Source organism: Erigeron canadensis, chromosome 5, assembly GCF_010389155.1.
Source record: "Erigeron canadensis isolate Cc75 chromosome 5, C_canadensis_v1, whole genome shotgun sequence".
Classification (NCBI taxonomy): Eukaryota; Viridiplantae; Streptophyta; class Magnoliopsida; order Asterales; family Asteraceae; genus Erigeron; species Erigeron canadensis.
The window spans coordinates 1,412,835-1,557,013 of NC_057765.1; the positions used below are offsets into that span (position 1 = coordinate 1,412,835).

Genomic DNA, 144,179 nt, shown 5'->3' on the forward strand with positions numbered 1-144,179 from the left:
GTACAATTCTAACAAATATAAGGATTTAGTAATATAGAATTTGTAATCGTACGTACAAAGTGACGATTTTATTAAAAATAAAAATAAAAATAAATAATAATAATAATAATAATAATAATAATAATAATAATAATAATAATAATAATAATAATAATAACAATAATAATAATAAAGGGTATGTAAGAATTTGTGGATTTGTAATATTCTTGCCAAATTAATGTTAATCAATCCCATAAATATATTGTTTTTCATATACGATATATCCAATTTTATAGTTTCTATATTCTAATTTATACTATATTTTCTATAAAAAAAGATTGATAATTTAAAAAAAACATGGAGATGCCACATAGGATAAATCTTATGTGGCAACATTTAAGCATAGCTTTGATTTAGGGAGGATGGCTTAAAAGGCTAGGATTCTTACTGTTTTAATATTTATATAAATAGGTTTTAGGTAAAATAAAACAAGTATTAAAGTAAAACATGTAAAACAATATATTTCTTTTCACTAAAAATCACCGTGCATCATGAAAATTATCGTGCATCAATTGCTTCGTGAATCTTCGTGTATCAATTTAATCATGATCTAAGGGTCAAAATCTTGTCTTATTTGTTTTACTTTAATACTTATTTTACAATACCCTATCCCTATATAAAATAAAGTGGAACATGCTTAGCTACAGTATACGTGCTAATGTTAACAATTTTGTCTTCTTCTTAATTTTTTATTTTTTTTTAATTCTTTTTATATATGATACTATATTGTTAGAGTTTTTTACTTTTACCACTTAACTTTTAGGTTTTTTAACTTTAGTCTAACTTTGGTTATGAAAGCCAAAGAGAAATCCAATAATCGGGATTTGAAAGTTCATTATATGACATAGACATTTTACAAGATTTTTACATAACATAGACATTTGGTCATAGTTAGTTACATCCATAGGTAATAATCCCTTTTACTTTCTATTTCTTATTATAAGGTTTCCAACTTTTACCATCAAACTCTATGTCTTTTCAACTTTGGCTACCCATTTTTTTTATATAGTAAACTTTTAGCATCCAAACTTTTGGGTACTAGATGTATGTTTGCATGATGCGGCGGTGATCCGTTGCCCGGATAAAAATTCTAGTTGCATATATGCTATTTCAACTCACCAAACACGAATAAAATTTTGAACCTTGCAAGGAAAGTAAATATGGATCGGAGAAACTCATATCAACCAAAATGATGAAAGAGGAAGCAACATCACATCCCCACTTCATCATGATGCTTTTGAAAAGCTTCAAATTATCCCATTTTCCATAGTATTATAATGCCCAACTTTGATCTTTTGTATCCTCTGATGGATGGTTTTGAACCCTACCACTTCTCATTCCAATAGTTTCAAAATTATCTTTAATTAATCAAAATGCAAGCTATAATAAACCCAAAAAACAAGAATAATAACCCAAGAGGTTTTCAAAGAAACCAAATGCAAACTTGCAACCTTTTGTCGATCGCAAGGTGTTTCAATGGATGTCGAGATCATACTCAAGTGTCGGGGTTTGGGACAAGGGTTTGGAACCTTAGTGATAGACCCGTTGAGCTACAAATAAGGGTGGGATCGATTTTGAAAAAAGTTCATACGCTTAAGCCTGGTTCGTCAAAGAGGTTAAAAAGCAAGAAGATTTATAAGGCTTATGTTCCTGGTGGTGGCAATCATAGCAAAAATGGCAAAAATAATTGCAGTGGTGGTGGAGATAGGAGTTTCTTGTATTACTATGACGAAACATGTCATCCATACATTTGGATACATGACACTTCAGGTGACTTTTCAAGAATGGTGAGACAACAATACATTAGTCTTGAAGATCTAAGAGATTGTTGTGAGATCAAGATCTTTAGGGATCATCTAAAAGGCTCCATATCTATAAGAAAGAAGCCTAGACCCGACTTTTGCTGATTTCTATTTTTTGTTGTTTGTACTTTTTCTTTCTTTTATTTTAGTACGATATGAATATGAATGAAGATATATTCTTGTTAAATGTGTTCGATCATCAAAAGTTGTCTCGTTTGATCGATCATGAATTGCTAGTAAGTTTATTGTATGCTTTTTCTTTTATCTCGACAGGCTATTTGTGTTGCAGAAAATTAAGCAATATAATGTATTGAATTTGTGTTATCCTACTTCCATAGTCGAGCTCTTTACTACAAAAACCATATTCGTTTACCATTAAAATCATACACTCATCTTAACTTGCTCAAAATCGTTTTGAGATCAATCTATATATGATATAAAAAAAAATAATTTGCTCTACAAGACTTCTGATTTTTGTAACTGAAATAATCATTTCATCGTTAAAAAGCCCACTAGACTACAAAAAAGATGCACCTTTTGACTTTGGCAGTCAAATCAAGAGCCTTACGACTAAATTTACTAGACTTAAGTGAATTAAAATGAGTACCGCAATGGGAAATTTTGATGTGTTCTTCTTTCTTTTCGGCTAAGGTAGCTTGATAAGTAGGCAACATGAATATCTTACAAGAGATCTCGGCAAGTAAGATTTTTCTAATGAATCGTCTGATCTCGTTAGCTTGAATTTCGTGACTTGATCTTTTAATTTCTCTAATTAGTTTAGTCCTCGATGACATCGTCCGTTGGGACTATCCGGACTTACTTGGGTGACATGGGTTTCTGTCCTGATTAAAGCGAAATATGTTGCCAATCCCATTGTACTCATGCCGTTGTACTTTGGTTTTGGTGGTTTATTATTCTACTAGTCATTTGGTACTTCATCAAATTTATTTGACTTTTTAAAATATTGGTAGAATATGAGTTTGTTTATGATGGTTTCTTTGAAAACATGCATGGTAAAGATCATGAAAGAAAATTTTTTAAAATACTTTATGAAAATGCCTCTCAATTTTGCTTGTGTTCCCACAATGAACCCCAATTTGAATGATAGCAGCCTTGAAGTGCTTTTGGAAAAAATAAGTGATGATTCGGGGTGTTGGGAAGTGGATATGAACTTTTCTATGAATGTAAAAAAGTTAATAATTTGTTTCTACACAAACTCCATTGCTCATTTCACCATTAGGGAGAATCAACTTTACTCATTTCAATCTCTGTCATCAAAAGAAAAAGGGCTAGCTCTGCTTAATTACGGATTACTGTCGATTGCTGATTTCCATTTTTATTGTTAATGTTTTGTTAATTTTGACACTTGCTCGATTAAGCTATTGATTGGACAAAATAGTTGAATGTTAAGTTTGAGATATTGCTTGCTGAAGACCTGCTTGTGGAAACGTCTGAATGAGAACGTGTATGAAATAGTTTCTATTTGATCAGACCACCATATTTGTTCAGACAAGCATAATGCGATCCAGACTATTGTATGGTCTCTAGTCTTGTTCAGGCGATCCATTGTAGGGCATAAATCATTAGAAGGCCTTTTGTTTATTATTTGCGGTCATATCCCTTGTAGTTTCTAGTCAGAAAATGTTGATTCTTTTAACACACAAGTACGCGCTATATCCTACAAGTTTGTATTAATGTGAGAACGTTAATACTACCATTAGTTTAATACAAACTTGGAGTACGGCACAATTGTGTGCTAAAATAATCAACATTTTATGACTAGAAGCTAGCAACGTGACCGCACATAATAAACAAAAGGTTTTCATTCAAAATATACCCCACACAAGACCAGAGAGCACATGACAACAATTTGGATCGCATAACGCTTGTATGAACAAAATATAAGCGAAACAAAAGTTTGATGAAACTGAAACTATTTCATCCACATTTTTATTCAGACATTTTCAAAGGCTGTGTGCAAGCAATATTTCAGAATTAACATTCACCTATTGCATTCAAGCAATTTCAACTTAATCAAGCAACTATCAAAAATAACAAAAACTTTAACAAAAGTTAACGGGATTTAGTTATAACAACACCTAATAAATCGCAATAAAGCAACAATTAAGCAATAGAGTTTGTGTAAAAATAACTTATGAACTCGATGAATACTAAATTTCTGCTTAAAATTGAAAAGGACTGTACTACATGTGAAAAACTAAATGCAAGATTGAAGAATGAGAATCGAACACAAATTTGAGAGCTTATCTATTGTGAAATCAGTAACATATGACATGACAGATTCTTTTTTAACATTTGCTACTTTGCTGGTAAGTAATTTTGGGTTGGATTCTAATTTTATTGTTGGATTGAATTCTTTATTATATTGGGCCTAAAATCTAAGTAAAAAATACGATTAACATGACTATGTTGGGTTAGTTTGGGTCACAATACATTGCATGCGGTGTTCAGATTTCAGCATGGTCAATGTACTATGCAACAACTTTTCTGGTATGATCTTGTGATAATAAATTATTAATGCATGCCTACAAAGTGTCACACTCACTGCCGGCTCTATTGTAGTTTTGGGTTAGGCGGGTGCTTGAGGCCCCAAATTTATGAGGCCTCAAATTTTAATCTAGATTTGAGTTTTTTTTACATAAGGACTTTTTTTACTTGGTATTTTTAACATAAGAAACAAGCACTCAAAGTCTCTAATCATCATAGGTTAAAAGAATCTTCAATAAAATATTATTGTTCCATCTTCCCTCTATGGTTTCTTTTAATTTATCTTAAATACATTATCTTTCTATGAATTGATTTGATTTTGATTAATAATAATGATTTATCTACGTAATTTATTCATGGGTTTATTGTGTTTACTACATTACCTTCTCATTATTTGGTTTTGAACTTCGAACTTGTATATATCTTATGCCCGAATAAAAGAGCTTTGGTAGAAATTTTAAAAGAAAGACCTCTAAAATCGATTTTGTTTAAGGCCACAAAAAACGTTGAGCCGGCTCTGGTCACACTTTATGGCTATTCTCTTAACAAGTTAATGTCTATGTTTAATCCGACTTGAAATTGACTCAACTCGACACTAATCCTTTGACACACCAAAAATATATACTATAACAAATTTAAATTGGGAATTATAGTTGTTATTTGTCATGGCCAACAACATAAACAAATAAGCTTTTTCTCTATTCATATATACGAGTATTATTTACTATTATACAGTACGTTAGTTTTAGATAATGGAAATAAGACATATAACCCGTTGGACACCTTGTAAGATAGCTACTATGGCCTATAAGCATAAATATATACTAGATGGATGCATGTGCGTTGCAGCGGCGATGTCAATGCAATTTTTTAATGGTGTATAGTTCTCCAGGTGATTATAGCAAACATCTTATCGTTTTCAGACTTTGTCCTCAACTGAAGCCAAATTAATTGTTCACATACAATCTACAAATTGCACGACCAAGTTGAGATTTTCGAATTATATAAATGTACATAACTACATATAGTCACTATGAGCTTAGTTTGCTAAAAGGATGACCGAGCTTTTAGTTCCAATTGATGGGCGTTGTGAAGTGGCTAAATCCCAAACTTTCTATGAAATTATTTCCTCATTCTGCATAAAAAAAATTATAATAAAAAATAATAAATAGAAAGCAAAAAACAGAAAACAAAACAAACCAAGTCAAAAAATCATTAATTTAAAATGCTATAACGGCATAATATCGTCATGATATGTGTTATATAAACCAGTTAGTTATTGTGTTAGTTTGGTTTGTTTTATCAAATGGGTCAAAAGCGAAAGTTTAGATAAAAGGGGACAGGTCAAATGAACAATCAAGGTCCAGATTTGTCAAGAAAATACTCGTAACTACCTAGTAAAATAAGGAATTTTTTGTGATCTACATGTTCCTACATTCAGCTCCAAAAATAAGAAACACCACATGTAAATGAAACAAAAGTCACTTTTGTTTCTTTTTTGCTTAAATTTAGATAAACATGTAGCAATACTCGGATTAAAAAAAATTGATTAATTATGATTCAGCACGAACTCTTTAAAATCCCATATTAGAAAACATGAAAAAAATTGGTTCTTGTTTTTCTTGAACTTGACCCAAATCACTTTGCTAGTAGTGTTTTGAGCTTCTAGAAGAGCTTTTTGGAATCTTGGCTTTTGGAAACATTTAACTGATGTGATCATCTAACAACTCCAAATTTATCTGCCAAATTAATGTATAACTCACCTAACTGCAGGGCCGGCCCAAGTGTATATTGGGGTCAAGCATGGGCTTGAGGCCACCAAAAACAAAAAGGCCCCCAAATTTGTACCCTCCTTTGTATACATTAAAAAAGAATACTCCGCCTAAATTAAAAAAATATATATAGACAGAAGTTAGAAGACGCAGCCTCCCTCGAAGTCTTCATCCTCCTTGAAAATTGAAAAGCGTGTGATTTTTCTCTGAAACTATGATTGCAATGGAGTCTTATGGTTATGGTGAAATCGAGGGGTTATTTACTGATGTTTCCATTCTCCAAAATTGGGTATAACATTGGGTAAGTTTATTCACTGTGTTTCCATTCTCCAAAAATCATTTACTGATGTTTTGTAAGTATATATATATATATATCAAGATGTGTATGTGATTCTACTAATTTAATGTTCTGATTCTGCTCATTCTAATGGATCTCACTAGAAATTGAACTTTGGACTTTTGTTCAAAAGCTTGGAGATGCTGTTTTTATACCTGCTGGTTGCCCCCATCAGTTTAGAAATTGAAGGTATTTGACTTCTAGTTTCCATACCCCTTATTTATTGCGTATGAAGTTATTTAGGACCAATGCTTGATGTTCTGGGAATAACTTGCATTTCTTTAAGCTGCCTGCTTGCTAATTGATGTTATGATAGTTATTGTTTTTTACTTTAATTAGTTGGATGGTTTCAAGTTATTTAGTTCTGCCTTGATTAGTTTATTGTTGGTCATACGGTTAAGTTACTACAAACAATAAGTTGGTGCTTATTTAGGTACGGGAATAAGTTAGTTTATCATACAGGTTTGTCAACTTATCTTGTTGGGTTGTAGCACAACAGTAGCTCAGTGGCCAGCAACATCAGCAGCGCTTCAGCAACAGTAGATTTTTTTCTGTTTACTTTACTTTGTATGTTGATAAACTAGGCCCTCAAAATTGATGTCGTTTAAGGCCACCAAAAAGCTTGAGTCGGCACTGCCTAGCTGCCATACAACACAAAACACTCGTAGTTAGATAATCTTTTGTGTATGTTGTACTTGCTACCGGAATACTTTAATATATGTCAAATTATATTATATATCTAACTCTGAGTTATATGATCATATAAACATACAAAATCACACATAGTTACTTCTAACCCTTAAGGTACTGACCTAAATTCACACAATGATATACCAAATTTTAAACTTAAATACATAACAAATATGTCTTTTTCCCTTAATTACCTTACACCACGTGAAATTGTAAAGGAAAGGATTTTAGATTTTCAATAACTCACCCAGCTCGTAAATCTCTTACAATTCGTTAAAGGTGTTTACCGGTCTCAATGTTGCTAGCAAAGGCATCTAATCCTGAGTTTGCTAACATTAACATTGCTTTCATATTGCCTCGAAAATCAGATGTCAAGCACTCCGCCATAATCTCAGGTTTGCTATTCTGCAAAGACAATTAGAAAAATGCATGTCATCCGTATTATTGAAGTTTGTCACTTCGAAAGCGGTAGCCCATTGCCTTATTTTAAGTGATATGCAGTGGACATAGCAAAATGGGTGGGCGGTGGATAACGGGTTGGGGTCAAAGGTCAAATGTGTAATTCTAATGCCAGTTGAATCAATTAAGTTGGTTTTTCGTACAAAAATTTTTATTAACTTCTTAAAACACTTGGCATGTCAAAACAGCTGTTTAGCAATTTGATCTTTTGATTGCATATGACACGTCCATTAGAATCCCGATGGGTTTTAACAGTTAGTCACCAAGGCTCCGTCTTGTCATGAAGTCTCCCTCTGTTCAACAACATTTTTGTTGTCCCATTTTACAAAATTAAGTCGAAGTTGAATGAAGAGCAAACATTGAAATTAAAAACTATCATACTTATAAAACTTGTTGCCTTTTTATGCACAAAACAAATCCATGTACTACTTTTTTGTTTAAAGTACCAAAACTCACAAAAAGATTTTAAAACGAATATGTTAAAAAATCTATACAAAGGAAGCACGTTAGCTTTTTTACCTTTAAAGACGAAACGACAATAGAATCACCATAGTCTAACCAATAAGTTGAAAGAAAATCATCAACATTACTGTAATTATTCATGGTATTAAAGCCTACATGCATCTAATCAAAAGAAACAAAGTCAATTTATATAAAGCAAATCAAAATCAAAAAATGATATTGAGATATATAACACAGTTTGAAAAACCACCTAAAGAATTCAAATTATATTAATTTTCTATAACACAGTTTAAAAAACCACCTAATGAGATATAATGAGATATACTTGTACAAATACCTTGCAAATCGATATCCTTAAGTTACATAATCATAAAATGATATTCTTATCCAAAGTATTAGTAGGGATTTCTCGTTCTTTTGAGCCCTTCAAGTGATATCATAACCCATAACCTAAAGTTATTATAACAATTTGTATATTGAGAGTGAAGTATAAGGCTTAACTTGATATATATTAAGAATGTAAGAAAACAACTAAATATGTAAAATGAATCGGTATAGAGAAATTGTGAATATTTGGAGGATTTTGGAGTTATGAAGTGACGTTCCCGACGACGTGAACCAAATAAGTGTAGGAAAGTTGTAACACCCCAAGATTTTTATAGTAAAATAAGTTAACTCCTTTTTGTAGTTTTAACATTAAAATAATTTCTTAATATTTAATTTTGAGTTATGGGATTAATTAAGTTGAAACTTTTACGGATAGTTGGTAAAAATACCCACAAATATTGATATGGGGCGTGAAAGTGCTAGCCACACTCTTTTTTTCACTGTTTCTTCTTTCACTTTCTCTTATCTTCTTGATTCTTCTCATCTCAAATCAAATATAATCTTTACTAAAATTTAAAAAAATCTACAAACACCAACTTGAATAATAATTTTTCACTATCTTAGAAATTCAAAAGTTAGGGTTGAGAAGTGTGTATGGGGATGTGGCCGAAAATCTCAAGAGAAAAAGGGAATTGAAGGAGAATAATTTGTAAATTAAAGTCTTGCAATTGTTCTTGAAATCATTAAGGTAATAATTCCCTAACCTAGTTTTGAATTGTGTTAGAGATTTAGGGTTCTTGAAATGCCATAACTTGGAGGTTTTGGTAGAAATTGTGTTTGTATGATTTTTCTACAAATTCTACTATTTTGGTGTTTGTTATTGAGTTGTATGATTTATCTAAGGGCTTTTTACTAAGAAAGTACCCCAACTTGTCACTTTTTACTTTATTGGGGTACAAACAAAATCTGTCTTATTGTGAAGAAAAAAACCGACTAAAACACCTATGTTGGGTCTTCCATCAGGTAGTCAGTCATTTTTTGTTTTTATTTTTATTTTAATTTAATTTATAATTTATATTATAAAAAACAACCACCATAGATCTTAATATGTAAAAAACAACCCAGAAAAATATCTCTATCTCTTTCCAATTATTATGAGTCAAATCAAAATACCCACATATACAAATGTAAAATCTCATTTTCCATGAAACCCACTTTCAGAGATCTTCATTTTCTTCTCAATTAACACACAAATTTCTATTTCTTTTTCAATATATTTCAATCACATTCAAACCCTCATTCTCCCATTGCCGCCGTACTCTTTCGATTGTTCCATCGTAATGATCGGAAAAGAAAATGCCCGCATAAAAAAACATTAGTAAAACAACTTTAAAGAAAAAAAGATACAAACGAAGAACAACCATCATTAGAAACGAAGATTTGACAATCTAATCAGAGTCTGAATGCCAAAATTTATCAGATCTGAATCTGGTACAAATGGAAGTTGCTCGGAAGCTGCAGCACACGGCGATGAAGATTTGATTGGAATAGGTAAAAACCAGATTTGGTTATTGGGGGATGCTAGAAACGGGTTCAGTGGGTTATTGGGCGATGGTGACGGTGCGACGGAGGGTGACAGCATAGGTGGTGTCGGCTGGTTTTGGGGGTTGGATGGTTGCCTTTGTTTGCTTAAATGTTGATGACGATTATTTTGTAGCATTTTTGAGGTGCACTTCATTTTTTCCGGCAAGGTAGGCGGGCGACAAGCGGTGGGTAGCTGGATTTTGAAAGGAGGGGAAGATTGGTTCTGCAAATGATATATAGAGAGTTTGCCGAAGTCCCTATATGACAGTATCATATACAATAATTGAGAACCCGATCCTTATATATCAATAAAGAAACGGAATAAACTTATCGTAAGTTACTGATGGAAACAGAGGATTGGACATTTGGACGTACTCATATGTTAATTTGCGACGAGTGTAATCTTGGGATAAAAAACTTCGCTGGTAAAAAAACAGAAAAAGAAAAGAAAGAAAGAAATCTCGTGATATACTTACTATTAAGTCAACGACCCGCTATATGCTCTTATATACTATTTATTTGTATTTATATATTTATTATATTATATATTATATTATTACTATATATACATTGTATATATAAGTATAAATAAATAGGGGTTAAGGGGCACATGGATATTAAATAATGTATAACTGGGTAGAAATATTACTTAGCCGGTAAAAACCCAACATAGGTGTTTAAGCCGGTTTTTTTCCTCACAATAGGACAGATTTTTATTTGTACCCCAATAAAATAAAAAGTAACAAATTGAGGTATTTTCCAAATAAAAAGCCCTTTATTTAACTAAGAATTTGGATGTTGGCATTGAAACCTTGATTATGAAAGAATGGTGTATTTCATTAGTTGAATGAATGGTGAATTTATTGATAGAATTTAATTCACCAAGTAAAGTTTTTGAATAAAGCAACTCAATGACAAAGTAAAATGATTTTGGGTTTAGAAATTTGTTAGCATGGCTAGATTGAGTTAGTATGAATGTGACCTTATATGCATATTGTGATGATTGATAGGTTGAAAGAAAGGATGTGTTTTCTTGTGGTCACCATGGAATTGGTTATTCGTCTTTGAGGTGAGTACATTTATATATGTTTATATACATTTTGGGTCAATCACATGAGGACGTGGAGGAAGACTATAGTTATGTATTGATAGGATAAAGACCATACGGAGTATGGCATATGGTGTAAGACCATACGGGGTATGGCTAATCAAGGAAAGACCATATGGGGTATGGCATAGAGTTGGAAGACCATATGGGGTATGACAATGTGAATTGGTTGTTGAATAACATATTTGAAATGAACACCTGATAGCGTGGAGTTATATGATTTTCATTTGCGTAATATTATAGTGTATGCAATCCTTGGTATATTGGTAGGTGTTTAGGTGTATTGATTGTAGAATTGTCTTATGATTTCATATGTTATTTGGTAGTATAATTGTGAACATGATTGAGGTGGTATGGTGATGTATTATACCTATGTTATGGTTTTCATGTATTAATTTCATTATGTGTGTAATTGTATATGAATGTACTCACTAAGCATTCGCTTACTTTTTAGTTGTTTACCATTTTATAGGTGGTTCCGAGAGAAGAAACTAATGTTGTTAATTTGAAGTTAGGAGAACAAGGTTAATTTAGAAGGCTTGGAGGTATTGTCCATTCTTGAAAGAATGGATATTTTGTTTAGACACTTAGTCATCCTACCCATGTCTCTTGATCCTATGGTTGTTTTGGTATTCATGCAAATATGGTAAAGGTTTGGTCTTGTGACATCAAAAACAAGTATGGTTATTTTGTATAAAGGTTAACTTGGGTAAATGACCTGTATGGATGTGTAAATGATTGTATGGTACTATGGTCAAATGGTCATTTGAATTATGTTGTAAATTATGTCATGTAGTGGTTTGAAATCAACTTTGATGTGTTATAGAACTTGTGTTTGGAGTTTGGGAAAGGTTGCAAATTGAGTTAATAGTCAAATTTGATGTTTGGTGTGTGCAGTAAGAGTACAGACGCAAGCACGACTAACCGTGCTTAGCGTACGCAGTATTTTCTCTTGGTGTTGAGTTTCTATGAGCACGGACGCAAAGCACAGTCGACCGTGCTTGCGTCCGCAGTTCCTCTAACTTCGAGCAAAAAATTTTCCGAGCTTCATCCGATGTTTTCAAGGTTTGAAACTTATAGGATATGTTTATTATAACATATTTAGGTGTTCTAAATGGTTAGATTTTGAATTTGAACATTTCGAGTTTTTCACTTTATTTTGTTTAAATTTTTTAAAGTATGGATTGGTCAAACAAAGACAACTTGTATAAAAAGAAAATAAAAAATGGTCGAGTCGAGTCGTTTCACCCTGCATCTTTAAAAGGAAAAAAAAGTTTTATACGAATCATGTGACGGCGTTGAATGATGAACCAAAAAGAAAACCGAATCACCAGAGGTAGAGATGATGGATGGTGGTGGTGGTGCTAGAAATGGTGTCACTGGAGTACAATTACGATGTGAGAGAGAAGGAAGGGAGGGGGTGATTGTGATGATTCTTGTGACTTCGGCACAGGGAAGAGAGAGAGGGGGGAAATTCCAGCAGAGAGAGGGTGGAGTAAATATTTTGTGTAATTGTTTTTTTGGTTTAGGGGATAAAATGTTTTAAGAAAAAGTTACAGTAAATTAGGGCTACAATGTGTGGAGGTAGTATAAATATGAAGGGTAAGTTTGATATTTTAACATAAAAAAAGCCACTTTGCTTTATAATACTATATATATATATACTCTAACTGAACTATAAACGTGACAATACAAAAAAAATTTGAAAAGTGAATTTCGCTGAAAACTTCGTGTAACGATTCGACAACGAGAGGTCTAGCATACGTTGTCTTAACCGGATCCGCGCTAGAGAGCTCCCTCGAAGTAGTAATGCCTAGTTCAAATACCCGATGGGGGGAAACCTCATACGAATCCACCGAAGACACGACGTTTAATATAGTTGACCCAATCCTTTCAGTTGGGTATATCAAACCAAACCCTTATAAAATGGCTTTTTTATATCCTTCCCAAAGCTTAAAACCTCATGAACGGAGAGATGGTCTTTCAACTATCGCTCAAGGACACGTGACAATATAGATTTAATTCAAAATTTTGAGCTACAAATTAACTTGCAAACAAACAACCCCTAAAAGAATAAACAAATAATAAACCATCGTGACACTCTCGGCCCTTGGATACGTCATCTTTTGAGCGAATCAATCCTTCCCTTGATACTAAAAGACAAGATTCTTCTTCACACCCACACTCTTTCACCCAGCTGTTGTTGATATACACACACAGTCACACACACATATATATATACACATATAAATACATATATGTTCGTATAATTATTTATATATTGAAGAAAGGAGATGGTGCGGATATTACCTATGGCGTCAACAATTCGTCCTTCCATTTCATCATCATTCTCCAGGTTTGGCGGTGTCATATCCATCGCCAATCCTTCTTCTTCTTCGCGCTTCAATTCGCTTCACTTCTCTTCCACTGGTATAAATTTCTCTCTCTCTCTCTCTCTCTCTATATATATATATATATATATATATATGTATTGTATGTGAGTATAGCTTGATACTGTTTTAATTTGTGTTTATGTGGATAGATAGGGTTGTGTATATATGATTATAAAATTGTATATTTTTAGGTTTAGTTTATGACTATGAGTTAATTTTTAAGTGCATTTATATGCAATTTTAGGCGTTTTTAGTTCGGTTATAAGAACATTTAATAGATGTAGTATTAGAGCACAGTTTTGGTTGCTTGAGCTTCAAGTAGTGATAAGGTTTGAGAAATTGAGGAATTCTCAAGCTAAGTTAGGTCTTTTAGTTATTTATTGTTCGATTTTACGCGTTCTGTTGGTTTTGTGGTTGAGAACGCGTCTATATGGATTGGATTGAATTGAATTTGCTTAATTAGGTTTAGTTTCTACTTAAAAAGTAGTGAGCTTTTGGCGCAATGTGGTTGAGAATATGTAGAATGTTTTAACTTACTACTTCACCTTTTGCAGTAAACAAATAGATTATAATCAGAAAGTAGATTTAAAGGATGAATTGCGATTCTCTATATATAGAGGAAACTTGGCTTCATCTAAATGTTTCTCTAAATATAGAGGATCCATTGGAGTGAAATTTTTGGTTCTTTATCTCTATATTTAGAGTTAGAGGACCCTTTTAGAGGATTTCTTAGAGATGGCCTAAACTAGTTCAAATTGGAGACACTTTTTTTAGGACAAACGCATTATGGATGCAGCCTATAAGAGTCTTAACGTGAGCTGTAAGTTTGTGTGATGTGGCTTGACAGAGTTGTTTGTACTTTATGTGTTTAGATTGAATATACTTTATTAGGTTTAATTTTTAATTATGAGCTAAATAGTTATAGTTCATTTATTCAATTTTGTGTGTTCTTTATCTGGTTGAGAACGTGTAAGGGCGTGTTCAAGAAGAGTGTTGGTTACTAATTCTTGAGCTTGAAATTTTGAAGAGGCTCGGTAGTGTGAGGAATTCAGCTCAAGCTTATGCATTTTGTTTGACATGTCATATGTGGCTGAAAACATGTAGTAAATTATTTTTTCTATTAGGGTAGACTGTTGGTTCTTGGTTGCCCAAGCTTGGAATTTTGAATTACTTTCAGATAGTGACGAAATTGAGCTAAATTCACGTTTGAAGAAGCTCAAGTTGGAGTCAGATTTATTCGGAAAAAATATGTGGGATTGACCAAAAGGCCTTTTACTCGCAATAAACAAGCTATAGTATATAGTTAAAGAAACTTAGAGACACAGGAGTTAATACACTGATTTAACACACAAAACTAATGAGAATACAACAATGTTGGGTGCAACCTACTGAACAAACCCAACAGACTCCATGACTAATAGTCAAGAAAAAGGCACCTTTACCTTCTTTAGAACAAGATTGACCTGTGACAACCGCAAGAACCAATTTTGTAATGGCATGATTACCAACATAAATATGTATGTATACTAGAAGGGTACTCGCGCGATGCGGCAACGGTTGCGGCGACAGCGATTTGGTGGTGGCGGCGACTATTGGTGATGGTGGTGGCATGAGATGTGTAGTTTGATGTAAATGTAATTGATGTACAGGTGGTAGTGGAGATTTTTTAGAAGAGAAGGAACTGGTGGTGTAAATTAGTTCATTAAGGGCAATTGGGTAATTTTGCATGTCCCTTTTTTCTAACTTTATAACATGGGGCTAGAATTTATATAAGGTTGTGAAGATATGTTAAATATTTATATTTGCAAGTGTTCTCATGGATTAGCATGACATTAGGTTGATGTATAAGTGTGTGTAAGATGGGAATATTCGGCCGGTAAGGTTAGTTAAACTTGATTTAAACCCCTAAATGATTGAGTCTATCTCATAAAAGACTAGAGATCACAATGTAGCTGTCTTTTAAAATTTATACGGACCACTAGATTTAACTAAAGGTTTTTCATATATATCATTTAGACGAGAAGAATAGGATATAAGTTATTTGATCATGGGCACTGCTTTAATCTTAATTTATAGCTGAAATCTCTCATATTTTTATATACTGTCATGTGAGATTGTGCGTATGTGTCAACACCTAAGGGTAGAATCTGGTTATAGCTCATGCTTCATTATATCTCTTACCTTGTGACTTTGTATATTTCTCCAGTGCAATCACCATTGCAAAGTTTTGGTCTTAAAGCTTCTAAGTTATTTAGACCAGAAGGAAACCACAAGTACGTGAAAACCATTGTAAACATGGCACAGGGAAGTACTGCAACCACCCAGGAAAATGCCTTGGAGTGGGTAAAAACCGACAAGAGAAGAATGCTTCATGTTGTTTACCGTGTCGGTGACTTGGACAGAACAATAAAGTAACTTTTTAAATTACCGTATACTAATTCCTATCGTTTATCAGGTTTATAGATCATTTGGTCAACATTTGTGTCAACTGAAATATGTGTGCAGGTTCTATACGGAGTGCCTTGGGATGAAGCTATTGCGAAAAAGAGACATACCCGAGGAGAGATACACCAATGCATTTCTTGGATATGGACCAGAAGATTCTCACTTTGTTATTGAACTCACATACAGTAATCTCTCTTAAAAATACTTTTGTTTTGATAATCTGGAACTATTACTAAACTTCCTTGGTCACTTTAGTTGATAAAGTATGTAATGTAATACACAATCTCTCTTCTTGTGACTATAATTTCTCTCCTCCAAGAAGAAAAGGAAAAAATGATAACTTTGATGTTAACATTTATGGTATTTGTAGATTGATATGCGACTTTGTGACGTTTGCTTCAACAGTGTGATACTAAATATGAGGCACATTGATTTGTTTTCAAGGTCAATAGTGGCATCTCGATTATTTGCTTTTGACTAATTTGTATCTATACTGGCAGATTATGGAGTAGATAAATACGACATTGGAAGTGCATTTGGTCATTTTGGCATTGCGGTTGATGATGTGAGTGAACAATATACCTTTTGAATTCTCTAGGTTTTTGCAGTTCTTGCGTCTGCTTATACACTGTATAGTTCCTTGCTGTTAATCAAGTTTCCAGCAGAATTACTGGATAACTTTACTAGCTCCGAATATATAATGCCAATAATAGCATCTAAAGTTTTATGGCCTATTTTCCTGTTGTGGCATGTGGTATGTGTCAGTGTCAGTGATTTCCATTACTTTTAGGGATAAAGTATATTTGTTTTTAACTTGGCATTAGTCAGATCTGTCCGTATGAGTTTTCATAAAAAAGGAGAAATTATCTTGTAATGCAATAAACCAGGTTACTGCTTGAGTATAAGATGTCATAATCTTAGATACTGTCGATCTAATAAAGGCTAAATATCGTGTTGATCTTTGACCTTGCAGGTTGCTAAGACTGTCGATCTCATAAAGGCTAAAGGTGGCACAGTAACCAGGGAACCTGGTCCAGTCAAAGGTGGGAAGTCTGTTATTGCATTTATCGAAGATCCTGATGGCTATAAGTTTGAACTTATAGAAAGAGGTCCTACACCTGAACCACTGTGTCAAGTAATGCTTCGTGTTGGGGATCTTGATCGTTCCATTGCTTTTCATGAGAAGGTGTGAGATTTACTTGTAAATATGGTTATCAAATTGTAACATTTTTTAGCAGGATTTTTTCTACATTTCTTTGTGGACTAACTTCATATATTTGTATCTATCTTATCTACTCTAGGCATTTGGTATGGAGCTCCTTCGTCGAAGAGATAACCCTGAATACAAGGTATGCTGTTATTGTGTTTCTGTATGGTTTGAGCCAGGAAACTGGGTTTAGCTCCATCTAACACTTAAAGTGTATGTGAAATTTTCAATTTGAATTATGAAGTCATGTAAAGTTGTATCAGTTTTTCACTAGAGATGGCAATTTCAGCTCATTTACTTGTGAATGGGTCTATTTGGGCTTTTAAAATCTTATTTAGGTTATGTAAAAGATTTTTTGTGTGAATGGAATGCATCAAACAGGCTAAAACTTGAGAGTAGTCCGAAGTGTATCATTTTAGCATACAACCTTCTAATCGCTTATTTCTAATAATTAGATTATTGTTGTAATTATATTCAATGCTTTAGTTATTAAATGAGATTTCAAATTTAAACAGATTTTGATATTTAGTTGGGCCAACCCGACTTGACCTGTCTCAGCATCACGTGGTTAAATTTGACCTTTTGACCTGACCTCCGGTTTTACCCCCTACCTAACCCTCTATTCAGGTGCCAAACCCAGCGCGGGTGATGTTTATTGTATACAAATGATGTTTTTAAGTTTTCCGACGCATGTGGCTGCTAGTATGTGGACATTATAATATTCATGAAATTCTCGACTTCTAACTTGACCATTTGTTGATATATTTCTAATTTCTATGTGATTAAAATAACTTTTTGATTTTGCAGTATACCATTGCGATGATGGGTTATGGACCAGAAGATAAAAATGCTGTTCTAGAGCTGACTTACAACTACGGGGTCACAGAATATGACAAAGGAAATGCCTATGCTCAGGTCAATAAAGATATAGTTTGTCATATCTTTTGTCATATATCATGGGATTTTTGTTTTAATGGACCAAATGGGGTAAACTAATGGTTTTGTTTGACAATAGATAGCAATAGGCACAGATGATGTCTATAAAACTGCAGATGCGATCAAACTTTTTGGTGGGAAGATCACCAGAGAACCCGGACCCCTACCTGGTATCAGCACCAAAATAACAGCATGTTTAGACCCCGATGGTTGGAAGACGGTAAATCTCATACTCAGTTATGCAAGATTCTGCAGCATTTTCTTCTATATATGCATCTATTATATGGCTTTAGTTATTATCTTAAAAATTGGATTTGACTTTTGATTAGGAAACTTTTTTGGCTCAGTTTTCATTTATACACATTGTTATGATCGAGTAATCTTTCTATAGTAGAATATGATTATTACTACAAATTATAACGTATTATTTATTTTTGATAGTCTCAAATTGCGTTTATGATATTGGTTATTATGAATTTCAAGGTAGCTGCTGGTCAATCTGACCTGGCCCAAACTTGTTTGACCCTTTTTCCAACTTAGCACCCTATTATTATATACAAAGACCCGAATCCTGCATTAAAATATTGCGAATTAAGGAGACATTGAAATTATATTCAGTTTTCTCGGAATTAGCAATTTATTTGAAATGAAAAAAGTATTTGATATGAAAAATATACTTCTTTGGATGCATCTGCTGATATAAGAACTAGTCTTGATAATTTTCGTCAATATTTTGCAGGTCTTTGTTGATAACATTGATTTCCTGAAAGAACTTGAATGATGTCGTGGAAATTCCAATATGTCGAGGCCGAGAGTTCAGCAATCATCTGCTTTGGTAGGCTTCATAATCGATCTGAAAATGGTTGTTGGAGTAACACCTCCATCATAGTGTAGTTTTAAGGCCCCCATTTTGTAGATAATTAAACAATGGTTGTAACATGTCACAAATCAAAATCAAAATCTTGGTGGAATGGCTAATAAATGTATAGACCATTTTTTGTTGTGGAGAATTTAGGGAACAATCAAAGGAAAAAAAAAATAGCACGGTAGAATTGGGAAAACCACTTTATGTATGCCTTCTTTTAAATTCATCGCTTTTTTTTTTTCTTCAAACGGCAAAAACAATTTTATTAAATAAGAACACTCTAACAAGGTACTAGAGGTCTAAATTACAAACTTACAACAAAAATCTAGACTATATGCACTACCAAAGACTAGATTTGAAAAATGCAAAATGGTTGAAAAAAACTTGTGCCAATTACTGAAACATAGGAAAAAACCCCAAATAGTAGTGGGTAAGGTTCGAATATATAAACCTAATCATCTCCGAATCTTAGTTTGCAATAATTATTAGTTCTCAATTTTTCGTTTCACTTTTTATGTCAATGATTTTTGAAATTTAGCTTTAATTATGTTTGTACTATTTATTTTGTGTTTTTATTTTAAATTTTTTACTTTCATACTTATTATTTTTAAGAATTTATATAATTTATTAATGAGTTTGTAGCACTCGATTTTTTAATCCTTGAATAATAAAATTATTATTTGTTAAACATGTAATAAATTATGTTTTGGAAATAAATGTGTGAGAACCAAATCCAAAATACTAGGAAAATATGTATCTAAATGTAGTGCCATGTAAAAGTTTGTCATATCAAAATACATGTAATAACTTCCGGAAAGAAATTTAAAAAGTCAAGATTCAAACTAAAGATGTTTTAAAAAAAAATGCATATAAAAAAGAGAGAGAATAAAAGGTGGATGATATCTAAAAATAGGTAGCTTGAAAATCGCTCGTTGCACGGTTGCAATTATTATGATTACGTTTTTAATATATATGATTTTGTTATGTCAGTTTACTTGAATTGAAATCACATTCGTTTAAATGAAAACCAATACCATGATCACAGTAAAGACAAAGGTTGCGAAACTCGAGAATCAGGATTGGATTGGTGAGGGGGGGGGGGGGGGGGGGGAGACAGGATTTTTCAAAAATCGGATTAGAATCGGATCGGTGAATAGTGTGTTTTTTATGTATAAAGTAATAATTTTTGAAATTATATGTAAGAAAAAGTTAAAAATATATATAAAACTTCAAACTTAAACATAACATGATTTTTCAACTTAAACATAATTGTCTACAAACAATAACATAATTAAAGAAAAAAGAAAAAAAAAGTTTGACTTTGGTTGACTAGATCCGATACAGCCGAGTCTTGACCCATATAGTCGATCCTTGACCGATACAGCCGAGTCTTGACCAAGTTGACCCAATTCTGGAACCCTGTCCGATTTTCAGACCGAGTATGGCAAACTCGTATAGTCAATCGGCCGATACACGATCCGATTCGGCTGTATCGGCCGAGTTTCACAACACTGGGTAAAGATTTGTGAATCTAATTACATATATTTATTATTTTCATATGTAGGCGTCAACTAGCAGTTCTTTCTTCGCATTATTTTTTATCATAAAAAATACTAAAAGGTAACACGAAATCCATTATACCAAAGTTTGTTTGAAATCATCTCATCATATATATGTTTGATAAAAAGCTAAAAGAATGAGCAAAATTGAAATATCAAATTCAAATTAAGAATGAACCAAATCTATTTACACTATTGAAAACGGCTAAAATCTCTTAAGTGGGGCCATGACTTGTTTGAGCTGAGCTGAACTTTAATTATCAAGTCACAAGTATTTTTTTCATCTCATCAGCCACATATTTCGACATGTGGATTTTATTACACATATAATAACAAAAAAACACAAGCATAAACTTTCTCCCCCTTAAAAGCATGCCCACCCAAATTCAAAACCTTTTTTTCTTGAGCTACTACCATAATCAAATCCATACACCACTCATAATAATTATTTACCTAATCAATTGGTGTACTAAAGATATGACTTGAACTATTGTACACTCTTGGTAGTTGCCCATCTTTCCAAGCTCCCAAATGTTTAATTTCAGAAAAGGTGGGTAGGTGTTGACCAGATATGACAAAAAGTGGTGGTGATTCAAGGTTGTCGCTACGGGAGTGGTGGTGGTTGAATGCTTAGCAGTGAGACCGATGGCGGTTGAAAGCTACAACTATGGTGGTTCATAATAGTCTGTCGAAGGTTGCTTTGGTGGTAGTGGTTGATAGGTTTCTCCGGCCATTGCTTTTTCTCGACAAGAATGTTCTCTTAAAACAAACCCAGGAAAAATGGCATCATTTATACAACCAAAACCAGATCAATACCCGGTCGTTGACCGGGCATTAATTTGGACAATAAATATATACTTAAAAGTACATGAAGCATGCCTACAATTTAGGTTCCTTCACTTTGTCTCTGTGATGGTGGGGTTGCATACATAGGTTCTGATGCTTAGCTTGTTTCGGGAACCTTTGTATCTAACCGGAGTGATTTGGGTCGTTATTGCTCTACCATCTTTGCCCAATCCACTTCCATTTACATACCCCATTTTTCCCATCATTCTTGAGCCAAAACCAGTTGTGTACATTTCTAAGGCACGAAAACTTAGTGAGTTAGCTACTGGTTTGTCGTTGCTTAAGATCTGGTCAGTCAGATTCGTCTTTGTAGGCTCAGTTACCATGTTACCACTCGAGATAAACGAAGCAGCTTGTGCGGCATACAAGCCCGTTTTATCTTTTTTTTCTCTGCTATTTTTTCTTACTTGATTCCCCGGAAGTTTGTATTTTGGTCAACTTTGAATCTGGCTTAAACCAGTCTTCTCGGTTCCGCTTGAGGGGGTCTTACCCATTATCATATTACTAGCTTCACCGTCAATAACTCTCAACAACTGTGAAACAAAATTATAAAGCCAAAATATGAAATCTTCAACATATTTCATTACAAATTTGACCAATGTCTTTTTTTTTCCCACCCACTCACTTTAAAAACTTTTTCCCAATTTTTTAGAGCAACATATTTGTCAAATGACAAGTTAACTATACAAAGTACGAGTACAAAATAGGATCCATGTCCAATAAATATATTAGACAAATACTTGAAAGTAAATCTAAAAGGCAACAATCAATATAATCTAAAACTTGCAGCAATTATTGATAAAGGAAAAAAACCTCGAAAATTTTAATTAGGGTTTATCAAATCTCACTTCTACCTCCATATTCCGTGATCGGAGCGCAACAATCAATAGAATCCATAGGCGTTGGCGACGGCAAATCATCACGTTACCTTGATTTAGCGACGGATGATCAGAGATAGATAGTTATTGAGATAGATTGATGGAGAAGATGACCAAGGAAGAAGCGTATCTCTACCCCATTAATTAAGTTTGACTTTTAATTTAGAGAGTTAAGATTAATATGTGAATGAATTTAAATGGTCAAGATGAAAAGAATTTTTTATTTTTTTCTCCTAACTCTACCAGCAATATATATATATATAATTCATCTGACACAAATGATTATTTCCATATTCATCTCTTTTTGTTGACACAACTTGTAATTTCCATTTTTGTCTTTCAATACAACACATGACAATCACCATCATCTATCCAACAAAAATTCATTACACATAGAAAGACATACTCATCTACAATAGATTACAAATGCGACTAACAACTTTACATATCTTTTAAGACAGGGTTTCATGTAACGAGGCAGACGGCCAGAGGCTGCGTAATGATTGTTGCCTTGACGGTGATCGTTACGGAAGCATTGATGAAAATGATATCTTTGTTTTTACTTTAATTTGAATTCCACTTTCTAATTAATATCCATGCGTTTTATCATAAAAGGTGTTTAAAGAGATGGTGTTTCAGTTGAGATCAAGGAAAAGAAATAAAGAGATGGAAACAAAAGAAAAAAGATGGTGTTTCAATCTTTGTGCTTTTATGGGTTAAATCGACTTAAAAAAAGAAGTGGTTATATAAAGAGTGTTAAAAGAGATAGTGGAATGTACACGTAGAAAAGAAAAGTCAAACGATAATTACATGTTATATCCATGTAAGAAATATATAGGTTAAAAGTAATAGAAAATGATATACAAAAACATTGTTAACTGACAACTTGTACGGAACCCCATATAGTTGTTTTACCCACTTTCATTCCCTCGAATAGAAGTTTTTTTGTTGGAACCCCACAAAAGCAAAAGTGTCAAAGTTGGAATACTTTCCAAGCTATTAGCTTTAAGTTTTTTTTTGTGAGATTCAAAAACAATTATTACTCTATACCACAAACACTCAACCATACACAATAGCATAAATAAATTTTATATCAATTTGTAAAATAAAAGATATGTTTTTTTTAACTATAAGTATTTAGTTTTTCATTTAGTAATAATATTTAGTTTTAACCTATCGGAAGAACTTGAGTACTTTGGTATATTTAAAATGGTTTTTTTGTAAACTCGAAAAATAATAAACTCGAAATGGTAATATTTCTTTTTAATTGAAGACTTCACTGAATCCTCAAGCACTACTTGTTGTGTATCTTTTATAAACTCAAAAAAAAATTAGGTATTTTGATATATTAATAATGTTTTTTTAAAAAAAATAATTACCGGGGTGTGGTAATTAACTTTTAAGAGGTTAAAAAAATTTAATTAAACAGTCGTATACTGGAAGCTATCGATACTTGAATAAAAAGCCCTTGTACTTTCTCATAAAACAGGTTTTCTTCTTCTTCCTCTTCCCACTTTTCATAAAACAAGAACCAAAAAAACCGTTACATAAAGAATAATTAAAAAGAAAAGAAAATGAAACACAAAGAAGAAGCAGTAGAAGAAGAACAGAAGACCAAAAACGACGTCGTACAAGCAACAGATAAAAACAACAAAAAGAGAAAAAAGGCCAATGAAGTTGCCATTTTTGGCAACTACAGAAATTATTACGGCTATCGAGTAAACCCTAGTTTTTTCATTTTCTTTCACTTTTAATTTTCAATTTTATGTATGTGTGTGTATATATATATATATATGTATATATTGGCATAGGGTTATACCATTTTTTGTTGCACTAGCTAATTAACATTGTTTTGAAAAAGTTAAACTTTTTATTTAGTTACAAAAGTATGTAAGTGACCTTCTATGCAAATATTTATTTTGCAACCAATGTAATGTATGCAGGTGACCTTTTATAGCAATGATTGTGGTGACCTTACATACATTCGTAAATCGTAACCGAATAAAACCTTGTTAACATCAAAGAGTATCAGAAGTAGGTTAGACAAATAGCTGGTTTTTACTTAGCTGGGTGGATGCCTTTATACTAGTAGGCAACTTAGGAATTCATATATTTGCTTTTGGTTTTACCTTAAAAAAAAAGGGTAAATGGGTGGGAACCCTCCCATGTACTGTTTTGGTACCCAGAGCGCACACCGCATAGAACTCATGCCCGGTAAGTCACCATCCTCACATATGGGATCACAAGATATAGTTTCCCCACTTGCCTTTGGCAAGTTTTGAACATGTGACCTGTAGCGTTCATCTGTGGGCTCATGTGGTCACATGATGGCGGTACCACTGGGTTTCACCCCATTGGTACCTTTGGTTTTACGTATAAAGATACATACTTGTATTATAGTATGTACGTGGAGTTATATACACTTGTATGTTTGTACTCTTTATATGCTTGTTTACTCATATATATGGAGACAAGCAAATATACTCACTTATATATATGTGCATACACATTGTACACTCACACGGACTTACACAAGCATAGACACATTTATATAGCCACTATCCTTCTTGCTGGAGGTGTTTATATGCGGTTTCTATACCCTTGGGTAAAGGTATGACTGTCTACATCCCACCTCCCCCCATACCCTGCCTCTGGCGGAATTGGGTATTGTTCAATTGTTGTCGATGCATACAGTGTCAATTCGAGTAAATGCGAAGAATTGACATTAGGGTCATTGTTGAATTTGAAATGTTCTTTAACAATGGAGTTTGGCTTGTTGTGAGATTTTTATATGATAGATCGACAGTGGTGGTTAGCTACCTCAAATGGTGTTGTAAGTTGTTTGATATTGTATTTTATTTTCTAATTTATTGTTTTTGTATCTGTATTATGTTCAGATTGATCAAGGTTTGGAAGAAGATCCCAGGATAAAGGTTATGAGGAAAGAATGGTTTGAAGGGAAAAATTGTCTTGACATTGGCTGCAATAGTGGATTGATAACTATTAATATCGGTAATCTTTTACTATAGGTTTTAGTTCAAGTACATGTGATTCTGACTGCATATATGAATTTGATATTGGTTTTTGGGATTAAACTGAATGCGATTCATATTGTTGCAGCAAAAAAGTTTGGTTGCCGAAAAATCCTTGGAATTGACATTGATTCAGGTTAGTGTTTTTTCTCTGGAAGATAACAATAGAAAAGAATTTCACACATTATATCTCCTTTAGTAATGATAATGTATGTTATACATGTCGTCGTGTCAATGAGGTTGAGAAGTTAGGAGAGATGACAGGATGTACAGGTTGCGTAAAGAGTCAAGTTGAGTAATGAATAAAGGTCAATTTAAGTGGGTTGCAGGCTGAAATGGATTGGGTTTAGTTGACCTCTAAACCATATACCGCATTAAAGAGTTTAAAACTTATAATGTATTGATTTTGATTACAAAAACTATACAAGTATGATGATAAAACATTGAATGAAAACATTTTCCAATACTGTATTCAATAAGGATCGACTTTGGCGACTTTTAACCCATTTGAATCGTCCTTATTATGCTACATACCACGAGTATGATTTGCAATAAAACACAACCCAGATTGACCTACGCATATGCAAATTGGGTTGAAACTGCCACCTCTACATATTAGCAACTGAAACTTAAGTTTTTAAGGTGGTTGATAGTACTTACTGGAGAATTGTACTTCTTATCAATGAATACTGACAGTTCTTTGTTTTCCAGCTCGAATTGAAGATGCACATTGGAACCTTAGGAAAAGTGTGAAGATGAGTGAATGTAAAAAGCATCCTGTTGCTGACAAGTCAAAAGATGCCGGATTAAATGGTATAGGCAGCTCACTAATTAAAACGACCGCTGAAATTTCCGAGGATTCTGTTGCTTCACATCTGTTTGACGTAGTCTCCTTCAAGAAAGATAATTTTGTTCAAGGTTGGTCCACACCTGGTGATAAGGTGTACGATACCATTCTTTGGTAAGCTCTTTGTTTGCTTTATATTGATTGCAGCAATATGTTTGAGCATATAAATACTAATTTTGATCCAAAATAAGGATAGGAGCGAATATATCGGATATCATGTTTCCCTTTAGCATGTGTACGCATTTCATTATAGACATGACAATTCATTCTATAAGAATGTACCAGGTTAAAAGTTGACATCTGTGATAATATGTAGTCAATTTCGGTGGTATACCAGTGGTATACCGGTGGTATTTCGGTTTTCGGTCCTCCACTGGTATACCGGTATAGCTTTTTGTCCAAAATTTCGGTACCGAGATTTTCGGTGAAATTTACCGAAATTGGTCAAATTTCGGTCCAAATTTCAGTGGTATACCAGTTTTTTAGATTTTTTTTTGTTTTTTATTAATTTATATTTGTCCAAACTAACAAACAACATAACACTCAATTTTTCAAGTATTATCACTTATCTATCAAATATTGACACTTTTACTTTGATATTTAGAGTGAGTATTAACTTAATATAATTGCCATTTGTGTGTATAATTGCAATCTTTTTGGTATATATATAATCATATATAATATTTTCATAATATTAAGATTACCGAAATACCACTGAAATAACCGAAATTTTCAAATACCAGTCCTTGACCGAAACACCAAAATTTTGGTCCTTAACTACTTAGTGTGATATATAGAGAGGGTAAAGGGGTTTAGGTTAGTTGACCCATAAACACCTATATGTCCAAAATTTAAAATTTTTTATAGTTTGCTGAATATGTTTATGCTATGTTTATGCCTTGGGCAATTTTTGACCCGTCTTTGTTTAGCTATATTAATTTATTCAGTTAAATCTCTTGGAGATAAAGTATAACCCGAGTTGACCCGTTTGTAGGTAAATAGGTCGATCTGGGCTAGTCTTTCTCTAACATGTCAAATAATTTACTTTTAACGACTTGGGCTATATAGCATCTCATGAATTGGTTTTTTGAAGATTTAGATCATAGCTGTGATCATTTATGTTTTATGATGCTACTAAACATATTCGTTATTTGTAGAACGCTAGAACACATTTAACAAAAGATAAGAAAGTGTATAACTTTTAGACCTATCCAGGTTACAATATACCCTTTTTGACCAATCTTCTTGTTGACCTTTTGGGTGTTGAGTACATTTGGTTTTTACCATGCAGCCTAAGTGTTTCGAAATGGATCCATTTGAACTGGGGTGACGAAGGCTTAACAACATTGTTCGCAAAAGTTTGGCGGTTTCTTCAACCTGTAAGTGTTTAATTTGCTATCAAATTATTATCCATTTAAGTGACATTCCCCCCTTCTCTATATTTCCACCTCCCGTATCTGATACACACTTTATCCCAAACAGGGTGGAGTTTTTATTTTGGAACCTCAGCCATGGAAATCGTATATCAGTAACCGTCAAGTATCAGAGGTACGAATTCCAGTATATCATAAGTTTATTCTCTAATTGCTTTGCATTTCCATATAGTAAGTTCTTGTTCTCTGCAGATAGCATCAACTAACTTCAAGAATTTTAAGATTTTCCCAGAACAATTTCAAGAGATTCTTTTGGACAAGGTTCATACTTTTATTAATTATTGTTATTTAATGAATTAAAGTCTGATAATCATATTATAAGTTGATTACAGTTATAAATAGGTGGATGCATTTATGTAATTGTATGGTGTTCAGTTTTCTTACACTGTTCTACGTGATTCTACTTGTAGATTGGATTTAGGAAAATCGAGAACTTGAGTTCAAGTTTGTCTGGAAGCAAAAGCGGATTTAACCGGCCAATATTAGCTTTATGGAAGTGAGTAGCTTTGGCTTTTGGGTATCCATTTTTGAGGTCTCTTGGAAATCCCTGGTAGTTTTATATAGGATGAATTGTGAATGAACATGATGCAGAAGTTGATATAATGCAAGTCAGTTCTTCCATTTCTTGTTCTTCATATCCATTTTAAGCTTCTATTGTCACAATTATTACTTGTGCATAATATATAAAAGATAACAAAATACAATACAACAAACACACTGTTTCATCACAATTCATCACTAATGACCATCAACACCGCCTTTTGATAATTAAATCACATCTCATAATTGCATAAAACATAGAAAGTATCTATTTTTTACATTTTTATTCTACTTGCTTTTAACTCTATGTAATTCTTTAGTTGGAAAAAACAAATGTTTGACCTAATCTGTCAAACATTCGTTTTTGTACATACCAGAAAACATGCATCTCTTAGTCAATATGGACCCAAATACCCTTGGCGGGAACCCCTCGGTAGTTTACAAATAGAATGTAGTACCCAGGAGGAGCAATCTTTCCGGATGGTGGTGCCACGGCAGTGACCAAGTCATTTGTCACCACCTTGAGCGGCAGAATCAATAATCTTTGATTCATCGAGAACCCATGAGTCGTAAATGGTGGGTAAAGCATTGTCACCTTCACATCTTGAGGTGTTGCATTGCCCCCGTGGAATTTCACTACAATCTTGAATTCTTTACCATACTTTAGCACTTTTTCTGAAGCCTGTGGTGAGATCACCGGCCGGAGACCGTTAAGAGCTGGGTCAAGATAATGAGGGGAAAACTTCTCCACCCGTAGCTCTGTCGGATACTCCCCCTTCAAAGTGTATTTTGCATGTGGGTTACTTCCGGCGACTAAAATCTTGCCATCGGGTATCAATGCCGCTACAGAATGGTACATTCTTGCAATGTTGGTTGGAGCCATTTCCTTAAATCTATGACCCATTGGTTTATTAGGTGTATATAATACAGGAGTGAAATTCGGATCAATTGCGTTTTCCCAACCGGCAACTCCCTTTTTCGCACCGTTAATCATTAGAAGATCTCCTGTTGGAAGGTGGAGGAGGTCCCCCATGCATCTTCCTGATGGCATGTCTTGTTCTTTCTCCCACGTTGAAGCGTGATTACTTAACACGATTCTGTGGCAGTCCTTGAGTGCTGGCATGAACACTCTATTTTTTGTGTGTTTGCTATCGACTGATTGGTAAGCTTCCTGTACATTGCCGCCACAAATAACCACCTCTGCATGAATGTTTCCTGGGGTGATGAGTAACGGGAAGAGGGCAGCCATGGCCGAAGGTGGGTAGTTCCTTGCACCGCCAGGAAGTTTTGGGAATTGACGAACAATGGCACCTGTGTGTGGGTGGAAGATGATGCCACGGTCATTGGTGAAGAGGAAAATGTTGCCGTCAGGTATAAGGAAGACGAAAGGGTAGAGGTTGTTTTCGATGTACATTCCAGGTCCTGGTTTTTTCGGTACAGTGGTTTCTTGGAGGAAAGGCAGGTTGAATCTCTTTGGAGGGAATTCAAGTTTATTTGGTGGCACAATTTCATAACTGAAGGAGTTCCTGCCACCCACCACAACTGCGCTTCCGTCTTCTAGAACTTGGTTGGATGAATACCTGCATTAAGTTTAGTTAGAGTCAATTAACAGGTCAAAACGTATTGAATATGTTGGGCGGATGGTACTGATCAGGCTGACCGTCGACAACTTGTTGTGATCTTTTTATATATAGTTAAAAATCGGAAAACTCCATTCATACAAACTGGGTGAGGCAAAACAGGCTATTTTTCATAAACTTCGAGTCGGATTCAAATAACATGTAACCTAACATTTTTCAGATGGTCAGTTTTTGCTTGGAAAAGTGTGTACTTACCATCTTTTATCAGCAAGAACGTTTTTCTTCTCCACAAAATTGGCATGCGGGTCAGCCATCGATAACATTCTGACGGATCTGGTACCACCTCTGGTACCACCAGTAGCAGCAAGATCACCATTTGGCCATAAGTTTCCCGAAGAACACCATGGTTCACCGTCCATCTGTCGCAAACAAACGTATAAAAAATTTAGTTACATGTAAATCTGTGCTTCTGTAGCAAACCAGACATTTTGTGGGCATGAATATGCACAATCAAGTGTGGCTCCTTTCGTGATTCCCTTGTATTGGGTGATGACATCAAATAGGATGATTAGAAAGATTTCTTACATATATGGTTCGACTTTGTCCGGTCTCAACATCATAAGCAATGGCATGTGCATAGCAATCTGGCTTAAAGTTCATCTCAGGGCTTTTTGGGCAGTTGCCAGGTGGACCAAGTTCTCGAGCAGACGGGCCAAGCGAGGTTGTATCAAACCACACCGCCTTGTTATTGGGCATCAACTGGAATTGCATGGCAGCAACACCCACATTTGGGTTATCGATTGCCCATGAACCCTTAAAATTAGTCTCGACCTCATGTCCACCCGCGGGCATTGCAATTCCATTTCCACCTGCTGACACCGGGATTGGCATTGGCATTGGCATTGGCATTGCACCTTTTTTGCCATCGGAGCCATGACCCTTACCGGATCTTCTATGACCAAGGCCGTGGGCTGGACCGGCCGTGGCAACCGAAAAGGCAAGAAATAGAGGGAGGAGGAGGAGGTGGATGGAGGTGGAAGATGGTGGAGCCATTTTTATTTATTTCTAGTGACGGTAATAAAATTGTAACCTTTTTAATAGATGAAATATTGTCCAAAATTCAGGGAAATCCGTACACAATTCGGTTGGTTTGTTAGATTTTGCGGTTAATGATTTGTAATTTTTTTACCTTGATATTCTGGCTTTTTTGGATGCCAAATAATGAGATGACTTTCTGATTTTTTGGAGTACAAGTCTTTTCCTTCACATATACAGTAAAAAACACCCAAGTTTTCTATTAAAAGTACATTGTTTACAAAGTTATATAAAAATATCGATTTCAAAATTTCGCGCTACAAATATAATGTTAATCACTCATCACTTCCTCATCAGATGAATCGTCGTCATTGCTCTCAATGTCTGGAAGCACTCCCAAACGACAAATCGTTTTATTGACAAGTTGTTCGATTTCAAGCTTCATGCCGTCTATATAAGCTTTGTCGTTTAGCTTCAAAAGCCTCTCGGTGTTAGGATTATACAACTTTTGAACTATAAAACCGGGATGTTCTTTACGACATGGGATTTGCTTTAGTTCAGGAACAAAGTGAACTGTACACTTATGTATAACCGATTCGGCTGCAACTTTATCTTTGTGAAATGTATAGAATAGTTCCCTTGCACCAATTGATGATTCGAATCTTTTACCATGTTTTATTTTTACATCCTCAGGCCTATAAAACCATTGCACTGTCAACATTAGCCTTCCATTCTCAATCTCGTTAATTTCCTGTGCATATAGTAAAAAATTCTGTTGAGATAAGTTAGAAAGAAATATACCGGGATTACATATATTTCTAAACCGAAATTCAAAACACTAGGGCCTAAACTATAGCTTTAGCAGCTTTAGTGGTACGCACTACCAATTTAGCTTGGGCCCATATGTAAAGTTGAGAGACGTTGTTTCGATCCTCGGGGTTGTCCAATTTAGACTTAGATTGAAGCAATCATAACAATTGGTACCAGATATATGGTACAACACGATGTCGATGTGGTTAAACAAAATCCTAACTCAACGGTATAGTGTGGCGTCAAGACACGACACTAAAAGTAAACATGCTTGTGGTTATTCATATTGTCATATATATGGTTGCGGGATGGAACTCAATCGGATTTATAAGTTGTGCTTTGCAGGACTTCAACTAGAAACATTCAACACATAGACCTTGAAACTAAACTTTGGAATAAAGTATGATGGAAATTTTACTTAGAAAAGTTTATAGAAATATATATACCTTAATTATAGCCACAAAGGGCTTCACCTTTTGTCCTTGAGGATCAGCAGCTAAAAGGACAGTGTCCTCCTACATGTTTTGAAAAGGAATAACAACATAGTGAAATAGTGAATTAAAGAACATAAATATATCATTGATATTCTTTATCTACATATTGTTGGCGTGCCACGGCAGTGCAACACATATGTTTAAAAAATGGATAACCGGTCCATTATCTATTCATCACCTAGAACAGCATGAAAGAAGATAAATCATCTAACACTATAGTTAGGGGACATGGGGCCGGGATTTGAATCCCCGACCTCCATTTTCATACGTTGCATGTCCCCTACCACTAGGCTATCATCGAGAGGACAAATTAACTCGTATGATTAGTCTTAAACCAAAAGGATGGAAAAACTCACAAGCTCATAAGTATTTCCATAGAAGTAAAATGCCTTGTAATGATTCTTCTTAGGACTTCTCTCTCCAGAAGTCTCATCCACGTCGAGTATTGGCTTCGCGATCACATTGATATCAGTCACACACAACCTGTTAAGCATGTCTCTGATTTGCACTTGCTACTTCGTTGAAATATTATGAAACTTAGTTTAGCACTTATTAAGTTATTATTGTGTAGTGTGTATTTGTCTTAGAAAAATTATATACAGTAATTTAGAGGCATTTAATACATATATAGTTATATACGGAGTATTACATTTGTTATTTTTATTCAAAAAGTTTACATACTTTATTCACATGTTACATACATGAAACAAATTCTTTGAGTCCCATGTTGAATGCAAATAATGTATTATTTCATAGTTTGTCACACGTCTTGTACATTTAGTGTCGTGTATTTCAACCGCATGATTGTATCAATAAACCTTGATATTTTTGAGAATGAACTCACTATACAAGAATTCTGACTACCTCCAGAATAAATATACATATTTAAGTTTATACATCACATGTAACATAAAACCAACTGGATTGGATCAGTGGTTGGAACTCATGCCTCTAGAAACAGAGGTCATGGGTTCGATCCTCATGCCCAGCAAGGCTGGAGGTCCTTTTCTACCTATGGTAGAACCTGGAAGCAGCCTCTCTACTTTTGATAGGGGTAAGGCGTCGAAGACGGTATTGGGACCTAAAACCCATGGAAGACGGCATTGGGAGTTACTTTACTTGTGTCACATGTAACATGAACACAGTATAAGGTATTATTTTTTGTCACATGTTTCGTAAGCAGAAGCTATTTCCTATCTCATCACATGTTACACACTGATATCGTATTCTTTATTATGATATGATGAATTGATGATAGATGGACTTGTTCACACACAAACGAGCTTGGTCTACGAGTTTTTGATCAAACGGGACTACCGCAAAATCTTATGTACATAACCAGTGTATTACTAAGATCAAAGCCTCTAGCACAACCAAATGTAGCATCAGACGGGGCGATCACAAAGAACCAAGTTCACACACAAACGAGCACAAGGTACAGTTAGCTAGCTTTTGCTAAAGGATTCATACTCACAATTACACATCTACCATACATATTTATCTTATATGTTTACGCCCCCAAAAAACCTAAAAAAGGGATGCACAAAATGAAATAAAATGAGCGTCATCACTTCACAAGAATCAAAATCGGACGCTAGTTATGGCCTTTTGCACTTCTCCAAGCCTCGAGGGGCTGTGAAACCAGAAATGAAACAGGAACAAGAGTGTCAATATCATGAAAAATTCAATCAAACTTTATATGGTTGATTCTTGTTTGGCATTCGAAATTTTAGAAGTTCATTAAACAAAAGTAAATTAAAAGCAAATAATTCGCACACATTTTGGTCACTAACGGACCTTGAACTCACAACATGGTTAATAGGCCACCTCGATACTTTGTGATATTTGAAGAATCAGTGTAGCTGGTGCTCTTGATTATTGTTTGATTAGTTAACAGTTTGCAGATCTTGATTCCAGTTTGAAATATCAAGATCCCAGATTTCTCGTTCATTCTTTAATGATCAAGATACTCGGACAATTAGGATTACGGGTATCTTGATTGGTATCTTTATCTTGTTTACGAATTCAGGGCCACAAGTGTTGTTTATCCTTGTTAACTAATCAAGATTCTGGGATCTAATTTTATATTAAAACAATCAAGATTCTTAGATTTCTTGATTCTTTCTTCAAGTACAGTTTGCTTTTATTATTTGAGTAATCAAGATTTACCTAATCCGATTGCATCGGAACTCTTCATGATCCTCATCCTCTTACAAGTACCAGTGAACATACTGCAACAGTCCAAATTAATCAAACGTTACACGACACATTTTAACACATTTAGCTAGACTTGTTGATCAAAACGGTCACGCAAAACTACTAATGAGTAATGACAATGAAACATAACTAAATCAGTTTTGAGGGTAAAAGACAGCGGTATATTAATTTGACAATAAAAATCAAAGGTTATCGTTTTTTGCTATATAAAAAGAGGGCAATTCAAAGGTTATAATGTATAATTCTTACTCCCAAGGAACATCACCAACAAGCATCAAATCACCATCTTTATCTTCATATGTTAGTACATATTCAGAACCAGTAAAAAGATCCATTGACGGCCTTTCGCCCAACCCTTCTCTCCGGGGAACTCCATTAGTACCATGTTGACCTGAAAAGTCAACCTTAAATGAAGTTAGATATTCCAGTTAGAAATGAGTTGAAGGATGGGTCAAGTCCAGTTAGGTTGGCCCAAAACCTTTTAAGAGAGTTGAGTAAAAGGTGTAAAATGTTTCGGGCAGTAATAGTAGTTTGTACGAGATGGAATCGTGGAATGGGTCAACTCCGGTTAGGTTGACCCATAACACTTTTCGTACGGACTTTTAATCCTTTTTTCAAACAATTAGTAGGCCATTAACAAAAAGATAACACACACCCAAAATAAACTTGTTCACGGATAAATGGGTCGATAAGGTCACTTACTCACCTCTTTAAAATAACACTTAAACAATCATTAAAAATGTTAAAAATTTCTTCAAGTTGTGAAAGAAGGTTACCAAGTGTGAAGCTACTAAACATCTTTTCTAAAGCCGAAGAAAGATCCGAATAACATTGGTAGATATTGAGGTCCACCTTCCTCAGATATGGAGCTCCATCCATACTAACCTTAACATAAGCACAATGTGACCCGATTTCCAGTTTTGGGTCATCCTCATTTTTCGGATGTTTTGCCACCATGGAATTCTTTCGAAAAGATCGAATTGGTGGCCATCCCACAACTTGTTCCCTGATCCAATCAACTTAAATTCAGGACATTTCTCTCCTTGCTAAAATAATAGTGAAAGATATCCTCTTATCATTTCAAAAGTCAAACTTTGACTCTTATGACTTTCAAAAGTCGTGAGTTATTTTTTGCTTATAGAAATAAGCAAAGCTACATTATTAAACCACCAAATACAAAGTTACTTCCATATAAGTTTATTCCAAAAAAAATCCATATTTTGATATATATATTCATATATTATCACTAACTTATGTAGTATGTACAAGGGTAACGTTCATGTGAGAACGGTTCACTTGTGAACATTGGCAATATTGAGTATAATTTGATGTGTTCATATGCTAACGAATTTGTTCACATATACTATTCACTTATGAACATCAAGTTATAATTTGGAGGTTCTCGTGTTCTTCCAATTCAAATGGTTCTCACATAAACCTTTGTTGTATAAAATTAAACTTCATTAATCAGTTTACTTTCAAATACTTTAAACATAATAATTCTTGCATAACAAAAAAAAGTTACATACACCAACAGTATAGGATACAAGTCCATGTTATTATTCAGTAAAAAAAAAAAGTATTCCCACAGTCTTTTACTAGATGCAAGTAATAGTTTGACTTTAAAAGTCAAAAGAACTACTTTACTTTTCAACATTGATTTTCCCATATGGGTGTTCTTTCAGGATAAAAAACCCATAACCCCATCAAAAAGTACAAGAAATACCATAAATGAAAACAAGAATCAAGGTTTAAACATAAAACAACACATGAAAATCATAACTTTTAGTAACACAAGTTGACTTGCATAAGTCAAAGATATATGTATCTAAGTTTAATTGAGTTTACCTGCATACAACTTTATGAAATTACTACTATTTTATATATCTGACCAGTTAATATTTTCTAAACATATGACAAGGATGACACGTATACCCGGATGCATAAAACAATAAAACTATTAAAGTTAAATGACCAAATTAGACCCGTTTAAAGCTGGATACATACTATATAGAATTTTTGCTATAGTTTGATACATTTCTGAACACTTAGAAAAATTTCAAAGACAAAAGGTAAAAAAAGGTTCTTACTTTGAAGCAGTAGCAGAATCTTGAGGTAGTTTATCATGTAATGAATGTTTAGGTGAAGATGAAACAACTTGAGAAAAAGCCCATGTTTTTGAACTATTATTATCATTATTAATGGTATCAAAGAAACCCCTTTTGGCACCTTTTGAGACTAATAAATTCTTGAAAATAGTTGTGTTTCTTTCAGCTGAGTTAGAACTAGAACTAGAACCAGGTAAACCAAGTGTCAACTCAGTGGCTTTCAAATCTTGGTTGTTGTTATGAGTTTCTATTTTATCACCCATTTTTGCTTCTTGTTTTTGTGAAGAGGAGGGACTTATTATTAAGTAATCATGTTGTTGTTTTAATGAGATAGAAGAAGACATTGAATTGAAGAAGAAAAAGAAGTTAAAAATGATAAGAGAGACAGAGGTTTTTGGTTTGCTGACATGAAATTGGAAACAACACTTTGAATAAACCAAGGTGGACAAACTTATAAGTTGGCCTTCTTGCCCTTTATGTTATAGAATAAACATTTTATATAATTTTTTCATTTTCAGTTTTAATGTCTATATATCTATTGGAAGTGGATTCTTTCAGGTTATTTTCCCAATTTAAGTCAAGTTGCGGTAATCAAAGGCTAGTCCCACATTTGTTTAACATTAGATACATATTTTTTGTATGGGTCATGTTTTATTTCTCAAAACACATAGACAAAGTAAGGGTTTTTATAAAAACCTCTTATATCTTTTTATATATTTTTCACAAATAAAAGTTTTTAAAAATATACCATTATAGATGTCCTTATGTTGATTTCAAAAAAGAACCTTTCCTTCTTCTAAATGGCGTAGTCTATTAGTAGCAAGCGACTTATAAGGCGGCATCCCTCCAAAATGCCACTAAGCCGTATGTTACACCACCCTCTTAGGGATGTGCGTTTCAAAGGTGAGTTCAAATGGTGCAACTACATTTCAAATTTATATATACACATAAATACCTCAAAACTAAAACACACTAACATATGACAATAGATTTTGCCAACTCCATTTTCATATTATTCTCTATTTAATGCTTCCATGCAAACATTATAATCTCCAATTATTCTAATTAAGGTAGTTTATTAATAAATTCAAATTTTCTCTTTAAATTGAACAATTTTTTTTATTGTAAATAATAAACATAAGAGTCGAACATATTTGTCTCTTTGGCATTGATTAACCCGATTATTGAAGAAAATGATGCAAGTTTTTCAACAATTTAGTTTTTCAACGTTGAATTTGATGAAGATTTAGTTGAAGGGTAGATGTGATTCTAGCGATAATCTCTACTATTTTGGTTTAGTATATCTAACGAGAAACTGAATCGTGAAAAAGTTTTTCAACATTTTAAGAGTTAAACAACGTAGTAATTGTCATATATATGTGATCAGATATTCCAAACAAGTATTCTCTTAATATTATTGTTCTCAAATTAGTTAATTAGGCCAAACAAGGCTTCTAACTAGACCAGACCAAGTGATTGCGGCTCTTCTTTTATTACTTTTAATTAGTTAATTAGGAGAATGTGATAACCTCGGCAAGTAAATTACACACTATATTAGATTAGGTATTGCAAGCGTCCCTCCGAACGATCATGTAGTTACCATAACACTAGCTACATTCGATCGCGTCCACTACCCGTTAGTGTATTTTAGTTTTGAGGTATTTACTTATACTTATAGAATTTAAAACTAATTGGACTTTTTGAAAAACTAAATTGTTGTTTTAATTGTGTTCACGCTAAAAGATAATAATGTATCATTTTAGTGTTTTTTTATAGTATGAATTACTCATAATGTCGGAAGGTATAGCAAATATTGTTTTAATTGTGTTCGCGCTAAAAAATTATATCGAGAGCAAATCCTCATAATTAAATCCCTAGAAGAAGAAAATCCTTTATGATAAGACATGGAAATTAAAATCTTGAATTTTAGATAAAAATGTTCTCTAACCCATCCAAAAATACACCATTAGATAACTAGCTAAGTAAGCTGGTTGTATCGGTTTTATTTAATTATTAGTGTGTTTTGCTATAAAAAGCTTAATAGGTGGTAGTTAAGGTTCATAAAATAATTCCATATTTAACATAATACATTTGAAATGGATTGTATAATATTTTATTTATTTTATAATAATTATTTAATTTATTTATGTAATTTACTAGATTAAGCCTATACAATGCATGATAATATACACATTACATTAAATTGATTACAAATATAAGATTTTATGTAATATTACTTGAAGACAATGATTAACATATATATATATATACGTCAATAGTATTAATAAATGTTATATAATAATAATAATTAAATGAATTTTTAATAATATAATACTTTTATCATGCATGTAAAATCTAAAGGGAATATATATAAAGTAGAATAAAGAAAAAAATAAGAAAAAAAAATTAGATATAAAGGTGAAGATAGAAAATTAAATCAAATATAATAACAAATATAAAAAATATATGTGTGAAATTGATAAAGTAATATTTAATTTAACATTGATAATATAATCGGATAGTAAAACATTAGATAAAATTATCAATATAATCTAGTTTTATCTTATATTAAATTAAATTATATTCCACGTACAAAGATAATTAAATATAAAAGCAAAATAGAAAGTGATAAGTTACAAAGTTTGATAATTATATTATCAATGTCTTTTAATCACTTTTAATCTTCACTAAATATCTATCGTAGTTTGTAAAAAATAAACAAATATTAAGTTAGATCAAGTGATATATGCATAATAATTAAAGTTAGAAGTCATGAGTTCTAATCTTGTATATGACTTTTTTATATGTTATTTAAAATTGATTAAAAAAAAATATCCATATAGACAAATGATGATGTGCCAAATTAAGTGACACATAAGCACTAAAAAATATAGATTTAAATGTTAATATATCTACAAAAAATATGAAAAGAAAAAAATTATCCTCTCTTAGTTATATAGAGAGATATTAATTATATAATTTGTTAATTTAATTACGTATGGTATTTTGAGGAATTTATCCTCTTTACCACCACATCCACCAACCATATGTTGTATTGTAGATTTCCCATTTCAGTGATCTTTTGCCATCATCCGTATCTGTGTCTTGCAATATTATTAGCTCAAATTCATACCACCTGTTAGAAAAAAAACATTCTTGCACATTTTTCTAGTAGCCAATATTAGCCATGAATAGAAAACACAATGACACACTAAATCTCATATGGGCCTGATTTTTTCTTTAGTAAAGCATTATTTAATGTTTGAAATACTACTCATTGATCAACATCTAAATCCAAAAGTAGCACTAGCAAGTAGTAACAAAATTTCAAACAATCGCCACAATTCACCAGAAAAAGAAACCAATCAAAACCTATACTCAAAAACTCAAAATTGTACCGGAAAACTACTACTCCTTTGCATGTTAATTAACAAGAAAATATAAGCTAGAATAGACATAATCATATACATACAAAATGGCGAAATTGAAACGTGACATCCAAAAGTGTGGAAGTAGTGAGAGAGAGTGACCGTGGTGGGATGCCAATAAATGAAAGATTGATGTTTTTTTTGAAAAGTAAAATGAAAGATTGATGTAACACATGATTTTGAAGAATGTATGATTATCTATCACAAAATATTAAGTTCAAAAGTTATTTCATTTTTCTAATTGATCAAGATATATTAACATCAATCTTGGTAATTAGTTCACTCTCATTATATCCATACAACTCCATTCTGTTTTTAATACTACAAGAGATAGCGTCCACGCGTTGCGGCAGTGAGATGATAGGGTGATAGGTCAAGTCATAAAGTATGATAGCTAAATGCCTTAACCGTACGGAATCTACCCTCAAATTTAAAAATTTGTCAAAAGTATATCGAATGACATCTCTAATGAAAGAACATGAAATTTTAAGAATACCCTGATATGTCTCAATTTATACATGTTTTCCTCATACGATTTGGATGTTTTAGACACATTTGATAGTCGTTTATACATGTTTTGTGGTGCTTTATGGTATTTTCTAGTGATTCCAGGTCTGAAGCAAGTTTATCGCTCACAAATGGTAGAAAACGACTTAGGAAAGGTCCATATGCACTAACGAATGAGTATTGGTGAAGAACGAAGCTGAAACGGCAACTCCAGGCAAGACTAGTGGCGCGAGCTAGTGCTCTAGCGGCGCTAACCAGAGAATACAACCCAGTAGAGGCGCGAGTTGCTTTCCTCGCGGCGCTAGTTTTTAGTTTTTCGGTCAGAAATGCTCAAAAACACCTCTAGCGGCGTGACCCGAGTTCCTAGCGGCGCGAGATCGAGCTGACATCACTATTTTCTCTCTCCTGGGGTATAAATACCATCCACCATTCCACCCAAACCCTAGTCTTGGACATTTTAGCTCACACACTTTGTTTCCAGCCGATTTTCAAGGGTTTTCAAGAGTTTTTCACTACTCCAACATCGTTTGAAGACTTGAAGATTTATTTAGCTATTGTTACTCATTGTAGCTCGATTGTAACCTCGATTTGAATTTGTTCTCTATATTTGGTACATTATGTCTTCCTTTCTATTTGAATCTTTAGCTCTTTTTACTATGAGTAGCTAAATCTTTATACATCTATGGAGATGAAGTGAAACAATTAGTCATGGTTGCATAATATTTTGAATTCAAGTTGGTTTTACTTAACATTTTGTCAAGATCTTAATAAAGTGATTTCTTCTACTTAAATTTGTGTTCTTGGTGATATTTGTGTTCTTCGATAGTGGTACTAGTTGAATGCAAGTATTATTTTATTTGTTTGTCTATGAACGACTTTTGCTAGGTCATGGTATGGTAGTAAAGAATACAAGTTCAATAGAAATTACTTTGTTAAGTGGATTTTACGGTTGGTGGTACCACGTTTCTTTCACAACGATAAAATTGTTATTTAAATAATCGAGCGAACTAGTTAGTTCAAGGAATTGTAATAGGGTTGGTGGTACCACTTGTTGCAAGAAATTGAGTTGATTAGGCGATTGAGTAGATTTTACAAACGTAGTGCACCCGTTTGTATTTTTGACTTGTCACGATTATTATCACCAACATTATTGAATTTTGAGCTTAAACCATATGCAACCTAGACTTCTTGTGGAACGGATTCGACATAGATGGCTTTTTAATTATTGTTTACACTAAACCATTTTCGATTAATTCTTCGAAATTACTAATTTGTTTTAATTTCCGCAAACTAACTTTTCTAAACGCAAAGTGACAATTCGGTCACAAACCAAACTTTCTTTTGATTTACATTTTTACAACCTTAAGTACAACATTCAGTCTTTGTGTTCGATCCTGGTCTTACCAATTAACTATATTACATACGAACGGGTACACTGCCGGTAAGTGTGTGTTAGTCAGTAAGCGGTAGATCTTGTTATAAATTATTAAACTCGATTTCACACATCATACCCTTACACCTATTATAATTTATCGATATACGGTTTTTGAGATAAAAGATAATTAGAGCAATAAAATGATTTATGGAAGAAGGAGGAAAAAAATGAGAGGATGAGATTTGAGGAGAGAAAAAAAAATGAATGATTGAGATTTAAGGGTATCATAGGTATATTAGATAGAGATGTTTAAATTAGTGAATAAATTAGAAGGGTAATTTAGGTAGTTTAATTACTATATTGAGATTTGAAAAAAAAAAAAAACCTTTATAAGATAGTATTAGATATAACTCTAATCTTGAATAGTTAAGTGTTAATTACAAACTTGGTTTAATTTGACATGATGACTACAAGGATTATCTTGTATCAAAAACAAAGGAGAAAAGAAATAGAGAACATTATATATATATATATATATATATAGGGATTGGGTATTGTAAACAAGTATTATGGTAAAACAAATAAGATAAGATCTTAACCCTTAGATCATGGTTCAATTGATGCACGAAGAATCACAAAACAATTGATGTGCGATGATTTTTATAATGCACGGTAGTTATCGCTGTAAAAAAACCTAATGTTTTATTTGTTTTACATTAATACCTATTTTATTTTACCTAAAACCTATATATATATATATATATATATATATATATATATATATATGAAAAGTAAATAAATGTTTGGCCCGCATGATTTTTATGTTTTAAAAAAAGGTACGTGAGAGGTTTTTCACCTAACAGTCTCATATTTCCTTCCCCCATATATTATATATTATATATATTATATATATATCTATATCTATATATATATAAGATCCTTATTTTGAGAACCTATTTTTTTTTGTAAGAACCGTGAGAACTCCTAAATTTTATATTGGCTCACATGTTTTTTTTGTCCATTCACATGTAAAACGTTATAAAAATATATGTTGCAGAAGAAATTTATTTTCAAAACCTTATATATAACCGTTTGTCATATGTAAACAGAAAACGTAAACAAATTCATTCACAAGTTCACAAAAGGCTACTTTAAAGTTTTCCTCAAAAAGTTTCTTCTAAAACATACATTTTTATATCATTTCACATGTGAATGAACAAAAAAATTGTGTGAACAAATATATAATTTAAAAGTTCTCATGGTTTTTATAAAAAAAATATAAAGAAACTCTCTCTATATATATAATTATATATTATATATATATATAATTATTGAGAAAAATATATATGTAATTAAGTTTCAAAGTGGATGGGGGGTGGCAATTTATTGGTGGGTTCCCAATGCTTTTCACTTTGGTGAAAAAGTGGGATTGAAATGGGTTAATATCATGAGTATGGTGAGCCAAAAAGAGACAACATAAAGAACTAGAGATAAGTACTACTATTATTTATGACCCACACGGAAATGATACATTGAGATAGGTCCAAAATGCTTAATGAAGATAACAACCCGTTAATCATTTATATGGTGAAAGAAAGATGTTTAACTTCAATTATTTGTATCGTGTCATTTCATCAGGCTAAAACAAACAATTAACTTTTTACTTTATACGGACCAAATAATTCTGGTATGCCTTAAATTGATAATGTTGATTAAAATTAGTATTTACATATAATTTAACATCTAAAAACCGGTTATTTTGTTTCATTGAAGGAAACACAAACTAGTAGAGCATTTTTGGATACACATAACTAGTAGAGCTTTTAATGAGTTACTTGAGTTCGAACATGCTTAAGTAGAGTTATAGTAGTTTTTTAACTCGAGTAAACTCGAACACAAACTCATTGCTCGATTAGTTTCACCCGTCAAGGTCAATAGTCTCAACTCATTCGAAAATTCCTCTAAAATAATTAGTATCTAGTTAACTTATAGTATATAAAATTTCAATCATTACACTATTCACCAACAATATAGCATCGATAATCACTTGACTTTCTTTCAACTTAGTTATATATGGGTGGTGATCATTTAAAAACTAAAATTTTCGTAAAAACTAAAAAACTAGTCAAAAACACAATGTGATCTGAATTTGACACAATATATTTTTAATAAACTTTTTTTCAAAATACATTGTGTTAAGTTCATATCACAATGTGTTTGAACAATTTTTTGATTTTGACGCGCTATTTAAAACACACTATGATTTAAAACTTAACACAATAAAAAAATTATGTTTTTACAAAACACAACTAAAACATATTGTGTTAGTTAGATTCATATCACAATGTGTTTTAACCAATTTTTTAGTTTTCATATAAATTTTAGTTTTCAAATGAACATTTTACAGCTATATGTAGCCATATAGGAAGGCAAATATACATTCTGAAATATCTTACAGTCAAAACATATACAGATATAGATGGAGTAATAAGAAGAAAAAAAAAAGGTATTACTCCATGTAAATTATATATACTTCTATACTATATTATAAAAGAAATAGTCCTCTGTTGAAAGTTACATGGAAGGAATTGTCTAAAACGCCCTTAATGATTAAGTTACACTAACAGTCCTTTATCTTATAAAATATCTTCATTAAACCTTTACATCAATTATTTGCAATACTCGATGACACCTCTACCACCAACAGTCGCCCTCACCACCACACTGTCACCGTCATGATCATCGCCACATTGCGTGGATATCTATACTATATTATAAAAGAAATAGTCGTCTGTTGAAAGTTACATGGAGTGAGTTGTCTAAAAAACCCTTAATGATTAAGTTACACTAACAGTCCTTTATATTATAAAATATCTTCATTAAACTTTTACATCAATTATTTGCAATACTCGAAGACACCTCTACCACCAACAGTCGTCCTCACTACCACACTGTCACTGTCATGATCATCACAGCATTGCGTGGATACCATGCTAGTGAAGTTAATGTCGATAGTAGCTAGGGCTATATAAACAATAAGTTATAACATGTCAATGGCATGTGCAAAATGTATGGTACATGAAATAAAGTGGAGATGAAAACATGTGGATTATGGATGTCATAATCTTAAACAAAGACTTTTGGTTTAGCAAACATTTTAGGGGACAACATGAATCTTGGAATAGCATTACATGACCCCATGAAAAAGATCTGATTTGATTTCAAAAAGAGGAATCAAAGCTGTTGGTATGAATTGACCAATATACCCCTATGCAAACTATTGGCACCTACTTACAGGCCTTGAACATAATACTTGTGAAATAAAATGGGGCCACATCTGCAATGTTCAGACTGTTTAGTCTATTTGTATCTATACCAATGCATGTTTTCAGAGGTTTGTGTCAAACCAGAAGGCCAGAAAAAGGCAAGACCCCTACCCCCAACTCTCAAGGCTGACATGAACACTTGGGAAACATATTAAATTTTTTTCTTTTTTTTTTCTGAACAGCGCAACATTAAATTTGTAACCTGAATTTATACAATTACGACCAAGATTCTATATTTTCTAATGAAGTGTCAAGTTTCTTAATTCTATGTTGTCTATCAGTGCATCGGTTCCTTTACATTCCAAGTTTGGTTTGCTTTTTCGGAGCCTGCGTGTGACCATTTGATTAGGTGTTGTTTGTGAAAAACATGACACATCGGCGTTACATCCTTGCCCTCTTCGGCATAGAGTAAATTACCTAATAGGCACCCACATGAACATCGCCCTATCGATTAGGCACTGTATAGATGAACACCAAATTAGGAATCATGGTGTTTTTTTTTTTCTTTTTTTTCTTTTTTTTTTTTGCCTAATTATGTAACCGTTACATGCATTTTTTTAGAACGGTAGCAAAGCACTAGACGTCCAAGAAGTACAAGGTACATACTTAGTGTTTCGTGTTTCTCATGGCTTTCTTGGGATTGCACCAACACGAGATGTATCTATGATCGTGTATTGCTAGATCTTTGATGTAATTATTATGTTAAAAAGGTGAGGATAAATAGAAAAATATTTCTTGCAAGTGAGGAAAAATAGACGTGTGAATGCTAATCGAATAAGAATATTACACATACCATCCACCTTAAGAAAAAATTATAGAGATATCGGTTGCATTACATGCATTTAATTAAACTAGTAGGGTATAGTGACGACACCAATGACTGTTATAATATCTAAATTTTTTAATGTATGTAACTGTATATCGTGGATGATATTCCATGGAAGATGAAAAAGAGATAAGAAGGTAGAGGATGAAAGACAAATTAAAGGATGGAAATGAAAATATTTGAAATTGATAGATGAATGTAAAATAGTTATATAAAGTAGTAATGTAGAGTAATTTTATAAATGTATGATTGAGATCAGTTTTTAAAATATGTTTGACAAACTTAATCAATTAGTCTATCTTAAAGCTTTCTTAATTGGTTCGGCCAAAAGATCGCGAGGTTGCGAAAATTTCTGGATGTCTTGATCTATCGTCTTTTGTCATTGCCATTCGAGTTGGGATTGTAGCCGCACAAGCTTCTCATGTTCTTCAAGGGTGGTCATTCTCATTTTCCGAGCGAGCCTTTTTTCTTCTTTGAGTGTTATATTCACCTCTTTATACTCTTCAACGGATTCAAACGAAACGTCTTTGTTTTTGCCCGAATCCGCTTTGTTACGTGTTTTGCGAAAAGTGTTGGCATCGAGTTCCCATTCAAATTGGGAACTCCGGTGTAGTGGCTCGATTCATCGGTTGAACCCGTAGTATCACCTCCCCGAGTGCTGGCCGTTGAAGTATTAGGCTCGGTCGAAATATCACCCAATGGTGAGACATACGATAACTTATATATACTCTATTATAAAACAAACTACTATCTCCCTTTTTAACTTTTACCTTTAAAATACCTAAAATATTCTTAATTTTCAACACATTTTTAACTCACAGTCTCACAAACTAAATATACCCATTATATCCCTAAAATAATTATCAGCCATATTTATCAAAACTATCTATCTTCTTTATTCATTAATTTAAATATTTACACCTTATATCTCTATAATACTCTTAATAAAATTATTTGAAACAGATACATCCCTTAACCATAAAATAACTACACTATCATTTACATCAATTACTTTTAGATTAATAACCACATCGTTACCACCACCACCACCATCACCACCCGTCGCCGCCACATTGCATGGGTCCCCATCTCGTCATGCTATATGACAACTTCCCAAGCCTTAAGATGTTGAAATCTCTTGTTTTAGTGTTGTCTCGTCCATTCATCCAAAGGATTTTTAAAAACATAAGCATCATCGGCACCGCTAGCCTAAGCAAGTTTCTACAAACATGGAAACATAACAAAACATTAAAAAATAAATAAAAAAGAAAAAAAAATAGAAAGAAAAGGTTTACCATGCTATTGTAGATGCCGGCAAAATTGGACAGCACCTGTTGACATTTTTTCCCACTTTGTGTGGACTTGATGGTACGCACGTTGATGATTTTTTTGGAGGGTATTGTAGTGTACAAAGATCCTATTCCAAAATGATTCGTACTTCTGTTGATCGCCAGTGATAGGATCCGTAGAGATACGAAAGTAACATTTGGTTAATACTTCTTCATCCTTGGCAATCCAACTGATTGATGGCACTTTTATTTTTTGTTTCCCTTTTTCACCAACAGGCTGAGGTGGTGCATCCACTTCGTCACCATTGGTGTTTCACACATCGTCAGATGGCCTGTCGGGTTGTGCGTCATCTTCATCGGCTCAGACCTACGTAGTCTATAACAACCCAACGAGACTTCCACGGGGGAAATCATCATTTTTGTTGACTTTGGTAGAAAAATTGGTCATTCAAGTATTGGGATATGTTGGCATCGAGGGTTTGAGTTGATGAATCACACATATCGTATTGTTGTTAGATGGGTTGCGGTGGGTGAAATGGTTGTTGATTTTGTGGTATGTAACCCTCGTTTGATATCTTTTTGTTAGTGAGAATCATTTTGATGAGCAAAAATGAAAGATTGAAAGTGATAATGTAGAGATATAAAAAAAGTGCCGAGATTGAGTGAGAAAAAAATGAAAGATTTAAGATATTTGTAGTTGTTAAAGTGGAGCACAAGTTTTTTAAATTATTTATAAAAAAGAGGTCACATTGTCAATTTATAAAAAAGAGGTCACATTGTCAAATTTAGAAAAGAAAAAAAGACGGTAACATATAGTCATATACGCTCACAACATTCACTACAATCGGCCAAAAGGAGCCGTTGGAAGAAACCAATGCTACTTGCCAAAAAGACCTGCCAAAAAGACACGATCCAAGGGATGCCATGGAACTGATTTACCGATTTTTACCGATGTTACTTACCCATTGAATCTTTGCCCATAAGGCTGATTAAAAAAGTAAATTGAAGGCCTACTACTTTTTCACTATCATAAATTTCAAGTTAAAAGAATAAAATTTCAAGAGGATGTCAACCCATTTTATCCATATTTTGTTACAGCCCCTAAAAGACTTTTCGCAAGGCTACTTATATTTTATATAAATAAAAATGACTGTAGAAGTATAGAGTTTGTGGGTATGGGGAACTGTTTTAACTGGGTCTGGGAAATTGATTTAAACTTTTAAAAAGGTGTTGGATGGTTAAGACAAGGCCTGGAGCTACCAGACCAGAAATGAAATAGACCAACCTTCTGGCATCCAACCAAAATTATGCAACTAGTCCAGTACTACCACTTGGTCAATGGGTCCCTGATTTACGAAATCATTATTTCGGGCACTGAATCTCTCAGCACACATCAAGTAACATGTGGCACTCAAACAAACAAAAATATATGTTAAACATTTTAGTGGCTTTGATTTCTATAATTTATGAAAGTAAAATGATAAATCCTCCTAACCAAATAGCTTAATAATCAATCTAATTTCTATTAGGTTGATTTATCATTATCTTTCTTTTAAACATTAAGAAAGTGACATGTGGTATATATCTACTAATTCTCTTTTCTAAATCTTGTCCCATGATTTTTTCACATATCATCATCTCATACTTAAGAAGATTATTAGGCTATTTGGTTAGGAGGATTAATAATTTCCCTGTATGAAAATATAATGAAATGGAAATTGAATTTTTATTTTTTATGATATTAGGTTTAAAAATTTGAGTTTACTAAATTCTTATAAATTCTAAAAACCAAACAACTCTTTGAAATAATAACTATCAACAGATTGATTAATATTTGGAGTAATTTGAGACTTTAAAGTCTTAGGCTAATATTCTCAACTAGATGTAGGAGTTTTCCCAAAAAACAATTCCGTTAAATCCAAACACACCGTCAAAGTAAAATATAACTTTCATGAGATGTGGTAACCGGTGTGTCACGAGATTTTATTAGATTAATATGACAAGCATGAAAACAAAGGCAATTATACTTGCTAGACAATGGATTTGATTCATGTCAGTACAACAATGAAGATCCTTACATACGTTTCATGTAGGCCCCATTAAATAATAAGATAAAAAAAAAGGGTGTATACTTGAAGACTTGGAAAAAGTGTATACTTAGAAGACTTTTATATATCTCAATCCCAATAGGAATTTTGGAGTTGGAATAATCGTCCACTATCATTTAATTGTTGCCCAATGGTACCATATTAAAAGCTAGTAACCGTAACAATTGTGGCTCGATGGTACCATGTTATTATTTTAAGGCGATATTATTTAGAAGCAAAGCCAAATATTTAGGTTAGAAGAACCCGATTGCTTATAAACTTTTTTTTCTTAATGACAGTCATAGACAAAACTTGCAATAGAAGGTTGGGCAGAGCCAAGTACCCGCCAACCCCTTATAAACCCACGTGGATAATGTTTCAAATGCGTCTTTGGTTACCCAAGTCTAACATATCGAGATGACGATGATTACTTTGACAATGTACATCAAAACACCTTTATAAGACATTGGAATCTTGAAAATGGAAACATGCTCAGAGGGCATTTTTGGGAGCTCCAATTTTGTGGCCTGTATTTAAAAATGGAAGCAAATGTAATTTAAATTTGGAACTATGGACCTTTGATTCCAATTTGGAAGGTTGAATTTTGGGCTCCAAACACTACTAAAGAGTTGTGTTTCGATTCAAACTTCCAATAATGTGATGCACATCAAAGCATTTCTTAACTTCAAGACAATGACCTGTTTATCACTTTTAAGACAGGGACTTATAGTAGTGCTCGAAAAAGGAATAGATAATGGGATTTGACTTCGAATGCATACCGGCTGGTGCTACTCCAGATGTGGGTTTTCTGGCTCTACTTTGGCGTAAGATAACCAGACAAGGTTAAGAAGATTTAACTCGAAAATAAAATTTGAAACACTTAGGACGTAGTAAGAAATATGATTGACAAAAAAAAATTAGTATGTCTAAAAAAGACCTAAAATTATGAAGACATATGGCTTGAACAATGACAAAGACTGGCAGTAGAAAAAAATGACAATCCACATATCAATCGTCTATCTTACATATTAATCTTATCTTTAGGCCTATTTATCATCACTAAAGATGATTGTATTCGAAGTATTACCTCACCTGTATGAGATTAAGACCTCATTACTTATAAATGAATCAAAATTCTTACCTCTCTCATTGCAACAAAAACTAGTAATAATATGCTAAGTCTAAGGGGGATTCTTGAAACAAATTTTTTTTAATCTAGAGATTATAGTACTTCCTACATATGTGTACAGGTTTTGATATCAATAGACATTATATATAGTACATGCCTTACTAAATGGTCAGATGCACTATCTCATCAGACAAATGTCTCATCAACACTATAAAAACCTTCAACTACCTAAAAGTAATAGGTAAATCCAACAGATTTTACCAAATATATATAAGTAAAACTGTATTCGCATTTATGAAGGTTTGCTACATTTTTAAAAATGATGATGACATATAATAAAATAGACAAATTGGCATACAGAATCTATTTATAACATAAAGCTATAACTTATGAGATCAAAATAGAGGTGTCAATTCATCCATTCACTAATCAATAAAATTGGTTCTTCTGAAACTCGAAAAAAGCGTATAGAGGTGGAAATGTCGACCCATATACTTAGCAGTATGGTGATTGGGATGGCTGATTGACGTTCGTAGACCCATACTCATCAGAGGTTTTCACTTGCTTCCGCTCACAATCCATCGCTCTACTGTCTACTAGAAAAGAAGTAGTAGTCTTAATCGATAGACTAAGCTTCTTTCCGTAGAGTGCTATGTAGCATGGCTTCTTTCCGGGAGCTTTCCTCTTTTCTTGTATATGTCCAATGGAAAAAGGTATAGCAATAAGAGTTATGGATCGAATGGCATGGTTGAAAGGCTCAGGGGTCAATTTTTGGACAAGAAAGATACAATTAAGCTATTTAGCCCATAAACTAAACTGAAATATCTCCCCAGCTAATACATGTTCAAATAATGCAACAATAAAGAGCTTAGTGATAAAATGGTGAAAATAGGTAGGCTCCATCAGGGTTCGTGTCCCACTTTCCAAATTTGTAGCTTGGATTAATAGACTTTTTCCTCGAGAGTCTTGAGTTTTAACCCAGATGTACGTGTAGTTTAATAGTAGGATAGAATGCTGTTCTTAAAAATATATAATAAAAAATTCCTTAACTTGTTTTATTAAAAGAATAGGCGAGGAATTTTACTAGTCAACCCAACCCAAACAACTAGTTTCGGCCCAATCTGAAAAGACACATTCAAACCTAAAATTGTTCACACTCTAAAAGGTAGACCTTGATGGCTTGACTTGATGCAAGTCATGAAGGATGATGGGAGAGCAACTGCATTATTATTTTGGTAACACAAGGGTATCAATTGCCCACATATGTAAGGTTACACAGCCCGAAAGTTTCAGCTGAGTGGATGTGAATGGTGCCACCTCCTTGGTGTTATGTGGCTCTCATATATGAACATATCTAATCGACACACTTTTTGGCTCTCTATAGCTCAAAAGTGACTTCATGCACTAAACAAAAAGTAAAAAGAGATACCTATAACGATTTCAGGGTGGAGATAAGGAACGTGGTTGACTTATACCCGTTCAATCACAACTTGTAGACATGGGTTGGGCAACAGGTGGACGGGTCAGGTTGACCCATAACGATAATTGTCCATATTTGACACCTTTATATAAACAAATTAAGAGCTAAATACTAATACAACAAACGGTATCACTACATGAATTATCTAATCTTCGTACAAAAGCAAAATAGGAGGTTCTGTGCATTGAAGTGCAGTATGGCAACTATTGAACCATTCTATTAATTAGGATTGTTTCCTTTTCAAAAAAGTTTTTTCAGACAGTTTGACACATGCATTAAGGTACAACTTAGGCAACTATCACCCTGTTCAACGCAAATACCCATTTCCTTTTTGAGTATGTTCATTTAGACGGTTTGACATTTTAAAGCCATAAACATAGCGCGAATAAACCAATTATAAAAGTAAACAAGTCTATTGCCACCTGCATGAATAATTAAAAGTGGACTTATCTGGGATACCAAGTGATCCAAGGCTGCTGAAACTTGGTGAACATATAACAGCAGATCTTATTATAGTTGAATGGACAAAGTCAAGCTTCAACAAATTTGCATAGATTTTCTGGTTCCTAAAAAAACAATTAAGCAAAAAAGAGTTATTTCCAGAACGTGGATAATAGATTTAACAATGGCATTCCAATTTCAGCATTTCTGCTAAAAAGTTCAAATTATGTAATATTCATGTTAGAATACAAAGAATTGTGTAATTTTGCTTCATCTTGTTGCTACTTCTAAGAAATTGGATTGGATAATGGATTTGACAATGGTATTCCAATTACAGCATGTATTTCTTCTTAATGTGTTCAAATCATGTAATACTCATGTTACAATATAAAAAACCGTGCAATTTTGAATCATCTAGTGGCTACTTCTAATAGATCTTTCCAGGTTGTTAACTTTTCTCGAGGTTTCCTGATTAAACTGCCACGCCTCTTCTCTTCAGAATCTATCTTTTCCCAATCACTGAATGTAATGACTTGAATTTTCCTGCTTTCAAGCAATTGAAGAAGCCCCTCTCTGCCTTGCTTTGTTGATGTAGATATTCTCTCTCTTTTTTCAATGTCGTCAGAGATGCTCGCCACCTGTCAATTATTGAACCAATCAATACAGATACCCATAGTTATAGTTTGCGAACTGTCTTTCATTACTGAGATAAGTAGAGGTAACCAATGGGCTGAATGGGCGGGTTAGGTAGCATGTCAACGCAGGCCATTACTTGTACTGGGTATTATGGATAGTTCAGGTTGGGTTGAGCAGGGATCAGATTATAATCACTAAACAAAGACTTTTACAAAAACATTTAAGAGGTTTTATGCACATTTTGCGATTTACGACATGTTTGACCAGTGCGGTCTGTTTCCTGTTGGCGATAAAATGTAATAAACACAAACTCATTCGTAAGAATGGTTCGAAATGCCACTTCTGGCTATGACATCAGCATGCTCAAAAGCATTTTTTAACTCATCAGGTTAAAGTGGCTGCTTACAGTTTCTTCTGCATCATAAAGGTTTGTACCAATTATTCCAGTTGGCCCTCTCTTTAACCACCCACATACATACAAGCCACCCTCAGGTTGAGCAAAACGAGAAGAAGATAGAACACGCCCTCTTATATTTGGGACCACACCTAGAAAAAAAAACATAATCTCCATAAGCCAAGAGAGCCCGAGATGATAACATGTGTGTGAAAGAGAGAGAAAAAGAAAAAAAGAGAGGGGGGGGGGGGGGGGGTGTTCAGGTCGGTTGGCAAACAAATCGTAGTGTCTCAACTCAAAATGACCATTTTTATTAGGCGTCAGTTGACCTGAAAACACTTTTTTTTGGTCGCTTTTTAAATATAAAAAAGGAAAACTGATTATAAGATGGTGATAATCACTAATCAGGATTAAGTTCAGGAGGCTGTCAATGTGTTCAGACTTCAGCCCGTATGACATGTTCCCTATTAGGTAACTTATTTATTTAACCATTTGAGAAAAAATTAATCAAAATCAATCCATTCATATAAATATTGTGGGCTGACGTGTCACGGTTAATCTCATCTAAAGACATTTTTCAAGATTATATCTAAGCCTTACCAGTAAGGGAAAGTATCAACTACTCAAGAATTGTGTGTGAATTATATCAACCAGACATACCTTTGGAATGATCAAAAGGTAGACCATCAACTGGTACAGATTTGTAACCTATGCTCTTCAGTACCAATCTGTAAAAAGCAACAGACTTCATTTGCAACAAAATATACTACAACTATTATGAATGCCAGACAAAAGAATTATTGTTCAGGTATATATTCTAGATTTCAAGCAATCAGGTTCTCGTTTCCATAAATGAAAAGCAAAAGTAATGAAAGCTTGCAATTCATGTAGAATATATATAAAACTAAAAGCAATTTCACCACAAAATTACAATAAATGACAAGGAATTCACCCGCATTCCAGATCCTCATACTCTCCTGTACCTGCTGCAATCTGATTTCCAGAGCTAGCACTTCCTACAAACATAGATCGTTCTTAATTTTCTGTACTAGAAAAACGTATGTTTTTAAAACCAAGTGTAAAATACATGTAATAATATTTTCAATATTTCATTCAGAATTTGATACTGCACAGAATATATAGCAATAATAAAATGACTGTGAAGCACCATTTATGAAGAACAATGTAAAATGGTATTTCAATTTGCATTTTGTAACTGATTATTTGGTAATTTGAAGTTGCATTAACCAGTTTTTGATGTTTAGATAGATCATGCTTCTAGTTATCAGGTTATTTAGGTCAAATAATCAGTTACTAACATCTAGAGCAGCCTCTCTATCCTCGGGTAGAGCCCCGTGCAGGTATAGTTGTCTACACCTTTCCACAATCAACAGCAGAAGCACGTTCAAACACCACCTTTTATACCAGTTCTATTGCTGGCCTACTATTGGTGATTATTTAATTCTCTTTATCCAATATCGCATCACAACTTTTACAATACACATCTGACGACCCTTTGATAATTTATAGGAATAATAGATGTAATTGATTGAATAAGTAAGAAACATAGTTCTATATAAAGAATGCAATAGAAAAAATACATATTAGAAAGTCAGTAACAAAGCCTTTTACTTATCTTACCTTTTAGTATTGTCTTCTCAAAATTCACCCCGCCAATATGGCCACTTTGGTCATTTGATTCTAGAAACTTCTCAGGCTTCTGGAAGAAAGTGAAGTGCAGCTCGCGTTGACCTGGACTTGGACGGGATGCACTTGATGAGGATGCCTTGGATAACAACTCAAAGACCCTCCTCCGTATGCGATTGGTCTTCATTTCTTCCTTTGCAAAATAACAATATAACAACCTCAGTTATAGATTAAAAAAACGCCGGTGGTAAATAGACCATGAATTGAAAGAAAAAGCAGCTTTTAACTCGGTATAGAAAATTAAAGGTTCCCATTCACTTATAAATGAGTAGAATTAGGTTGTGTTTTACATCAAACAGATCAAGAAGGAATAGCTTAAAGAAAACAAGTGAAATGGTCGATAAGTAAAAAGTAGCCCCAAGTGTTTCGCTTAACATTTTATGCATAAACCTCCATAATCATTTTATTCTTTATTCAAAAAGATATCCATTTACTATCGAATTAACAGAATCATATTAACCACATTTGACACACTATTATCTATAAAAAGCTACAAATTTCAAATGGGAAATCTTTGGACAAAGCCCAACCTGACCCGAATTATTCCAACAATGACTTGTTTTGACATCTTACCCAACCCATCCGGCTCACTTGTTTTCCCACTTCTATTAAAGATAAAAACACATTAAATGTGTTATACAGCCAAATGAAAATAAGAAAATAAGTTGACCTCATCTGCAGAGGTTTTTAGGAGATCGGTTTCCTTGATGTTCACGTACAAATCCTTGATAGCTGCAATGAGAGATCCAAAGTTTTGTAAGAACTAAACACAGGTGTAACTCAGCCACCATGCAAGCATAAAAATTTTAAATGAAAAAAACTAGTTTTAAACCCGGCTGTTGGCCGGGGATAGTCGACATTAACTGTTTTTTCATTTGAAATAAAACTGCTAAAAAATCTTTGTAAATTAACATACTAATAAATTAAAGAATCTAACGTCGTTGGTCGAGGATGACAAACATTGAATGTTTTGTTATTTGGATAAACCAGTTGAAAAACTGTTGCAAACTAATATACGAATAAACGAAAAACTAAAGTATAACATCGAAGTCAGAAAACCAATTCAAAAGTTATTTAATTATTATTATTATATATATGATTTAAAGGTAAAACGGATTGTACACAACCAAAAAAAAAAATAAAAAAATAAACGCAAAGTAGGATCATGACGGAAAAAAAAATCATAAAAACAGAGTGAAATAATCTAAGCAGGTTGGTAGAAGTCAGCTATGTAGCAACCTGCTAACCAGATAACTCATTTACTTGTTAACATAGTGAAATTAATAAAATACAAAAACTATATATAATTATTTAGTTATAAATTTGAAATAAAAAAAAAGAAAGTTGAAATTTTAAAAATTTAATTTTGCCAACAGGCATCAACCAAGGCCCAGTATCCCTCCATAGTAAATAAAAACTATAAATAAAAAAACCAGCTAACAAAGTCCAAAGAAAAAGTGCTTTGCGACTTAACCAATGTCATACTTGTTTCAAATTTGCTATACCTTAAATATATACTAATCTATAAAATCTTGTGAAGATTACTGTTCACGCAAAAATATTTTAAATAGGTTGTATTAAGCAGAAAGTGTTACTTATTAATGTAATTAGAAATTATATCCATATTAGTATTTCCTCCCATCTCCCAAACTGTAGCATCTTCCACTTTATGTTTTCCAAAAACAATCCTCCTCAGTGGGTAGCACAACATTACTTGTTTGTCCTTAGGAATCAGTAATGGACATTAGTAACTTTGATTTTGGTCCACAAGTAGTAAGCACTGTATCATTGTATCAGACATTTGATGAGATTTCAAAACAAATTTATTAAAATAAGTCAAGTTTTTGCATTTGGAGGGAGTTTTGTATCCTCAATCAGATGATAATACCAGTTTATGGCTAGCAAATATGTTTCTCCTTTTATTTAGAATTCCTACTCATGGCAACTTTATACTAAAAAGGGAACAAAGAAGACTATTCGAGTATTCGGAAGTGATCTGTACACCACCAGTTTTTTGACGATACACCTCCAAATGTGCTTTATTGTGTTGTACAGTAAAACCCTGTAAAGCACATTTAGTGGTGTATCGTCAAAAACTGATGGTGTACACTTTCCATACTTAACCTAATTTAAAGGATACAAGTAATGTCAACAAATCTTGTTCAGATTATCATCAGAAACTCAAATTTTAACCACAAACCATTTATGCTCTCATGCTGCTTTTAAACCATTAACCTCCATAATTAACCAGTGCAATCTTAACATGGTTCTGACAGCATGTGTTCAATCATTAATAAAATTATTATCTTAGAGCATTTGCAAACAACAATTACCAAGAATTTCTCGTAGCTCTTTCGCTGTACAAGCTGCTTGTACTGGTCCACGTCTGCCAACAAGGTAAACCTTCCTGAAATCCAGATAATATATATTACTATATTAGGCACCAAATTGAACTGCATAAGCTAGTTTCCAGTCTATCGAACAATGATAACCTTATGGAGCTTTCCTTGAGAGCAGCCAAAGCATGGCTAGCAATATCAGTTATTGCCAACTCTGTAGGAGGTTTTAAAAGAATCCGTGCAACATCAAGAGCCACATTACCCTATAAACATATGCAACACTTAAAACCAAGGTTTTCGCATCACATATACCAGAACAATTAAATCAGATGACGCACTGGTTTAGAATGATAAATTGGTTTGTATCATTGAAACCCTACACCGCTTCATATATCTCATCTTAATACAGTCAACTTTTTTGTCCTAATTCAGTGCATACATTTATATCTGTTCCTATCCTGGGTAAACTTCAGAATCAACGGATTACCAGCTGCGAGTTTGTGATGATATCGGTTTTCTGCTAAAATGGACCTTTGGATCCACAACTATGCCATTAGTACCAAAGATACTTCCCTATATCCATTCAAGCCACTCCACTTATTTTTCCCTGATTCAGTCCCTATATTGTCATTTAGTGTTCTAATATTGTGAAATAAAGATAATAAAATTAAGAATGACATGGAACCCTAAAATGGAGTCCCACGTCATCAACAATGATCAGCTAAAGTGCTGAACTGTACCACCACTATAGATACAGGGACTAAACCAGGACAAACTAAAGTTCGACGGCTTAAACGAAAATATGTGGATATAGCAAAAATCCTTGGAAATTAGAGCCACGTTTGTACAATGAAATAGTCCATCTGTCCGTGTTAGCACATTTGTAAATCTAGGATGGCACATTAAAAATCCTAACTAGTTGTAATGACGCTTGTTAATACCAAATGAAAGTCTGAATAGGAATGAGTGACTAATATGTAAAAAATATAAGAAACTAAGTTGGGTTCTAGTGCTACAAACTTGAAGTTGATCTACCTATGGTAATGATTATGCACGCTCTCGAACATCAAGCCTGTTCACATATATGGACAGTAGTAAAGTACCTGGCCAAGAACAATGGCTGTGTCGGTGCTCTTTAAGTCTGGTGCCAAGTTGCTGAAATCTGGGTGCCCATTATACCACCAAACAAATTCTCTGGCGGAGTGCACACCATTCAAGTCCTGCAATTGGTGCATAGAATTATAGTAAAATCATAAGGTCATAAGATTTTCAATGGATGATAAGAATAAGATCCATAAAACCGAAAGTTCTGCATACGACCACTTATACTACATTGACGTTGAGCAGAGGCAACAACAAATAACATTACATACCTCTCCTGGTATACCAAGAGCTCTATCACTTTCAGCACCATAAGCAAGCACAACCTACTTGATAACATATGATTGAGATTATACAAATGACATAAGGACAAAAAGATACAAACTCAAAAACCTATAAAAAGGAAAAGATTCAAACCTTGTCACTTACCACATGATAGAATTGGCGGAGCTCGGACAAAGAAATGGAGGACCCAAGAGACACATTCCCAAAGAATGAGCACCGTTCATTATGCGCAACCCGGGAAAATTGGTTGATTACGATCTGTTGCAAGTTTTCTGGTCAACTAGATCAATTAACATTATACTCCAGGTTAAAGAAAAGGGTACTGACAGTAATAGCTAAAGGTGTCATTCTTTTGACTAAATTTATATTGCTCATAATAATACGAACAAATTAGTTCAGCCCTACGCTAATCTCCATCTAACTTAATCGTTAAAATTCATATTTCTTCAATAGTAGCATGCAGATTCGGCCCTGGATGACTTAATAAATTACCATATTCATGTAGCTTCACATAGATAATTTTACAGCAAATACATGCAACATAACCAGAGCTTCTAGAGCGGATAATCAATTGGCTGTAACCTAACATTGAAGTGACCAGGCACAGACCAACAAAAGCCAAACAAGAGCAACCAAAACTGATCACAGATGTTGTAATTCTTGCGACTCGTACCTTTGTTTCAGGGTGATCTGGTGCTACTCCGGAACGAACCAATCCAAATGGGGTCGGCAGTCTATCAATGATGTCAACTTCTGCTCCTTCATGTGCTTTCAGCATCTATGGGTTAAATTTAGAAGTACCAGAAGAAACAGTATCATAATCAATTTGTAGATAACAGTATAATAAGGCCTTAAAACACAAACTCAAGACTTCAAGTTCCTGTTTGATTTTTTGAAATGTGACTAATAATACTCGATATAATTACATTGACCTGAACTCTTTTTGTTTACATAGCACCAAAAAGTATATGTTAAAAGTACAACACAATGTTGAAATGGTTTTCGGTTCCCCTATCTGATCATTTACAAAGGTAGAAAACTAGAAACTAATCCATACAACTGTCATCAATCAATTGTGACTTCTTTTTACGATGGTAAGAGTCATTAGCACATGGAAGGAACTGAACTAATTCAAAACATTAAACATAAAGAAAAGGGTACCTAACACGTATACCCAAAGCATGTTTAACTATGAGTATATTCATCATAAACTAATAGACACAACATAGCCTAGAACCCTCGAACTCCATATGTAACCTCCATTTGGGGTCCGTTTTAATAAACAGTTTTTCCATAACTTTTATCAATTTCTTAATGTCAGTCATCACATTCTTAAGTGCTTAGAATACGTGACATGTTTTTGATTAAGTCGTATAAAAACCCTATCCACAAACAGGGGTGTTTGATCATTTGAACGAAATTGTTGATCGTGAGAGCTGTTATCTACTAGTTAGATGGAAATTTAAATGGTCATCTCAAACATTAAAACATAAACCCTAAACGTTCCATGTTCATCTAAATGACCAAACGCTTTGGCGAAACAAACTACCACAATGCTCCTTCGATCCACAATCGGTATAAAAAACGAGAAACATATACACTATATCAATTTCTCTAAAGGTAACCTACATTAGAGACAGAATCTCTATATCTACAACCAATAATCATTTATAAGAAACTAATCATCAATACTGCTACAACAATAATATATATATATCTATAATACCTTATAAAAGAAATGGCATATTCTATATTAGGTAATTCTGCCTTTGAATTACCAGATTTGCCCTTGGACTTTTTTGTTTTTTTTATGTAACTACCCAAAATCTCTTACAGACCGTCTTCCCCACTACTGCTGCCGCATTGCGCGGGTACCATGCTCGTGTATATATATATGTATATAAAAGAGAAAAAACTGATCATCAATGTAACCTCAAATTTTAAACATTTTCAAATTTTCATTTCTTACACTAACTTTTCGGGTGTAAATGAAACCTAATCACATACAATATAAGAAGCAACTTAAAGTTCTCGAGAATTAAAGATATTATACATATAATATATATATATATATATATATGAAAAGGACCTTCTCGGCGGTGTAAAAACCAGCAGGACCGCTGCCGACAACACAAACACGCAATGAACGGGCGGTTGCAGAAGAGAAATTCCTAGCAGAAGAATATATGGCTCTAAATATCGCCATTTTTAAGGATTTATTAGGGTTTTACTAAAAAAGATGAAAAGAATCTCTAAACCGCCATTAGTTTAGCAGAACAAAGTGTATGAGGAAGAAGGTAAGGTGGGCCGATGGTTGGGTAAATGGGCCTTGTAGTTTTATGGGCTTAATTGGGAATTCTTTCCATTTTTTTTAATTAACTAAAAAATCTATAGCCGGAACTCGGTCCGAGCTTGTAGTTGTATTCCTCTATGTTCCAACCCGAAAGTCTTTCAATCGGGTAAAGGAGCTGTTTGGGACTTCGGGTTCCGATTTCTTAATACACAACATATATTGAGTCTCACTTTCATCATTCAAACATGACACCTTTTGTAAGTAATACGAGCATAGTATCTGTCCGTTGCGACGGATATTATTGCAGGCTGTAATATAACACACAAGAGGTTTAGATCGAAGGAGCATACTTAGTATCTTGTTATGTGTGAGAAGATAATGGGTAAGGGTAAAAAGGTAATATCCCATGTCTCAAATTTTGTAAACTTTCAACACATACCCTATAATTTTTATAAGGGTATATATAGATAACTATCTACTGCTAGGCCACCTATATAAAAGGAGAGCAGGTACCCGCGCGTTGCATCGGTGACATGGTGAGGGTGATAAGTCATAGTAGATGATATATCATAGAGTGTCATACCCAAATGCCTTAGTCGTACGGGCTCCGCCCTCGGATTTAAAAATTCGTCGAAAGTATATCGAATAACATTCTTAATAAAATAGCATGAAATTTTAAGAACATATAATTTTTATAATTTATCAATGTACGGTTTTTGAGATAAAAGGTTTTTTAAAAAAAATAAAAGAATAAAATGATTTATGGAGGAAAGAGAAAGTTGTAGGAATTGATGTATGGTACATCATACATTATCATGTGTACATTGTTGAAATTAAATGTTAAAAAGTTGAAAGTTCAAAAGTAGATTTGCTTATAATATAGTATAGATATAAAAGTATAGATAATTGTTAGTTGTAAGGTGACGATCAAGGGTACAACTATATAGGGGCGGGGAGGGGGGCCCGACCCCCCGATTTTTATTTTTTTTTGCGATTTAGGGATATATGGTTTTTGTGTAGAAAAATTTTGATACACTCGATTTCGACCCCCAATTTAAAAAAAAATAGTGTTAGAGGAAAAAAAAAATTTAGACCCCAACCCCTCACTAAAAATTTTCAAGCTGATCACATACAACTTCATGTTTTAAAATAATAAAATCGTGAGGCTAAACCTATAAAAGTAGATTGTACCCTGCAACGTATTACTACTCATGTATGGGACAAATATGAGTTTCTTTTTTTTTTTCATTTCACTTGATAAACGTACGGTTTTATGAACAAATAAATAGATATATAACATTTAAACTAACTAACAAACAACTATAAATGATACAATGTAAGTTTAACATTACAAAGAAAATTAAAACATCTAAATCTTAAGTTATAAGATCTACTAAGAAAGTACAAATGTGAAAAGTGAACATAATTGAACAAACGTTGACGAATACTTCTCAGACTTTTACAATCATAAACGAACAAACAAGATTTACGTCCAAGTTCATCCATTCGGCTAAATGCACATAATTTTTTATTTTTTTTTATTTTTTTATGAATATTCGTTTAATAACGGTTTATTAAGCGTTTGATTTGTTTATAACCCTAACCACTAATAACTTACAGTCATTATTTTGTTGGAACGTAACGAATAAATATGTTATCTTAAGTGACTAAAATATTAACAAGAAAAGTATATCATTGACAAAATTAAGCTATTTTAACTTTAGTGTAATGTTTTGTATTTGATAACGACTCATTTCTTGTCTTTAACTTTTCCAATATATATATTAAAAAACAATTTGTAAGGTCTGTATACAAATACAAGTAGGGTTTTAACTTTTAATTAAAGTGGCATTTAACTTGTACAGATATATTGTTTTGAAATCGAGGCTTTATTGTTACATGCTATACGTACGAAGATATATGATCTATTGATACATGTTGTTCGATTTCTATACGACTTTAGGTAACTATTATTGAGCTATCAAAGTATGCATTACTCGACAATGTGGTCATAGCAGATGATTTGGTGTCTTTCTAAAAAAGAATTTGTTCAAACTACCTAGAAGTCGAGATTTTTGTTATGATGTGTGAGGTCAAATTATTTTTGCCGCGGATATTTTTCTAATGTTTGTTTTTAAATTATCTCAATCTCAATATGTTTCCAAACTAAGATTTAAATACGAGCTATTTTATCTTATGTTAAAATACCGTTGGAAGGATCGATACAAATAAGTTTGAAATAATATAATTTTTATAAATATGAACTCATGAAGTTTTGTACTTATAAAGTTCAATTACAAGAAATATTGTAAAAAGTATTTGATTCGTCAACTAACCGCCGGCCGAGACGGCTGGCATAAGATGCCGGTGGGACTTGAAGACCTGTAGCCGTTAAAATTACTAAAGTACCCCTTCATATGTAGACAAATGGCACTTCATTGCATCGTTTCAAAAATCAAATAAAAAATTAAAGTCACTATGTCAAAAGGCAATCATAGTTAACCAATCCTAGTTTTGTCATTATTTTATAAAGGTAAACTACACTAAACTAAAACAAATGTTAACCTTATATATCGACTTTTTAGCAAACAATTTTTGAGTGTGTGTTGAACCTACATTTATGATATTTTGCAATAATCATTAAAAGTGTTATTGTGACATCTAATAAATTAGTTTAGTTTTTAAGGTTATTAATCAATTAACATTGTGTATGATTTTATACCCCGTATTAATATTTGGTTTAGATATAAATGTACACCTACCAACGAGAACAAGGTCATTAGTTAAGGTGCAAACATCATTAGAGTCAATCATTGAGGTACCAATGACATCAGAGCCAAAACAGATACAACAAGAACCTAATATAGAGACTGTGAAGACCTATAAGTAATTTTCAATGATCAAGCTCAATATTGAACAACTCACTCAAAACTTGTAAACTTTCATGGAAAGACACATTGGACTTAGAGAATGTGACATGTTAAAAGTGCACATCTAAACATAAAAGAAATTACAACTCTATATGCAAATTTTTAAATGATGCTAATATAACCACTTAAACCTAAACTTTTTAAAATTTTAAAAGGAAATGATATATCTTTTAAAGATCAGTATAATAGTTTTTTTAATAACTTAGATCATAACATTTGGTAAAATAAATGGAAAAGAAATAAATAGATAACACTAGTTATGTTTTTAGAATGAGATTAATACTTTAAGATAGATATTATTTTCGAAAAGTTAACTGAAAATTCCAAAATTTCAGAAAATAATATCAATTTCAATTTAAAATATGTGTGTATCAATTTAAGTTTGACTAAATAGATAGTTCCAGGGGTACAATAGTAAAAAGACATAGCCGTCCTATATAAATTCTGGCGCGAATACGTTAATTCGGTTTATTTTCTCCCGTCTCATTCTTTGTACTAAATCCATCCCTTTTCTCTCATTCTCTCAACATTTTTTCCCTCAAATTCCGGCCACCATGTCCACCACGGCGGAAATCCTCGAACAAACCACCGCATTCTTAACCGAAACACTCGAACAACCCGATATCCGAACCGCAATCTTCATAACCCTTCGTGCCAAACTTTCTCCATCCCAAAATCTCAATCTCAAACAACTAAATTTAGCAGCCCAAACACTCGAAAACGCCATCACGACCACGAACACGACCGTCAAAACATCGTCTTTACGTTTATCCGAAAAGCTTCTTCTTTCATACCCACAAAACATTTTTTCATCTTTTTTATTGTCACTTATATACAAACTTTGTCAACGTGACATTGATGCTTCATTTGAATTATTAAATGTTTTTGAACAAGACCCTACAATTGCGCGATTAGAAGTTGCGCCGAAATTGTTTGAAAACATGTTTTTGATAAATTTTGTCCCTGTTCTTGAATGGTACAATGAACAAAGATCAAAGATTTTGTCATCTTTGTCTTCTTGTTCGGGTTATGAAAGTGATGAGAATTCGGTTGTGATGGATTCGGTTGTTTCGTGTACTACTTTGTTGTCGAAAATGAATGGAAACCAAGCTTTTGAATTGAAGGAGTTAGAGAGGGATTATGAGAAAGTTCTTGATGAGAATTGTAGGGTATTTGTTGGGTATTTTAAAGAGGTTTTGGGAAATAATGAGGATGAAAATCGAGTGATTGATCCGCCTTTGATTGTTCTTGAACCGGTTTATAGAGATGGTAAATATAATCAACAAGAGAAGAGCATATCGACTGTATTTGGATCGAAGAATGGACGGTATAATGTAATGTTCATTTTCAAGCTTAATTATATCTTCTTTATGATTCAAAATAAGCTTAATCAAACAAATAAGGTCGAGCTTTTATCTAGTATAAGTCGAGTTTGAACTCGATCATAATCAGTGGTGAAGCCAGGATTTTAGGTCTCTAGTGGCTCAACAGTTTAGAAGATGCTAACAAGTGTCCAGTAACTTCAATTTGAGTTGGGGTGAGCATATAAATGAGATTTTAAACGTGTGTTTTGTTGGGCGGTCAATTCTGTTTTTGATCTACACTACTCCAAGTTTTTTTTTCCCCTTCTTATGTGTGTGGTAATATGCATGTAATTTGGGTTTTGTTAATCAATCAGCAAATGAGACGTTTGTTAGAGCTTATTTCACGGAGGTTATTTCTCATGGATGGTTTCAAACTTCCTCGAGTCTACATCAAGTAGGCCTGCCGGACTACTGCGTCGATTTTAAGTTAACTGAACAGCTTTTGACCCATTCGTCCTAGTTTTAACACGGGTCAAGTTAGTTGAACTTTTGTGTATTGACTTCTATACATGCGAGTCCTCATATCTGCATTCGGGTAGCATGTTCCACCACAGTTAAATTGGTCAAATCCTTCGAGTCTGCAACTTTTCACTGACCCTATGACTGGGTCAATTAGTATGCAGACCAAGAAGTTTGGAACATGAGAAACTTAAAGAAGACGACTGACTATACATTCATATTCTAGATATATATTAATATTCATGCATCTATAATGTGGGTCTTCATAGTCTTTAAATTATTAGTAATTTCCCTATTAAATAAAGGAATGCTCATAATTTTTCCTAGTAAAAGTTTGAAATAGTCAATCAATGATTGGTGTAATGATTTATGACCAAATCTTGTGTTTTGTTTTTGTTTTATGCAGCCAATATGGACAGATGAAGGAGACCAATCAACAGGAAACCAAATCAACAAAACAAAAACTTATTCAAAATTTCCATCTTTCTTCCCTGAAAGAGTCTCTCCAAGGGTTTTGACTAACCAAAGGTCATCAAAACCGTCACCAAATAATAAGGACGTTGGATCAGAACCCGACGATAATTCTTATTCCATGTCTTCTTTCGATTCAGATGCAGAATTAGAGGTACTAATTTACAGGGGACAATGGTGGGTTGGGCCGGTTGGGTAACGGGTAATGTGTTGTGCAAGTCAAAACAGGCCGGGTTGGGTTGCTCTGAAACACATTTTTGTGCAGATTTCAAATACGTAACAATTATTGACAAAAATTATACTACTAAGTTAACTAATGACCTTTATTTGAATAAATTGATCCAAGAGTTTTTCAGCATTAAAACAAACTTTGGACAATTCCAACCCATTTGACCCCTTGTCATCTTTAGCTGTTTTTTTCACACCTGCCTCGTTAGAGATTTAAATAAAAAAGAACATATATGGAATCGACCCATTCATAAGTAGCTCGGTCAAAATCCTGCATATATACGAATTGGTAAATATTATAAAAATAAATAATATACTTCATTGTTTGACTGACTTACCTAAGCAACATTTTGTCTTGGTCATTAAAAGCTGTCTTATTCTGTTATTACAAGGGAAAAAACATTGAAATAACATCTTTGGACTCGAAGCAAACTCAATCTCAGAAACAGAAAGAACCCATCATAACAGAATCAAGGTAAGAACTTACATTTCAACTAACTCTTTTGCTTTGTGTTACATATTCCGAATCTTGATTATTCTCATTTTCTATTGTAAAAATACCAGTTATTTTGATCCTCTCATGGAAGGCTATGATAACCCGACTAATGAAGGAAAACACACACCGCCAAAAGATTTTGTTTGCCCAATTACAACCCAAATATTCAATGATCCAGTCACTCTAGAAACAGGTCAAACTTATGAGCGAAAAGCCATTCAGCAATGGGTTGAAAGAGGGAATTCTACTTGCCCCATAACTAGGCAGAAGCTTCACAGCACTCAACTTCCTAAAACAAATTATGTCCTTAAAAGACTAATCGCCAGTTGGAAAGAATTAAATCCTAGCAATTCCGGTTTACCAGAAAATGAGCCAGTATATATCCCCGAGTTGCCTTTGACTTCACCTGACAGTGTGATTAGCCAAGCAACTACCGATGGAATGTATAGTGAACTAAGGGACGCCATTACTAAACTTTGTACTTCTGAGGTGTTAAAAGAGGCAGAAACAGCAGTCTTTAAGATTGAAAGATTCTGGCAAGAATTACCAGAATCAGACATGGAGGTTGAAATCCAAACTATGCTTTCACAACCACCTGTTATTAATGGTTTTATAGAGATTCTTTTTAGTTCTATTGATACCCGGGTGTTAATAGCAACAGTTTACATCCTTTCTGAGCTCGGTTCACAAGATAACAATGTGGTCTCGACACTAACAAGGGTAGATTCAGACGTTGAATGTGTCATTGCCCTTTTCAAAAAAGGTTTATTTGAAGCTGTTGTTTTGATATACCTGTTAAAACCGTCTACTGTGATGCTTCTTCAAATGGAAATGGTGGATTCCCTTTTGAGTGTCGTTAGTAAAAAGGATGATGAGTTTTTTAAAATGTGTGTGAGACCAAAAGCAGCTGCGATTTACTTGTTGGGACAGATTGTGGCTAGTGGTGATGATGGTGCTGTTTTTGAAGTTGTTAAAAGGCTGATTTCCGGGAAAGTAATTGAATGTATTATTAGTAGTTTGGAATCTGAGTGGATCGAAGAGAGAATCACAGCAGTACGTATATTGTTAAGATGCATACAGGAAGATGGAAAGTATAGAAATGTGATTGCTGATAAGGCTGAACTTGCTCCGGTTTTAGAGATTCTTTTTGGAGCAAATGATCAAGATCGATTCGAGATTGTACAGTTTCTATCTGAATTGGTTAAACTAAATAGGTATTAATCTTCCAAATATGATTATGATATCTATGAACTTAAGCTTTGTTTACTTAGTCCCCTTTTTCCCGTTTGTGATAATAGGAGGACATTCAATAATCAAATCTTGCATATTATCAAGGACGAAGGAAGTTTTAGTACAATGCATACGCTCCTTTTATATCTACAAACAGCTGCAGCTGATCAATTGCCTATTGTCGCCGGTCTCCTCCTCCAACTAGACCTTCTGGTTCGACACTCTATCTCTCAGATGGCAAGCTGGGCGAGGAGGGTAACTGGTTGAAAGGGGTTGTTTTTAGTACTAATTAGATGGTTTGGCCTGAAAATGCTTTCTTGTCCATCTTTTGAACCTTTTTATAAATAGTTATTGCATTAAAACTGAAGTACACTTTGGACAACTTATACCCATTCCCCTTTTAGCTAATTACTTATTCATGTATCAACCCCTTTGGCCGTTTAAGACAAAACACAGTTAAATGAAAGAAGAGTATTTAGATTATTATTTCTTGCAGGCTGAACCAAGAAAGATGAGTATTTATAGAGAAGAGGCTATCGATACTCTTATATCATGCCTTAAAAGTTCAGACTCTCCATCTTCTCAAATTGCAGCTGCTGAGACTATTCTGGCCCTCCAAGGCCGGTTCACATCTTCCGGGAAGCCCCTTGTTCGTACCTGTCTTCTTAAACATGCTGGACTTGACAAAAGTTACCGATCTACTATGCGAAAAGAACAACTTGCGGCCATTTCTGGAGAGGTTCCAAGTCCTTTCCCTATGTCAAAATACTCCAGATTCATTTACATTGACTAGACATGGCAAAGTGGGTGGTCGACAGGTTAAGTCTCGGTACTTTTTGGTACGGGTTTGGAGGGACTGAATAAAAAATAAAAATAAAAATTCACTAAATAACTATTACTTTTTGGTACGGGTCTGGAAGTGGCAATTTGACCCATTTACTTATAAATATTTAGATTTGGGTAATGTTGTATCTCTAACAGGTAAAAGATAGTCAAATAGGAAATGGGTCAAATATCCCCAGAATTATTTTTTAGTGTATATAAACCTGTCAGTTTATTCAAAGTGATAAGATCATCATTAGAATAATATGATATTTGTAATTGATACTACTCATGTATATAAAAACTAGAAGAAAAATAAGTGTTTCAGCCCAGCCAGGGCATTTTTTCTATTGCCAAAACGACATATTTTGACCTGTCACCTAACCCGCCGGACCTGCCCATTTTTTAACTCTGCTATTGACTTTACCAATTTCTACTGGATAGGAAGAAGAGAAAGCTGCCGAGGAATGGGAGAGAAAGACAGCATTTGTTTTGGTGAGCCATGAATTTGGTCTTATATTTGAGGCTTTATCAAAAGGATTAAAGAGTAGATATGCAGAAATTTGTTCTGCATGTTTTGTGTCTGCAACATGGCTTGTACACATGTTGACACTTCTTCCCGACACGGGAATTCAAGGAGCGGCACGATCTTGCTTGCTTAACCATTTTGTGTCGATCTTCAAGTCTGCAAAAGATACAGAAGATAAAGCTCTTTCCATGCTTACTCTTAGCGGTTTCATCCATGATCCTGGTTAGCATCTATCCATGAATAATAATCCTCATAATTCATAAAAAGGATAGGCAACCAACTTTGTTTGCTTCAGGAAAAAAATAAAAAAATAAAATAGATGTTGAAAAACTTGGTTGAAAGTAATCTTCAATCGTGACATAAATGAAATTTAAGAGACAATTTAGCACCATGTAAACTAAGTCAACATGGCCTTTTCTATAAACTTTTGAGGGTTATTGTCTATCTTTTAAATGTTTAAGAGTTTTAATGGTAGTGTTAAATTAGTTTTTATTGTAATAGAGATGGGTGGGTGGTCTTTCTTTTTTGAAAAAGGTTGGACACCTAAATGGAAATTGAACCAAAGTTGGTTATTAACTATATCCTCCAGTTATAAAACTTCAAAGTTCATATTTAATGGAGTACTTATTACAACTTACGTGTAATCTTTCCGATTTTAGATGGACTACGGGATATAAAACCCCACATGAAGGATATCTTAAAGGGTCTAAGAGAGTTTAAGAAGTCATCTACGGTGGCATTCGAAACGCTAAAAGTCTTTTCAGAAGGGAGTGAATCTAGTGCTGTGAGTTTCTTGTTATAGAGCATTTAATGAAACTGCAAAGTTGATTATTGACATGGCTTCTAACTAGTTCTTCCGCATAGGATCTATGGAATCATAAAGAACTAACCCAACAAGATTGCAGCGCTAATGGAGAAGTTCTATCCGTTGTATGCATTAAAGACAAAATCATTTCGGGACATTCAGATGGCACGATAAAGGTAACCAACTCCATTACCCTTTAAGATCATATGAGATGGTAATTATGACTTGGTTAATTATGAAATTGGTTAATTGTATGTGTTTCTCAAAGGAGCCAAATAAGAATTAAAAAAAAAAAACTGAAGGGAAATAGGTGAACTGGTGAAAGTCACACAAAGAATATTTCACATATATACAATGTCCTAAATGATTTTATTCCAAGATTTTGGTTGGTATGATAACAATATAGTTTTTGTAGTTAGTTGATTTCATTAAAAGATTAAATAACACTATAACAGTCGTAAGTGTTTGAGGTCAGCCAACCCATTCAGTTTTCACATACCAAAAGAGACTCATTTCAATACAAACCATTTTGACGCGTCTGGCCCACCCATTTTGCCACCTCTCTACCCTTTATGGCACGTGATATTAGATTATATATTTAGGTCTGAAAATCAATTCTTTAACTAAATGATAAAGGTCTGGACCGGTAAAGGTGGTGATCTACAACTGATACAAGAAATCCAAGAACATTCGAAGGCAGTTACTAGCTTGACTGTTCTGCAATCCGGGGATACCCTATATAGCGGATCACATGATAAAACTGTCAGGGTAAAAGATAATTTTTTTATATATAAATTCTATCTCAATAGTTTCATAAAACTATGATGATTGGCTTATTAAATACTGATCCGTTCCATCTCTCTCGATCGACTAGGGGTGGTCTATTAACAAAGAAATGATTCAATGTGAGCAAGTGTACGATGTCAAAGATCACGTTAACAATCTGCTAGTAGCAAACAGCATTTCATGCTTCATCCCTCAAGGCGCTGGAATCAAGGTACCGTTTTGTCTAGACAGGGTGTTTGGGAACTTATTATGTAACTAAAACATCATAAAAACATACCAAGCCATAATATAATGTGTAATAAGGGGGCAGTGTGCGAATATGCTTTTGCAGTTTCAATTTGTAATTAGATATGCCAAGAAATTTCTGGTTATCAAAGGACCTAACAGATTAAGTGACCAAAACAGACTTTTCGTTTTTAAAAAAGGATGAGTTAATGACTTATTTCTGATACTCATATTTTCAGAACAGCATTGTTAACAGAAAATATGGGTAGAAATGAGGGATAAACAAGTAATGATAATATACAAACAGATTTCATGGTAACCTGAACCCTGAATAATAATGACAAGAATAAGAACCTTCCTCCAAATACTAGAAACTGATCATCATTCTTATTTCAAGTCGTAACTATCAGAAAATCAGCTTTTTAACGCACACTCAAAAACTCCACCAATGTGATATCTATCTAACATATCTACAAAATGTTTCATCAGATTCATGCCTGGAGTGGATCATCGAAGCTACTTAATGCTAGTAAATCAGTCAAGTCTTTGGCTCTTGTTCATGGGAGATTGTATTCAGGATGTCAGGATAATAGCATTCAGGTGCATTTCGTTGTTGTTTCATGTTTTTCTACAATAAGGGTTCACTATAATCTCATTGTAATCGGACTTTGTGACATTTCATAGGAAATTGACTTGGCAACAGGCACTTTGAGTACTATTCAAAGTGGCTCCAGAAAACTGCTAGGAAAATCTAATCCGGTCCATGCCTTGAGTGTTCATGATGGACTCATATATTCTACCAGCTCTTCTATAGAAGGAACTGTATTGAAGGTATTAACATAATTATGTTTTTCAGTTGCACCATCTACCTCCTTTCTCTAATTTCACTGCCCCTTTCAATCAAGTAAGAATCTACAAACTCAATGACTCAAAAAATAGTTAAGGTATCAGGCTGACCTAAACATTATGCAAGTTCAACAGTTTTGCGTGAAAATGGATCAATTTATCAATAGTGGGTCAAACTAAACAAGAACAAACACTTAAAAGTGCCTATAGCATATACTATGTTGTCATGCTAAAAGTAATGGATAACCTATACTACCAGGCAAGGAAGCTCCCTAGTCCCTAGTCTTCACAAAGGATATATTTTACAATTGTATGAACTAATGTCTAGAATGGATGCAAATTCCTTTTCATTGTATCTATCTATTATTTTTTGAATAGTTGTATCAATTTCAATAGCTCTTTTTCAGTGTATCCAATTGTTTTTTTTTGTTCTATTTTGAAGATATGGAACGCTTCAAACTATACTCTGATTCACTCAGTGTCATTGACGAGTGAAGTTCGCACAATGGTGGTTAGCTCAGATATGATTTATGTGGGTTGCAAAGGAGGGTTTGTGGAAGTATGGTGTAGGAAGAAACTCAGTAGAAAAGAAACATTACAAACTGGTACAAATTGTAAAGTTATGTGCATGGCTCTAGACCCAAACGAAGATGTCTTGGTGGTTGGAACCTCTGATGGCATACTTCAGGTAATTTAATAACCTTCCGATGTTTGGTGCACCACAATTTCTGGTCAGTTTAGATTGAGGTGGCAAAATGGACGGGTCAAATAAGTTGGGTATTGAGTAAAAAATGAATAGATTTTGTATGAGTTATAACAGGCTGGGGAAATCCAGAACACTTTTTCACCCACATTTTTAAATTTTACATAAGTTTTATATATGTCAACAAAGGTTCTATTATATTGATATAATACTTCTATCATATTTATACAGTTAAGAGGTTTCTTAGCACTAAATTACATTATGGGTGAATTTCACCTCATTTGAGCAAAACAGAGGAAGTCATAACAACATAGCCCAAAATCAACCCATTCATAAGTAAATGGGTCAAAATTTCTACCATTAAATCAACCAATATTCAGTCCATTTGACGGGGTATCGTCTTCATTTAAGCTCTTGTTGAATCTTTTGCAGGCTTGGGAAGTGAGTTAAAGATCTTGATGTATATTACGGATGGTAGGATGATAGAAACAGAGGGGTGTTGGCTAAAATGCATTTCCAAAAGTTCAGGATTTAGCTTTGTTTGAAGGTGATATATAATTTGTATATGTATAGTCCTAATTATTTGTAACTACCTTCTGTTGTGCTCAGTTGCACTTGTCGAAGTGATTGAGAGCATTCATGATGGTGTAAAAAGTTCTAATACTGTTCTGTAAAGCATCAGTATTGTGTCAATAATCAGGCGGCAAAAATTCCGTCCTTAGGTCACTAGGAAAAACAACCATTTATTGTGTGTTGTGATTGTATCCATGATTCTTTCTATTGCTGTACAGAAACTATCCCATATAGTAATTTAAAGATGTTAAATAAATAAAATGTGTCTTATGTAAACCAAAATGTTGAATTACAATTTGGATTGAAAGAAAGATAAGCAAAATAGGAGACTAGGAGAGTTGCGATGAATTATGGATTAATGGGTGATAGTGTGATACTATGTATCATTTTCACAATGATCTGAATTTTTGAATAACAACGTTGTAGTCTTGTAGAGAATGAATTGAGAATACACACTGGGTATTTTCGACCCACTTTCTTGGCTAATTTTCTTTTACTTTACCCATTTGACCGATTAGAGATAAAACATAACACGAAGCAAACCATTTACAAGTAAATTGGCCCAAATCGAAACTATATAAATCAGCAATTACTAAGATTGTATTTGGGTTGTGTTTTTTATCTACAATAAAAGCTAAAAAAAAGCTTTCCTACAAAAATGGAATACTATTTCTATAGAAACAATGGACTGTGTGCATAAATCATTAAATCTTCTTTCAAGGTTCTAAGTTCTAATACACAATCTATCTGATGTTCATTATAAGGAGACCTTCCAGATTGTTGATGCAAAATTGCTGCTGTGGTGATACTCTAATTGTCTATTTGTTCATGTTTAGAAAGAACATGAAACCATGACAAAGCTGATACAAGTCTTGATCGAGAGCTATGACACACCTTAAAACGAGAGAAGATTGCTGTATAGAGGCATCCAAGCATGTGCGATTCCATCAATCTAATCATTTGTCAATTTCCCTGAGTCCCTTTTGCACAGATATGTTGTATGGTCCTTGCCACAAGCCAGCAGCTTACTCATCTTCTTGAAATGGCACGGAGCTTTCTTTACAATCAGCGGCAGCACATAAAGCTTTCCAGATGGGTACTAACATTCCCAAGGGTGGACGGAATTTCTAAAAAATGCAAGTGAAACATTATCAGAAACTCAATGCTAGTAAAGGACTAAAGGCTAAAGTTGAATTTGCAATTTGAAGATGATTGCGTAGTTTTGATCACTTAAATTAGGAGAAAATAATCAACCATAAAACAAGTTGTAAATGATAATGTGTATAATGAGTTTTTACTATTAGCAGTTGTAAATTTTAATAGTCACTTGTCTAAGTGTCTGAAAATTCTAATTATTTAGAATGTCAACACATATGATGACCAATCAAGGCCATTGTTGTGAAAAGTATCTAGTTATGTTAAAATAAAGGGTTGTTAGATAGACTATACTCCGTATGTAGTTTTGTTGCATCCAGAAATGATCATTTGATTCCTATATATTCAGATAACCAGAAGATTCTCTTCATCCAAACATCAATCACTAATTATTGCACTAAAAAACAAGTTTCAATATGTGAATCCAAACACCGCATAAAAGAAACACGAGATGATAATGATTAATGAGGATATTTAAGAAATTACCTCAAAAACTAAGGTAAGCTGATCTTCATCGCGAACCAGGAGAGATAAGCACCAGAAACAGGTTATTGGGGTAACACATTCATTTAGCACTGGCTTAAGAATCTTACTTTCAGGAATAAAGCGCCGCCTTATCCTTCCACTATTAGTCAATTGGAAAACATAAACTTCCATTAGAAAATTATATGCTAAAAAGAACGAAAGAAATGAAAACATAGTATGAGGTGCTTGGTTTATTCACAATATTTAATCCATTCTTTTTTCCTGTATTTACTTCTCAATAAAAACAAAAATTCTTTTTTCCTGCATTTAATATAGGTGGGATTATGGGCAAATTAGGAAGGTCAGGACAAATCAAAATGAATAATCTCTGGTTACAGATCAAATGGGTCGACCGGGCAGGCCCAAAACACTTTTGTCCAATTTTTGTTTTCTATATATAAAGAAGTATCGTTAGATAAGAGTACAAAAGTTACATTATTTAATAATAATCTAACTTCTTGAATACAAGGATTTAGGAGGTTATATGCACAAGAATACACTTTGGCCAACTTTCGACCCTTTTGAGTTTGACACATTTCCGTTTAAGTTAAGTTTATTTGACCCATTTAAGTTATATCACAAGTTCACAACCCAAATCTACCCATTAATAAGTAAATGGATCAAAATTGCCCCTTTAACATTATGTATGTGAGTTGAGAAGCATCTAAGCATATATCATATATACTTGTCATTATGGAACCCAACATGGTAGCTACAAGGCTTTATTAAGAGAAAGAACTGTAGAATTAGGTTGGTTGTGTATACTTGTTATCCACTGAGTAAGGATAGTTGCACTACCTTCCATAATGAGTTTCAAGCTGGACTCCAAACGCAGGCAAAATTACGATGGATTCTGAAACAAACACAACAGACACTACATCTGATGAGGCTGGATTATAAGTGCAATTTAATCAAAAGATACATTATACATTTTAATAGTAGCTAACATGATTCCGTTAGTTGAACTCAACCAAAAGATTTTTGTTTTCCTCTCTGTCTATTTTGATCAAAACGTAAATTTTTTGGAGGAATCTTGTATTACTTATGATACTAAACTTGTAGATATAGGCACTAAATTGTGGACAACTGTTTGAAAGTAGGATCAGATAGAAGTAGTTTAGGCTAGAGCCTTTCGAGTATGTAAACTGATCCAAAATTATACTATGAATCCATATACAGGTTAAGTACCATGATGATAAAAGCAAGCTTAAAAAGAAAAAGAAGGTAACACGTTGTAAGGTATGCAGAATTCTCACAATTTCAAGATGATATGATGTGTCATTCTGTTATATAACTATGTGTCACAACCCACAAATGGTCAAACTTGCTACAAAAATGAATAAATGGCAAAACTTAGCATACTGAGCTGAGTTAAGATTCTCACCTTTCACAATCGGTCTCCAGATAAGTAACTTGACCAGAAAAGCACCAAAAAATAGGCTCCATATAACAGTGGTGATTGGTGTCCCCTGTGTAGGAGAAAATCCAGTTACAAATAAATAAAATACTTAATGTTTATACCAAAAAGATTCCAATGCAAGTCAAAAGCCACTCTATAGGTTATATAATAAAGTTGCATCAACATTATCATCCTAACGATCTCACAACCATAAAACCAATCAAATTAGTAAGTTGAATTAGAACCCTGAATCTTTCTTTATACACACTTGTAACACAAAAATACAACATATCTAAAAAATACACCTCTTTTTAAGGGAAAATTAGATACCTAGGGTGCATTTAGTTCGAGAAAACACCCCCATGTTTTCTATTTTGTTTTCCAAGAAAACATGGAAAACAGAAAACGCGTTCAAATCATAGTTTTCCAAAAATATTTTCCATGAAAACAGAAAACACTCTTTTCCACTTTTCTATGGAAAATTAGAAAACACTTTTTTATTGTTTTCCACTTTTCCTTTTCCATTTTCTAGTTTGAACGCGTTTTCAAAATTTTTATTTGTTTTCTAGAGTTGGAAAACTCTTTTCATATTCTAGAAATATAGAAATGGAAAACTAGAAAACATTTTCCACAACTAAACGCACCCCTAATACTTTTTGTCGACATCGCCAATATATACTTTACTTGCTAACAATCAAAATTGGCAAGAAACCATCACAAACCAGGGTATATATGTTCCATGAACATACAAGCCACAATATCTCTACTATCTTATAAAGCATTTATCTTGCGGGGCCTTCACAATTTTGAGAGAATGGGCTTAAAGTTAAAAAAAAGTGGATGCTAAGCCTCGGATAATCTCTTGACCTAAATATCTAATACTCATACCAGTTTTCCATTATGTATCCTAGTAACTAAACACCATCTTATTACATAATTCCACCCTATATAAATGAAAAAATCCATCGCAAAACACATACTACACTCCTAACGAAAAGACAGACCCTTCAGACTTTTCGCTCCTCTCTACGACAAGCACCACAATCCTACATAATCACCGCAATTACAAATCCTAACTTCCATCATTGCAATGCACAGATACAAGGCTAGTTTTCATTTCCTTCATAAACTGATAAACTAGGTTGCACGGAGACGGGTACGGCGAAGGGGTACGGGGACAATACGGGTACGGGAAACGGCAAAAATAAAAAAAAAAAGATACGGGGACGGCAAGGATACGACAATAAAATATATAAAAAATAAAAAATATATTAAAGAAAACTCAAAATAGATAGATATTGATGTAAAGTGTAAACTCAAAACATACTACATGTTCTAAAAACTCGATGTGTATGATATTAATTGAGATTTTTTAGCTGTCTATATACATATATACGTCCAAATCCACATGTCGGTTATATTTTTGTATGGGCCGGTTCTAATTTAAAGGGTATACAAACACTAAACCTTAAATGGGCTAGGAAACGTCCCCAAATTCCCCCGAAACGTCCCCAGAACCCTTCCCCAGCCATCCCCCAAATCTGAAACGTCCCCATGCCGAATCCTAGCGGTCCCCGTCCCCCAAACGTCCCCGGGACGGGTACCCTGATAAACAAACATATCACAAAAAATTCAACTTATATGACTTTTATAAAGAAAAATCAACCAGCTAAACACATATGAGGATATCTAACACTTTTATGGACATATTTAAAATTGGCAAGAAATACAATCACAAACCTAAGTATATATACTTTTTTTTGGTAATCATAGGTGTCCTACACTCCTACTCGCTAAAGCGAGTAGAGTAGCAGACTAATTCTAAGATATGACTCGCTTTGCGAACCTATGTATATATACTTCGTAAACACATATACGACAAATCATTCAACAAATATGACTCGGAAGATCAACTAGGCTAAATATAGATATCTAAGACACACTCAACTCCTAGAATCACGAACGAGGCTGCATATACCCGAGAGGACGGTTCAACCACTAAACAAAAATTTTCTCCTTCCTTTTTCAATGTAAAATGAACCCACTCGACAATAATTCCGTCTTAAAAACTAATAATGTCCAACAAATATGACCGAGCAAGGCAACAAAATTCATCAACCAATATTAAATCCAAGCTTCAAAAACACAACTAACTATCACATGATAATATTAAACCAAATTTAACAATAAAAAAAAAAACTAAATATATATGAAATTATTATATAGATAGATAGATAGATAGATAGATAGATAGATAGATAGATATACCTTGTGGAGATGAAGAAATGAAGCATATGAAACAATGAGTGACGCAACAAGGTAAACAATAACTGATTTGAAAACAGTGTTCCGAGCAACAACGTGATGCGTATCCACCACGGCGTGAAAGTTATTATTAACAGCGTTGTGTATGTATGTATATCTGATATTCACCATTTCTCTCTAACGATCGCATATGAAATGAAAACAAACAAATAAACCCTAATTCCGAAATATTATAAATCCGTCTGCGCTTGTTTGCTTGTTAATTGTTATTCCTGATGTCAAAGTTTGCCAGGTGCGACGGTGTTCGATATAATCGAATGGAAAGGGTGGAAATGAGATGAGAAACACTTGTTGTAATGGATAATGGAAAAAAGAATCGAGAATAGGGAATCGATTTCATTCCTCATTTCTTAAATTCTTTATGAAATGTAGATAATCGATTGGCATGGAAATTTTTAAATTTTTTTTTTTTTTAGTGATGTTATATGTATTAAATTTGATTATTATTTAAAATTTAGTATTTTTTATATATTCATTCTCTACTTGTACCAAACGACGGAATCGATTGTCTTTCAAAATACTCATTCTTTTTCCCACTATATTCATTCTCTATTACATTTCTATTCTCTTTGATTTACTCTTACCAAACACCTCCTAAATAAAAAATTATTTTGGTTAAACCTTAACATGCACATAGACAAGTTTCTCATCTTACGATTAGCTTTCTTAACTATTGTTTTTTTTTTTCCTTTGTGTATTACTTCCTTTAATTGTTTTCTAAAGAAAGAAGAGAGTGTTTGTAAAAAAAATATAAAAAAAGATGGAAAGACCAAAGGTAAAGAATAATAGTGTGTAGGAACAAATAAGTAAATTTGTATGTCCACTAAAAATTCTAAACTTTCAACAACACCTAATAATTTTTATAAGGGAGTATAGATATTTGAGTTTAGAAAAAAAAAAACTATTGTACACTGTGCAATAAATTTTCTATCTTTATAGTATATAGCTAAATTTTGTTGTATGGATATCACTTCTCATCTCTAAATATTGATTATAATAATCGTACATCTATATGTCTAGTTAGTAAACATATATTCTTTAGCTAATTTCAAAGACCATAACTTGTACTAGGAGGGTACTCGAGATGCGACGAAGTAATAGTGACGGTGGGGGTGGGGTGACAACTCGTGGTGGCATTATAATAACAGTAGTGGCGGCGGTGACGATTGATGATGATGGTGGCGGTGGCGTTGGGGCGGCGGCCAACACTGATGATGAACGGTGGTGGTGGTGGTGGTGGTGTGTTTATGTATGAGAAAAAAAGAAATGTTATTTCTTGTTTGATGTATTATATATAAATATTGCTACCGGTAAGTCATTCCAACTTTCAATTGTGAACGTACGATTTTAGTTATAACTAATCATAGCCGTGTAAATTAGTTCTTTTAAAGTGGGTTGTTTGTTGCATTATATTAACCATGTGTTATAATATTTCGGATAACATCTAGTCATCAACTAAAAGCACGATGATATAAATGACATTTAAACATCTAGTCATCAACTTCATCATCTTCGACGATAACAAGATTCATGCGGTTTATACTTTTGACAACGACTTGATCTTTCGTGCTTCGTTTTATTTGATGAATTGGGATCTCATCGTCAATGTCATAAATCTGCTATATAGAAAGAAACAAAAAAGAGAATTAAATAACGACAAATGAAAAGCCCTCGTATACAATGTGGACATGTTATTACCAGATTAGCATGACCTTTGTTGGGTTGAATTTCATTCAATTAAACAAAGTCATTGAATATATCAAATTCATCATCACCTTGCAAATTCTCCTATATAGAACGTCATTTATTTTGTTAAAATATACATTGAATAAAAGTTGGGAGTTAATATTGTAGATATGTTACTTACATGGTTAAGATTATTTTCGATAGGAGGAACATCATAAAAGACCATGAAGTTATCCAACAAAGGAAAATCATCATCATCACCATCCTAATGCAATTCGGAAATTTGGTCATCATCATCACCATCGTAATGCAAATCGTCAATTTCTTCATCTTTCGAATCGCTAAGCACAATCACTTCTTCCCACTTCCAATTTTTCAAGTTATCCTCACGTTTTTGTTTTTTGAAATCGATAGATGACAAGGTAGCGTTTGTTTTCTTGTTTGGAGCCATTGGGTTTGAACGTGTATCGTTTAGTGATTTGAAAAACTTATGATGTAATTAGTAAAGTTGTAGAAAAAAGCTACTAGGCTAGACATGTATCTGTTTATATACACACTAGTTTGTGAAATTGTTGGAAGGAAACGTATGAAATTGAATTTTAAAATGTCATAAATTTCTCATTAGTTTGTTGTAATCGAAATGTACAGTGAAAGTGCCAATTTTGTTTAAGATGCGAAGGCAATTAGATAAGGGATAAGGGTAAAATTTAATGGTCATATGTATTTTAGTTTGCTAACAAACTATCCTTTTTAAATGGGAGACTTAATACGGCATCTTTCAAAAGGTATAATTTAAGTACACGTATTTTTATAATAAAGCAACAAACTTTTAGATAAAGTCCTTGTTAAAAGGAAGAGTTTAAACGTTCATGATCAGGCAATAGGTTAATTTAATGGACCATATTAATTTAAAAGACCCTCATCGGTAGCAATAATTAATGGGAAAAACCAATATGCTTCTAGCAATAGGGAAGAAACATGTTTCCCCCTCACAAACTTCCTCATGAAAAATCACATATATAAATACAAAATCTATCTCCGCCCCCCCCCCCCCCCCCCACACCACAAAATCATAGAAGTATGGTGATCTAACAGCATACTTGTTACCCCCATAATTAATTATATATAATTATTTATTTCAAGATAATTAGCTCACATCAGCATAACTTGGTTAAATGGGTTTTAACTAGAATACTGCCATTAAGGGATAAAGACTCGAAATGTCGAATGTATTTTTCACTTTATACATATATAGTTCATCACAAAAAAGTTTATTGCCCTAACCGTCCAACGAACTTTCAAAATTTGTTCAGATGTGTATATCGGTTTTTTTATAAGGCTGATGAGTTTGAAGTAAAAAAGTATAACATATTTTTCTATGTAATGGACTTAGAATGATCTCACGATACAAGTAATTAAATGAGAAGCAATGACATGGAGTGTTGTTTAAATTTTGTATTTTTCACTAAACATATATCCAATTCTTCAAAATGATTACATGCGCGCAAAGCAAATCAAAAAATACAATCAATTAATAGAAATATGATCCGATCTCTATACACTATATATGTCTATATATAGCGATAGATAAGATTACCCATTCAAAAGTCAACCTTAACAAACGCATCTACATATCTTAAGACATGTATTGCTCATATTCATCATATCAACAAACATATATATGAATTCATTCCACGTTAATTAACAGATCAAATAGCTAGAAAAAAGTACGAGGTTAAAATATAATTAGATCGATGGCTCCAATAGCTCTTATTCCATTTCAAAAAGGAGAAAAAGAAAAACACAAAATAGCTGTTGGTGATTTGATTCCTGATGGCACTCTTTCTTACTTTGACGACGACCAAGATCAGATGCAAAATGTCTATTCATTCTTTGGCATCGGGTAAAAAAGTTGTCATTTTTGGCGCTCCAGGCGCCTTCACTCCTACCTGTAGGTACATATTAGAACAATACCACGTAATCAATGTGTAGTGATTGTTGATCTTCTCATTTAAATTCTAATGTAAATCAAACTTTAAAACAAAAATTCAACTGTATTGACTTAACCATTAAGTGACTGAATCAATAAATCATGTCTGTATGAATTAAGTCAATACAATTGTTTTTTGTTTATTAAATCATAAAAACAAACACTTTTAATGAATTAATGAATTAAGTATTTTTAATTAAATAATGACTTTTTCTATTAATACATTAGCAAACACCACCTATGTAAAATGATTTCCATTTTACAATGTGTATAGATATAGATAAACAATAAAATTCTTTGTATGAATTTTGTGCCCAACAGCCTTAAACATGTACCAACTTTCTTGGAAAAATCAGAAGAGCTAAAATCAAAAGGGGTGGAGGAGATTTTGTTAATTAGTGGTATGAGTTCCAATCCTAATTTAATTATTGATCCAATGTTACTTTATATAGTATATAATTAAACATGTTTTTATATAAGTGAGATTTTTGTTATGATATACAGTGAATGACCCTTTCGTGATGAAGGAATGGCGAAAGTCATATGGAGATGCAAAGAATGTGAAATTTCTCGCTGATGGATCTGCGTCATACACTCGTGCGCTTGGTCTTGAGCTTGATCTCTCTAACAAAGGATTAGGAGTTCGTTCGAGGAGGTTTGCTATGTTGGTTGATAACCTCAAAGTGGTGGCAGCAAACATTGAGGAAGGAGGAGAATTCACCATTTCTGGTGCTGATGAAATCCTTAAGGCATTGTAAAAGTACTATGTTACTTGAACCTCTTGAGGTCATTGCATCCATATATGGAGATTATGTACTCTGTGCTTCAAATGCTTATTTTAAAACGCCAAGATGAGTTTAGCTTATTTGGGAGAGGTTTTTGTCTTTTAGGGTGAAGTCTAGTACTCAATATAATCTCTAGCACGAATAGCTTAGATTGTTAAATAGAATATATTTACCGTTAAATAATACTCGTATGTCTTTGAGTATTTTCTGTACATTTGAAGTATTACAATAATACGAATTGTATTAATTGTCATGTTTCCTTGAACGGTTAGCACTACAATAACATAAACATCTAATGAACTGTTTATATGTGGCAAAATGGATATATATGTTAGACGGATTGGGCATCGTGTGAAATTGGGTTGAAGCAAATTTCTTTGGGTTTTTCTTTTGTCTAGAGTTGAAATTGTGATAGTAATTTCAAAAAACGTGTAACCTAATGAATCTTTCACCAAGCTTATGTGTGAATAAATGATGTTTACTTCAAAGCTAAAAATTAAACAAGAAAGGTTTTCATGGACTATTTGGCTTGATAGTTCAAGTCTTATGATGTAATTCTTCTAGACAACTTGCCGAAAATTTTTTTCAGTGTTCAGTGGCGAAGCCAGAAATTACTGTTTGGGGTCGCCGAATAGTTTTCATAATACAAAATAAGCGTAAAATTTATACTACAAAATTGAATTATATCAGTCTGGGGTTGTCAATTACCTTTAAACTAAATAAATACATAAAAATAGTACTAAAAATATAGAGTTTTATAAATATTGAGGGGTTATCATGGTAACCCGTGATTACCACATAGCTCTGTCACTTTTAGGTGTTAATAAAATTGGTTGTTCCAATAAATAAATAAATAAAAAAGAAAAACCATATGTAATGTCCGTGAAATGTAGCAACAAGTTTGACTAAATACACGTAATGCAACTCGATAACGTAATTTTGGAATTTTTTTATTGTAGTTATAGCATTTTTTTATATATAACGCTTAGCGGCATGCCTCTTCATATACCCAACTCCCATTCAAGAAGAAACCCGTACTGGAAAACCTCTGTATCCATTCCTGAGAGCATTTTGCTCACATAACGTAATTTTTAATCGTTGAAAACATAACGTAATTTTTTAGATAAATTTTTTGAAAAGCTAAAAGTATTACTGATAAATTTACCTTGTGTGTGTTTTAAATTATGAAAACTTTTTCTTAAGACATTTTTCCTAACATATGAGCATAAGTCTTGCATCTACACCGATATATGGTGTAAGAACGAGCTAAAACCTCCACTAGATCGACGAGATTGATTCATCCTGTTAAAAGTGTTGTTGAACTTTTGGGTAGACAAAAAACAATCTACCAAATACCAATGAAAGACTGAGGCAGAAGAGAAGATGAGAAGATCCACATGATCATAAACTTTTTTCCTTGATGTCTATGAAGCAAGTATCACGATAATAAAAACATATCTATTTGTTACGAGTATTTTGTTTCTTGGCAAATTTGGTTCTTTGTAGACTTTTGGGCTTTTGGCAATCACGTATGGATACAATAGACGAAGCTCTACTTAACTACTTAGGTCTGAACTTGATTCATTAGGATTGTTTTAATGTCAATTTTTTTTTTTAAACAGCGAGTTAGCATTCGAGACATCACAATGAGATTCAATTGAGCAGTATGTGCAACTCGACCCATATGTGAATGGAAAAAAGATAAGTAGTCTAATATATAATAATTTGAAAATTTTATAATTCTTAAAGAAAAAGAACTTATCAAAATAAAGAAAGTTTACATATACATATATGTATGTCTATGACAAGAAATCGATGAAAATGCTTTCACTTCTTATATGTTCACTCTTTTGACTTAATGAAATCTTAAAACCCAACAAATTACACGCATTTTGTTGGTCGACGTCGATCTCGATAATCAACATACATGTTTTAATAATATAATACTAGTGCTTAGACCCCGTGCGATGCACGGACAACCCTAAATAATTTTTCTTAAACTTTATTTTAAAATTGTATCAATGAATAACTGAGTTGGACATAATAAAAATATTCTTATGAGTTGATTAATTTAAAGAAGAATAATGCTAGATATACCTTAGAATTTATTAATGATACACGAGGGCTTAAAATGCGTACATTGCACGCCGGAGAGAAATTATAAAATTGATTGCCCATAGTTGGCACATATAAGAAGGATTATGTTGGTTACCTAGGTGTGATAGGTATTATAAATTTTCTCCCACTTTGATATATAGACCCACGTGGATGCGCTATAACCTTAAATAATTTCTTTAACACCAGTTCAAGCATGCATGTAGCGAAGTAAATGTACTCCTATTACAACTAATGACCATTTTAAAAAAAAAATTAATGACTTAAAATGCATAGAAAAGTCTTATTTACCACTAAAATAAACCAAATATACTTCATAATTTTCATCACAAATTTGATAGGCTGTACTTTGTATAAGATATGAAATTTGTTGATCATTCATTTTAACTCCAATAGCACCAGTGGCATCTACAATCCTAACTTGCACATTAAACCTACCAAAAAAAAAACAGAGATACAATTTTACCACACAACTTAATGATTATAGAGTTTTAATATGAAATATAAATATATACCTAGGATTGATGAGAACTCCTTCCTTGTTACATGAACAACAAATCCACATTTTGTTGTCCCTTAAAGCATCAATAATGTCGACTGCATCCATGTAGAGATCGGTCAACTTAACTTCTTGAGAACAGTTCACACATTCCATTGAATACCATAACTGGTCGGTTGGAATAAAATCGATTGTTGCCACAACAACCACTTTATCAAACTGTCAAAATGAAAATGTTTATACATTTGAATGTTAAAAAGCTAGTTATAAATTCGAACGAAAGTTATGTTAAAAAGTAATCTAATCAAAAAAGAAAAATTCATAAACAATGAATACTTACATGTTCGTCCATCAGGATCATCTCAATACTACCTATGTTATTAACATCTCCATATAGAGGTTGCTTTCATAGCCGCAAATTCTAACTGTTATCGTACATGGCTTATTATTTGGACGCAAATTTCTAATTGAAACATGGTTTAGTGAAGCCATGCTAAAATTGATCTGTTATGTGTTTACGTTTTGAAATGCCTTAAAACTGAATGGAAGTGGCCTTATATAGACATAGACATGCAAGGAAGTAACCGCCACAAGCAATACACGAACGGTTACATATTCAAATTTTCGAAAATTTGAACTTCTTGAAAGCATAACTAATCCGTTTTCGAAAATTTGAACTTCTTATAAAAATGGGATAATGGCACGGGAGTGTAACCAACTATGATCAAAAGGTTATGTAATGTAACCAACTACTCGATTAGCTATGTAGTGTAACCAACTTTGTTTTTTGGGTTATGCAATGTAAGCAACCGGATACAAAACAAGTTACTGGTTACCACCTTTATTTTTATGGGATAATAACACCGGAGTGTAACCAACTATGACCAAAAGGTTATGTAATGTAACCAACTACTCGACTAGCTATGTAATGTAACCACCTTTGTTTGTTGGGTTATGTAATGTAAGCAACCGGATAAGAAGTTAATTGTCGGTTACCAATTTCATTTTTATTCTTTTTTTTTTTATTAAAAGAAAGGGCCACGTGTTACATATATTTAGAATATATATTTTCTAATTATTTATACATAAACAATTTATATATACACATCTTTTCTCTATCAAATATACCACATTGATCATGGTGGCGGCGGTTATGATTTTGAAGATTCCGGCAACAAGCGACCCCTCTTTTCTATCAATTTAAGTTTAATGATTTGTGGGTTTTATTGAGAAGTCAAATTTGTGTCTATATGGCTAGATTAATAGATGGATATTTATCGAGTTGATGACGAATGGAAACAGTGAAGAACAACACCAAATTCCGTCGATAGTGCATAACAACATCAAATTCCGGCAACAGTGAAGAACATCAGCAAATTCTGGCGACATGATCAGACTTTTTTTGAGCTTTTGCATCCATCGTTGAGCCATTGCCATTCGGATCTTTAACAATAGTTGCGGAATCCAAAAAAGCAGAACCCATTGAGGTATCTGATCATGGTATAGTGTGGTGATTGATATTATAAAATGAATAGGCGTGGTGAAAACATATGTCTACGACGGCGAAAGAGAAATAGTTGCGGAATCCAAAAAAGCAGAACCCATTGAGGTATCTGATCATGGTATAGTGTGGTGATTGATAATATAAAATGAATAGGCGTGGTGAAACCATTTGTCTACGACGGCGAATGAGAAATTTATATAGAAATAGATATAGATATACATCAGTGATGGATAGAAGACAATATATTGATTGATGATGATATGATAAATCAAGTGGGTTAATATATTTGGGTTTAGATTCTCATTTTGGGTTGTGTTGCATAGTCTGTGGGATGAAATGAAGAAGATAAAATATGCAAAAGAAATGAATAATTCTATAACTTTATTTTTGTTAGTGAAATTACAAAGGTGGTTACACTACATAGCTAGTCGAGTAGTTCACTACATTACATAACCTTTTGATCATAGTTGGTTACACTACATAACCTTTTGGTTATAGTTGGTTACACTTTGGTGCCATTATCCCTAACTTTATTTTTTGGCTTAACCGGATGGAAACCTGAATTAGCCGGTAACTTGCATGACATAACCCAAAAAACAAAGGAGGTTACACTACATAGCTAGTCGAGTAGTTGGTTACATTACATAACCTTTTAGTCATAGTTGGTTGCACTCTGATGCCGTTATCCCTATAAAAATAACTAATCCGTAAACTTTCCAAGGAACAATATTGTAATGATTTTTAGGTTTTCTTGCATTTTTAAGTATGCCACATAGGTAATAACTAACAAATTTTGAAGTGAATTTATATAATATAGGGATACTTGTTTTAAAATCTTAGAAATACTAGTACTAATATTTCATACGGTGACTGAAACCATTTTTTATTGTACTAAATTTAGAAGTGTATCTTTAAATAAATTAATATATGGATTATTTAAAGGTTAACATATCGATAGAACAAATTATCGTGTCATAGTTTTATATAGATAATAGCAATAAAATAATTAAGTTTAATTATAAGGTTAAATACAAATAGAATGGGACAAAAATTGATCCCAAAACGATACGCATGCATGGGATGTGTAGTATTTTAGAATAGATTCACCACGACCAATTCATACTTGTCGATATCTTAAACACTTGTATATCTTTGTGTGTATTTCTTTATACGGAACGAGTACATATTTACAATTTGCCAATTAATTATATTAACGGAGACTTAAATATTATTATTTTTTTTATTTTTGAAAAGTATGGTTCATGGTAAATATTCACCACACTCCGTAATTACACCGTAAGAATAATTACAAAAGAATCACATTACATTAAATTTGTTCCTATCCTCCTAATTAATGACTTTTTTTTTTCAATCTACTTTTGTACCATAAAAATCTTATCGTTTTGACTTCCATGAAAACCTTGTCAGCGGTGAATGTAGCTTGTTCAAAGATTTTTACGTTTATAGCCTTCCAACAAAAGCACCAACTCGTAACAAAAACAATAACTTTAGATGCCTTGAGTGTCTTCTTTCCCACACCCATGTTAATTATCAGCTATCAAAACCAAATCTTTTACTGACGAAAAAGAAAGAGTCCCGACCTTACACCACTGACTAATATGCCCCAAACCGAGGACGCGAATTGCCAAAAGCATAAAAGATGCTCAATTGTCTCGTCCCAGGTCTCACATAAACCACAAAGAGTATTACCAAAATTGTAATTATGATAACTAAGTGTCATATACATTGGACTTCTTCGGAACCCCCTTCACCCATTTAAAAATAAACTGGTCACTATAATCTTTACCACCTTTGATAAAACATTTTGCACTCTTTACCGAGAAACTCTCATCACAATCTCCTAGCCATACCCAGTTGTACTCGTCTTCAGATAACCTGCAATTGTCCATCAGTTTCCTTAAATCGTCTGATTCTTCCCGGGTTGTTGCTGATATAGAACTCGAGTACCAAGTATTGCATCCCACAAACCTTCAAGTATTAATACAAAATATGCCACGTACACAATATTTCTTTTACTTTTCGGTTATAAATCGATTAGCGAACAAGTCTTTTAAGAGAGGGTTTACCCCTATTAATTGTCATGTCTTCGGGCGGATAGTAGAGAGTTTGCCCTCCATCATGTATTTAAAATAGACATTTATACTTCGAGGGAGCTCTCTAGCGCGACCCCGGTTAAGACAACGTATACTAGACACCCCCCCCCCCGGTGTCGAATTACAACACGAAATTTCCATCAAAATTCACCTTTTAAAAAAGGATATCAAAATTCAATCTGTATCACTGGAAAAGATTAATATGTTTGATGTAATTTAGTAGTTAGTATTTTATTTTCAAAAAAAAAAAAAAAACACGAAAAAGCTTTAACTATTAAATTTTACTAACATGTGATGTTGATCTTATTGAATTAATAAATAATTAGTTTTGTTAAAACGCATTTTTTTTATGACTGTAGTTAAGTTATACTCGTATAAATAGTTATCCATATTTATCATAAAATTCAAAAGTATCTTAATCTTAATATATACTATAAGACAGTTGAATTAATGACTTATTAACCAATCAAATCGCTCAATTTCATCAAATTGACTCTCGCTTATGTCATCATTTAGATTAGCTATAAATTAAAAACTCTGATAATCATTATCCAAATACATTATTATATTAGTATTAGTTATTATATTAATTTGTAGAAAAAATTTCATTAATTTACACTTTTTTATTTTCCATCAATAACTTACACTTTTTAGCCCTCAATACTTAATTTAAATTTATTTTTAACATCAATTTGAGGAGATTTTTTAAAAACATTACAAAGATATATATTTAATTTTTTAAAGTTTCAATTGTCACTCAAATCATGAATCCTAATTGTTATCAAAGAGTATGAAAACAATCCTAATTATTATCTAATTATCATAGGACATGTGATTGAAAGTAAACCTATTCGTGTTATAACTCCGCATCATGATCAAATACATATATTTGAATGTCAAGTACAAGATCACAAATATATTTATATTTTAATTCCTAATTATCTTTAATAATAACATCAAATTATGAGTACAACTGGTTTCAAAAATCCTATAATAGAAAAATTATTGTAGCATGTGCCTTGTGGAATGACTACGACAAACAATTCCATCAATATGTCTCAGCTAATAATGACAGTAACGAACATATGATTATTGTACTACAACTTGCAAAGTATAACACTTAGAAGTGTATACGTTCAAAATTATAAGCTTTTATGAACTAAATATATGAACATCTAATATTGATAATATCGTAAACCCCGTGTCCAGTGTTGGACACGGGTTTAAATCTAGTAGTTTTTTATAAACATTAAGTGCAATCCTAAGAATTGTATTTCACATTTTTCCATATTATATTTGTAGCTATATGATTGAATATTGGTCTTCACAATGATAATTTTATAGATCAAGGACAACGATAACTTTATAAGTTGTTATTATTTATTAACATGCGTAAATAGTTGCATTTTTTTTATCATAAATTTAAAAATAAAGATACAATTATATTTATATATATTAATAACAATCTTTGTTATCCTTTTATATAATTCTTTTATACATATTTAATAACAATCTGAATTATCTTTTTTCTCCAACAAAAATTACCATTTTATTTAAAAACAAAGCGAATAAGTTGCTGACACTCCAAATTTTGGTGCACCCATGTCGGGTTTGAATCTTGACGACGTCTTAAAAAGTTTGTTCTTCCATGTATAAATGAGACATTTACGTTTGACACAATTCAATATCTTGACCCTATTAAAAAAACGAAAAACTCTTTAACCAATACCTTGTATACTATTTACATACTATTTTAATCAAACGAACATGGTATTCGCGCAATGCGGCGATAATGACATTGACAGTGATGTGGTGGAATCAACAGAACAGCGACGGCGAGCGTTGGTAGCGGTAGATGCATCAAGTGGTGTAGGTATTTGATATAAAGATATTTTATTTAAAAAAAAGTAGTAGATATTTTTTAGAAGACAATGAAATGATTGTATAAAATAATTTATTAAGTATAAAATGGTAATTTTATATGTCTTAAAAATTTTAATTTTTCAACATAGGGTATAACTTTTATATGGGAATAACTAATATGTATGATACATGCTTATACTCTCACAAATCATTTAAAAAATATTAAACATTGAGCCATGTGATTGAAATCAATATTTAAATTTAAAATATTTTTTAAATGATTTGTAAGAGTAGAAATACATGCTTCTAGAAGCATATTATTTATTTCCTTTTTATATATAGTAGTATAGATTTATTGCAAAGACATGCTAGATCATATTTAGATAGGAAAGAAAAACAGAAGGGGATTCCCTCAAGTTAATCTAACATGACTAGTCATGTTAGGCTAATCTTAGCCTTTGAATGAAAATTAAGGGTCAAAATTCAAAGATAATAATTGAATCTTAGCCCTTATTTTCAATCAAAGGTCAAGATTTCCTTAACTTAACTCTAAGTTATAAAAATAACTTAGGAATCCTTCCCAAACAAAAACACACTAAATGCACACACAAATCTAAGTTAGACCAGGTAAAGTTGGTATACATACAACATTAAATAACACAAACATACTTATTTTCACGAGGTACTATATTTTATAAATGTTTTATTTTTCTTTGTTTTTAAACCCATAGATAGAGTACAATAACCTTGCTCCCCACCTTCTCTTGGCAAATTACTAAAACCAAAACACTCACCATATTGTCTTCTTCTACACAATACACACCTCTCTTCTCTCTCACTGAAACTTCTTCTCCACTCTTCAAACTCACTTTTTAGGCTGATTTTTTTCACTAAAAAACATCACTGCAATAACCAAAATAAAAAGCTCAAAAACACACACAAAAATATGAGTGTTTCAAAGTTTATAAAATGTGTCACTGTTGGTGATGGAGCTGTTGGCAAAACTTGTATGCTGATTTGTTATACTAGTAACAAATTTCCCACTGTAAGTATATGCTGTATCTATAGCTTTTGAAAAAAAAAAAAAGAGCCAATTTTGTTTATGAAAATACCCTTTTAATTTTCTTGGCATTTTTAGCTTCTTTATTCTGGGTTAGACCTTATAGTACAACTTCTCATGCATAATGTACAAGTCAGTAAAGCTTATTTAAGTTTGTGTTTTGTTGATTATAATTTGTGGGTTTAATCTTTAGTTGTTGATTACAGGTGGGTTTATGCTAATATTAAGTTTTATGTATTAAAGATTGAATCTTTTCGTATTTTTGGTTATTTTTCAATTTTGGGTTTTTATTTTTTTTGACAGGATTATATCCCAACGGTTTTTGACAATTTCAGTGCTAATGTGGCTGTTGATGGAAACATTGTTAACTTGGGGTTATGGGACACTGCTGGTAATTTTATTAAACTTCCAATTTTTATAATTTTTACAGTAGTTTATTTTATTGAAAATACGTTGTTTTTATCCTTTTTTATATCCTTTTTCATTATCTTTTTGGTGTTTGTGATATAAAGGTCAAGAAGATTATAGCAGATTAAGGCCATTAAGCTACAGAGGTGCAGATGTATTTGTGTTAGCTTTTTCTTTAATAAGTAGGGCAAGCTATGAAAATGTCCTAAAGAAGGTACACTTTCTTTTAGTAGTGCTCTCTCCTTTTTTGTCTAAATTTTCAAATTTCCCCTTGTTCTTAACTTTCACTTTCAGAATTTTGAAAAAGTTAGACTTTTTTTGAATTTGAACTGAATCAAGACTTCACTATCACCCCTTTTAGTTTTTTGATTCTTGAATCTTAATAAAGAAGAAATTTCCACTATCAAGTTGAAACATATTTTAATCACTATCTTCCAAGATTAGAGTTGATTTTGACTTTTATAAGGTGTAACATTTAGCTTACATTTAGAGAAAGAAGTGCCAACTGCCAACTACACCTATTTGTATGTCATCATATTCTTTAATCTTGGAAAATAAGGAAAAAAGTTAATCAACTGTAAACCTCAAATCTTTTTAACGTATTTGACAAGTTAGAGTCACAATGACATTTTAACGTCAAACATATTTGTTTCAAACTTTAGTAATCAGTAAGTTAAGCTATAATTATAGACAAAGCAATGTGGACTTTATCTCTTTTGTTTTGTTAATTGTAAAAAAGTAGTAGTATTCCCCATAATTAATTGAAAGCTTTTTTTCTACTTCCGTAATTTTTGAATTCTTAGAGTAAACTATTGAGAAAGCAATGCATTATCTTTTGTAAACTTAGTGTCAGTGTTAAAAAATAATATAAGTAAGTTTACTTTGACTATGGAAAAATTGAATAAATATAGAAATAACTTCATCGCATAGTAAGTGATCTTTGACTATTCATACAGTGGATGCCGGAACTTCGAAGATTCGCACCAAATGTTCCAGTAGTACTTGTTGGCACAAAGTTAGGTATAACTTACAATCCTGTTATCTTGCATATCTTCATATGATTTTGATCAAGATTTCTACATAACAAGCACCTATACAAATATACAAAATGTTTCTTGAAATGAAGTGGTAAAAGGGGCAGGTTCAAACAAATCAGTTTTTGGTAGTGTCAAGATGGCCCCGGCGTGAGATGAGCCCATGCACTTATTTGACAAAATATTTTATTTGTCATACACAAATTAGTATTACAGAAGTTATGTAGTTTTACAATTTATCTACTTATTTTGAACCAAATGATTTAGGAGGTTTTATGTGTTAGAAAAATACAGCTCGGATGACTTTCGATCCGTTTTACCATTTTCTTATAAGTGATTCTACATTGACCTATTTGAAATGCTAGAGTTGAAACACAACTTTAATTGACCGATTGTTAGGTAAATGGGTGTAAATTGCTAACTCAATTTATAAAGCTTAAGGCTGTGTTTTGGATTTGCTTCCAGATCTTCGTGACGACAAGGGATATTTAGCCGATCATATGGGGTCTAATGTTATCACATCTGCCCAGGTACTCAATCATCAATCTTTTTGAGTGTCAAGTTGGGCGCAAAAGTATTTTTCTTATGAACTGTTTGACGTTTATTTATAGGGTGAAGAACTGAGGAAACAAATTGGTGCAGCTGCTTATATCGAATGCAGTTCAAAAACTCAACAGGTGAATAATTTAAACCAAAAATACTTAAACTTTAGACTATTTTGTAGTTATAGTATTAAGTAAACTTAATTTATTTTGTTTTGATTGATGATCATTAGAATGTGAAAGCGGTGTTTGATACGGCCATCAAGGTTGTTCTGCAACCTCCTCGAAGGAAGGAGGTGATCAGACAGAAAAGGCGTAAGAGCTCCGGGTGTTCCATTATGTAAGTAACGCTAACACATCTCTTATCTTTTAGCATATGATATAAATTATAAAACGAAGCTATAATGTGGCACCTGGTCTCATTTAGCATACAAGGCTCCATTAACTGAAAATGTATATACATAAACATCCTTTTGGAGCTAGAATTGTGTATTGTATTGTTTCCTATATGTATCAAGTTGTAACCTTAAACATATGTTTTCCTGGTGATTAACAGGGGCATTATGTGTGGTGGTTGTGCTGCTTAAGGACTTGGATGTCAGAGCTTTTAATGTTGGTTTTTTGATTTTCTGGTGGTTAGTTTCAGTTTTCATCTCAAGAACTTAAATATGTGTGAATGTTGGTAGCTGCAGTTAATATAGTTTAATGATGTATTTCTTTTTGCTGCTGTTGCTGTTATGCATTTTGTATGAATCTATAGTAGTGTAATTTTCAGTTTGCGGAACTGCTATCCAGCCACCTCTATGACCACCAACCAAATGCCCGTGTTGTTGGCCAAAGAGGTTTCCGAATGACGTGTTGTTGAAATTATGTGCGAGATTCTTTTTTGTTCTTTTTTGTCCATCTGAATTCAAGATCTATATTCGGTTTTGAGACTGGTGGTGGCGAACGTGATGCCTCCAATCTTGTGATCGGAAGTAAAAGTAGGGATGTTCATGTTCCGATTAGAGCTTCTGGAATGTTAAATATATCACCAAGTCTATAGTATTGTTAAGTCATGTTATGTCATTATCAACTTCTAATAACCCAATAGATTTATATAATTACAATTACAAACATACAATTCAACAAGAATGGTTTGAAGCCACGACATATTTATTAAAGAAAAAAACCCACTTAGACCGTTGTATCTTACTCAAAAAATAGTTTGTCATCCTTAATAATTCAAACAAAGAAAATCTTTTATGTTTATCTATACGAGAGTAAGTACTTGCGCGTTGCGGCGGTGAGATGGTGGGTTGATAGGTCATAGAGTGTGATAGTCAAATACCTTAAACGTACAGGCTCCGCCTTCGGATTTAAAAATTCGTTGAAAGTATATTGAATGACATCTCTAATGAAAGAGCATTAAATTTTAAGAACACCCATACAATTTTTATAATTTATCGATGTACAGTTTTTGAGATAAAAGATTTTGAATGAATTGGAGGAAGAAATGATTTATAGAGGAGAGAGAAAAAAAATGATTGGTTGAGATTTGAGGAGAGAGAAAGGGTGTTAAGTAAATATAGAATTGATATATGAGCATTTTGGGAAGGTAAATGTTAAAACTTAAAATGTAAACAGGGAAGATCTGCTTTATAATATAGTATAGATATAGATATAGATATAAACCAACTGGGTTGGATCAGTGGTTGAAGCTCATGCCTCTGGAAACAGAGGTCATGGGTTTGATTCTCATGCCCAGCAAGGTTGGAGGTCCTTTTCTACCTATGGTAGAACCTGGAAGCAACCTCTCTACCTTTGGTAGGGGTAAGGCTGTCTACATATCAACCTCCCCCATACACCGTCAAAAATGGTATTGAGACCCAAAACCCGTAGAAGACGGCATTGGTAGTTACTTACTATACAGATATGCGTAATCGTTATGTAATCTGTATCTGCCTAAATATTACTCTTACTATTACATTCATTTACGAGTAATATTGTAACCAAAACTCTACATTGACCAAAATAGTAAAATTTACTGGAATGACGGAAAACAGTAACACATTTTCTACAGAAATATATTTTGTCTGAGAAAAAAGATACGTTCATTCACGTGGCATGCACAGATAGTTAGTCAAATTCAAATGACAGAGAAAAAAATAAATGAAGTTAGGGTCAAAGTCAAAAGTCAAAAATTCACACCATAATTAGTCACTCATATTTGTTTCCCTCTTTTTCTTTTTCTTTGTTTTCAATACCAAACATTTTGGAAAACCATTTACCGTTTTGCAATATCTTTGAAACAAAACAACACATTGAAACAAAACAACACAATTGGTTAAATAATTTAATTCAAGAAAATGGAACTATTCAAAAGGGCGAAAACGGTTCGCCTTCATAGCGTAAGGGAAAAATACATGGTGGCCGACGACGACAAGGAAACGGTTTTCCAAGACCGTGATGGATCCACAGAAAAGGCCGAATGGGAGGTCATACCAACCGGCGAAAATTTCATACGTTTCAAAAGTTGTTATGGAAAATACTTGATGGCTTCTAACGCGACATTTCTTGAAGGCGTAAAAGGAAAAAAGGTCCTTCAAACGGAATTGAAACCAGATTTAGACGGGAGCATCAATTGGGAACCATTAAGAGACGGTTTCCAAGTTCGACTTAAAACGCCTACGGGTAGTTTCTTGCGCCCAAATGGAGGCGTACCCCCTTGGAGAAATACGATTACACATGACAACCCGCATAGGCCAAAAACAAAGGAAAAGGTTTTGTGGGATATTGAAGTCGTACAAAATCTTCCGTCTTATCGAAAACAGAATTCAGATTCGAAACTCTATTGTGTGTTCGATAACAAATGACCTTATCGGGAGATTTAACGTTAGTTTGCGTACTATTTGTACATAATTTATTTTCGTGTATGGAAAGTCTTCAACAACCTGTAAATGGAGTTATCATCATAGGAAATAAATTTTCGATCTGTTCTGTAATAAATAGCAAAACGAGATTAAAACAATGCATCAAAATAATGTATTCTTTGCAACAAGGAAATTCCGGGCCACGCAACATGTCTTGTTGAAATAACTTCAATATTTAAACTAAGTCAATATACTTTCCACAACAATTAAGAAGATAAAACCTATATATTTTTGTAGAAATCATTGTGACCAACAACAAATTATAGCATCAAAATGCTTAATTGTTCCTAAATTAATCTTTCAAACTAGTATAGATATAATATGCAATTATATAGAAAATTTTTTCGAAACGGGCGTATTTCAAGGGTGTTTTGTCAAACAAGTTTTGAAAAAAAATAAATTATAAAACCAGTGAAACCGGTATTTGAAATACCGGATTCAAATTTTCTAGTCAAATCCGGTATTTGAAATACCGGTTTCAAAAAGAAAATTTGAATCCGGTATTTGAAATACCGGACTCAAGCATTGATGTGACAGTGGTACAGTGGTGGTACTGGTGGTACAGTGGTGGTATACACGTTACTCGAAACCGGTATTTGAAAAACCGGTTTCGAGGAAAGCCTAACACGTGTCAAACTCTGGTGAAACCCTAATATGATATGTTAACCTAATTAGATTTTTGTTGTATATATATAGTATGTGATGGCTTCTTCTTCATCAGTAAACATTATCAGTACTCAACAAACATTTTTAGATAATATTTCAAACACTTTAAAAAAAATGGCTTCTTCTTTATCATTCAAACCCATTGTAGTTCAGTTAGTATGGGATGATCAAGTATCATTCATAAATGAAATCCTTCAAAATACAGATCCATTGAAAAGAAGAAGTTTTCCCATTTTCCACATGATGACTTATTCACAAATCTGTGATATAACTTACAGTTGTTTTGGTATTTCAAAACAACAGTTCAAACTGCAATTATATTTGTGGTATGAATTTAAGGGTGTTCCTTTTAGGAACTTAATTACGGATGATAATACTTTAGCAATGATTTATCATCTCGGTGAAGCGCAATTTGAAGTGAAGTTCGAGCCTAGTTTTACAAACCAGTTGTTAAGCTTGACTCAAAGCCAGTGTTTTTTTCAAGGGAGTAACCAGCCAGAAGATAACGAAGATGATGAAGATAACGAAGATGATGCAGACAATGATGATGATGAAGACAATGACGATGAAGACGATGAACTTGTTCAAGATCATGAAATTGACCCAATGGTTGGTGGATCAAGCGACGAGGCACCTTATACAAGTGATGATACCATCGACGCATATAGCGTTGATGGGGATGTATCTGGAGATGATGAAGAAGAAGGGGCTCATGCACAAGGTCCTTTGGAGCATGAAGAACTTGTTAATCTTCAAGATGATAATGAAGATCGTCTAATGCCATTCAATGAAGTTCAAGAAGATGTGGTATTTTGGTCGCCAGATAGAAATGTGATAGAAAAAGGAATGTTTTTTCAGAGCAAGGCGGAGCTTATACACTCTGTTAGGCTTTGGAACATAAGAGAAAACAGAGAACTTATTGTTATGGATACAAGGCCAGCGTTTTGGAAAGCACAGTGCATGACCAGGGGGAAGAATTATCGTGGTGTTTTGGACCGGGTCCCCTGTAGGTGGGTTGTAGCTGGATCTAACAGAAACAGATTAGGATTGTTTCAGATCACAAAGTGGGTGGAGAGTCACAATTGTTATGGAGAAGTGATATCTAATAACAATCGTTGTATGACAGCAAGTATGATTGCTTCTGAAATTTTGTCACAAGTGCGGGAGGATTTAACTTTAAAAGTTAGACAGATCCAGGCCCAAGTAAAAACAACGTTCAATGTTGATGTGAGCTACGCCAAGGCGTGGAATGCAAGAAGGTTAGAAATTGAAAGGTTGTATGGAACTTGGCCGAGTAACTTTGATGCACTGCCCAAGTATGTTGCTGAATTACAACGTGCTAACCCATACACTGTTGTGGAATGGCTCCATTCTCCAACCAGTTCAAGCCATATACATACATTCAAGTATGTATTTTGGGCATTTGGACTGGCAATTAGGGCATTCCAACGTTGTATTCCGGTGATCTTTGTCGATGGCGCTCATTTGAAAGGCAGCTACAAAGGTAAGTTGCTAACTGTAGTGACAAAGAACGCCAATGGACAACTATTGCCGGTCGCTTATGGCTTGGTTGATGAAGAGTCTAATGAAAGTTGGGGATGGTTTCTAAATCTCTTTGAAGAGCATGTCGGGTCGCAGAGGCAAGGTGATTTGTGTATCATTTCAGATCGTCACCAAGGCATTCTTAATGCAGTGAGCCAAATTGATGGGTGGCATCATCGGTATTGTTTGAGGCACGTTTGTAGCAACGTGAACTCGCACTTCAAGAACAGGAGAATCAAAAATCTGGCTTGGGTTATCGGTTCCACCTCCCAATCATCCAAGTATACTTGGGCGATAAACACAATCAAAGGTGAAGATGACGCTGTTTGGCCGTATTTGAGGAACATTGGTTTGGAGAAGTGGACTCTAAGGCACGACTCGGCGCTTCGTCGTTGGGGTAACTTAACGACAAACATTGCCGAGTGCCAAAACAATATCCTTGGTAAGGCTCGAATGCTACTTATTAGAGCTTTAATTGAGAGCACTTTTACTTGGACAAGAGACCATTTTGTCAGCCAATACCGGAAGGCAAGTAGTTGGAACCCACCACTAGCTCGCAAAATGTGGCAGGTTTATCAGATGCGTGAACGAGCGTCAATAAGCCATAGAGTGGAAGTGTTTGATGAACGAACAGGTAATTACACGGTCAAAACAAACCAAAGAAATGCACAAGGCGAGTACACATACAATGTTTTCATGGGGGAGAATAGGAAAAAATACTCTTGTGGAGCTTGGCAACATCAAAGGTTTCCATCCTCTCATGCCATTGCTGTTTGCGGATATAGACAAGAGAGAGCTGCTAATCTTCCAAGTAAAAGGTACACAACTAGGACATGGATAAATCAGTATAATGCTGCACTTTCTCCCCTTCGAGAGGTGAATTACTGGGCGCCGGTAGATTGGCAGATTCAGGGAGACCTTGAAAAACTGGTCACGCAAAGGGGTAGGAGACGCACCAGACGGTACCGGAACGAGATGGATGAGAGTTCTACGAGCAGATCTTCAACCTCAAGACAACAAGCTAGATGTGGTATTTGCGGTCAATTGGGCCATAACAGGAAGACATGCCCTGAAATTTGAATATGTCATGCCCTGAAATTTCAACCTCAATAAAAATGTTGTTTTTGTTTGTTTTTCCTGAAATTTATGTCTCTTGATGAATTTGAAATTTATGTTTGTTTTTTCCTGAACTCCTAATCTGTTTTTAATTGGTTCCAACATGAAATAAAAACACATTTTATTGATAACGTTACTTAAGTCTTAAATACAACACAAAATATAAAAAACATAGTACTTAGACTAAAATACAGCACAAATTACTCTTCATCTTTGCTTGAGATTTTCCCCCAGCCGCGGTAAGCTTTTTCGTTTGCCCACCACTTGTCGTGTTGCGGGCATTTGACTTCCCAAGTACTTTTGCCTTCCCCGCAGTTGTCATGAAACGATTCGGCCCAGGTGCACTGGTCACCCAACGTGTGACCAGCGTAAAAAACGTCATCCACCACCCTCTTTATCTTCTTGATCTCATCCTGCAGAACCAACGAATATGTCTCTTCGTGCTTCGAGAGCTTACGGCCTGGTGCTTGTAGTGCCTCAAGCCGATGCTCGCATTGTCGCCTTTTCTCCCGTAGGTAACCCATTTGGTTAGAGAGTTCAGTTTGAAGGAGAGTATCCTCTTTGACATCAGCCATGATTCTTGATTTCATCTCTTCTTCGGTCAGACGAGGTCGATGAACATTCTTGTTTGATGATGAGGAGGCCATTTTGTTAGCAAGAGTGTGTGAATTTGTAAAATATTGTCGTGCAAATGAAGTGTCTATGAGTTGGTATTTATAGCTTGGATTGAGGGACCAAAACTGTACATCTTTTGAATTTGAGGTACTAAAATGTTATAGGGACTAATTGTGTAAATATTTTAGCTATAAATATTGGCTCCTTCTCAGATATTTCTTACAAACTCTCAAAATCTTATACATCTTAAATGGCTTCCTCATTAAATGTCTTTCGATCATGTAACCATAAACCACCAATGACTGTCGATCAAGTGAATGACAGTATCATGGCTGATATCCTCGACCACCAAAAGTCGAAAGAGGAAATTGTTGAAATTGGTCTCAAACTGGCAGCGAAAAAGAAATGGTGTGCTGAAGAAATCCGTTATATACAAACTGGGCATTGTACTGAGCTTGAGTCAAAATGTCACTTATATGCAGGGGAAGTACAAGAAAATTCAACTTGCTATTGACCAACTTGCTAATGCGGTTTACACATTCAACGAGTTCATCATGACGGCCAAAGGAGTCCATGAGATGATGAAATAAGTTTGTTATTTAATAATGTGTTCTATGAATTATTATGTTGTATGTTTGTGTTTAATAAATTTGTAGGATTTTTAAATTATGAATAAAAGTCTGTTTTTAAAAAAAATACAAAGTAAACATTACAATACATAAAACAAACATAAAATAAAAATACATAAAACACACTAGAATAATGCTTCTTAGTTAAAAAAAACTATTTAATTGGGATATAAGCCAAAATCTTCAACATCAACAAAACTATGTTTGTTTTTACGTCATCTTTGTATTTTTTGGTCAGTTATTTTGAAACCGGTTTTTGAAATACCGGTTTCGAATTTAGTACCCATTACCCCTATTCACATCAACCTGACAGAAACCTGTAGTATCCGATTTTTGAAAAATCGGATTCAAAAAGCAACATTGATTCAGTCTGTTGTCTTCAGGTGATGTGACAAGTCTGTTGACTGATTACAGTTTGTTGACTGGCTACAGTGGTCGCGTGCATCAATTTCGAAACCGGTATTCCAAAACCCGGTTTCAAATATAGTATATATATATAACTCGGGTGTTTAAGCATTTGTAACATATATATCCGACATCTAAAAACCCATAATGATTTGTAAGTTATGGCTTCTTCATCGTCATCTGACCCATCATCACCTCCTACGGTAACATTTCATGCATTGAAAGCGCAATGTATAGAAGATATAAGCGACGGGTATGAAATTTACTTGAAAATTAATGACTGTAAGTTGCTTATGGAACAAAGGAAGCTCGAGCATAAGGGGAAAATAAAAGAAATAAGCAAAAGGGGCATCGGAATGATTATAAGTGAAGAAATGCATAAGGATTATCTTGAGACGACATTACCAAGTATCGACGAAATAACATCTGAACTTGAGAAACTGTTAAAGTTGGTTAACAAAAAAATCGACTTGGCGACAATTTATAAATTGGAAGCTGAAGACGGTTTCAGTTAAAAAGTTTATGTAGTATTTCAAATATGTATTATGTTTATTTAAGTTTACGTATTCCTTTTATCCCTACATTGATATCTTTTATTTTGAATATATTAATTTAATGTAAGTTGATGTAAGTTTTATATCCATCTTCTTTTTTTTTATAAATATTTCAATTAAACAATATTATAAAAAAAAAGATATGTATTTAAAAAATATACAGATAGTTATTAACACAAACCTAAGAAAGAATTACAAGAAAAATATAATTTATCTATGCCCCCCAGTTCCACATCCCGGTGGATTGCCACGTTCTCGGTTACTTATTCTTGGCTCGAACACGTCGTCCTCTTCTTCTCCTTCATCATTTGCCAGATTTGTAGCTGGCAGTTGAGAAGAACCAATATAAGGAGAGAAGTCTTGCATCGGATAAGGAGAAATGTTTCGAGCCGGTGGACCAGTTCCGTAATAAAAATCAGGATTAAAATGATGTGGAGGGAGATCAAACAGATTAGTTGGTCCTGCATTTTGGGTATAATAATTCGGGGTTTGAAAGCTACCCATGAAGAAATTACCTGGGAACATTTGATGGGTTGCTGAAGTCGAGGGTCTAGCCTGTGGGTTACCCGGTTGGTAACTTTGAAACCCTGAATTGGGTGTCGGCCTAAACACAATTTGGGTATTAAAATTGGAAGGACTACCTGCCCAATTAGAAGGTTCAGCACCAGAACTAGAAGGAGCTTGATAACTTTGGGAGGGAGGCATTTCAAATGGCTGTGGCTCAGGAAACTGCCAATTTTGAGACGAATAATTCATTCGTTCTTCCTGTTGAGTCAACGAAAATGTCTCCCTCGTTATTGTTCTAAAATCCCCAAACAAGTGACTTATTTGCGGATTTGCTTCTTGTTGTTGACGAGCTCGCTCGTCAACCTGTACCAAACTGTCTTGCTGCGCACATTTAAATATTAGTAACAAATAAATATTTATTAGTTGTAAGGTTTATTTAACAAAAATAAACTTACATAAAACTGTTGGGTAACGCCCCATTGAGGGTACTGGCCTGGAGGCTGTTGCTGACCGGGCTTACCGACTGTTAAGACGGTACGCTCCAAATACCACTGCATATACCCTGGTGCACAGGTGGCCCCTCGGTCTCCCTGGTGGATCCGTTCCGCCCGGTTGTTCCACTGGTCGATATAGTCGGCATGTACTTCACAGTAATCGACCCTCGCTTTTCGCATTTTGATAAGGGTCTTATGCTGTGCTGGGGCCACCAAAGCATCATTATCAGGAATGGCTTGTATCAAGCCGAACTGTCTAGCAACTCTATCTGCTAGATGGAACTCCACTTCCTCCCAACAAATCAATGGGCCCATGTATCTCCATATGCTTCGCCCAGTCTTACAACTCGCGGGGAGTATGTTGATGAAGTTGGTATACGGAGTCCATTCGAACTGCATTAATTAAAAAGTATTCAAAGATATTAACATATTATAACTTAGAGATTAATAAGTACATATAACTTAAAACGTATTAAAACATATTAATTATTACCTGGTCAGGTGTTAGTGCATTGAAAAAAGAACGAAACGAAATTATACAGTGTCCTGGTGTATCACGATTTGAGTGGTCTCCACACCACTTGTTTGCTAAACAGCCTCCGTATTCATACACCTCTTCTTCTTCTCCGTCATCCGGTTTGAATGGCGTGACTCGTGGGGCAATGCGTGGGAATCTTTCCCACGCCCAATACTGCAACAACAATAACGGTCCATCAATGCCTTGTCTAGTAGGCCAAGTCCCCTTAGACAAGTTCCTATACAAACAACAAAGGGTTGCTGAACCCCAGCTCCTTCGACCCGCTATGCTCAGGTCTCCCAGAAATGACAAATAGTTAAGACTAACATCATAGTTGTTAGAATCAGGAAAAAACTGCGAACCAATAAGAGCTAGAATAACCCGTCTAGCCATTTGTTGGCAACGCTCCTCATCATTCGGGTCCCAATGTTCAAAAGTAATCGTACCCGCCAACCGATTAAATTTCATCCGACTGTTGCGCAAGTCGTCATCTTCCGGGTAAATACCCAGATACTCCTGACACAAATTCTTCCAATATTCAACGTTTCGGGTCTCTGTAACCCACTTACCACACACTGGTGGTCCCTGTATGGGTAAACCCCATATCACCTGCACATCTTGCAAGGTGACAGTCGCTTCACCGATAGGAAGGTGAAACGTGTTGGTTTCCGGACGCCATCGCTCAGCCAACGCGATGATCAAAGAATGATCAAGTTGGCATGTATATGCCTGGAAGAGTTCGTAAAACCCAGCACTCCTGATATAGTATATAACCTCGTCGGGCACACCATCTTGCAGTAGTCTGTTAAGCCCTCCATCACCTCTTCTGCAATGTAGCTCTTCTGTGAAGGCACGGTCATGGGAGATGTTGTATGACCGATGTTCATCTGCAGCTTGTAGCCACAACAACTCTGGGTTTCTGGGAACACAACTAACATTGATAGAGGCCATTTTTGTTTATGAAAATACTGCTTTGATAAATTGCTAGTTGCTTGTTTATGAAAAATATATTTTTTTGCGTGATCATCTATGAGTAAATATGCATGTATATATACAATAGATAGTCTCTGTACGTTGCATGGTTATTTTTGTCTCGACTTGAATCCGGTTTTTGAAATACCGGATTCATACTGTTCCTACTGCCACCTTTCCTGCACCTCTTAACCAAGGTCACATCAAATCAACTAGGGTATCACCAGGCATCGACACATGTTAGGGTTAGGTTGAAACCGGTTTTTCAATTACCGGTTTCGATGTACGTTCCTGCACCTCTGCCTGTCACAAGCCTGCACGCCTGCACCTCTGCACCTCTGCGTCACTGTTCTGTCACGTGTTCTATGGTGTCACATCAAAGCCTCGAGTCCGGTATTTGAAATACCGGATTCAAATACTCTTTTTGAAACCGGTATTTCAAATACCGGATTCGACTAGAATATTTGAATCCGGTATTTCAAATACCGGTTTCACTGGTTTTATAATTTTTTTTTTCCAAAACTTGTTTGACAAAACACTCTTGAAATACGCCCGTTTTGAAAATTTTTTCCAATTATATAACTACGTACGACAATATATGTTTGCTAAAAAGGAGAGAAATATTGTGACGAAAAAATCAGTATTGCAATTGGCACTTGATGAAAGCTAGGTAGAGAACTAGAGATCGATCAAGGACCACGAGGGCGGCTGATGCAAAAACAACGGAAGGTGTGATCCTCTGGCAACATTCCACCTCCTTTTCTGGTGTCAATGGCTTCCAACAACGTCACCACCTCATTCATCTCCGGTCTCTTGTCCGGATTCACATCCCAACATCTTTCTAAAATACTTGCGAAAGGTCGTGGACAACACTTTGGAATGATTGGCCGTGAATTCTGAAACCAAAAAGATGCATAATTAATCCGTTAGAATATTAAAGAATCACTTTGGCAGGCATATATATATAATTAACTTTGAATTTTCAAAAATTAATCTATCGAGCTTAATAATATATGTCACCTGTTTCACGACTGCTGAAGATAATTCGGCAGATTTAAAATCAGCGTATGGCATGTCGCAACAATAGATTTCCCATAGACATATGGCGAAACTATATACGTCACATTTTCTATCATACGCGTCTCCTTCAATTACCTAAAACATAAAAAACATATCTGATTAGTACTTGAACATGCAAAAGTTTTACGATAAAAAGTGAAATAAATTAGTAAACAGTAGATTTTTTTTGATTTACAATTTTACATACCTCTGGTGCCATGTAACCAATAGTTCCGGTTGTCAATGTCATCTCTGTAGGATTTCCAGCTTCAACACGAGACACTCCAAAATCGGCAATCTTAAGCGTTCCATTCGCATCCAACAGTATATTTTCTGTTTTGATATCGCGGTGTACAATCTTTTGAGAGTGGAGGTAGCTTAATCTGCATAACAAATTAATTAATTAATGGGGGTACGTGTTTTAGCAAAGTAGATCATTGAATTATCTTAACTAGTAGATGATACTGTAAAAGCTAGATTGCTAACATAAATAAAAAAAAAATGTTAATATATTAAAACTCACCCTCTAGCAAGATCAAGAGCTAGTTGGACGACAATCTTAAAAGGAAGTTTCATTTTGAAATTTTCGATCAAGTATTTCTTGAGTGTCTTGGCGCCTTGAAGATATTCGACCACAACACAACACGCTCTAGATTGCGTGTTGGTGACATCCGAGATTCCCAATGAAGCTCCGATGAACTACCATTGCAAATGAAATAGGTCTCAAATTATTAATTAATTAATTGCATGGAGATAAAATTGAACACAGAAAAAAAAAATCTTAATTAAACCTGCATGAAATTAACATGTCAAATTAAAAGATGTACGTACGTACGTACCTTTGATACATTAGGATGATCCAATTTGTGCCAAATCACGATTTCTTGCAAAAACGATGCACGAAGACCCAAAACCTCCGCAACTGTCACAATCTGATCCTCTCCCCAGTCTAATACCTTCACTGTACGTAAAATTAACCAATAAATTTTTTTAGTCTAAAACGTAATTAAAAAGTAACATAAATCATTCAAAATAAATAAAACGAGCTAGTATAGTAGTAAACATTATATATACAAGATTTACGTATAAAAATTGTACCTGCGACATGTTGGCCATCATAAACGCAGAGTACCATAAGTACCATGATCAATAACATCTTTGATTTCCAATTTCTCCAAATCAATCTCCCAATCTTCCTTATATTCACTTCTGTTTGGAAAATACTTGAGTACCTGTTTATCTAACTCCATAACCAACTTCTCTAAATCAATGGTATCCGCCCCTCCAAACGATTCTTTAGACTTCCAAGTCGAAGAACCAACACTCCCAGAATTTGATCCCTCGGAAGCCATGCTCAAAAGAGTCGCAAGAAAACTTTTAAAGTACCGAATTAAAAAGATTAATGATGAATGCACAGAATAATTAACAAGATCTATTTAATTATTTGGGGCTTATATAAGATGAAATTGTTGTAATATAACATGATTCAATTCGTAATATACACGTAGCGTGAGATCCAGAGGAACCTGTAAAGGCATTAAACATATTTGCCATTGATTTCGGGTTCCCAAAATAAGATAACTGATTTAGGATGGAGTGATAAATTCGGTTCTAATGAATTCAACAGAGAAGATGGACGAATTTTATGATTTGGGAGGCTGTGAATTTTTGTGATTAACCTTGAATTAGGGTTAATTACTCTCTCTCTATATAAGGAGAGTATTTTCATATTAAGTCCCTCTGGTGTTTAATTCGTGCCTCATTAGTCCTCTCAAGTCCAATCACCTAATGGGAAACCCTATAATATGTCTTTAAGAGTAAATACGTCCATCGAATATTTACTTAGACATAGGGATTTCATTATCGTCAATTATCATATCAGGAATGACACATGATCAGTGACGGTCACACTAACGTGGTTCCAACATTCTCCCACTTGACCGAGCGATCATTTATCTATGAGTATTCAAATAAGTTCCGGAATAATACTCATTTTGTTTTAAACCGAAATCATAGCCAATAAGTACAGTCGTAGAGAAGAACATCAACTCAGGACCCCCAATAGTCAAACTATGACTCAAATTTAAAACTAATAAGCAATGATTAATTAACTAAGACAAATTTTGTCACAATAATGTCAACACACTAATACGAGTACTCAAAGTGCGATTAATAGAAAAACAAAATCTGAATAAGGAGAAAAAAATTTTAAACAGTAATACTAATGACCAAATAAGTACAATATGCTATTAAATTAAACTAAGTCTTTAGTAAGCCCCATCTTCGACACGTGTCCTACGAAGACATTAGGAGGAAGACCTTTGGTCATCGGATCCGCTAGCATGTCATTTGTACTTATGTACTCAATACAAAGAACATTTTCCTCAACCCGTTCGCATACAAACAGATACTTTGTATCGAGATACAGCCCAGCGCCAGTTGAACTGTTACTGTTCGAGAAAGTTACGGCAGCTGAGTTATCACAGTAAAGCTTCAATGGTCTAGAAATGGAGTTGACGACTTTGAGTCCACTGACCAGATTCCTAGTTAACATCCCATGGCAAGTAGCATTATAAACGGCAATGTATTCAGCCATCATGGTGGATGTTGCAGTCAGTTTCTGCTTATGACTCCGCCAAAAGATAGGTCCGCCAGCTAACATGAAAATATACCCAGAAGTAGATTTCTTATCTTCCTTGCTTTTGGCAAAATCAGAATCGGAATAGCCTACTACTTCTAGATTGTCACTTCTTCTATACGTTAGTTTGTAGTCTTTGGTCCCTTGCAGATATCGTAGAACTTTCTTAGCCGCTTTCCAGTGTGCTAATCCAGGATTAGATAAGTAACGTCCTAGCATACCAGCGATATAAGCGATATCTGGACGAGTACAGACCTGAGCGTACATAATGCTCCCAACTACTGATGAGTAAGGTATCACCCCATTTGCTCCTTTTCAATCTCAGTGTTCGGACTTTGGAAAGTGCCGAATACATCTCCTTTAACTACTGGAGCTACAGTGGGTGCGCAATGTTGCATGCTATAGCGTTCTAAAACCCGCTCAATATAGGCCCTTTGAGAAAGAGCTAAAATACCATTGTGCCTATCCCGATGTATTTCGATACCTATAACATAAGAGGCATCATCGAGATCTTTCATGTCAAATTTCTGCGAAAGCATCCGCTTCGACTCATGTAACATATCCAAGTTATTATTTGCTAGTAGAATATCGTCTACATACAAAACAAGGATTATAAAATTACTCCCACTGATCTTGAGATAGGTGCATTGATCCACTTGATTCTTTATGAAGTCTTGTTCTTTAATGACTTCATCAAACTTAAGGTACCATTGTCTTGATGCTTGCTTCAACCCATATATGGATTTCTTTAACTTGCAGACCATGTGCTCTTTACCTTTTGGAATGAATCCTTCAGGTTGCCACATGTATACGTCTTCTTCCAAGTCTCCATTTAAGAAAGCTGTTTTGACATCCATCTGATGTAACTCGAGATCAAAGTGAGCTACTAGTGCCATAACGATCCTTAAAGAGTCTTTACGAGACACGGGAGAAAAGGTCTCTTGATAATCGACTCCAGCCTTCTAAGTATAGCCCTTCGCAACCAATCTGGCCTTATATCGTTCGACGTTTCCTTTCGGGTCTAATTTGGTTTTGAAGACCCATTTGCAACCAACAGTTTTGGATCCTTCAGGAAGTTCAACCAATTCCCAAACTTCATTATGTTGCATGGAATTATGCTCTTCAATCATGGCTTCATTCCACTGAGTGGCCTGATCACTATTAATGGCTTCTTTATAGGAGGTAGGATCAATAAGCTTTCCATCATCCTCAACTTCAGTGAGATAAGTAATGAAGTCATCAAAATTGGTGGCCCTACGTGACCTCGATGATCTCCTGAGTTGATTTTCGGAAGATCCTTCAGCATTAGTGGTCTCATGATTAACATTAGGAGGAGTTGGATCAGTGACATTCGGAGCAGCGTTCTGTACAAGAGTAATTATCGGAGGAATAATACTAACCGACGAATCGTTTCCCCCGCTTCTTGTACTTCTTGCAAATCGAAGTTATGATTTGTCGTGCTCCCACTGATCTCTGAGTTCTCTAGGAAAGTGGCATGCTGTGTATCACTGATGCGAGTAGTGTGGGAAGGACAGTAAAACCGATAACCTTTTGAGTTATCCGGATAACCGACAAAGAAACATGTAACAGTCTTAGGATCAAGTTTCTTTAAGTTAGGGTTATAGAATTTAGCTTCGGCAGGACAGCCCCATACTTTCATATATCTAAGACTCGGTTTCTTCCCTGTCCAGATCTCATGAGGAGTTTTAGGGACAGATTTAGTAGGAACTCTATTGAGTATATGAACGGCTGTTTTTAAGGCCTCAGTCCAAAGGAAAGTAGGTAAGTTAGTGTTGGCAAGCATACTTCTCACCATGTCCATTAGGGTTCTGATGTGCGAAATCTAGCTTTAAATTTATAAACATGATTTACCGAAAATACTGACTACTACACACTCACATGCAGTGTACCTGATCGCATGCAGTATAGTTAACTAGTTTCATTATTAAGACCGGTACCCCGAGACATCTATTTATAACTTCTCTAGTTAAACAATGGTTTTGGTCATTTCAGATAACAATTGTGCCTTTTGATTGTACCCAACCATCAACCCGTTAATTCTTATCAAATATTAATTACCCTCTACCGTACCCGTCATAGATCCAATTGCTTCTAACCAAACAATCAAAATAACTTATACCCAAATCCTAGTCGTCACTAAGCAATGAATACAAATTATCCGCAATCAATAATTGAATAACAAAGAATTAATAGATTAAGATCACGACAAAACGTTAAATCAAATCACTTGAATTAATAATTATTGTGCAATCCCTACATAACGTCTCACTCCATCAAGATGGATGAAAAGGCGATTAGCCACTCATATTAAATATGAAATAACAAATCAAATAGAGAGAATTCATTGTTACCGAATACAAAGAATTGAACGAAAATAACGAGAATAATCCAATCGTAATATCGATCTTCAAGGATGATAAATCCGATCAAAAGTCTCCTCAAAAGGTCTTAAAAATGGCTGGAAAGTATGAGATAGGGTTTTGGAATGATTAAGCAAGCTATTTATATGTTTCCAAAAATTTTGCCCAGATTCGGACCTAGTTGCGGGGCAACTACCAAGTTGCGGGGCAACTAGGTCTAGCTTCACGTTGACTTGTTGAAGTCCAATCATTTAAAGCTGAAGGTGTTGCGGGGCAACTACATAAGTTGCGGGGCAACGATTCTCCTCTGTTTTCCAGTTGCGGGGCAACTACCCATTTTTCAGCTTTAACTTTCGTTGACTTTCTGCTATATTCATCCAAACACTCCAGGAATCATCCGTTAGCACTTATTTCACCTAAATAATGTCGTTTTCTCCAGATTTACGCTTAAATACCTGTCAGTAGCCTGAAACACTAACAAATACCATAAACGCACCAAATGTATATAAAAACGACTTATAAACCATGCTAAAACAACTATATTCATTGTGGGAAATGGGTCTAAAATACGACATATCAAATCCCCCCACACTTAAGCTTTGCTTGTCCTCAAGCAATTCCAAGCTGAAAACAAATCAAACCTTGGTACATTAAGGAACCACATTTCAGTAATCAAAAAGAAGCTCAACCATAATCAAGAATGAGAATAGATGGTTAGGCAGTTTTAATCTTAAATGAAAACCGGAATGTTTGACAATACTTGACTCATATACAAGCCTTAATAACACGACTAAGCACAAATGAAACTAATAAGTGATATCTCGCCTATCCTACTCCAACTAACTTACTTTTGGGGTCGAATATTTGAATAACCACTCAATGGCCAAGTCGTGATGCATAATCTTTTAACCATAGGCTTGTACTAGGTTCGTTCCTTCATCGCCAAGGCGCTAGCGCCCTATAACGTCTATCAGAAGAGGACTTTAAGGGTTTTAACATCAGGCTAAACAGGGTATTTAAACAGGATATGGAAATTTGGGGTGAACAATTAGTGTTAACAAAGAACTAACACAACATTTAACAAATTTTTCACATATAGTCTAGTCCAAACAATCCCATGTCATTAGTTGCCAACGGTCCAAATCCCAAGAAGTTCTCCCGACTCTATCCCCAATAGAACGATCCAAAAACCGACACCATTGTGGTGTATGACAATCAAACAACTTATCAACCATATCTAACCAATGTTGATTTCAAACAAACTTGCTAACTCCAAACACTCTAACCATATATATATTAAACTTCAGCACACTTTGTTGGTTATAATGACGAACCAACTTTCACCAAATGATTTGACAAAAAGGAGAAATACCAACTGACAGCCCAAGCTCATTCTTTCATTTTTTCTGTTTTTCAATTCTTTTATTCTTTATTCAATTTTTAGGTGGATTTAACAAAGAACAGGCTAATGACAACATGTTTTTTATTGTTTCTTGCACTAAAAGTGAGTGCAACATAAGGGTTTTAAACGGGTGGTTCACTAACCAGTGTAGTTAGCTACTAAGCACATTACAAAACATGCACATAACATATTTTTATGAAAACAAGGGTGAAACATACAAGAACAAAGGTTTTATCCTAAATTTGCCTCTTCCTCATCTAGAAAACCACGGAACGATCAACCAGGACAAGTTCTAGAATCAACGCTATCACCGGCATACTCATAACAAATGAAATAACTCGGAAATGGAAAATTAATCTCAAACTTGCACATCATAGTTCAGAGATCTAAAAGAGACCCTTACTTCCGGATAAATCCAAAAGCCTAAGAGAGGGACAAATTTACAAGGCTAATAGTTCGAAAACCGAACACCTATCATAACTAGTAATGAATTAATAATCTCACAATTTGGTGTTTTGGTGCTATAAGCATGCTAGCAATGTTATTAATCCAGAAGGGATGCCACGTTAATCAGTCAAAACACATTCCACATATTAAAAGTTTGTACCAAGGATGTAGTTAAATTGCTTCATTATATGTATAATTAGGTGACAAAAGCAATTAACTACAAGGACAAGCAAGCAAAAGTTTCAAAATTCCTCTAAAATACCCGACTTTTTCCTATTTACTACCCCCCCCCCCCCACACTTGAGTTGGACAATGTCCTCAATGTCCAAGAAACTAAGGCAAAATATGGGAAATAGGGAAAGTAAACAAAAAGAAAATTAAGAATAAGAAAAAAACTTGTCGGGTATTAGTAGTATGCCATGCGTGAACGATGCCAACAAGAGAAATGAGCGCTGAACTGACTGCCAGCATATGCATATGACAACCTTGCTATTACACATGAACACACCACAAAGCTAACATAATAATTAGAATAACGATAAGCATGCAAACCATCCACCCTATTTAAGCAAATACAAACGGGAAAGCTAAAATACGACGTCCATCACCCCATAGGGTGGATACAAAACAGAAAATAAACAGAGAAAGTACGGAAATAGAAATAGAAATAGTTCAAACAAATAAAAGATACAAGCCATCATTATAGCATACAGACGGCTATCATCATCCTCCGGAATCCGATCACTGTGGCGGGTAAGGGCAACCTGGCATAGGTCCGAAATCAAAAATAGAGCCAACAACCTGTTCAGCAAAAGACGGTGCTGCTGATCCCGCCATTCCAGCATCGGAGCCAGCCTGTGTACCTGGAAAAGTGCCAAAACGAACAGGGTTATCCGGGCCACGTCCACCGAGGTCATGAGAGGGAACACCCTCATATGGGCTCTCAGGTGGATAAAAGAAACCACCAGTACGGTGCGGTGGTATACAAATGCTGGGAGGGCGATAAGCTGGAACCTCTGGGAGAGGCTGAAACTGCTGGCCCCGAAATTGCGCTTCCCACATGGGCTGATAGCGCTGCTGATCATGCATAATACGGCCCACACTGGATCCCAACAGTCGAAGATCACCATCCACCCTACCCTGAAATCCGTCCATTCTGGACTGAAACTGCTGTTGAGATGCCCATATAGCATCAACCGTGGTTTGGAGAGGAGTAAAATCCCATGAACCTGCAGGAGCGGCAGAAGAAGAAGAAACCCCGACAGTAGGATCCGTAGTGGCACGACGCTTAGTACGTCGTGCAGGTTCGGGTTGATCCTCCTGTGCTTTAGCCATCTCGTCATCAGCATCATCATCATCTCCCGCCTCCTCCTCTTCAGAAGCACCTCTATCAAAATCAATCAACACATACGGGCCGTCCTTACGAGGTCGAGGTTTAAGCAACCCCCGCCGCGTCAAATCATTCCAAGAGAAAGGTTTCAAAGGTTTGCAATTCAAAACCACTGTATTATCAACAAGCTCGAAATACTTCACCATCGTAGCAATGAAATGCCCACAAACTAATCCTTTATCACGAACTCCCTTCGTCCCCAGATGGTTAGCCAACACATACGGAGCACAAGCCGTTCGAAAATGGTCCCCCTCCTGAAATATCCGCAACATCCAAAGATCATCCATATACAGTTTGTCAGGATGATTAGTCCGCTGAACAAAAAAATAAACTAACATCTTATGAAACACACGGAGAACGGGTGAGCGAATTGTATTTGCCCCACATGCTGCCTTCCAAAATTTTCCCCCAGAAATCCGAGAATAAAAATCGCGATGATCACCCAAATCTCTATGGAAACCAGTAGTAGTCCTAATAGCTCTAGCCAAAAGACTTTCAAAAGCGGGATCATCCAACATTTCTTGTGTGTACATACCCGTACACAACCCGAACTCAGCAATAGTCAGGTGTCTATTAACACCCCCACAACGAAAGAAAATAACTTTATCGGCAAACACATCCTGGGCTTCTTCTATATCATCAACATTAATAGTCGCGTAAACCTCCAAACACCACTCCTTACAAACCACCTCCCTATTACGAAAGATATCGAACCACATCCCAAATTCTTTCTCAACGGGATTACCATCAGCGTCATTTGCCCTACCCATGAGGCGCATATATCTACTAATATCCTCCCTAATGTTCAACCTATCCAACATAGACCGTTCCATAAACCTTGGTTCAATAATATCTTTATGAATCAGAGTTGCCAACCTGTTAGTATAGTCGGCTTTCTTAGCGGGTGGAGCATGAGGAAAGCGTAACCATGGGTGGGCGGGGATACCCATAGCAATCGCTTCAGGGGTTAAACCACTAGTATCGGCAGGTGCAACAGATGCAGAACTAGTACTAGCTTTACGTCTCGGTGCCCGACTAGAACTGGCAGGTGCCTTTCCTGCGGCCTCTCCGGTTCTTGTCATGGTGATGATAATTAAACCAAGATTAAAAAGAATAAGCAATGGGGATTAAAAGAAGTTAAGAGAGAAGGAAAGAGGAGGGAACGACTAGACAAAGAGAAGAAAAAAAAAGAAAAACCAAAAATTACTGGCTGAAAATAAAAAGGGGATAAATCTTAACCTACCCCTTTTTACCTGCCATTTGACCCGCGTTGACCCATGTTGCGGCGCAACATCAACATTGCGGCGCAATTTGAAAACAGTCCCAAGTCGCTGCGGCGCAATGACCTAAGTTGCGGCGCAAGGTTTTTTTTTTTTTTTTTTTTTTGGAATTTTCTGACACAACACTCATTGCGGCGCAATCACTTGCCTGCGGCGCAACTTGAAAACAGTGAAGAACAGTTGCGGCGTAACTAGGATAGTTGCGGCGCAACTACCCCCCACACTACCTTTTAGTTTCTGCATGTAAACAACTTACCGTAAGGCGTGTGAGCGGTTTCTACCTGCAATTCTTATTAAAACACAATACCAAAAGACAATAAACAACAATGTTCAAAAGATAACAAACAATAAACACGGGTTGCCTCCCGCGAAGCGCTTAATTTTATTTACGAGTCTTTAGCTTGACTCGTAGTCCCTCTTTATTGCTTTATCTTGAAAAATGGAAGCTCGTCAACGACGACTCCCATAGTCTCCTCTTTAACAATAAAAGTAGTTCCATCCGTTTTAAACAGTTCAACATAACCAGACGGATAAACATGTTTGATCACAAAGGGACCGGTCCACCTAGATGTCAACTTGGGTTGCTTAAACTTGTACTTGGAAAGGAACAACAAGACTTTATCTCCGGCTTTAAAATCCTTCTTTCTAAGCCTACGGTCATGCCACACTTTAGTTCGTTCCTTATACAACAAAGAGTTATCATAAGCATACAACCTAAGTTCATCTAATTCATTCAATTGCATAGACCTAAACTCACCGGCTTCAACTAGGTCCATGTTACAATTCTTGAGCGCCCAAAAGGCTTTATGCTCAATTTCAATAGGAAGATGACAAGTCTTGCCATACAGCAACCGAAACGGGGTAGTCCCAATTGGTGTCTTGTAGGCGGTCCTAAATGCCCATAGAGCATCATCAAGTTTGGTGGACCAAGACTTCGGGTTATCTCCTACGGTCTTCTCAAGAATTCTTTTAAGTGCCCGATTCGTGTTTTCAACTTGGCCACTCGTTTGCGGGTGATACGAGGTTGAAAAATGGTGGTTGACACCGTACCTCTTTAGCACCTTAGCAAGTTGGTGATTCGCGAAATGGCTTCCGCGGTCACTGATTAAGGCCTTAGGCACTCCGTACCTACAGAAAAGCTTTTTCAAGAAATGAATGACAACACGTGCATCATTCGTTGGCAAGGCTTTCGCCTCGGCCCACTTTGAAACATAATCAACAGCAACAAGGATATACAAATTCCTATTCAGTGGAAGAAAAGGTCCCATAAAGTCTATGCCCCAAACATCAAAAACTTCACATACCTGAATATAGTTTTGAGGCATTTCATCACGTTTGGAAATATTACCTTGTCGCTGACACACATCACAAACTTCTACCAATGTTTGTGCTTCCTTGAACACGGTAGACCAATAAAATCCAGCATCAAAAACTTTCTTACCGGTAACTGCAGCTCCATAATGTCCGCTGGTAGGCCCATGGTGACAAGCATCCAGAATTTGGCGTGTTTCATCTTCCGCCACACATCTTCTTATCATCCCATCTGCACAAACCTTAAACAAAAATGGATTTTCCCAAAAATAATGTTTGGCCTCGGTAAGAAGTTTCCTCCTATCCTGCTTTGACATATTATCAGGAATCACACCTGAACTAACATAGTTAGCAATGTCAGCCAACCAAGGACCTGTTTCAATCTTCATCAAAAATTCATCAGGAAAATCATCATTAATATCATGCTCTTGTAACTCCTCACGGTGAGGGTTTTCGAGCCTACTAAGATGGTCAGCTGCCACATTCTCTGCCCCCTTTTTGTCTTTAATTTCAATATCGAATTCTTGCAAAAGCAAGACCCAACGAATCAAACGGGGCTTGGCATCTTGTTTCGTGAACAAGTACCTTAGGGCAGAGTGGTCAGTGTAGACAATTGTCTTGTTAAGGACCAAGTAGGGACGAAATTTATCAAAAGCATATACCACAGCTAACAACTCTTTCAGTAACGGTGTAATTCTGTTGAGCAGGGTTCAAAGTCTTGCTAGCATACGAAATAGGACGGAAATGCTTATCCTCCCTTTGGCCTAAAACGGCCCCTAAGGCATAATCGCTAGCGTCACACATCAACTCGAATGGTAAGGACCAATTTGGTGGAGTCATAATAGGGGCATTGGTCAAACTCTCTTTAAGCAAGTTGAATGCATCAAGACAATCTTTATCAAAAACAAACGGGACATCCTTCTCTAACAACTTAGTCATGGGTCTAGTGATTTTAGAAAAATCTTTAATAAACCTCCGGTAAAACCCGGCATGACCAAGAAAGCTTCTAACCGACTTAACATTTGTAGGTGGAGGTAATTTGCTTATTACATCAATTTTAGCTTTGTCTACCTCTAACCCTTCTTTAGAAACTTTATGTCCCAAAACAATACCCTCCTTAACCATAAAATGACATTTCTCCCAGTTCAAGACCAAGTGTGCCCGCTCACACCTTTCCAACATTTTGTCAAGACTCTTCAAACAATTTTCAAATGAACTACCAAACACAGAAAAATCATCCATAAAGACTTCCATGGAAGTTTCTAACATATCTTGAAAGATGGCATTCATGCAACGTTGGAAAGTACCGGGTGCATTACAAAGACCGAAAGGCATCCTCCTATAGGCATAAGTGCCATAGGGACAAGTAAAGGTGGTCTTCTCTTGGTCTTTCGGGTCTATGGGTATTTGGAAATACCCGGAAAACCCGTCTAAAAAGCAGAAATACTCGTTTCCGGCGAGCCGTTCGAGCATTTGGTCAATAAATGGTAAAGGAAAATGATCTTTGCGGGTCACTTCATTCAATTTCCGATAATCAATGCATACCCTCCACCCCGTGACAGTTCTTGTGGGAATTAATTCATTTTTGTCATTTACAACAACAGTCATCCCACCCTTTTTCGGTACACAATGTACCGGACTCACCCATGGACTATCAGAGATGGGGAATATGATTCCCACATCTAACAATTTCAAAACCTCTTTTTTAACAACATCCTTCATATTTGGATTCAATCTCCGTTGTCTTTGCACAACAGGTTTAACATCATCGACAAAGTTAATTGTGTGCTTACAAAATTCTGGACTTATACCCGGGATGTCGGAAATCTTCCATGCAAAGGCCTTTTTATGGGCCTTCAACACGGTAATAAGTCTAGACATTTCATCCTCCATCAAAGAAGATGAAATAACAACGGGAAGAAAAGATGTACCTTCCAAATATGCATACTCCAAGTGATCTGGAAGTGGCTTTAGTTCCAAGTCGGTTGGAGGACTCTCAACCGATGTTGGCACACGCATGCTTTTGTCAACTTTTATTTCTTCGAAAGATTCATCTTCCGGTGGAGTTTTGTCAACATTGAGAGCCATGATTTCATGCATCATTTCTTCGACCAACTCATGCTCTTCTTCACTACAAGCTAACTCAGCTTGTCCATCTTCCATATCCAAGTAGTCCATAAGCTCCTTTTCCAAAGCATCTTCCTCCTCTATCACATCGATCCTGAAACACGATTCATTACATGAGTATGGATGCTTAAGAGCTTTATCAACATTAAACATAACCCGGTCATTACCGACACCTAAGGAAATTTCCTTAGCCTTGACTCGGATGATGGCATCCGCGGTCATGAGGAATGGTCGGCCCAAAATGAGAGGCACATTGATGTCCGCCTCCATTTCCAAAATAACGAAATCCACCGGGAATATCAAATGACCCACCTTAATCTGTAAATTTTCCGCTATCCCCATGGGATATTGGAAAGATCTATCCGCGAGCCTAATGCTCATACGGGTTGGGGGTCAATGCACCAAGAGATAACTTTTTATAAAACTGAATAAGGCATTAGATTGATGCTGGCCCCAAGATCGGCCAATGCCTTATATAACTCAAGACCAAAAGAACAAGAAATAAGAAAACTCCCTGGATCATCAAGCTTAGGGGGTATCTCGTTCTTTATTATCGCTGAAACTTCGGCACTGATGACTGCCGTCTTATCTTCTTGAAGTTTCTTCCTATCCGAAATGAGATCTTTGAGAAACTTTGCATAGATGGGCATACCTGCAAGGAGATCAACTAATGGAACAGTAATGTTAACATTCTGAATTAGATCAACGAACTTCAACCATTGAGGATAAGGCACCTTCGGTTTGTAAGGCTTCACGGGAGGTGCCTCAACAGTAGGTTTCTTAATTTTCTTAGATGGAATGGTCGGATTCTTCACGGCCGGGATCGGCTCCATCTCGATCTCTTCATCAACCGCAACTTCTGGTTCAACCTGCACAAGAGGAGTAACAACATTAGGTGAAGCATTTGCAGAGTCATAAGAGTTACCTGCTCTTGTTGTGATTGCGTTGACTTGCTCATTTCTAGCATTTGGATGGTTGTACTTGGTTCCAGATCTTTGATTACTCTGTTGAGGCTTTGGATTCTGCTGGGTATTGCTCGGTAATGTACCGGGCTGCCTATTTGATGTTCCTAGCCTTTCAAGCTTAGCCTCGATATCCTGAAACGTTGCTTGAGTACTCTTCGAACTTTGCTCAAGCTTATTTGCCAATCCATCCAACCTAGTAGTCATAGCATCCCATTGAGAGGCCATCTTCTCACTGGTAGCTTTCTGAGCGCCTACCAAATCCTTCATGATGTCTCTCAATTCCGAATTCGCATTTTGCTGACTGTTGAACTGCTAACCTGCTTCCACTAAAACCAGAATTATTAGCATTAAATTGGACGAAGGATAAGAAGTACCTGATGACCGATTTTGATAACCGGTACCCTGACTGAAGTTCCCTTGCTGATTCTGGACATAGTTAACTTCCGGAGCTGGCTTATCCGGACAATCTTCTGAATAATGCATGTCCCCACAGTAGTCACAGCCATCAGCAATTACCTTAACATCCCTTTCAATGCTCTTGAATCTCACATCTTGGTTGTCAAACCTCTCGTTCATTTGCTCTGTGAGGGCTTTGACTTCAGCAACCAAGCTTGATTCTTCACTACTCTCCAACTTCGCTACAGTCTTTCCACTAGTTCTCTTACTTACAACCTCATCACGATCAGAGAACTCTTTGGCCATATCATCCAAGATTTTGTATCCTTCAGCTGGGGTGACATTGTTCAAACTACCTCCAAATGCCCTGGCTAATTCCCTTCTAGTTCTCTTTAGCAATCCATCATAGAAGATCTCAACCACAGCTTCCGTGTTCAAATTGTTTCCCGGGCAATTCCTAATCATTTCCTTATATCGTTTCCAGGCATCTACTACATCTTCCCCTGGATCTTGAGTGAATGATCGGATCTTATTCTCCAACTGTCTCTGAGTCCTTATAGAATAGAACTCATCAATGAACCCAACACGAAGCTCATCCCAAGTTGTATACAGATCATCCGGTTGCTCCTTGAGCCATGCCTTAGCTCCTCCACATAAAGTGAGTGGAAAAAGCTCAAGCTTCACATTATCATCTTGGTTCGCGCCATAGTGATAAAACCTACAAATCTTCTCGAACCTCTCTAAATGCCCATACGGATCATTGTTCGTCACCCCATCAAACTTCTCCTCCTCCACACTTTTCAAATGACTTCCTTTAAGAGAAAAGGTTACTTCGGTGGTTGGAAGGCGAATAGGAGTGCCCCTATTTGTGGGGATATTTCTCCTACGGTCACCGTAAAGACGGTTATTGGGGTTTTCCGGCTCTCTATCACCCATTCTCCTAGCTCTGACTGGTTGAGTTGGCTGAGGATTTTCTCTAGGAATCTCGGTTAAATCCTGTTGATCAGTTTTATCTTGATTATATTCTTCCCCTGAACTATCACCAGTTTTGAACAACCCACTACCTTCGGAGAATTTAGGACTTGAGCGCACCTCGGACGTTGAACCTTTCTTTGAGTAATATTGATCCAAGTCTACGTCCGGGTGGTCACGGTTTTCGGTGTTAGAATATATATTTCCGGTGTTTGAGGGCTCCGTGTTGTCTTATCTGAGTAAGCGTCGTCTGGCTTTCCCTGGATTAGATTGAGGACTAAGAAAAGGTCTACCAGAGGCTCTTGTGTTCATCAACCACAAAGCACCTGTACAAACACCACAAGTAAAACCGTTAACCGCACCAGAAACTACCAAGTAAAACTAAAACAAAAATAAAATCTATCTATTAAAACAAATAACTTCCTTACAATTGAATGCAGGGAAGGGTCGAATCACAAAACTAAACTACTTAACTTAAGTCCCCGGCAGCGGCGCCAAAAACTTGATGTGCGAAATCTAGCTTTAAATTTATAAACACGATTTACCGAAAATACTGACTACTACACACTCACAGGCAGTGTACCTGATCGCATGCAGTATAGTTAAAACTGGTAAGCCGAGATCGTTCGCAAGGACTTAAATAAGCAATTGTAAAACGTTAAATGATTCAAGTAAAAATGGGGGGTTTTGTGGCCGAGTTGCCACGATGCAAGTAGTTAGTTGAAAATTAGTAATCCCAAAGGATTAATCGGAAAGGAGATTGTAGTTTAAAACAAGAATTTAAAGGTCACCCATCTGGACTTCGCTCGACACATGCTAGGATTGCACTTTTGATGAAGCTCAAATTCAACTAAAGATTTAACAACCGAGACTCAAATTAATTGCCAACCCCGTACCCATCAAGTTAACAATTTATTCGACTCTCTTGAATTAACTAGTTTCATTATTAAGACCGGTACCCCGAGACATCTATTTATACCTTCTCTAGTTAAACAATGGTTTTGGTCATTTCAGATAACAATTGTGCCAATTGATTGTACCCAACCATCAACCCGTTAATTCTTATCAAATATTAATTACCCTCTACCGTACCCGTCATAGATCCAATTGCTTCTAACCAAACAATCAAAATAACTTATACCCAAATCCTAGTCGTCACTAAGCAATGAATACAAATTATCCGCAATCAATAATTGAATAACAAAGAATTAATAGATTAAGATCACGACAAAATGTTAAATCAAATCACTTGAATTAATAATTATTGTGCAATCCCTACATAACGTCTCACTCCATCAAGATGGATGAAAAGGCGATTAGCCACTCATATTAAATACGAAATAACAAATCAAATAGAGAGAATTCATCGTTACCAAATACAAAGAATTGAACGGAAATAACGAGAATAATCCAATCGTAATATCGATCTTCAAGGATGATAAATCTGATCAAAAGTCTCCTCAAAAGGTCTTAAAAACGGCTGGAAAGTATGAGATAGGGTTTTGGAATGATTAAGCAAGCTATTTATATGTTTCCAAAAATTTTGCCCAGATTCGGACCTAGTTGCGGGGCAACTAGGTCTAGCTTCACGTTGACTTGTTGAAGTCCAATCATTTAAAGCTGAAGGTGTTGCGGGGCAACTACATAAGTTGCGGGGCAACGATTCTCCTCTGTTTTCCAGTTGCGGGGCAACTCCCCATATTTCAGCTTTGACCTTCGTTGACTTTCTGCTATCTTCATCCAAACACTCCAGGAATCATCCGTTAGCACTTATTTCACCTAAATAATGTCGTTTTCTCCAGATTTACACTTAAATACCTGTCAGTAGCCTGAAACACTAACAAATACCATAAACGCACCAAATGTATACAAAAACGACTTATAAACCATGCTAAAACAACTATATTCATTGTGGGGAATGGGTCTAAAATACGACATATCAGGTTCTATTTCTCCCTTCAGCAACACCATTTTGTTGAGGAGAACCAGGCATGGTGTATTGGTTAATTATGCCATGTTCCTTACAAAAGTCATGGAAAGGACCAGCGGCTTGACCAACATCAGTATGTCTACCATAATACTCACATCCTCTATCTGATCTTACAACTTTTATTTTTCGTTCAAGTTGGTTTTCAACCAAAGTTTTAAAATCAGTAAAAGTTTGTAAGGATTCAGACTTTTCCTTAATCAAATAAAGGTGCATATAACGTGAATAATCATCAATAAATGTAATAAATGAAGTATGTCCTGTAATGGAAGCGGGATAGGGGCCACTAATATCAGTATGAATTATTTCCAACAAGTTGGAACTTCTTGTGGCTCCTTTCTTATTCCCTTTAGCCATTTTGCCTTTGAGACATTAAATACATGTTTCAAAATCACTAAAGTCAAGAGATGGTAAGATTCCATCCTTTACGAGTCGTGTCATGCGATCTCGTGAGATGTGGCCAAGACGTTTATGCCACAACATGGAGGAATTCTCTTGTTGCTTAAGTGATTTTGTCTTTGTCTTAGCTATATCATCAACATTAAAAGACAACAAAGATTGTGAGAAATTATGATCTAGTTCTAATTTATACAGCATTCCATCCAAGAAACCACGACCAAGCAATTCATTATTAAGAGTAATAGTAATCTTGTCGAAACCATGAATTATTACAAAACCTTCAATGTCTAGTTTAGAAATAGATACGAGGTTCCGAGTAATTCTCGGTACATATAAGGTATCTAATAGTCTAATACATTTTCCAGTACTCATATGTAAAATATAAGTTCCCATGGCTTCGACATCTAAAAGATCACCACTTCCAACTCTAAGTTTTCTTTGGCCCTTTCGTAGCTTCTGGATTGTATGGAATCCCTGCATTGAGTTAGTCACATGGACCATAGAACCAGAGTCACCCCACCATGTATTAACAGGAACATCAGTAGTAAAAGAATCAAATATTACATAAAGTACGTTACCTTTCTTAGCTAGCCATTCCTTGAACTTAGGACACTCTTTCTGAATGTGTCCTTGAGTACGACAGAACTTACACTTGATGTTCAAGGCATTAGAGCTAGAGGCAACTGCACCAGGACTCATCTTTGAAGCTTTCTTTCCATTCTTGTTACTGTTGTTACCCTTCCTCTTCTTGGAATTAGCAGTGGTAGTAAGGTGAACAGCTTCAGGTTGCTCGAGCTTAAGGCGATCTTCTTCTTGTTGACACATTGCAATCAGTTCACTCATCTTCCATTTGTCCTTCTGAGCATTATAGTTAATCTTGAAGGCATCAAATTGAGCAGGCAATGATGTCATTATGAAATGCACAAGAAAGTTGTCAGAGACTTCCATTTCGAGAGTCTTAAGCTTGTTCGCCATGTCGCTCATTTTCATTATGTGTTCACGGACACCGCTTTTTCCATCGTATTTCAGAGTAAGCATCTTTAGCATTAAGCTGCTTGCATGCGCTTTAGACGATCCCTTGAAGTAATCCTCAACAGATTTGAGGTAATCTTTCACTTTATCAGACTCGGGAATAGCTCCTCGGAGACCAAGAGGAATAGAGTTCTTGACCGTCATAAGTGACAAGCGATTCGCCTTGTCCCACTTCTCAAATGCCGCTATTTGCTCTGCAGTAGAGGTTGCAGTAATGGCAGCGGGTTCATCATGACGAATGGCGTAGTCCAGGTCATAGTACCCCAGAGTAAGATCTAACTGATCTTTCCATGAAGCATAGTTTTCACTGGTAAGTGGCTGAATGCCAATGGGAGGTACTGTAGTGGAAATAAGGAGGATATAGATTTAGGATACAAGTAATAGAAGATTAATAACGTAATGCCTAAAACTAAGGGCAATGAGATTATAGTGACATAATTAGCTATCTAAGGCAGACTAAGTAATATCTATAGAACTAATGGAACTAAAGTAATGCCTAAACTTAACTAAGGGCTAACAATAATGTTCCTTACGTAAGAGGCTAAAGTAATGTTCTTGAAGTAATGAGACTAACACCATTATACTAATGAAGCTAGTGATAGGTAACCTATTGTAAACACCAAAACAATAAGTTAACATAAGGCTCTACTTAGATTTACATCACCTTTGGGCAGAAGTAACTAATATCTAAGTACATATGAGCATTAGGTTCATGCATCACAACACTTATCTTTTGACCTTTGGGCACAAAATTAAGAATCGTGTATCTTATGCATGAAAAATGTTCCTTTCAGCACACAAAGTATATTAAATCACCTTTGGGCAGAATTAATATACTTAGTGTTCATTATCTAAAAGGAAAAGAACACACCATGAGAATCACATCTGACCTTTGGGCACAAATGATGAAACCATGTACATTTGTGTGAAGCCCCCACACACTACGGGGGTTCGGGGGCAGCGCCCCTGGGAGCGGGGTCCAAGGGGCGGCAGCCCCTGGCGGAGTCCAAGGGGCAGAGCCCCTGGCTGGGGCCGTGCTGAAGTGCTATGGTAAAAATGCCTCAGAAAAAATTATTTTCGAAAATAAGAGACAAATTTAGCCATCGAAATTATAAGGTAAAACTAGTAAGCACGAACATGATAATCAACTAAGTTAATCAGTAATCCATGAAAATAAGCACGGTACGAAGATAGCTAAGTTCGTAATAAGGATTAACTTCGTAAGTAGTGATTAAATTCGTAAGTAGTTGACTATCTTCGTAAGTTGTTAACTATCTTCATAAGTAGTGATTAACTTCGTAAGTAGTTAACTATCTTCGTAAGTAACAAACGAAGATAGCTTACGAACATAAGCAACGAAGATAGTTTACGAAAATAGTGTAAGTTCGTGAGGAAGTAAGTGCGAAGATGAGCAGAAGTTCTGTACACAGATAAGCCTTACGAACTTAGAGTGTTCTTACGAACTTAGTGATTTTGTTTACGAACTTAGAGTTCGCAAGGAAGTTCTCACGAAGTTAGAGTTCTAACGAACTTTAAGTTCGTAAGAAGCATACGAATTTAAGCTTCTGCTTTCGTCAATTCACGAATTAGGGTACGAAAACGAATCAAATCAAGGGATAGCTTCGTAACCCGCTCTGATACCACATGTTGTAATATAACATGATTCAATTCGTAATATACACGTACCGTGAGATCCAGAGGAACCTCTAAAGGCATTAAACATATTTGCCATTGATTTCGGGTTCCCAAAATAAGATAATTGATTTAGGATGGAGTGATGAATTCGGTTCTAATGAATTCAACAGAGAAGATGGACGAATTTTATGATTTGGGAGGCTATGAATTTTTGTGATTAACCTTGAATTAGGGTTAATTACTCTCTCTATATATAAGGAGAGTATTTTCATATTAAGTCCCTCTGGTGTTTAATTCGTGCCTCATTAGTCCTCTCAAGTCCAATCACCTAATGGGAAACCCTATAATATGTCTTTAAAAGTAAATACGTCCATCGAATATTTACTTAGACATAGGGATTTCATTATCGTCAATTATCATATCAGGAATGACACATGATGAGTAACGGTCACACTAACGTGGTTCCAACAGAAATTAGACCAACTTTGAGTAGGATTCTAATCTAATACTCTATTATATATATAATTGAATACCAGAAAATCAAGAAATTTGTAGTTGAGTTGAAGTAAAACACTTACTGTCTTACAGGGTGTATCTATTTGGAAATTTACATAAGCAGTAAATTAAAATTCGAAACATAAAATAATTAAAATTGCTACTGCTAAGGGATTATCCACGTAGTTTTTTTTTAAATTTAATTAGTAAAAAGTAAATAAATAGTAACAATATTTATCTTTGGTTATTTTTCTATTAGCGAGTGTCACCACCATATGGTTCTAAACAAGTTGTATGGAATACCTTTCCTCTTGTTTCAATATCTACTAACAACCACTACCGTACGTAAAACAATTGATGTATATGTGTAAGAAAATGTCATAAATGACTTTCACTATTGATTTTAATACAAGAATCTTATTATTAAAAGAGAGTGTCTAAAGAGACCCCCAATTTACTATTTAGACACCTATATATCTCATTAATTGTCTATTTATTCTTAAAAAAAAACCATCTACTAATTTTTTTCTCTTTCTAATCATTACCTAAAACATTTTTTATTAATTTATTTTATTAACACAATATATACAATTTATCTCATAATAAATTACTTTTCTTAATAGTTTATAGATTTTTGTCCTCTTTATATATAGTTGTGTTAGTGATATTATTAATAAAAAAAACTTATGTCTTTTGTGAAAGTCCAAAATTACATAAATAAAAAAGAAAAATTTCAAAAACAATAACAAATATAATGACATTAAAATATCTAACCACTTATATCGACAAAAATTCTTTCATGCTCACAAAGTTGATCATATAAATCTAAACGTTGCTTATATACGAATTTCCATTGAGGTGCTGAAGAACTAATCAAATGAGAATTGTGATAAGATGTAATATTAGGCATTGGGTACTCTCCTTCCAGTTTGACCATAACATAATGTTTCTCATCATTCACTAATGCAATCGTAAGAGCTTGATGTTGACATTCATTTGGACTTTTCCAAAAAGGAAATATAGTTGTGCTACCTTTCTCGCATAAAACATGAACTATCACATCTAGCTAGCTTATTAGCAATCAAAACACCTCCAATAGGTGTGGTCATCCAGTATTTTGGAGGACTAGGTGTCCCAATAATAAAACACAGAGATTCATACAACACATGTATATCCGTTTGAAACATGTTCTCATAGATCTCAAATTTGTTTTCCAACTCTTCTTTCATCAACCCTCGAATATACTCAAAATAACGATTCTCATCAAGACCGAGCCCGACAGCTAGTGATCGGTATCCACAGTTCCCATCACCACGAACATTTACAATACGTGTGATATAAGGATGAAACTTTTTTGGAATCTCACTCATAAGTCCATGTGAATAACCTGTCTCGGTGGTGTCTTGTTCAAGTCTACATTCAACTTCACCAACTAATCGAGTAGCATCTGGAAATACTAGCTTCTTGGCACATGGGGGAATGCACGCCATATCTCCAACGACTTTGGATGAACAAAGAATAATTTTTCCAGTTGATTTGAAGCATCATTGATCGTAAACTCAAACACATAACCATTTGCATTCAAACAAGACAAAAATACCTTCATGATTAAAAATTAAAAAGTTAGTGCATTTAAAGTAACCACAAAAAGAAACTATTAAAAAATTGGTCTTAATTAGTTATTTAACCTACATTGGACTAGTTCCTATTTTCTCAGCCAAGCGAAGCTTTTGACGTGCATTGTATATGGTTTTAAGCGTAGACATGGTGTTTTCGTCTTGATCTTTCAATATATCTAAAATATCTCGGGGCGCCACATTTTTCTTCGTCAAATCAGCCACATAATGATATTGATTTTCCGACAACCTCATTGCATACGAATGACCTTGCATACTTTTAGCCGGTGGATGATTATGTTCACCACAAATCACCCTTAGTGTCCAAAAATTATACTCTTTTGAATATTTTCCTTCTAATAAGAATGGACAATTAATTTTTTTAGAGAGACATGCTTTGTTTGTAGTTCCCTTAGATTTGAATTTAATTACCACCGCAGTCGCATTTAAGTGCAACTTTACAAGTGAAACCGCTTGCATTTGCTTTGGATCGTTTAGTAACGATGACATAACCACGAGAACGAGCCGTTGTTTGTACCTAATTTGTCAAATCTTCATGTGTCATGAATGTCTACAATAATAATAATAATAACAATAATAATAATAATAATAATAATAATAATAATAATGTTTAAATGGTAGACAGATCCTAAAAATGCTGTTCAAAGATGTTGGAGAAAAGCAAAAATAATATAATAATAACGTATGGAGAGTATAGATCTAATCCCATTTTACACTTTTGTTCTATACCTCTCTCCAACCTAAATCAAACACACATACAATACTCTCCTAACCGCCCCCTCTCCAATGTCCCACCACCGCCTCTCTTCTCCGGCCACTGTCGCACGCCACCGCTCTATTAATGGTAGACAGATCTAAAACACCGATCTATTTCTTTGTTTAAGAAATAAAGTATTTTGTTTGGTTTTAACGTAACTGTGTGTGGGATAAATATGGAGGTTGTGGTTGGAGATTGTGTACAGCGGTGGTGGCCGGAGATTGTGTACGACGGTGGTGGCAGTAGATTTATGTTGGCTGTTAGAGGTGATTCTTTTGGGTTAACTGTGACATTTTTTACAATTTACCTTTACTTTGTACTTAGATTGTGTTAATGACTTGCTTTTGAAATTTGTAAAAGTTGATTGATCTTTATATATAAATACTAGCATGGTACCCGCGCAAATGCGGCGGCGGTGTCTACAATGCGATGGTGACGGGCGGCGGTGGCGACTGACGGTGGTGGTGTGGACTATTATGTAAATCTAATTAATACAATGGTTAGTATGGTTATTTTAAAGGTTGAGGGACTAATGGTGTTTTTGTTTCATTTAGAGTGGGGTTGTATTGTATTTAGGAGATATTGTTTTAATGGAAGGCAATTCTGACACTTTTGAGGTTGTATTGTATTTAGGAGGTATTGTTTTAATGGAGGGCAATTCTGACATTTTCCCTCCTGTAACTTTCAATAGGGGTCTATTCTTTTTAATAAGGAGTATTGATGTATTAGTGTTAATAAGATATATTAAATGCTTGTACATATAATCTTATTATGTGGATATGAAAAGTTTATTTAATTGCATTGGAAAACTAAAAGACAGGAAAGTTGACTGATTAGTAGATTTATAGGGGGTTCTTTTAGTATATGGGGGTTTATATAGCAGGTCCCTATTAAAACTTTTAAGAATCTCAATACTTGAATTTTAGGGTTGATATGATAGTGGGATCTTTCTTTGAGAGTTACTATGTGGTAATACATGATCGATTAAAACAATGTAGTCTACTTTAATTACCACTCATCCCTATAGATATGGTAAGTTTGAGCTACTTGAAACACGTCATTTAAAAAGATTACAATTGTCTTAAACGTTGGAAATCTCACAAAGATGATTGTTTTTTTTATTTAATTTATCTAGAAAATTTTAATCTTATATGTTTTCAATATTTCATTTTTTTTCTTTGAACAGCAGTGGTGATTAGACTCAGCAACATTGTCTCTTCATCGTCTGGTAAAGATCGACCACGTCACCAGCACAGTCAATTCGAAGGCATGATTGGCGCTGAAAGTCTCATTACTGTTTTTAAGGAAAACCGCTAAATGTATTATTTTACTTTGATTTACTTATATTATTTATATTTGAATTAACAATTCGGTTTTCAAATATTTTTACATTTGAATTACAATTTGCTACATATATTTAATAATTATTTTTAACTTGAAAATATTATAAACATCATGTGTATTGGACATGGGTTAAAATTTAGTTATTTGTATTATGTGTAAACAAATTATTAAAGTTGATACAAGTGAATATTCCACTACTTTATTAACTTAACGTGTGTTAAAACGATTTTCCTCATCTATTCTCAGTTTTTGCCTTTTTGGTGTGCACTGATTGAGTCACATAAGTTGTAAAACATATCAAAAAGCATAGGCGTCGCGTCTCGATCAAGATCTTTAGGGCTTAGAGTAGTGAATTCCTAGCACTCCAACAGTAGAAACCTCCAGCCCATATTTCGTTAATCAATTGGCCCAAACTCAAGCCTAAGGTCAATAAACTTTCAACGAGTTACATTTGTGGTCCCCATACTTTTATTTAAATTTTTTTCTAACATTCAGTCGGTATGCGACATCAAGGAGACCTCACTGTATAATGGTGAAGCCTTGCACGTACCCTAGACAACGAGATATTGACCATGAGCCGTTACAAGTATTCGGAGGAAAAAACCCCAAGACTTGTCATCCCTAAGGATCGAACTCATGACCTTCGATAAAACCTGGGATGCCGCTGACGAGTTGGACTAGTCATTATTGGCACTTTTATTTGATTTATTTGCAACTTTCTTGAGATCATCATCTAGTCATGTTTTAGAGTCTTTGTTTTCTTTATCGTGGTTAAATAAAAGTAAATATCCTAAAAGTTATTATAGTTTGTATTTTTTTTAATTACTACTAATTATGAGAGGACCAGACTCGATAAACCGAAAATATAAGAAATTTTTTTTTTTATATCCCACTGCGCCGCAGTGGGTCGAGGACTTCCTACTGCGACGCAGTGGATATCCTCGGCCAGAACTTGAACATGCCCCACTGCGCCGCAGTGGGAAGAACCAAAAATGTTTCCGTGGGAATCCACTGCGCCGCAGTGGGCAAAGTCACCCCCACTGCGCCGCAGTGGACCACCTGACAGCAACCCTAAAAACTCATTTCGACCATGACCAACTTGCAACCTTCACAAATCAACATGAACTTCATAAAACACTTTTCAAAGATGACCAAGAACATTATAGACTCAATTTGAACAAATTTACATCATTAACTAGTTTCACAACCCATGAACACCATCAATTGGTCATTTACCCATTTTGACGCCATTTTCGCCCAACATTCAAAATTACAATTTTTCAAAAGCTTTACACCTGAACTTTTGCAGAATTACAACCAAAACATCACCATAAAACCAAAATGTACCAAGAGCCAAAGGAGGGGGACAACTAGGCATCTACACCAAAATATCGTCATTCATCCAAGAATGACCTAAATACCTTCAAGAGCTTCCAAAGTTACTTCAAGCTCTAATATAACTTCCTTCAAATAACAACACTAGTTCCTTCTTCGGAACTACCTATAAAAGTGTAAACAACTAAAATATAAGCAAAGGCTTAGTGAATATACTTGCATATATTTACGAATACGAAGGAGGGCATAGTACAAGGACTTTCACATGTAACCTATGGCATCGTCATGTCATATTTACATATTCACCTTGCACACAAACAACACATATATGGATCCATATAAGCTAAACAATCATATCTATCGAGATTCTTAGGCCCCGGAGGTTCTTAGGCCTCATATCACATCAACTATCGGGATTCTTAGGCCCCGGAGGTTCTTAGGCCTCATAAACAATGGCCCACATGGGCTTCACGCCAAATCAATTACCATGCTTGCAACATTCACATCTCATGGTAATTGAGCCAACGTAGACATAAAGGTATGCAAATATACTCACCTCCTCCGCAACAAAGATAATAACGCTAAATGAACAAGCACAAGCAATCTTCAACCTATGATCATATCGTAAAAATGCATAAGCTTACATTCACAACTTGACTAGCTCAACCTAGTCATACTCAATCACTAGCCTTCCTAAACCCAAAACCCAACCCATTTGTCATTGAGCTACTTTCATCTTTAACAACAACATGGGGTAGTTCAACCTACCATTTTCATCCATATTTCAATACATAGTAAAATTCATCTTTTCTCATTAACTAAGATTTTCACATGAACTCATTAATTTCATAATCAAACACATCACATTGCTCAATGACAACTAGGTTAACTAAGGAATTGAGAAAAATTAACCATAATTCATATTATTACAAAAACCCTCAATTTGGTTCATCCATGAACCCTAATTCCAAAAGAAAGACAAAAACTAATTTAAGGGAATTCAATACCTCAAGATTCAATGAGCTAATTCAAGACTTAAATTGAAAATCCTCTTTTCCCTTTTCTTCTTTGAAATTTTCGGCCACCACCACACAAAACCCACAAACCCTAGCTTTTAAATCTCTTGAATGAAGATTATATGATGGTGATGATTATTATGAATGTTCTTGTCCTTGAATTTGAAGGATCTTAGCTTGATTTTGAAAAGAAAGAGAGAAATTGCATGAAGGAAATGATAGAGGAAGAAAGAAATAAGGTGGAAGCATGAATCATAATCAAAAAGGGTAGTTGGCACTTCGCGAAGATGCCACGACCCATCTCTCCAAAAGTGGGTATTTTAGTCGCTATCCGCTAAAGTTCCAACTAAATTAACCCCACATCTAAGAATAAAATCCTAGGAAATTAATTTAATGTCAAAACTATGAAAAGGGGTTAATTTCTTTTACCTTAAAATCTTGGGATGTTACAAATTAGAAGTGCATGAAATGCAGTGGAAAAAAAAAGGGAAAATTGTTTTTTATATTCATTTTCCAATGAAAGGCAACTCCAAGTTCGTCGAATTCGGGAGTTCAAAATGAAGAATCATATTTGGCCAACTTCAAATTCTACATTCATCAAAGCTGTATATGGTGGGGGTTTTAACAAAGATTCGTGTAAGGTAAAAATAATGGAAGAAATTAATCTAATGAAATATAAGAGGCAGAGACAAAGCTAGGATTTCAAGTTAACGGGGGCTTGATAGAAAAACTTAATTCGAACAACTTAACAAAGTATTATTATTAGAAAAAGAAAAAAGTAGTCAAACTTAAAATATAAGTAGCTGATGTGTTAAATCGAGTTATAAAATTTATAAACACTAATCACTGGAAAACGGACTACAACACACTTACGCGCAGTGTACCCGTTCATATGCAGTATAGTAAACCGGTAAATTCAAGGTCGAACACAAGGAGTTTGTAAAGCAATTGTTAAAAAGAAAGTGATTCAGAAAATGGGGGTTTTTATGGCCAAATTGCCATGTTGCAAATAGTTAGTAGAAAAAGGTTAGTAATCCCGTAGGATTAATCGCAAAGAGAATTTTGTTGTTGAATCGTAGCAATAGTTTAAAAGGAACACCCACTTAGATCAGCTCACATGCCAATCATCGGGTCTAAACATTACTTGCATCTGTTGAACAACTCAAAAGATAGATAAGACGAACTTTCATTATACTTGACACTTAAATTGCTCTAAATATAGTTATCGCTTTCGCGTTTAATTTCTACTCAAAACCATTAAGCATTAAGAACCTGAGTTGATTTTTACGATTTAATCTTTAGAAGCTTTCGTCCAAACTGGTTATTCACCTAATCAGATTCCTCTATCATAGATGTTTTCACACTCAAAATGAATTTAATTGTTTAAAATCTTTATCGTTAGTTTCTTCTGAACTCCACGACTTTAGGTTAATTATAGACCGATCAACCTTTTCATAAATCAATTGACAATGACATAGGTTTCTTCCGAACTTCTAATTACAATTATCAATCAATAAATATAAAAGATAAAAACAATATTTAAACCCAAATAAATGTGGATCTTCGATTAAACATAAAAACCTTGTTCAACACTTGCAAGCAACATTCAAACGACCCTATGACATGCTCACTACCCAAGCAGGTGCAAAGAAAATTAGCTACTCATAACTAAAAGACAAGAACAAACAAATAGAGAAGAAATCATATTATACCAAACGATTGAAGATAATCCGGTAGCAATGATGATTACAATCCAAAGAAATCATAAAACCCTAACATCTTGTTTGCTCCAAGATGCTAAAAACTATGAGAAACCTAAGAAAAATTATGCAAGAATTCGTCACTTAATTTTGGAACCCTAATCGTCTATATATAAGAAAAACGCGTGTAATGCCCGTTACATTTGTACTATGCGTGTAACGCCCGTTACACTCCTTTTAAGTCTTCACGGCCATTATGCACATAACGGCCCGTTACAGGGATTTTGGGATTTTTCCTTGTAACGGGTGTTACATTCGTAACGGGAGATACACCTTCCATATTCCGTTTTCTTCGTCTTTCACTTGATTTCGACCGAATCCTTCTACTGTTTCTTCCATATGTCATCAAAGTCAACCAATTCATTCGTCTAATGATTTTCCAACCTGAAAACACTTAACACTACCTCAAAGCATGAAAAGTTAGATATAAAACTATAAAAATAACGAATAACTGGTTCTAAAGTCACGTGGGAAATGGTATAAAATATTGAACATCAGTAGCCAAAACTTACAGGCTAAAACACACAATTGTAATCAATAATTTGTTAATCAATTCATGTTCTCCATCAATAACCGATCCTAATCATGCCTAGAAAATCACAATCAAACCGATCAAAAGCCTTTAAAAATTCTAAAAAAGATGATGTTGTTTTCGATGGGGTGAACCCTAAAACCCTTGATATTGATTCATCGTCCTCCACTGCTTCTCGATCCAATTATAATCTAAGGTCATCATCATCTTCTTCATTTGTTTCTGATCCGTTTCATTCAGATCCTAATGATTTGATGTACCCATTGAAATCGGCTGGAGTGTTTGAAAATAATGTACAACCGCCACCTGCCATCATTTCACAACCGCCTGCTGCCGATTCTGGAGTGGCTGTCGGCTGCCAGGGGGTAGCCATGGCAGCGAATAATGCTGGGGTGGGGGTACCTGTTTGTAACTCCAATCAGATTCATTGTTTGGGGTGAGAGAAACCAGATCCATTGATAGCCTCTGATCAGATTCACGATGGGGGGTGGGTGGATCGAATAAAAACCCTAAAAACCTAGAAAACCCTAACCGTCCCTTGTTTGCCTTTCCACCGCCCATGGCTGCTGTTGCCACTGTTCAGAAACCAGTCAGCCACCAGGAATCTCCTGGTGGTGTAACAACCCTACTTTTTAAATATTACATACGTGCTAGTTAAGTTGTCTATGTTCCCGCAAGCCATAGTTATACTTAAAGCTAGTAGATAATGCCCCTAAATTAGCAACCAAAGCTATTGTTTAATTCTAGATATAATTTAATAATAACCATTGAACGAAAATTTTATTAATGTTTAATCAAAATTATAAGTAATAAAGTAAGTCTCACAAGTTGAGCTAACAATCAAAAAATTCTTATAAAATGTGCAACAATTTAACCATCAAGCCAACTAAATGATATTTGTTCATGGAAATGCCATGAGCATCTTTAAATAATTATAACTCATACAACATATAAAATTGTCTAGATAATAATAACTAAATATATATATATATATATATATATATATATATATATATATATGCTTAAAAATGAATACAAGTTTATAGATAAATGCTTATGTAACAAATTAAAACACCAAAAATATAAGCATACATACATATATACATGACACATATATGCATACATATACTACAGTAAATAATACACTTACACTACAAATAAACCTATGTTACAATTATAAAACAAACACACACTTAAAATATACATATGTATACAAACCCTTACACTAATTTTATAAAATAAAATCACTTCTGACCTTTCCTTCTCCCCCTCTTTGAGCAGCCCCCATACACCCCCATTTACACCTCCATTTCAAATTTTTGCAAGCATATTAGTCTTGGAACCTACAACTTTTACACACTCTTCACACACACTAATCATTTCACTTTTCTCCCAACACATTTTCTCTCTCAAAGCAACTTTCTCCCTTCTCTTTTCTCTCTATCTTTGGCAGCCTTCAAGCAAGAAAAAGGGGAGAAAAATCAACATAAACACTTGTTAATAATAAGGGTTTAAGTAGATTAAGAAAGGGTTAATTCAAGCTAGGTTTAAGGGTCATATTAAGGTTAGAATAAGGGTTGTTGGAGCTTGAAAGGCCATGATTTTTCTGCACTTCTTCTTCATCAAAAACGTGATTCATCAAGGGTATAACACTTCATCTCTTTACTAGATTTAATTTATTTATGATTGTATTCAAAGGTTTTATCAAAAGTTCATGTTTTCTTTATGTTTTCCTTCAAATATACACTTGATGAGGGCAAAGTTGATAGGATCCTTCTTTCCATGCTCATGCATGTTGAATCCATGAAGAAAGATCCAAGGATTCAACTAGTTTAAGACCCAAAAGTGTAGTTATAGATTATATAGCTTTTAAAATGATTTTTTCTTTGAAAGATGGTTATATTTATGTATATTTTGAAGATATGATTTCTGGAAATTTATAGAAAAATATACCTTTATGGTTGAATAATTAGATCTATAACAGTTTGCATCAAAAAGTGTGGTTATATGATGATAGTTTGTAAAGAGACTTTTTGATGAAAGATGAATATGTTTTATATAATTTTTGTGTTCATATTTTCTGGAATTTTTGAAGAAAAGAATATTGTTGTATAGTGGAATGAAAGATGGATAAAGATTTATTGTTAAAAAGTTGAGATAATTGCATGCATGTTAGATTTAAGAAGGTTGGATCTTTTGTTGAATCATGAGATGTGGCTAGGCTTGTTCTAAGTGAAAAATAGGTTAAAAGTTATGTTAATATTCTGGAAAAATTTGTAAAATGTCAAGGATATAAAGCTTGAATCAAAACTTGTTAAAATATGCTTGAAATCGTAAACCGAAAGCTTGCAAAAATGCATTTTGAGCACACACATGCACCACAATCTTTTGAACATAAAACCATGACAAACCTACTGGAAATAAGTTATTTCATATGTATAAAACTCAATTCATATGACTCATGGCAATAACAAGCTCAAAAATCACCTTGTCGGATCAAATAATCACCAACCGAAAGCACAAATTTGCACATATCACACCACCACCACTACCACGACTTGTACTATCAAAATATGATGAACTTTCTGGAAATGTTGAAACAAGGACAAAAATCCAATTGGAAGTACTTAAATTGCTTGAAAAATGAGGCTTAATACACGTTTTCGGTAAACGATTTTTGATCATAAAGTCCTCAAATAAGCAAGACACAAGAGTGGTTGAAGTTATATGAATTTGACATGTTAAAAGTTGCATAGAAATGCCTGGATCTTTGGACAAAAGCTTGTATGGTGATTTCTAAGTATTTTTGTGATTTAATGAATTAAAATGGTAATTAAAGGACATATAAATTAATAAATAAATTATATAAATCATGAACTTGATTAAATTTACATTACCAATGGTAAAAGTAACCAAAAGCTACTGGAGAAAAATAATTACAAGAAAAGAACCAAGTGTTATACAATTTAAAGGTAAATTATTAAGTAAAAATCACTAATTAATCACTAATATTAAATAAATAAAAATAATGTATAAATAAATATATAAATCATAATATTACAAATAAAAAGGCATAAAAATCAGTATATAATCCAAGTATAATTATCCATGAATTTTAAAGATAATTTAAGAACTTAAGAATAATTATAAGGAATTATTTAATTAATAAATCAATAGAATAAATAAATAAATAAATAAATAAATAAATAATATTAAATTAAATGAATAAAAATAAATCAGTAAAATGTATCAACATACATATTATAAGAACACAAATGTCAAATATTATTATTAAACAAAGTATGCAATGGAAATTATATATAAAACAGAGTCAAACTACCGAAATTCCAATAAACGTATAAAATCGTACAAATGACCTTCACCACCAAATATCTTCCAACCAAATGATGTGAACAATATAATGCACTTGAATTCCATAATTAAACAACATCCAAAGATGGGCAAGTCTACTAGCATACATCTCATGATCTAGCTTACTAGTTCATGCAACACACACTTACGCTGTGTATATTTTAAAAACCTATGAACTCACTCAACTCTCGTAGTTGACACTTTTTCTTCATGCTTTTCAGGTTTAGAGCAGTAAGTTAGCTTCATGGACCGCCTCTTGGATGTTATGTGTTTGTTGTATGGTTGGTAAAGTAACGCAAACATTTGATCTTTTGATTATGAATTTGGTTATGTAATGGATTTAAACATCATCTTGAACTTGTAATCTTTTGGGTTTGAATGTCATTTGGAAACTTGTGTTGATGTTTTATATTTAAATCTTTTGTACCATGTCGTTCTGTGGCATCTCATGTTTCCGCCTTAGTCGGGGTGTTACAGGTGGTGTGACAAATCCATCCATATTGGCTACTGGGTCGGGGTCTGATCGAAATAGTGACAATATCCAAACCGATTCAAACCAACAACCCCCAATGCCACCACCCCCTCCTTTTCATGATGATTCAATTTCCATGTCAAATCAGGATCTTGGGTCAGATCCGGTGGTAGCTGGGTCGCATCTTGGGCCGGATTTGGATTCAAATAAGGATAATATATCACCGCCTTGTGAACCAATTGATGAACTATTCACCATCATGAAGGATGGTATGGAATGGATTAATATTGGTGACAAGCTTCTCTCGATAGATCAAGTGGCTGGTTTAAATAGGTTATTAGCTAAACATTTGGCTAAGAACCTTAATCTTGATTCGCCTACCATTATTCCACCTTTGGCTACCACCACTTCGTCTGGGGTTGCTTTGCATGGTATGAGTGGCATTTCGACTCCTCAAAAGTCAAATGTCAACCAAGAATTTAATGCCCCTGTAGAATCTTTTTTGAATTCTTTATCACATGCGGTTGGAAATTACAAGGAACATGCTTTCAATATCAAAACAACGGGTCCTGTGGTAACACTAGATGATGATGGTAATGCTTATAAGAGCACTTGGCCTAGGTCGGGTGCTGTTGGCCGAAATGATGATGATAATGAGGCACCCAAATTGGATGAAAATGGTGTTTCAGTTGTCACTGATAAACATTTTACTCATTCTAGTCCTAAAAAGTAATCAAACACCTAATACTTTTGCCAATCTTTTCAAAGAAGCGGCAAAAATTCATAGGACTGGTAAGCTTCGGTTCATTCCTCCTGTTTTCACTGAGATAGGTACTCGACATGCTGTTATTCCTGATGATCTCATTGTTAAGCAAAGTGAGAAATGGTTGTTGACTTTGGTTGGTAGTTTTATTGGCAAAAGACCTAATTTTCCTTTTGTTCGTTTTCATGCATTTAGGTTGTGGAAAAAGTATGGACTTGTTGATCTGGTTTTGAATAATGAAGGTAGATTTTACTTTAAGTTTGATAAAGCTGAGGGTTTGGATTTTGTGATAAACAATAGGCCTTGGTTATTTGATGATGTTCCTATTTTGTTGAAAAAGTGGGAAGTTGGTATTGAAAATGATAAGATTAGACCTACATATGTTCATATGTGGGTTAATGTTTATGATTTGGAATCCACCATGTGGGATTATGAGATCTTGAGTCACATTACTAGTGTTATTGGGGTCCCAGTAGCAATGGACAGGTTTACTGAGGAAATGATTGAGAAAAAGTCAGGCAGGGCTATGTTTGCTAGAGTTTTGATTAAAGTGAAGCAGATGTAACATCCGTGAATTTCACCCGTTTGACTTTGTGTGTAATTTGACTAACATTCTCATTTAATGATATGATCGATTTCATTTTGTGACTAGATGACTAATTAATGTGCTTGACGGGTCGATTGACTGACTTATTATGTGACTCGATACATGACAAATGCTTAATTTAACTACTTAAGAGTATGGGTTAACCCATGGGTCAAGCTACAGCCCATGACCCATCTCAATGACCCAACCCTATCCACCCCCACCTTATCCATTCTTGCATCCATCCATTCATTCTATCATCTCTATCTTTCTCTAGTAAATGCGCACACACACACACACAAACACAATCTCATATCTCTCTCATTAAATTCTTCTATCAATTATTATTCTTGGGTTGATTAGTGTAAGAATCATCATAATCATCGTCATTATTTCATTATACTAAAAATTTAAAGCTTCAAGTGCAAGAAATCTTCAATTTTAGCACAAGTTCGGTTTTGGAATTCTTGTGAAGGTTTGGAAGGTAATTTCTAGTTAATCTCAGTATTTTATTCTTCTTGAACTTATTTCTAAGTCAAAAACAAAAGGGTTTTGGTTAAAATGCCCTCAAAATGGATTTTTAGGTCAAATTTAGGGTTTTGGGTTGGATTGTCTTGGATTTGTGGAATGGAAATACTTTGGATGATGAGTTTTGTCCCATTTATGTTAAAAACATGTTTTGTAGCTTCAAAATGGTTCAAAAATGGTCAAAAACGAGTTCGGGGTCGATTTTGATGTGAAAACCCGTTTTGAGCAAGAACATATCCAGGGGTGCCACATGCATGTATACATGTGCCACAGTTTTTGTGTAAAGTCTGAACAGAGTCAAATATGTGCCACATATTTGTCAAAAATCTGAAAAATCTAAATATGTGCCACATGTAGTAATGCATGTGCCACAGTTTTTGTGTACAGTCCGAACAGAGTCAAATATGCGCCACATGCATGTGTGCATGTGCCACATATTTGCCCAAAAATCTGGAAAAGCTAAATATTTGCCACATGCATTTCCTACGTGCCACATATTTACTAATTATGTATATTTTGTGTTCTAAAGTGTCTAATCCTTAGTTGCTTAACCCAAATTCATTCTTACATCTTAATGATCCATAACAAGGCGTGTGTAACACTTTGATTTCTCCGTCAAAAGTTAGTGTCAAACCTCAACTCGTGTTCAACCAAAACCTTTATATCTTTAACCAAATGTTCTAGATTCATCTTATAAAACATGTTTTGGGTTATGGCATAGTGTAGGATATAATGTGATGATAAGATGTTGATGTAATAGGTTTGTAATCGTTGTGCTCCCCACTCACCCGCTTAAGCTCATTCTAACAACATCTAAGGCTAAGGTGTAACACCCCGACAGCGGCGGAAAACTCGGGATGTAAGATAAAGCACACGCGCACATGGATGTTACATTGGAATACTAAATGAGTGCTTAGGATAAACATAAATAGTCAATTTCATAACCAAACAAGCATAGTAGTAGTTATTACACACACAAGTTCAACAAAGATGATCAAATCAAGTACGAAAGGTTCCCACGCAGGGGATACGATTGGGCATATTGCCACCAAACACAAAGTACAAGCATGCAAACTCCAACCCTAAATCCTGAAGTCTGCTAATAGTCCCATGCTACCACTCCTAGCCACGATTAGCCGGTTTACCTGAAAGGAATACTTAAAAGAGTCAACACAAAGGTTGGTGAGTTCGTAGGTTTGAGTATAAACATGTAGCATAAAAGCATTTTGTACCGCCAGTAGATCTCAAGTATTAAGTAGTATGTAGTGGCTAGTGACCAACTTGCACATAAGTAAGCGAGCACACACAATCCTCGATAGGACCGGCTAATAGTATCAATAGAGCACACACAATCCTCAATAGGACCGGCTAATAGTATCAATAGAGCACACACAATCCTCAACAGGACCGGCTAATAGTATCAATAGAGCACACACAATCCTCAACAGGACCGGCTAATAGTATCAATAGAGCACACACAATCCTCAACAGGACCGGCTAATAGTATCAATAGTGCACACACAATCCTCAACAGGACCGGCTAATAGTATCAATAGAGCACACACAATCCTCAACAGGACCGGCTAATAGTATCAATAGAGCACACACAATCCTCAACAGGACCGGCTAATAGTATCAATAGTGCACACACAATCCTCAACAGGACCGGCTAATATGTAACAAGTAGTCAAATAGCCAAAGAGTAGTAAAAGTAGTTACGGCATGTATAAAAGCATGAGTAGTATTCCTTTCACCCCGAAATAAGTAAAGAAAAAGGGGCTACGAAGACTCACAGTGATCTGCTACGAGCGTAGTTCTACAAGCACAGGGTATAAGCACAGATATAGTAAAATATATCTACTCGAATCCAAGTATGTCTTGATGTCAACCTAATCACAAACCATTGAGCATAGATGGATACATGTATTAGTTCTCGTGATTATTTATTTACTAAGTGTCCTTGATGTACTGATGATTTGGATCACTAATGATCTTTAAACGTTTGACTCAACAGTGTTTTTCATACACTAGACTCGTAATGAACGTCTTTGAACTCGCACTTTGATAAACAAGATCGAATATGTCTTGATTATACCTTAATTAGGGTTTCCTTGTACATGATAGACTTGGATTACAACTAAGTATAAAACCTGATTTTTACAACTAACGAAAATAGGGTTTAAATTCGTAAGGTGTAGCTGAACGAAGATTAAATTCGTAAGGTGTATCTGAACGAAGATTAAATTCGTAAGGTGTATCTGAACGAAGATTAAATTCGTAAGGTGTATCTGAACGAAGATTAAATTCGTTTGAGGACTTAAGTTTGTTTGCTAAGTTCGTTTTGAAGCTTAACTTCGTTTTGGAAGACTTAAATTCGTTTCTGGGATACTAAATTCGTTTTAAGTGTTTTTAGGACGAATTTGGGACTGTTCAAACAAAAACGAGGGTTTTGAAGATTAAAACATGTTTACGACCCAAATTTGATCACGAAAAGGTTACTAAACACTTTTAGACACAAACCCACTAACTTTTAACACGATTTTTACACCAAAAATGGACCAAATCATCAAGAACATACACTTGAAAAGTAAGCTTTTATTTTGATGAAAATCTCAAAACTTGTTGTCATTACCTGAAAATCGATACTAGAAATATGTTTTGATTATCACAAGGAAGCTAAAAATGCAAGAAATCTTGGTTTAACAACTCAAAATCAAATGATGAATTTTTGTGGGTGAAGATGGTGAAGGTATGTGTGTGTTTTTAGAGAGAGAGAGGTGAGATGGGATGAAAATGGAGAAGAAG

General features: G+C 34.5%; 12 protein-coding genes, 2 long non-coding RNA genes and 1 pseudogene across 16 annotated transcripts; 10 read left to right on the forward strand and 5 right to left on the reverse strand.

Moving 5' to 3' along the window:
* Window positions 1–1,283: 1,283 nt before the first annotated feature.
* On the forward strand, window positions 1,284–2,105 carry LOC122602238. Its single transcript, XM_043774949.1, has one exon. It carries the CDS (start codon window positions 1,413–1,415, stop codon window positions 1,944–1,946), a length of 534 nt encoding a protein of 177 aa, XP_043630884.1. The 5' UTR covers window positions 1,284–1,412; the 3' UTR covers window positions 1,947–2,105.
* Window positions 2,106–6,231: 4,126 nt separating this feature from the next.
* On the forward strand, window positions 6,232–7,169 carry LOC122598795. The gene is made up of 3 exons (XR_006323727.1): window positions 6,232–6,422; window positions 6,563–6,647; window positions 6,921–7,169. It is a non-coding gene; the product is annotated as an uncharacterized LOC122598795 (long non-coding RNA).
* A 3,707-nt stretch (window positions 7,170–10,876) lies between these two features.
* LOC122598794 lies at window positions 10,877–11,911 on the forward strand. The gene is made up of 2 exons (XR_006323726.1): window positions 10,877–11,049; window positions 11,561–11,911. It is a non-coding gene; the product is annotated as an uncharacterized LOC122598794 (long non-coding RNA).
* Window positions 11,912–13,284: 1,373 nt separating this feature from the next.
* Window positions 13,285–19,079, forward strand: LOC122599257 (probable lactoylglutathione lyase, chloroplastic). Its single transcript, XM_043771737.1, has 9 exons — window positions 13,285–13,518; window positions 15,688–15,892; window positions 15,987–16,111; window positions 16,427–16,491; window positions 16,900–17,112; window positions 17,228–17,275; window positions 17,941–18,048; window positions 18,149–18,289; window positions 18,809–19,079. Exons 1-9 carry the CDS (start codon window positions 13,383–13,385, stop codon window positions 18,848–18,850), a joined length of 1,083 nt encoding a protein of 360 aa, XP_043627672.1. The 5' UTR covers window positions 13,285–13,382; the 3' UTR covers window positions 18,851–19,079.
* Window positions 19,080–23,737: 4,658 nt separating this feature from the next.
* On the forward strand, window positions 23,738–28,150 carry LOC122600946 (probable RNA methyltransferase At5g51130). Its single transcript, XM_043773725.1, has 8 exons — window positions 23,738–23,935; window positions 25,115–25,229; window positions 25,338–25,385; window positions 25,961–26,210; window positions 27,388–27,475; window positions 27,579–27,644; window positions 27,722–27,790; window positions 27,940–28,150. Exons 1-8 carry the CDS (start codon window positions 23,792–23,794, stop codon window positions 28,027–28,029), a joined length of 870 nt encoding a protein of 289 aa, XP_043629660.1. The 5' UTR covers window positions 23,738–23,791; the 3' UTR covers window positions 28,030–28,150.
* Window positions 28,151–28,363: 213 nt separating this feature from the next.
* On the reverse strand, window positions 28,364–30,704 carry LOC122602197 (putative aldehyde oxidase Art an 7). The gene is made up of 3 exons (XM_043774911.1): window positions 30,235–30,704; window positions 29,905–30,068; window positions 28,364–29,649 (listed from the first exon to the last, which is right to left on the reverse strand). The coding sequence occupies exons 1-3, from the start codon at window positions 30,700–30,702 to the stop codon at window positions 28,461–28,463; spliced, it is 1,821 nt and encodes a 606-aa protein (XP_043630846.1). The 5' UTR covers window positions 30,703–30,704; the 3' UTR covers window positions 28,364–28,460.
* Window positions 30,705–33,284: 2,580 nt separating this feature from the next.
* Window positions 33,285–36,748, reverse strand: LOC122601966 (auxin-responsive protein IAA16-like). Its single transcript, XM_043774699.1, has 5 exons — window positions 36,296–36,748; window positions 34,982–35,211; window positions 34,455–34,596; window positions 34,158–34,219; window positions 33,285–33,621 (listed from the first exon to the last, which is right to left on the reverse strand). Exons 1-5 carry the CDS (start codon window positions 36,655–36,657, stop codon window positions 33,587–33,589), a joined length of 831 nt encoding a protein of 276 aa, XP_043630634.1. The 5' UTR covers window positions 36,658–36,748; the 3' UTR covers window positions 33,285–33,586.
* Window positions 36,749–52,374: 15,626 nt separating this feature from the next.
* LOC122599885 (NADPH:adrenodoxin oxidoreductase, mitochondrial) lies at window positions 52,375–60,959 on the reverse strand. 3 transcript variants are annotated; one of them, XM_043772486.1, is made up of 13 exons: window positions 60,753–60,944; window positions 59,337–59,441; window positions 58,808–58,921; window positions 58,651–58,704; window positions 58,381–58,497; window positions 57,431–57,540; window positions 57,272–57,345; window positions 55,609–55,670; window positions 54,873–55,071; window positions 54,184–54,247; window positions 53,892–53,959; window positions 53,244–53,383; window positions 52,375–52,839 (listed from the first exon to the last, which is right to left on the reverse strand). In XM_043772486.1, exons 1-13 carry the CDS (start codon window positions 60,867–60,869, stop codon window positions 52,612–52,614), a joined length of 1,452 nt encoding a protein of 483 aa, XP_043628421.1. In that variant the 5' UTR covers window positions 60,870–60,944; the 3' UTR covers window positions 52,375–52,611. The 3 variants fall into 3 exon arrangements, with proteins under 3 accessions (XP_043628421.1, XP_043628422.1, XP_043628423.1); XM_043772487.1 differs by lacking the exon at window positions 60,753–60,944 and adding an exon at window positions 60,390–60,495; XM_043772488.1 differs by lacking the exon at window positions 53,244–53,383 and having other exon boundaries at window positions 52,484–52,839; window positions 60,753–60,959.
* Window positions 60,960–64,440: 3,481 nt separating this feature from the next.
* Window positions 64,441–73,633, forward strand: LOC122599450 (putative E3 ubiquitin-protein ligase LIN). The gene is made up of 15 exons (XM_043771964.1): window positions 64,441–65,220; window positions 66,116–66,334; window positions 66,801–66,883; window positions 66,973–68,118; window positions 68,203–68,347; window positions 68,631–68,873; window positions 69,401–69,707; window positions 70,145–70,269; window positions 70,350–70,466; window positions 70,927–71,058; window positions 71,165–71,287; window positions 71,791–71,901; window positions 71,986–72,132; window positions 72,590–72,835; window positions 73,283–73,633. Exons 1-15 carry the CDS (start codon window positions 64,441–64,443, stop codon window positions 73,298–73,300), a joined length of 3,942 nt encoding a protein of 1,313 aa, XP_043627899.1. The 3' UTR covers window positions 73,301–73,633.
* A 347-nt stretch (window positions 73,634–73,980) lies between these two features.
* Window positions 73,981–79,066, reverse strand: LOC122601085. The gene is made up of 5 exons (XM_043773858.1): window positions 78,771–79,066; window positions 76,488–76,572; window positions 75,902–75,956; window positions 75,065–75,203; window positions 73,981–74,550 (listed from the first exon to the last, which is right to left on the reverse strand). The coding sequence occupies exons 1-5, from the start codon at window positions 78,936–78,938 to the stop codon at window positions 74,449–74,451; spliced, it is 549 nt and encodes a 182-aa protein (XP_043629793.1). The 5' UTR covers window positions 78,939–79,066; the 3' UTR covers window positions 73,981–74,448.
* Window positions 79,067–82,267: 3,201 nt separating this feature from the next.
* LOC122599452 (peroxiredoxin-2-like) lies at window positions 82,268–83,261 on the forward strand. The gene is made up of 3 exons (XM_043771966.1): window positions 82,268–82,416; window positions 82,825–82,904; window positions 83,008–83,261. Exons 1-3 carry the CDS (start codon window positions 82,268–82,270, stop codon window positions 83,259–83,261), a joined length of 483 nt encoding a protein of 160 aa, XP_043627901.1.
* Window positions 83,262–92,136: 8,875 nt separating this feature from the next.
* LOC122599891 (rac-like GTP-binding protein ARAC7) lies at window positions 92,137–95,319 on the forward strand. Its single transcript, XM_043772496.1, has 8 exons — window positions 92,137–92,428; window positions 92,747–92,834; window positions 92,956–93,065; window positions 93,808–93,871; window positions 94,351–94,415; window positions 94,497–94,562; window positions 94,661–94,767; window positions 94,984–95,319. Exons 1-8 carry the CDS (start codon window positions 92,330–92,332, stop codon window positions 95,012–95,014), a joined length of 630 nt encoding a protein of 209 aa, XP_043628431.1. The 5' UTR covers window positions 92,137–92,329; the 3' UTR covers window positions 95,015–95,319.
* Window positions 95,320–96,775: 1,456 nt separating this feature from the next.
* On the forward strand, window positions 96,776–97,287 carry LOC122598986. The gene has a single exon (XM_043771438.1). The coding sequence runs from the start codon at window positions 96,776–96,778 to the stop codon at window positions 97,280–97,282; it is 507 nt and encodes a 168-aa protein (XP_043627373.1). The 3' UTR covers window positions 97,283–97,287.
* Window positions 97,288–98,119: 832 nt separating this feature from the next.
* Window positions 98,120–100,627, forward strand: LOC122599453. The gene has a single exon (XM_043771968.1). It carries the CDS (start codon window positions 98,120–98,122, stop codon window positions 100,625–100,627), a length of 2,508 nt encoding a protein of 835 aa, XP_043627903.1.
* Window positions 100,628–106,045: 5,418 nt separating this feature from the next.
* LOC122599455 lies at window positions 106,046–107,767 on the reverse strand (annotated as a pseudogene).
* Between the last annotated feature and the right edge of the window lie 36,412 nt (window positions 107,768–144,179).

Bases quoted from the DNA above. Each gene is read 5' to 3' on its own strand.
- LOC122602197 (XM_043774911.1), bottom strand. From the start codon at position 30,702: ATGGCTCCACCATCTTCCACCTCCATCCACCTCCTCCTCCTCCCTCTA. The intron at 30,069-30,234 runs GTAAGAAATCTT...TGTTTGCGACAG, and splicing joins GACAAAGTCGAACCATATAT to ATGGACGGTGAACCATGGTG. The intron at 29,650-29,904 runs GTAAGTACACAC...AACTTAATGCAG, and splicing joins GTTCTTGCTGATAAAAGATG to GTATTCATCCAACCAAGTTC.
- LOC122599257 (XM_043771737.1), top strand. From the start codon at position 13,383: ATGGTGCGGATATTACCTATGGCGTCAACAATTCGTCCTTCCATTTCA. The intron at 16,112-16,426 runs GTAATCTCTCTT...CTATACTGGCAG, and splicing joins TGTTATTGAACTCACATACA to ATTATGGAGTAGATAAATAC. The intron at 18,290-18,808 runs GTAAATCTCATA...AATATTTTGCAG, and splicing joins ACCCCGATGGTTGGAAGACG to GTCTTTGTTGATAACATTGA.
- LOC122599891 (XM_043772496.1), top strand. From the start codon at position 92,330: ATGAGTGTTTCAAAGTTTATAAAATGTGTCACTGTTGGTGATGGAGCT. The intron at 92,835-92,955 runs GTAATTTTATTA...TGTGATATAAAG, and splicing joins GGGGTTATGGGACACTGCTG to GTCAAGAAGATTATAGCAGA. The intron at 94,768-94,983 runs GTAAGTAACGCT...GGTGATTAACAG, and splicing joins AGCTCCGGGTGTTCCATTAT to GGGCATTATGTGTGGTGGTT.
- LOC122600946 (XM_043773725.1), top strand. From the start codon at position 23,792: ATGAAACACAAAGAAGAAGCAGTAGAAGAAGAACAGAAGACCAAAAAC. The intron at 25,386-25,960 runs GTTAGTGTTTTT...TTTGTTTTCCAG, and splicing joins TGGAATTGACATTGATTCAG to CTCGAATTGAAGATGCACAT. The intron at 27,645-27,721 runs GTACGAATTCCA...TGTTCTCTGCAG, and splicing joins GTAACCGTCAAGTATCAGAG to ATAGCATCAACTAACTTCAA.
- LOC122599452 (XM_043771966.1), top strand. From the start codon at position 82,268: ATGGCTCCAATAGCTCTTATTCCATTTCAAAAAGGAGAAAAAGAAAAA. The intron at 82,417-82,824 runs GTAAAAAAGTTG...TGTGCCCAACAG, and splicing joins TATTCATTCTTTGGCATCGG to CCTTAAACATGTACCAACTT. The intron at 82,905-83,007 runs GTATGAGTTCCA...TATGATATACAG, and splicing joins GGAGATTTTGTTAATTAGTG to TGAATGACCCTTTCGTGATG.
- LOC122599453 (XM_043771968.1), top strand. From the start codon at position 98,120: ATGGCTTCTTCTTTATCATTCAAACCCATTGTAGTTCAGTTAGTATGG.
- LOC122599450 (XM_043771964.1), top strand. From the start codon at position 64,441: ATGTCCACCACGGCGGAAATCCTCGAACAAACCACCGCATTCTTAACC. The intron at 70,270-70,349 runs GTGAGTTTCTTG...TCTTCCGCATAG, and splicing joins AAGGGAGTGAATCTAGTGCT to GATCTATGGAATCATAAAGA. The intron at 71,902-71,985 runs GTGCATTTCGTT...GACATTTCATAG, and splicing joins GTCAGGATAATAGCATTCAG to GAAATTGACTTGGCAACAGG.
- LOC122599885 (XM_043772486.1), bottom strand. From the start codon at position 60,869: ATGGCGATATTTAGAGCCATATATTCTTCTGCTAGGAATTTCTCTTCT. The intron at 58,705-58,807 runs GTAAGTGACAAG...GTTATCAAGTAG, and splicing joins TCCGCCAATTCTATCATGTG to GTTGTGCTTGCTTATGGTGC. The intron at 55,671-57,271 runs GTAATTGTTGTT...CTCTCATTGCAG, and splicing joins AGAGCTACGAGAAATTCTTG to CTATCAAGGATTTGTACGTG.
- LOC122601966 (XM_043774699.1), bottom strand. From the start codon at position 36,657: ATGTCTTCTTCTATCTCATTAAAACAACAACATGATTACTTAATAATA. The intron at 35,212-36,295 runs GTAAGAACCTTT...TGATTGGATCAG, and splicing joins GATTCTGCTACTGCTTCAAA to GGAACAAGTTGTGGGATGGC. The intron at 33,622-34,157 runs GTAAATCTTGAT...CTGGTTTCACAG, and splicing joins TTCCGATGCAATCGGATTAG to CCCCTCGAGGCTTGGAGAAG.
- LOC122601085 (XM_043773858.1), bottom strand. From the start codon at position 78,938: ATGGTGAATATCAGATATACATACATACACAACGCTGTTAATAATAAC. The intron at 76,573-78,770 runs GTATATCTATCT...TCTCCTACACAG, and splicing joins CATTTCTTCATCTCCACAAG to GGGACACCAATCACCACTGT. The intron at 75,957-76,487 runs GTGAGAATCTTA...TGTTTGTTTCAG, and splicing joins CTGGAGACCGATTGTGAAAG to AATCCATCGTAATTTTGCCT.
- LOC122598986 (XM_043771438.1), top strand. From the start codon at position 96,776: ATGGAACTATTCAAAAGGGCGAAAACGGTTCGCCTTCATAGCGTAAGG.
- LOC122602238 (XM_043774949.1), top strand. From the start codon at position 1,413: ATGCAAGCTATAATAAACCCAAAAAACAAGAATAATAACCCAAGAGGT.